Here is a 143600-nt window from a genome sequence, read left to right as displayed (position 1 = left end):
CAGAGCACGTCAATGCACGCCTGAGCACGCCAGTGCACGCCAGAGCACGCCAGTGCACGCCAGAGCACGCCAGTGCACGCAAAAGCACGCCAGTGCATTCCAGAGCACGCCAGAGCACGTCAATGCACGTCAGAGCACGTCAATGCACGCCAGAGCACGCCAGTGCACGCCAGAGCACGCCAGTGCACGCCAGAGCACGCCAGTGCACGCCAGTGCACGCCAGAGTACCCCAATTCAAACTAGAGCACGCCAGAGCACGCCAGTGCACGCCAGAGCACTCCAATTCACACCAGAGCACGCCAGTGCACGCCAGAGCACGCCAGTTCACGCCAGAGCATGCCAGTGCACGCCAGAGCACGTCAATGCACGTCAGAGCACGCCAGTGCACTCCATTGCACGCCAGTACATGCCAGAGCACGCCAATTTACACCAGAGCACGCCAATTCACACCAGAGCACGCCAGTGCACGCCAGTGCACGCCAGAGCACGCCAGTGCACGCCAGAGCACGCCAGTGCACGCCAGAGCACGCCAGTGCACGCCAGAGCACGCCAGTGCACGCCAGAGCACGTCAATGCACGCCAGAGCACACCAGTGCACGCGAGAGCACGCCAGTGCACGCCAGAGCACGCCAGTGCACGCCATAGCACGCCAGTGCACGCCAGAGCACTTCAATGCACGCCAGAGCAAGCCAGTGCACGCCAGAGCACGTCAATGCACGCCAGAGCACGTCAATGCATGCCAGAGCACGTCAATGCACGCCAGAGCACGCCAGTGCACGCCAGAGCACGCCAGTGCATGCCAGAGTACGCCAATTCAAACCAGAGCACGCCAGAGCACGCCAGTGCACGCCAGTGCACGCCAGAGCACTCCAATTCACACCAGAGCACGCCAGTTCACGCCAGAGCACGTCAATGCACAAAAGAGCACGACAGTGAACGCAAAAGAACGCCAGTGCACGCCAGAGCACGTCAATGCACGCCAGAGCACGTCAATGCACGCCAGAGCACGCCAATTCAAAACAGAGCACGCCAGAGCACGCCAGTGCACGCCAGTGCACGCCAGAGCACTCCAATTCACACCAGAGCACGCCAGTTCACGCCAGAGCACGCCAGCTCACGCCAGAGCACGCCAGTGCACGCCAGAGCACGTCAATGCACGCCAGAGCACGCCAGTGCACTCCAGAGCACGCCAATTCACACCAGAGCACGCCAATTCACACCAGAGCACGCCAGTGCACGCCAGAGCACGTCAGTGCACGCCAGAGCACGCCAGTGCACGCCAGAGCACGCCAGTGCACGCCAGAGCACGTCAATGCACGCCAGAGCACGCCAGAGCACGCCAGTGTACGCCAGAGCACGGTAGAGCACAGCAGAGAACAGCTCAGCACTTGAAGTTGCTATAATATTTTTTCACTTGTTAAAACCATTTTTTAATTACAGGATGTGTAAATCAATGTCCAATACACCATTTCAAGTCTATTGAATCAATAAATTTATAGAGCAAATCATGAACAAAAAGTTTTAGAAAAACGCACATCACAGCACTTGAATTTTTAAAAATTATTCAAGTTATTTGAGTTCTATTGTCGGGTAGTGGATTTCTATTGTCAAGCACTTGAGTTCTGCATAGAAGAGCACGCCAGAGCACGCCAGTGCACGCCAGAGCACGCCAGTGCACGCCAGAGCACGCCAGTGCACGCCAGAGCACGCCAGTGCACGCCAGAGCACGCCAGTGCACGCCAGAGCACGCCAGTGCACGCCAGAGCACGCCAGTGCACGCCATAGCACGCCAGTGCACGCCAGTGCACGCCAGAGCACGCCAGTGCACGCCAGAGCACGCCAGTGCACGCCAGAGCACGACAGTGCACGCCAGAGCACGACAGTGCAAGCAAAAGAACGCCAGTGCACGCCAGAGCACGTCAATGCACGCCAGAGCACGTCAATGCACGCCAGAGCACGCCAGTGCACGCCAGAGCACGCCAGTGCATGCCAGAGTACGCCAATTCAAACCAGAGCACGCCAGAGCACGCCAGTGCACGCCAGTGCACGCCAGAGCACTCCAATTCACACCAGAAAACCCCAGTTCACGCCAGAGCACGCCAGTTCACGCCAGAGCACGCCAGTGAAAGCCAGAGCACGTCAATGCACGCCAGAGCACGCCAGTGCACTCCAGAGCACGCCAATTCACACCAGAGCACACCAATTAACACCAGAGCACGCCAGTGCACGCCAGAGCACTTCAATGCACGCCAGACCACGCCAGTGCACGCCAGAGCACGCCAGTGCACGCCAGAGCACGCCAGTGCACGCCAGAGCACGCCAGTGCACGCCAGAGCACGCCAGTGCACGCCAGAGCACGCCAGTGCACGCCAGAGCACGCCAGTGCACGCCAGAGCACGTCAATGCACGCCAGAGCACGCCAGAGCACACAAGTGCACGCCAGAGCACGGTAGAGCACAGCAGAGAACAGATCAGCACTTGAAGTTGCTATAATATTTTTTTCACTTGTTAAAATCATTTTTTAATTACAGGATGTTTAAATCAATGTCCAATACACCATTTCAAGTCTATTTAATCAATAAATTTATAGAGCAAATCATGAACAAAAAGTTTGAGAAAAACGCACATCACAGCACTTAAAAATTATTCAAGTTATTTGAGTTCTATTGTCGGGTAGTGGATTTCTATTGTCAAGCACTTGAGTTCTGCATAGCAGAGCACGCCAGAGCATGACAGAGCACGCCAGAGCAAACCAGTGCACGCCAGAGCACTCCAGTGCACGCCAGAGAACGCCAGTGCACGCACGAGCACGTAAATGCACGCCAGAGCACGCAAGTGCACGCCAGAGCACGCAAGTGCACGCCAGAGCACGCCAGTGCACGCCAGTGCACGCCAGAGCACGCCAATTCACACCAGAGCACGCCAGTGCACTCCAGAGCACGCCAATTCACACCAGAGCACGCCAGTGCACGCCAGAGCACGCCAGTGCACGCAAGAGCACGCCAATTCACACCAGAGCACGCCAGTGCATGCCAGAGCATGCCAGTGCACGCCAGAGCATGCCATTGCACGCCAGAGCACGCCAATTCACACCAGAGCACGTCAATGCAGGCCAGAGCACGCAAGTGCACGCCAGTGCACGCTTATTCACACCAGAGCACGCCAGTGCACGCCAGAGCACGTCAATGCACGCCAGAGCAAGCCAGAGCACGCCAGAGCACGCCAGAGCACGCCAGTGCACGCCAGAGCACGGTAGAGCACAGCAGAGAACACCTCAGCACTTGAAGTTGCTATATTATTTTTTTCACTTGTTAAAACCATTTTTTAATTACAGGATGTGTAAATCAATGTCCAATACACCATTTCAAGTCTATTTAATCAATTAATTTATAGAGCAAATCATGAACAAAAAGTTTGAGAAAAACACACATCACAGCACTTGAATTTTTAAAAATTATTCAAGTTATTTGAGTTCTATTGTCGGGTAGTGGATTTCTTTTGTTAAGCACTTGAGTTCTGCATAGCAGAGCACGCCAGAGCACGCCAGAGCACGCCAGAGCACGCCAGAGCACGCCAGTGCACGCCAGAGAACTCAAGTGCACGCCAGAGAACGCCAGTGCACGCCAGAGCACGCCAGAGCACGCCAGTGCACGCACGAGCACGTCAATGCACGCCAGGGCATGCCAGTGCACGCCAGAGCACGCCAGTGCACGCCAGAGCACGCCAATTCACACCAGAGCACGTCAATGCACGCCAGAGCACGCCAGTGCACGCCAGAGCACGCCAGTCTACGCACGAGCACGTCAATGCACGCCAGAGCATGCCAGTGCACGCCAGAGCACGCCAGTGCACGCCAGAGCACGCCAATTCACACCAGAGCACGTCAATGCACGCCAGAGCACGCTAGTGCACGCCAGAGCACGCCAGAGCACGCCAATTCACACCAGAGCACGCCAGAGCACGCCAGTGCACGCCAGAGCACGTCAATCCACGCCAGAGCACGCCAGTGCACGCCAGAGAACGCCAGTTTACGCCAGTACACGCCAGAGCACGCCAGTGCACGCCAGAGCACGCCAATTCACACCAGAGCACGCCAGTGCACGCCAGAGCACGCCAATTCACACAAGAGCACGCCAGTGAAAGCCAGAGCACGCCAGTGCACGCAAGAGCACGTCAATGCACGCCAGAGCACGCCAGTGCACGCAAGAGCACGTCAATGCACGCCAGAGCACGCCAGTGCAAGCCAGAGCACGCAAGTGCACGCCAAAGCACGCCAGTGCACGCCAATTCACACCAGAGCACGCCAGTGCACGCCAGATCAAGTCAATGCACGCCAGAGCACGCCAATTCACGACAGAGCACGCCAGAGCACGCCAGTGCACGCCAGTGCACGCCAGAGCACGTCAATGCATGCCAGAGCAAGCCAGAGCACGCCAGAGCACGCCAGAGCACGCCAGTGCACGGCAGAGCACGCCAGTGCACGGCAGAGCACGCCATTGCACGCCAGAGCACGCCGGTGCACGCAAGAGCACGCCAGTGCACGCCAGAGCACGCCAGTGCACGAACGATCACGTCAATGCACGCCAGAGCATGCCAGTGCAAGCCAGAGCACTCCAGTGCACGCCAGAGCACGCCAATTCAAACCAGAGCACGTCAATGCACGCCAGAGCACGCCAGTGCACGCCAGAGCACGCCAATTCTCACCAGAGCACGCCAGAGCACGCCAGTGCACGCCAAAGCACGCCAGTGCACGCCAGAGCACGCAAGTGCACGCCAAAGCACGCCAGTGCACGCCAGAGAACGCCAATTCTCACCAGAGCACGCCAATTCACACCAGAGCGCGCCAGTGCACGCCAGAGCACGCCAGTGCACGCCAGTGCACGCCAGTGCACGCAAGAGCACGTCAATGCACGCCAGAGCACGCCAGTGCACGCCAGAGCACGCAAGTTCACGCCAAAGCACGCCAGAGCAAGTCAATGCACGCCCGAGCACGCCAATTCACACCAGAGCACGCCAGTTTACGCCAGAGCACGCCAGTGCACGCAAGAGCACGTCAATGCACGCCAGAGCACGCCAATTCACACCAGAGCACGCCAGTGCACGCCAGAGCACGCCAGTGCACGCCAGAGCACGTCAATGCACGCCAGAGCACGCCAGAGCACGCCAGATTACGCCAGTGCTCGCCAGAGCACGCCAGTGCTTGCCAGAGCACGCCAGTGCACGCCAGAGCACGCCAGTGCACGCAAGAGCACGCCAGAGCAATTCAATACACGCCAGAGCACGCCAGTACACGCCAGTGCACGCCAGTGCACGCCAATTCACACCAGAGCACGCCAGTGCACGCCAGAGCACGCCAGAGCACGCCAGAGCACTTCAGTGCACGACAGAGCACGGTAGAGCACAGCAGAGAACAGCTCAGCACTTGAAGTTGCTATAATATTTTTTTTACTTGTTAAAATCATTTTTTAATTACACGATGTGTAAATCAATGTCCAATACACCATTTCAAGTCTATTTAATCAATAAATTTATAGAGCAAATCATGAACAAAAAGTTTGAGAAAAACGCACATCACAGCACTTGAATTTTTCGGGTAGTGGATTTCTATTGTCAAGCACTTGAGTTCTGCATAGCAGAGCACGCCAGAGCACGCCAGAGCACGCCAGAGCACGCCAGTGCACGCCAGAGCACGTCAATGCACGCCAGAGCAAGCCAGAGCACGCCAGAGCACGCAAGTGCACGCCAAAGCACGCCAGTGCACTCCAGAGCACGCCAGTACACGCCAGTGCACGCCAATTCACACCAGAGCACGCCAGTGCATGCCAGAGCACGCCAGTGCACGCCAGAGCAAGTCACTGCACGCCAGAGCACGCCAATTCACACCAGAGCACGCCAGTTAACGCCAGAGCACGCCAATTTACACCAGAGCACGCCAGTGCACCCCAGAGCACGCCAGTGCACGCCAGAGCACGCCAATTCACACCAGAGCACGAAAGTGGACGCCAGAGCACGCCAATTCACACCAGAGCACGCCAGTGCACGCCAATTCACGCTAGAGCACACCAGTGCACGCCAGTGCACGCCAGTGCATGCCAGAGCACGCCAATTCACACCAGAGCACGCCAGGTGAATTGCGCCAGTGAAGTGCGCCAGAGCACGTCAATGCACGCCAGAGCAAGCCAGTGCACGCCAATTCACACCAGAGCACGACAGGTGAATTGCGCCAGTGAAGTGCGCCAGAGCACGTCAAAGCACGCCAGAGCACGCCAGTGCACGCCAAAGCACGCCAGTGCACGCACGAGCACGTCAATGCACGCAAGAGCATGCCAGTGAACGCCAGAGCACGCCAGTGCACGCCAAAGCACGCCAATTCACACCAGAGCACGTCAATGCACGCCAGAGCACGCCAGTGCACGCCAGAGCACGCCAATTCTCACCAGAGCACGCCAGAGCACGCCAGTGCACGCCAGTGCACGCCAGAGCACGCAAGTGCACGCCAAAGCACGCCAGTGCACGTCAGAGCACGCCAATTCTCACCAGAGCACGCCAATTCACACCAGAGCGCGCCAGTGCACGCCAGAGCACGCCAGTGCACGCCAGTACACGCAAGAGCACGTCAATGCACGCCAGAGCACGCCAGTGCACGCCAGAGCACGCAAGTGCACGCCAAAGCACGCCAGTGCACGCCAGTGCACGCCAGTGCACGCCAGAGCACGCCAGTGCACGCCAGAGCACGCCAGTGCACGCCAGAGCACGCCAGTGCACGCCAGAGCACGCCAGTGCACGCCAGAGCACGCAAGTGCACGCCAAAGCACGCCAGTGCACGCCAATTCACACCAGAGCACGCCAGAGCACGCTAGAGCACGCCAGAGCACGTCAATGCACGCCAGAGCAAGCCAGTGCACGCCAGAGCACGCCAGTGCATGCCAGAGAACGCCAATTCACACCAGAGCACGTCAGAGCACGCCAGTGCCCGCCAGAGCACGCCAGTGCAAGCCAGTGCACGCCAGTGCACGCCAGAGCACGTCAATGCACGCCAGAGCAAGCCAGAGCACGCCAGAGCAAGCCAGAGCACGCGAGTGCACGCCAGAGCACACCAATTCACACCAGAGCACGCCAGTGCACGCCAGTGCACGCCAGAGCACGCCAGTGCATGCCAGAGCACGTCAATGCACGCCAGAGCACGCCAGTGCACGCCAGAGCACGCCAGAGCACGCCAGAGCACGCCAGTGCACGCCAGAGCAAGTCAATGCACCCCAGAGCACGCCAATTCACACCAGAGCACGCCAGTGTACGCCAGAGCACGCCAATTCACACCAGAGCACGCCAGTGCACGCAAGAGCACGCCAGTGCACGCCAGAGCACGCCAGTGCACGTCAGAGCACGCCAATTCACACCAGAGCACGCCAGTGCACGCCAGAGCACGCTAGAGCACGCCAGTACACGCCAGAGCACGTCAATGCACGCCAGAGCAAGCCAGAGCAGGCCAGAGCACGCCATAGCACGCCAGTGCACGCTAGTGCACGCCAATTCACACCAGAGCACGCCAGAGCACGCCAGAGCACGCCAGAGCACGTCAATGCACGCCAGAGCACGCCAGAGCAATTCAATGCACGCCAGAGCACGCCAGTGCACGCCAGAGCACGCCAGTGCACGCCAGAGCACGCCAGTGCACGCCAGAGCACGCCAGTGCACGCCAGAGCACGCCAGTGCACGCCAGAGCACGCAAGTGCACGCCAAAGCACGCCAGTGCACGCCAATTCACACCAGAGCACGCCAGAGCACGCCAGAGCACGCCAGAGCACGCCAGAGCACGCCAGAGCACGTCAATGCACGACAGAGCAAGCCAGTGCACGCCAGAGCACGCCAGTGCATGCCAGAGAACGCCAATTCACACCAGAGCACGTCAGAACACGCCAGTGCCCGCCAGAGCACGACAGTGCAAGCCAGTGCACGCCAGTGCACGCCAGAGCACGGCAATGCACGCCAGAGCAAGCCAGAGCACGCCAGAGCACGCCAGAGCACGCCAGTGCACGCCAGAGCACGCAAATTCACACCAAAGCACGCGAGTGCACGCCAGAGCACACCAATTCACACCAGAGCACGCCAGTGCACGCCAATGCACGCCAGAGCACGCCAGTGCATGCCAGAGCACGTCAATGCACGCCAGAGCACGCCAGTGCACGCCAGAGCACGCAAGTGCACGCCAGATTACGCCAGATTACGCCAGTGCACGCCAATTCACACCAGAGCACGCCAGTGCACGCCAGAGCACGCCAGTGCACGCCAGAGCACGCCAGTGCACGCCAGAGCACGCCAGTGCACGCCAGAGCACGCCAGTGCACGCCAGAGCACGCCAGTGCACGCCAGAGCAAGTCAATGCACCCCAGAGCACGCCAATTCACACCAGAGCACGCCAGTGCACGCCAGAGCACGCCAATTCACACCAGAGCACGCCAGTCCACGCAAGAGCACGCCAGTGCACGCAAGAGCACGTCAATGCACTCCAGAGCACGCCAGTGCACGCCAGAGAAATTCAATGCACGCCAGAGCACGCCAGTGCACGCCAGAGCACGCAAGTGCACGCCAGTGCACGCCAATTTACACCAGAGCACGCCAGTGCACGCCAATTCACGCCAGAGCACACCAGTGCACGCCAGTGCACGCCAGTGCATGCCAGAGACGCCAATTCACACCAGAGCACGCCAGGTGAATTGCGCCAGTGAAGTGCGCCAGAGCACGTCAATGCACGCCAGAGCACGCCAGTGCACACCAAAGCACGCCAGTGCACGCACGAGCACGTCAATGCACGCAAGAGCATGCCAGTGAACGCCAGAGCACGCCAGTGCACGCCAGAGCACGCCAATTCACACCAGAGCACGTCAATGCACGCCAGAGCACGCCAGTGCACGCCAGAGCACGCCAATTCTCACCAGAGCACGCCAGAGCATGCCAGTGCACGCCAGTGCACGCCAGTGCACGCCAGAGCACGCAAGTGCACGCTAAAGCACGCCAGTGCACGCCAGAGCACGCCAATTCTCACCAGAGCACGCCAATTCACACCAGAGCGTGCCAGTGCACGCCAGAGCACGCCAGTGCACGCCAGTGCACGCAAGAGCACGTCAATGCACGCCAGAGCACGCCAGTGCACGCCAGAGCACGAAAGTGCACGCCAAAGCACGCCAGTGCACGCCAATACACGCTAGTGCACGCCAATTCACACCAGAGCACGCCAGTGCATGCCAGAGCACGCCAGTGCATGCCAGAGCACGCCAGTGCACGCCAGAGCAAGTCAATGCACGCCAGAGCACGCCAATTGACACCAGAGCACGCCAGTGCACGCCAGAGCACGCCAGTGCACGCAAGAGCACGTCAATGCACGCCAGAGCACGCCAGTGCACGCCAGAGCACGCCAGAGCAATTCAATGCACGCCAGAGCACGCCAGTGCACGCCAGTGCACGCCAAAGCACGCCAGTGCACGCCAATTTACACCAGAGCACGCCAGAGCACGCCAGAGCACGCCAGAGCACGCCAGAGCACGTCAATGCACGCCAGAGCAAGCCAGTGCACGCCAGAGCACGCCAGTGCATGCCAGAGAACGCCAATTCACACCAGAGCACGTCAGAGCACGCCAGTGCCCGCCAGAGCACGCCAGTGCAAGCCAGTGCACGCCAGTGCACGCCAGAGCACGTCAATGCACGCCAGAGCAAGCCAGAGCACGCCAGAGCACGCCAGAGCACGCCAGTGCACGCCAGAGCACGCAAATTCACACCAGAGCACGCGAGTGCACGCCAGAGCACACCAATTCACACCAGAGCATGCCAGTGCACGCCAGTGCACGCCAGAGCACGCCAGTGCAGGCCAGAGCACGTCAATGCACGCCAGAGCACGCCAGTGAACGCCAGAGCACGCAAGTGCACGCCAGATTACGCCAGTGCACGCCAGTGCACGCCAATTCACACCAGAGCACGCCAGTGCACGCCAGAGCATGCCAGTGCACGCCAGAGCACGCCAGTGCACGCCAGAGCACGCCAGTGCACGCCAGTGCACGCCAGTGCACGCCAGAGCAAGTCAATGCACCCCAGAGCACGCCAATTCACACCAGAGCACGCCAGGTGAATTGCGCCAGTGAAGTGCGCCAGAGCACGTCAATGCACGCCAGAGCACGCCAGTGCACGCCAAAGCACGCCAGTGCACGCACGAGCACGTCAATGCACGCAAGAGCATGCCAGTGAACGCCAGAGCACGCCAGTGCACGCCAGAGCACGCCAATTCACACCAGAGCACGTCAATGCGCTCCAGAGCACGCCAATTCTCACCAGAGCACGCCAGAGCACGCCAGTGCACGCCAGTGCACGCCAGAGCACGCAAGTGCACGCCAAAGCACGCCAGTGCACGCCAGAGCACGCCAATTCTCACCAGAGCACGCCAATTCACACCAGAGCTTGCCAGTGCACGCCAGAGCACGCCAGTGCACGCCAGTGCACGCCAGAGCAAGTCAATGCACGCCAGAGCACGCCAATTCACACCAGAGCACGCCAGTGCACGCCAGAGCACGCCAGTGCACGCAAGAGCACGTCAATGCACGCCAGAGCACGCCAGTGCACGCCAGAGCACGCCAGTGCACGCCAGAGCACGCCAGTTCACGCCAGAGCACGCCAGAGCAATTCAATGCACGCCAGAGCACGCCAGTGCACGCCAGAGCACGCAAGTGCACGCCAAAGCACGCCAGTGCACGCCAATTCACACCAGAGCACGCCAGTGCACGCCAGAGCACTTCAGAGCACGCCAGAGCACGCCAGAGCACTTCAGTGCACGACAGAGCACGTTAGAGCACAGCAGAGAACAGCTCAGCACTTGAAGTTGCTATAATATTTTTTTCACTTGTTAAAATCATTTTTTAATTACACGATGTGTAAATCAATGTCCAATACACCATTTCAAGTCTATTTAATCAATAAATTTATAGAGCAAATCATGAACAAAAAGTTTGAGAAAAACGCACATCACAGCACTTGAATTTTTCGGGTAGTGGATTTCTATTGTCAAGCACTTGAGTTCTGCATAGCAGAGCATGCCAGAGCACGGCAGAGCACGCCAGTGCACGCAAGAGCACGTCAATGCACGCCAGAGCACGCCAGTGCACGCCACAGCACGCAAGTGCACGCCAAAGCACGCCAGTGCACGCCAGAGCACGCAAGTGCACGCCAGAGAACGCCAGTGCACGCCAGTGCACGCCAGAGTAATTCAATGCACGCCAGAGCACGCCAATTCACACCAGAGCACGCCAGTGCACGCCAGAGCACGCCGATTCACACCAGAGCACGCCAGTGCACGCCAGAGCACGCCAGTGCACGCCAGAGCACGCCAATTCACACCAGAGCACGCCAGTGCACGCCAGAGCACGCCAGAGCACGCCAGTACACGCCAGAGCACGTCAATGCACGCCAGAGCAAGCCAGAGCAGGCCAGAGCACGCCATAGCACGCCAGTGCACGCTAGTGCACGCCAATTCACACCAGAGCACGCCAGTGCATGCCAGAGCACGCCAGTGCACGCCAGAGCAAGTCAATGCACGCCAGAGCACGCCAATTAACACCAGAGCACGCCAATTCACACCAGAGCACGCCTGTGCACGCCAGACCACGCCAGTGCACGCAAGAGCACGTCAATGCACGCCAGAGCACGCCAGTGCACGCCAGAGCACGCCAGTGCTCGCCAGAGCACGCCAGTGCACGCCAAAGCACGCCAGTGCACGCCAATTCACACCAGAGCACGCCAGAGCACGCCAGAGCACGCCAGAGCACGCCAGAGCACGTCAATGCACGCCAGAGCACGCCAGAGCAATTCAATGCACGCCAGAGCACGCCAGTGCACGCCAGAGCACGCCAGTGCACGCCAGAGCACGCCAGTGCACGCCAGAGCACGCCAGTGCACGCCAGAACACGCAAGTGCACGCCAAAGCATGCCAGTGCACGCCAATTCACACCAGAGCACGCCAGAGCACGCCAGAGCACGCCAGAGCACGCCAGAGCACGTCAATGCACGCCAGAGCAAGCCAGTGCACGCCAGAACACGCCAGTGCACGCCAGAGAACGCCAATTCACACCAGAGCACGTCAGAGCACGCCAGTGCCCGCCAGAGCACGCCAGTGCAAGCCAGTGCACGCCAGTGCACGCCAGAGCACGTTAATGCACGCCAGAGCAAGCCAGAGCACGCATATTCACACCACAGCACGCGAGTGCACGCCAGAGCACACCAATTCACACCAGAGCACGCCAGTGCACGCCAGTGCACGCCAGTGCACGCCAGTGCACGCACGATCACGTCAATGCACGCCAGAGCATGCCAGTGCACGCCAGAGCCCGCCAGTGCACGCCAGAGCACGCCAGTGCACGCCAGAGCACGCCAATTCACACCAGAGCACGTCAATGCACACCAGAGCACACCAGAGCACGCCAGTGCACGCCAGAGCACGCCAGTGCACGCCAGAGCACGCCAGTGCACCCCAGAGTACGCCAGAGCACGTCAATGCACGCCAGAGCAAGCCAGAGCACGCCAGAGCACGCCAGAGCACGCCAGTGCACGCCAGAGCACGTCAGAGCACGTCAATGCACGCCAGAGCAAGCCAGAGCACGCCAGAGCACGCCAGAGCACGCCAGTGCACGCCAGAGCACGGTAGAGCACAGCAGAGAACAGCTCAGCACTTGAAATTGCTATAATATTTTTTTCACTTGTAAAAACCATTTCTTAATTACAGGATGTGTAAATTAATGTCCAATACACCATTTTAAGTCTATTGAATCAATAAATTTATAGAGCAAATCATGAACAAAAAGTTTGAGAAAAACGCACATCACAGCACTTTAATTTTTAAAAATTATTCAAGTTATTTGAGTTCTATTGTCGGGTAGAGGATTTCTATTGTCAACCACTTGAGTTCTGCCTAGCAGAGCACGCCAGAGCACGCCAGATCACTCCAGATCACTCCAGTGCACGCCAGTGCACGCCAGAGCACGCCAGTGCACGCCAATTCACACCAGAGCACGCCAGTGCACGCCAGAGCACGTCAATGCTCGCCAGAGCACGCCAGTGCACGCCAGAGCACGTCAATGCTCGCCAGAGCACGCCAGTGCACGCCAGAGCACGCCAATTCACACCAGAGTACGCCAGTGCACGCCAGAGCACGCCAATTCACACCAGAGCACGCCAGTGCACGCCAGAGCACGCCAGTGCACGCCAGAGCATGTCAATGCACGCCAGAGCATGCTAGTGCACGCCAGAGCACGCCAATTCACACCAGGGCACGCCAATTCACACCAGGGCACGTCAATGCACGCCAGAGCACGCCAGTGCACGCCAGAGCACGCCAGTGCACGCCAGTGCACGCCAGAGCACGACAATTCACACCAGAGCACGCCAGTGCACGCCAGAGCATGCCAATTCACACCAGAGCACGCCAGTGCACGCCAGAGCACGCCAGAGCACGCCAGAGCACGCCAGTGCACGCCAGTGCACGCCAGAGCACGCCAATTCACACCAGAGCACGCCAGAGCACGCCAGTAAACGCCAGAGCACGTCAATGCACGCAAGAGCACGCCAGAGCACGCCAGTGCACGCCAGTGCACGCCAGTGCACGCCAGAGCACGCCAGAGCAATTCAATGCACGCCAGAGCTCGCCAAATTCACACCAGAGCACGCCAGTGCACGCCAGTGCACGCCAATTCACACCAGAGCACGCCAGTGCACGCCAGAGCACGCCAGTGCACGCAAGAGCACTCCAGTGCACGCCAATTCACAGCAGAGCACGCCAGTGCACGCACGAGCACGTCAATGCACGCCAGAGCACGCAAGTGCACGCCAGAGCACGCCAGTGCACGCCAGAGCACGCCAGTGCAGGCCAATTCACACCAGAGAACGCCAGTGCACGCCAGAGCACGCCAATTCACACCAGAGCACGTCAATGCAAGCCAGAGAACGCCAGTGCACGTCAATGCACGCCAGAGCACGCCAGTGCACGCCAGAGCAATTCAATGCACGCCAGAGCACGCCAATTCACACCAGAGCACGCCAGTGCACGCCAGTGCACGCCAGTGCACGCCAGTGCACGCCAGTGCACGCCAGTGCACGCCAGTGCACGCCAGTGCACGCCAGTGCACGCCAATTCACACCAGAGCACGCCAGTGCACGGCAGAGCACGCCAGTGCACGCAAGAGCACAACAATGCACGCCAGAGCACGCCAGTGCACGCAAGAGCACTCCAGGGCACGCAAGAGCACTCCAGTGCACGCAAGAGCACTCCAGTGCACGCCAATTCACACCAGAGCACGCCAGTGCACGCCAGAGCACGCCAGAGCACGCCAGTGCACGCCAGTGCACGCCAATTCACACCAGAGCACGCCAGTGCACGCCAGAGCACGCCAGAGTACGCCAGTGCACGCCAAAGCACGCCAATTCACACCAGTGCACGCACGAGCACGTCAATGCACGCCAGAGCACGCCAGTGCACACTAGACCACGCCAGTGCACGCCAGAGCAATTCAATGCACGCCAGAGCACGCCAGTGCACGTCAGAGCACGCCAGTGCACACAAGAGCACGCAAGCGCACACCAAAGCACGCCAGTGCACAGCAATCATCAATCACAGCACTTTAATTTTTAAAAATTATTCAAGTTATTTGAGTTCTATTGTCGGGTAGTGGATTTCTATTGTCAAGCACTTGAGTTCTGCATAGCAGAGCACGACAGAGCACGACAGAGAACGCCAGTGCACGCAAGAGCACGTCAATGCACGCCAGAGCACGCCAGTGCACGCAAGAGCACGTCAATGCACGCCAGAGCACGTCAATGCACGCCAGAGCACGCCAGTGCACGCCAGAGCACGTCAGTGCACGCCAGAGCACGCCAGTGCACGCCAGTGCACGCCAATTCACACCAGAGCACGCCAGTGCACGCCAGAGCACGCCAGAGCACGCCAGTTTACGCCAGTGCACGCCAATTCACACCAGAGCACGCCAGAGCACGCCAGTGCACGCCAGTGCAAGCCAATTCACACCAGAGCACGCCAGTGCACGCCAGAGCACGCCAGAGCACGCCAGTGCATGCCAGAGCACGTCAATGCACGCCAGAGCAAGCCAGAGAACGCCAGAGCACGCCATAGCACGCCAGTGCACGCCAGAGCACGGTAGAGCACAGCAGAGAACAGCTCAGCACTTGAAGTTGCTATAATAATTTTTTCACTTGTTAAAACCATTTTTTAATTACAGGATGTTTAAATCAATGTCCAATACACCATTTCAAGTCTATTTAATCAATAAATTTATAGAGCAAATCATGAACAAAAAGTTTGAGAAAAACGCACATCACAGCACTTGAATTTTAAAAAATTATTCAAGTTATTTGAGTTCTATTGTCGGGTAGTGGATTTCTATTGTCAAGCACTTGAGTTCTGCATAGCAGAGCACGCCAGAGCACGACAGAGAACGCCAGTGCACGCAAGAGCACGTCAATGCACGCCAGAGCACGCCAGTGCACGCCAGAGCACGTCAATGCACGCCAGAGCACGTCAATGCACGACAGAGCACGCCAGTGCACGCCAGAGCACGTCAGTGCACGCCAGAGCACGCCAGTGCACGCCAGTGCACGCCAATTCACATCAGAGCACGCCAGTGCACGCCAGAGCACGCCAGAGCACGCCAGTTTACGCCAGTGCACGCCAATTCACACCAGAGCACGCCAGAGCACGCCAGTGCACGCCAGTGCAAGCCAATTCACACCAGAGCACGCCAGTGCACGCCAGAGCACGCCAGAGCACGCCAGTGCATGCCAGAGCACGTCAATGCACGCCAGAGCAAGCCAGAGAACGCCAGAGCACGCCATAGCACGCCAGAGCACAGTAGAGCACAGCAGAGAACAGCTCAGCACTTGAAATTGCTATAATAATTTTTTCACTTGTTAAAACCATTTTTTAATTACAGGATGTGTAAATCAATGTCCAATACACCATTTCAAGTCTATTTAATCAATAAATTTATAGAGCAAATCATAAAAAAAAATTTGAGAAAAACGCACATCACAGCACTTGAATTTTTCGGGTAGTGGATTTCTATTGTCAAGCACTTGAGTTCTGCATAGCAGAGCACGCCAAAGCACGCCAGAGCACGCCAGTGCACGCCAATTCACACCAGAGCACGCCAGTGCACGCCAGAGCACGCCAATTCACACCAGAGCACGCCAGTGCACGCCAGAGCAATTCAATGCACGCCAGAGCACGCCAATTCACGCCAGAGCACGCCAGTGCACGCCAGAGCACGCCAATTCACACCAGAGCACGCCAGTGCACGCCAGAGCACGTAAATGCACGCCAGAGCACGCCAGTGCACGCCAATGCACGCCAATTCACACCAGAGCACGCCAGAGCACGCCAGTGCACGCCAGAGCACGCCAGTGCACGCCAGAGCAAGCCAGAGCACGCCAGAGCACGCAAGTGCACGCCAAAGCACGCCAGTGCACGCCAGAGAACGCCAGTACACGCCAGTGCACGCCAATTCACACCAGAGCACGCCAGTGCATGCCAGAGCACGCCAGTGCACGCCAGAGCAAGTCAATGCACGCCAGAGCACGCCAATTCACACCAGAGCACGCCAGTGCACGCCAGAGCACGCCAATTCACACTAGAGCACGCCAGTGCACGCCAGAGCACGCCAGTGCACGCAACAGCACGTCAATGCACGCCAGAGCACGCCAGTGCACGCCAGTGCACGCCAGTGCACGCCAATTCACACCAGAGCACGCCAGTGCACGCCAGAGCAAGCCAGAACACGCCAGTGCACGCCAGAGCACGTCAATGCACGCCAGAGCAAGCCAGAGCACGCCAGAGCACGCAAGTGCACGCCAAAGCACGCCAGAGCACGCCAGAGCACGCCAGTACACGCCAGTGCACGCCAGTGCACGCCAATTCACACCAGAACACGCCAGAGCACGCCAGAGCACGCCAGTGCATGCCAGAGCAAGTCAATGCACGCCAGAGCACGCCAATTCACACCAGAGCACGCAAGTGCACGCCAGAGCACGCCAATTCACACCAGAGCACGCCAGTGCACGCCAGAGCAGGCCAGTGAACGCAAGAGCACGTCAATGCACGCCAGAGCACAACAGGTCACGCCAGAGCACGCAAGTGCACGCCAGAGCACGCCAGAGCACGCCAGTGCACGCCAGAGCAATTCAATGCACGCCAGAGCACGCCAGTGCACGCCAGAGCACGCCAGTGCACGCCAGAGCACGCCAGTGCACGCCAGTGCACGCCAATTCACAGTAGAGCACGCCAGTGCACGCCAATTCACGCCAGAGCACACCAGTGCAAGCCAGTGCACGCCAGTGCATGCCAGAGCAGGCCAATTCACACCAGAGCACGCCAGTGCACGCCAGAGCATACCAATTCACACCAGAGCACGCCAGTGCCCGCCAGAGCACGCCAGAGCACGCCAGTGCACGCCAGTGCACGCCAGTGCACGCACGAGCACGTCAATGCACGCCAGAGCATGCCAGTGAACGCCAGAGCACGCCAGTGCACGCCAAAGCACGCCAATTCACACCAGAGCACGTCAATGCACGCTAGAGCACGCCAGTGCACGCCAGTGCACGCACGAGTACGTCAATGCACGCCAGAGCATGCCAGTGCACGCCAGAGCACGCCAGTGCACGCCAAAGCACGCCAATTCATACCAGAGCACGTCAGAGCACGCCAGATTACGCCAGTGCATGCCAGAGCACTCCAGTGCACGCCAGAGAACGCCAGTGCACGCCAGAGCACGGTAGTGCACGCACGAGCACGTCAATGCACGCCAGAGCACGCCAGTGCACGCCAGAGCACGCCAGTGCACCCCAGAGCACGCCAGAGCACGCCAGTGCACACACGATCGCGTTAATGCACGCCAGAGCATGCCAGTGCACACCAGAGCACTCCAGTGCACGCCAGAGCATACCAGTGCACGCCAGTGCACGCCAGTGCACGCCAGTGCACGCCATTGCACGCCAGTGCACGCCAGTGCACGCCAGTGCACGCCAGTGCACGCCAGAGCACGCCAGTGCACAACAATTCACACCAGAGCACGCCAGGGCACGCCAGAGCACGCCAATTCACACCAGAGCACGCCAGAGTACGCCAGTGCATGCCAGAGAACGTCAATGCACGCCAGAGCACTCCAGTGCACGCCAGAGCACGCCAGTTCACGCCAGAGCAATTCAATGCACGCCAGAGCACACCAATTCACACCAGAGAACGCCAGAGCACGCCAATTCACACCAGAGCACGCCAGTGCACGCCAGAGCACGCCAGTGCATGCCAGAGCACGTCAATGCACGTCAGAGCACGCCAGTGCACGCCAGAGCACGCAAGTGCACGCCAAAGCATGCCAGTGCACGCCAGAGCACGCAAGTGCACGCCAGTGCACGCCAATTCACACCAGAGCACGCCAGTGCACGCCAGAGCACGCCAGTGCACGCCAGAGCAAGTCAATGCACCCCAGAGCACGCCAATTTACACCAGAGCACGCCAGTGCACGCCAGAGCACGCCAATTCACACCAGAGCACGCCAGTGCACGCAAGAGCACGCCAGAGCACGCCAGTTCACGCCAGAGCAATTCAATGCACGCCAGAGCACACCAATTCACACCAGAGCACGCCAGAGCACGCCAATTCACACCAGAGCACGCCAGTGCACGCCAGAGCACGCCAGTGCATGCCAGAGCACTCCAGTGCACGCCAGAGCACGCCAGTTCACGCCAGAGCAATTCAATGCACGCCAGAGCACACCAATTCACACCAGAGAACGCCAGAGCACGCCAATTCACACCAGAGCACGCCAGTGCACGCCAGGGCACGCCAGTGCATGCCAGAGCACGTCAATGCACGCCAGAGCACGCCAGTGCACGCCAGAGCACGCAAGTGCACGCCAAAGCATGCCAGTGCACGCCAGAGCACCCAAGTGCACGCCAGTGCACGCCAATTCACACCAGAGCACGCCAGTGCACGCCAGAGCACGCCAGTGCACGCCAGAGCAAGTCAATGCACCCCAGAGCACGCCAATTTACACCAGAGCACGCCAGTGCACGCCAGAGCACGCCAATTCACACCAGAGCACGCCAGTGCACGCAAGAGCACGCCAGAGCACGCCAGTTCACGCCAGAGCAATTCAATGCACGCCAGAGCACACCAATTCACACCAGAGCACGCCAGAGCACGCCAATTCACACCAGAGCACGCCAGTGCACGCCAGAGCACGCCAGTGCATGCCAGAGCACGTCAATGCACGCCAGAGCACGCCAGTGCACGCCAGAGCACGCAAGTGCACGCCAAAGCATGCCAGTGCACGCCAGAGCACGCAAGTGCACGCCAGTGCACGCCAATTCACACCAGAGCACGCCAGTGCACGCCAGAGCACGCCAGTGCACGCCAGAGCACGCCAGTGCACGCCAGAGCAAGTCAATGCACCCCAGAGCACGCCAATTCACACCAGAGCACGCCAGTGCACGCCAGAGCACGCCAATTCACACCAGAGCACGCCAGTGCACGCAAGAGCACGCCAGTGCACGCAAGAGCACGTCAATGCACGCCAGAGCACGCCAGAGCACGCAAGTGCACGCCAGAGCACGCCAGTGCACGCCAGAGCACGCCAGTGCACGCCAGAGCACGCCAGTGCACGCCAGAGAAATTCAATGCACGCCAGAGCACGCAAGTGCACGCCAGAGCACGCAAGTGCACGCCAGTGCACGCAAGTGCACGCCAGTGCACGCCAATTCACACCAGAGCACGCCAGTGCACGCCAATTCACGCCAGAGCACACCAGTGCACGCCAGTGCACGCCAGTGCATGCCAGAGCAGGCCAATTCACACCAGAGCACGCCAGTGCACGTTAGAGCATACCAATTCACACCAGAGTACGCCAGTGCACGCCAGAGCACGCCAGAGCACGCCAGTGCACGCCAGAGCACGCCAGTGCACGCCAGTGCACGCCAATTCACACCAGAGCACGCCAGTGCATGCCAGAGCACGCCAGAGCACGCCAGTGCACGCCAGAGCACGTCAATGCACGCCAGAGCAAGCCAGAGCACGTTAGAGCACGCCAGAGCACGCCAGTGCACGCCAGAGCACGGTAGAGCACAGCAGAGAATAGCTCAGCACTTGAAGTTACTTTAATATTTTTTTCACTTGTTAAAACAATTTTTTAATTACAGGATGTGTAAATCAATGTCCAATACACCATTTCAAGTCTATTTAATCAATAAACTTATAGAGCAAATCATGAACAAAAAGTTTGAGAAAAACGCACATCACAGCACTTGAATTTTAAAAAATTATTCAAGTTATTTGAGTTCTATTGTCGGGTAGTGGATTTCTATTGTCAAGCACTTGAGTTCTGCATAGCAGAGCACGCCAGAGCACCACAGAGCACGCCAGAGCACGCCAGTGCATGCCAGAGCACTCCAGTGCACGCCAGAGAACGCCAGTGCACGCAAGAGCACGCCAGTGCACGCACGAGCACGTCAATGCACGCCAGAGCACGCCAGTGCACGCCAGAGCACGCCAGAGCACGCCAGTGCACGCCAGTGCACGCCAGTGAATGCCAGAGCACGCCAATTCACACCAGAGCACGCCAGTGCACGCCAGAGCACACCAATTCACACCAGAGCACGCCAGTGCACGCCAGAGCACGCCAGTGCACGCCAGAGCACGCCAGTGCACGCCAGAGCACGCCAGTGCACGCCAGAGCACGCCAGAGCACGCCAGTGCACGCCAGAGCACGCCAGTGCACGCACGAGCACGTCAATGCACGAAAGAGCATGCCAGTGAACGCCAGAGCACGCCAGTGCACGCCAGAGCACGCCAATTCACACCAGAGCACGTCAATGCACACTAGAGCACGCCAGTGCACGCACGAGCACGTCAATGCACGCCAGAGCATGCCAGTGCACGCCAGAGCACGCCAGTGCACGCCAGTGCACGCCAATTCACACCAGAGCACGCCAGTGCACTCCAGAGCAAGTCAATGCACGCCAGAGCAAGTCAATACACGCCAGAGCACGCCAGTGCACGCCAGTGCACGCCAGAGCAATTCAATGCACGCCAGAGCACGCCAGTGCACGCCAGAGCACGTAAGTGCACGCCAAAGCACGCCAATGCACGCCAGAGCACGCCAGTGCACGCCAGTGCACGCCAATTCACACAAGAGCACACCAGTGCACGCCAGAGCACGCCAGAGCACGCCAGTTCACGCCAGAGCACGCCAGTGCACGCCAGTGCACGCCAGTGCACGCCAGTGCACGCACGAGCACGTCAATGCACGCCAGAGCATGCCAGAGCACGTCAGAGCACGCCAGTGCCCGCCAGAGCACGCCAGTGCACGCCAGTGCACGCCAGAGCACGTCAATGCACGCCAGAGCAAGCAACAGCACGCCAGAGCACGCCAGAGCACGCCAGTGCACGCCAGAGCACGCCAATTCACACCAGAGCACGCCAGTGCACGCCAGAGCACACAAATTCACACCAGAGCACGCCAGTGCACGCCAGAGCACGCCAGTGCACGCCAGAGCACGCCAGTGCACGCCAGAGCACGCCAGTGCACGCCAGAGCACGCCAGTGCACGCCAGAGCACGCCAGTGCACGCCAGAGCACGCCAGTGCACGCCAGAGCACGCCAGTGCACGCCAGAGCACGCCAGTGAACGCACGATCACGTCAATGCACGCCAGAGCATGCCAGTGCACCCCAGAGCACGCCAATTCACACCAGAGCACGTCAATGTACGCCAGAGCACGCCAGTGCACGCCAGAGCACGCCAGTGCACGCCAGAGCACGCCAGTGCACACCAGAGCACTCCAGTGCACGCCAGAGCACGCCAATTCACACCAGAGCACGTCAATGCACGACAGAGCACGCCAATTCACACCAGAGCACGCCAGAGCACGCCAGTGCACGCAAGAGCACGTCAATGCACGCCAGAGCACGCCAGTGCACGCCAGAGCAATTCAGTGCACGCCAGAGCACACCAATTCACACCAGAGCACGCCAGTGCACGCCAGAGCACGCCAATTCACACCAGAGCACGCCAGTGCACGCCAGAGCACGCCAGTGCATGCCAAAACACGCCAGTGCACGCCAGTGCACGCCAATTCACACCAGAGCACGCAAGTGCACGCCAGAGCACGCCAGTGCACGCCAGAGCACGCCAGTGCACGCCAGAACACGCCAGTGCACGCCAGAGAACGCCAGTGCACGCCAGAGCAAGTCAATGCACCCCAGAGCACGCCAATTCACACCAGAGCAAGTCAATGCACGCCAGAGCACGCCAGTGCACGCCAGATCACGCAAGTGCACGCCAGATCACGCCAGTGCACGCCAGAGCACGCCAGTGCATGCCAGAGAAATTCAATGCACGCCAGAGCACGCCAGTGCACGGCAGAGCACGCAAGTGCACGCCAGTGCAAGCCAATTCACACCAGAGCACGCCAGTGCACGCCAATTCACGCCAGAGCACACCAGTGCACGCCAGTGCACGCCAGTGCATGCCAGAGCAGGCCAATTCACACCAGAGCACGGCAGTGCACGCCAGAGCACACCAATACACACCAGTGCACGCCAGTGCACGCCAGAGCACGCCAGAGCACGCCAGTGCACGCCAGAGCACGCCAGTGCACGCACGAGCACGTCAATGCACGCCAGTGCACGCCAGAGCACGCCAGTGCACGCCAGTGCACGCCAGAGCACGCACGAGCACGTCAATGCACGCCAGAGCATGCCAGTGCACGCCAGAGCACGCCAGTGCACGCCAGAGCACGCCAATTCACACCAGAGCACGTCAGAGCACGCCAGTGCCCGCCAGAGCACGCCGGTGCACGCCAGTGCACGCCAGAGCACGCCAATTCACACCAGAGCACGCCAGTGCACGCCAGAGCAAGTCAATGCACGCCAGAGCACGCCAGTGCACGCCAGTGCACGCCAATTCACACCAGAGCACACCAGTGAACGCCAGAGCACGCAAATTCACACCAGAGCACGCCAGTGCACGTCAGAGCACGTCAATGCACGCCAGAGCAAGCCAGAGCACGCTAGAGCACGCCAGAGCACGCCAGTGCACGCTAGAGCACGGTAGAGCACAGCAGAGAATAGCTCAGCACTTGAAGTTGCTATAATATTTTTTTTTCACTTGTTAAAACAATTTTTTAATTACAGGATGTGTAAATCAATGTCCAATACACCATTTCAAGTCTATTTAATCAATAAATTTATAGAGCAAATCATGAACAAAAAGTTTGAGAAAAACGCACATCACAGCACTTGAATTTTAAAAAATTATTCAAGTTATTTGAGTTCTATTGTCGGGTAGGGGATTTCTATTGTCAAGCACTTGAGTTCTGCATAGCAGAGCATGCCAGAGCAAGACAGAGCACGCCAGAGCACGCCAGTGCATGCCAGAGAACTCCAGTGCACGCCAGAGAACGCCAGTGCACGCAAGAGCACGCCAGTGCACGCACGAGCACGTCAATGCACGCCAGAGCACGCCAGTGCACGCCAGAGCACGCCAGAGCACGCCAGTGCACGCCAGTGCACGCCAGTGAATGCCAGAGCACGCCAATTCACACCAGAGCACGCCAGTGCACGCCAGAGCACACCAGAGCACACAAATTCACACCAGAGCACGCCAGTGCACGCCAGAGCACGCCAGTGCACGCCAGAACACGCCAGAGCACGCCAGTGCACGCCAGAGCACGCCAGTGCACGCACGAGCACGTCAATGCACGAAAGAGCATGCCAGTGAACGCCAGAGCACGCCAGTGCACGCCAGAGCACGCCAATTCACACCAGAGCACGTCAATGCACGCTAGAGCACGCCAATGCACGCTAGAGCACGCCAGTGCACGCCAGTGCACGCACGAGCACGTCAATGCACGCCAGAGCAAGCCAGTGCACGCCAGAGCACGCCAGTGCACGCCAGAGAACGCCAATTCACACCAGAGCACGTCAGAGCACGCCAGTGCCCGCCAGAGCACGCCAGTGCACGCCAGTGCACGCCAGAGCACGTCAATGCACGCCAGAGCACGCAAGTGCACGCCAAAGCACGCAAGTGCACGCCAAAGCACGCCAGTGCACGCCAGAGCACTCCAGTGCACGCCAGAGCACGCCAGTGCACGCCAGAGCACGCCAGTGCACGCCAGAGCACGCCAGTGCACGCCAGAGCACGCCAATGCACGCCAGAGCAAGCCAGTGCACGCCAGAGTACGCCAGTACACGCCAGAGCACGCCAATTCACAGCAGAGCAAGCCAGTGCACGCCAGAGCACGCCAATTCACACAAGAGCACGCCAGTGCACGCCAGTGTACGCCAGTGCACGCCAGTGCACGCCAGTGCACGCCAAAGCACGCCAGTGCACGCCAGTGCACGCCAGAGCACGCCAGTGCACGCCAGAGCACGCCAGTGCACGCCAGAGCACGCCAGTGCACGCCAGAGCACGCCAGTGCACGCCAGAGCACGCCAGTGCACGCCAGAGGACGCCAGTGCACGCCAGAGCACGCCAGTGCACGTCAGAGCACTTCAATGCACGCCAGAGCAAGCAAGAGCACGCCAGAGCACGCGCACGCCAGAGCACGCCAGTGCACGCCAGAGCACGGTAGAGCACAGCAGAGAACAGCTCAGCACTTGAAGTTGCTATAATATTTTTTTCACTTGTTAAAACCATTTCTTAATTACAGGATGTGTAAATAAATGTCCAATACACCGTTTTAAGTCTATTGAATCAATAAATTTATAGAGCAAATCATGAACAAAAAGTTTTAGAAAAACGCACATCAAATCACTTGAATTTAAAAAATTATTCAAGTTTTTTTAGTTCTATTGTCGGGTAGTGGATTTCTATTGTCAAGCACTTGAGTTCTACATAGCAGAGCACGCCAGAGCACGCCAGAGCACGCCAATTCACACCAGAGCACACCAGTTCATGCCAGAGCACGCCAGTGCACGCCAGAGCACGCCAGTGCACGCCAGAGCACGCCAGTGCACGCCAGAGCACGCCAGAGCACGCCAATTCACACCAGAGCACGCCAGTGCACGCTAGAGCTCGCCAGTGCACGCCAGTGCACGCCAGAGCACGTCAATGCACGCCAGAGCAAGCAAGAGCACGCCAGTGCACGCCAGAGCACGCCAGAGCACGCCAATTCACACCAGAGCACGCCAATTCACACCAGAGCACACCAGTGCACGCCAGAGCACGCCAGTGCACGCCAGAGTACCCCAATTCAAACCAGAGCACGCCAGTGCACGCCAGAGCACTACAATTCACACCAGAGCATGCCAGTGCATGCCAGAGCACGCCAGTTAACGCCAGAGCACGCAAGTGCACGCCAGAGCACGTCAATGCACGTCAGAGCACGCCAGTGCACTCCAGAGCACGCCAGAGCACGCCAATTCACACCAGAGCATGCCAATTCACACCAGAGCACGCCAGTGCACGCCAGAGCACGTCAATGCACGCCAGAGCATGCCAGTGCACGCCAGAGCACGTCAATGCACGCCAGAGCACGCCAGAGCACGCCAGTGCACGCCAGAGCACGGTAGAGCACGGTAGAGCACAGCAGAGAACAGCTCAGCACTTGAAGTTGCTATAATATTTTTTTCACTTGTTAAAACCATTTTTTAATTACAGGATGTGTAAATCAATGTCCAATACACCATTTCAAGTCTATTGAATCAATAAATTTAAAGAGCAAATCATGAACAAAAAGTTTTAGAAAAACGCACATTACAGCACTTGAATTTTTAAAAATTATTCAAGTTATTTGAGTTCTTTTGTCGGGTAGTGCATTTATATTGTCAAGCACTTGAGTTCTGCATAGCAGAGCACGCCAGAGCACGCCAGTGCACGCCAGAGCACGTTAATGCACGCCAGAGCACGCCAGTGCACGCCAGAGCACGCCAGTGCACGCCAGAGCACGCCAGTGCACGCCAGAGCACGCCAGTGCACGCCAGAGCACGCCAGTGCACGCCAGAGCACGTCAATGCACGCCAGAGCAAGCCAGTGCACGCCAGAGCACGCCAGAGCACGCCAGAGCACGTCAATGCACGCCAGAGCACGTCAATGCACACCAGAGAACGCCAGTGCACGCAAAAGCACGAAAGTGCACGCCAGAGCACGTCAATGCACGCCAGAGCACGCCAGTGCACGACAGAGCACGCCAGTGCACGCCAGAGTACCCCAATTCAAACCAGAGCACGTCAGTGCACGTCAGAGCACTCCAATTTACTCCAGATCACGCCAGTGCACGCCAGACCACGCCAGTTAACGCCAGAGCACGCCAGTGCACGCCAGAGCACGTCCATGCACGTCAGAGCACGCCAGTGCACTCCAGAGCACGCCAGAGCACGCCAATTCACACCAGAGCACGCCAATTCACACCAGAGCACGTCAATGCACGCCAGAGCACGCCAGTGCACGCCAGAGCACGCCAGTGCACGCCAGAGCACGCCAGTGCACGCCAGAGCACGCCGAAGCACGCCAGAGCACCCCAGTGCACGCCAGAGCACGCCAGTGCACGCCAGAGCACGCCAGTGCACGCCAAAGCACGCCAGTGCACGCCAGAGCACGCCAATTCACACAAGCAATCCAGTGCACGTCAGAGCACGTCAATCCACGCCAGTTCAAGCCAGAGCACGCGAGAGCACGCCAGAGCACGCCAGAGCACGCCAGTGCACGCCAGAGCACGGTAGAGCACAGCAGAGAACAGCTCAGCACTTGAAGTTGCTATAATATTTTTTTTACTTGTTAAAACCATTTGTTAATTACAGGATGTGTAAATAAATGTCCAATACACCATTTTAAGTCTATTGAATCAATTAATTTATAGAGCAAATCATGAACAAAAAATTTTAGAAAAACGCACATCAAAGCACTTGATTTTAAAAAATTATTCAAGTTATTTGAGTTTTATTGTCGGGTAGTGGATTTTTATTGTCAAGCACTTGAGTTCTGCATAGCAGAGCACGCCAGAGCACGCCAGAGCACGCCAGTGCACGCCAGAGCACGCCAATTCACACCAGAGCACACCAGTGCACGCCAGAGCACGCCAGAGCACGCCAGTGCACTCCAGAGCACGTCATTAAACGCCAGAGCAAGCCAGAGCACGCCAGAGCAAGCCAGTGCACGCAAGAGCACGCCAGTGCAAGCCAGAGCACGCCAGTTCACACCAAGCACGCCAGTGGACCCCAGAGCACGCTTATTCACACCAGAGCACGCCAGTGCACGCCAGAGCACCTCAATGCACGCCAAAGCACGCTTGTGCACGCCAGTGCACGCCAGAGCACGCCAGTGCACGCCAATTCACACCAGAGCACGCCAGTGCACGCCAGAGCACGCCAATTCAAACCAGAGCAAGTCAGAGCACGCCAGAGCATACCAGTGCACGCCAGAGCACGTCAATGCACGCCAGAGCATGCCAATGCACGCCAGAGCACGTCAATGCACGCCAGATTACGCCAGTGCACGCCAGAGCACTCCAATTCACACCAGAGCATGCCAGTGCACGCCAGAGCACGCCAGTTAACGCCAGAGCACGCCAGTGCATGCCAGAGCACGTCAATGCACGTCAGAGCACGCCAGTGCACTCCAGAGCACGCCAGAGCACGCCAATTCACACCAGAGCACGCCAATTCACACCAGAGCACGCCAGTGCACGCCAGAGCACGTCAATGCACGCCAGAGCATGCCAGTGCACGCCAGAGCACGTCAATGCACGCCAGAGCACGCCAGAGCACTCCAGTGCACACCAGAGCACGGTAGAGCACTGCAGAGAACAGCTCAGCACTTGAAGTTGCTATAATATTTTTTTCACTTGTTAAAACCATTTTTTAATTACAGGATGTGTAAATCAATGTCCAATACACCATTTCAAGTCTATTGAATCAATAAATTTAAAGAGCAAATCATGAACAAAAAGTTTTAGAAAAATCCACATCACAGCACTTGAATTTTTAAAAATTATTCAAGTTATTTGAGTTCTATTGTCGGGTAGTGGATTTATATTGTCAAGCACTTGAGTTCTGCATAGCAGAGCACGCCAGAGCACGACAGAGCACACCACAGCACGCCAGTGCACGCCAGAGCACGCCAATTCAAACCAGAGCAAGTCAGAGCACGCCAGAGCACGCCAGTGCACGCCAGAGCACGCCAGTGCACGCCAGAGCACGCCAGTGCACGCCAGAGCACGCCAGTGCACGCCAGAGCACGTCAATGCACGCCCAAGCAAGCCAGTGCACGCCAGAGCACGCCAGTGCACGCCAGAGCACGCCAGTGCACGCCAGAGCACGCCAGTGCACGCCAGAGCACGCCAGTGCACGCCAGAGCACGTCAATGCACGCCAGAGCAAGCCAGTGCACGCCAGAGCACGTCAATGCACACCAGAGAACGCCAGTGCACGCAAAAGCACGCCAGTGCACGCCAGAGCACGTCAATGCACGCCAGAGCACGCCAGTGCACGACAGAGCACGCCAGTGCACGCCAGAGTACCCCAATTCAAACCAGAGAACGCCAGTGCACGCCAGAGCACTCCAATTCACACCAGAGCACGCCAGTGCACGCCAGAGCACGCCAGTGCACGCCAGAGCACGCCAGTGCACGCCAGAGCACGCCAGTGCACGCCAGAGCACGCCAGTGCACGCCAGAGCACGTCAATGCACGTCAGAGTACGCCAGTGCACTCCAGAGCACGCCAGTACACGCCAGAGCACGCCAATTCACACCAGAGCATGCCAAATCACATCAGAGCACGCCAGTGCACGCCAGAGCACGTCAATGCACGCCAGAGCATGCCAGTGCACGCCAGAGCACGTCAATGCACGCCAGAGCACGCCAGAGCACGCCAGTGCACGCCAGAGCACGGTAGAGCACAGCAGAGAACAGCTCAGCACTTGAAGTTGCTATAATATTTTTTTCACTTGTTAAAACCATTTTTTAATTACAGGATGTGTAAATCAATGTCCAATACACCATTTCAAGTCTATTGAATCAATAAATTTATAGAGCAAATCATGAACAAAAAGTTTTAGAAAAACGCACATCACAGCACTTGAATTTTTTAAAATTATTCAAGTTATTTGAGTTCTATTGTCGGGTAGTGGATTTCTATTGTCAAGCAATTGAGTTCTGCATAGCAGAGTACGCCAGAGCACGCCAGTGCACGCCAGAGCACGCCAGTGCACGCCAGAGCACGCCAGTGCACGCCAGTGCACGCCAGAGCACGCCAGTGCACGCCAGAGCACGCCAATTCACGCCAGAACACGCCAGTGCACGCCAGAGCACGCCAGTTCACGCCAGTGCACGCCAGAGCACGCCAGTGCACGCCAGAGCACGCCAGTGCACGCCAGAGCACGCCAGTGCACGCCAGAGCACGTCAATGCACGCCAGAGCAAGCTAGTGCACGCCAGAGCACGTCAATGCACACCAGAGCACGCCAGTGCACGCAAAAGCACGCCAGTGCATGCCAGAGCACGCCAGTGCACGACAGAGCACGCCAGTGCACGCCAGAGTACCCCAATTCAAACCAGAGCACGCCAGTGCACGCCAGAGCACTCCAATTCACACCAGAGCACGCCAGAGCACGCCAGTTAACGCCAGAGCACGCCAGTGCACGCCAGAGCACGTCAATGCACGTCAGAGCACGCCAGTGCACTCCAGAGCACGCCAGAGCACGCCAATTCACACCAGAGCACGCCAATTCACACCAGAGCACGCCAGTGCACGCCAGAGCACGTCAATGCACGCCAGAGCATGCCAGAGCACGCCAGAGCACGTCAATGCACGCCAGAGCACGCCAGAGGACGCCAGTGCACGCCAGAGCACGGTAGAGCACAGCAGAGAACAGCTCAGCACTTGAAGTTGCTATAATATTTTTTTCACTTGTTAAAACCATTTGTTAATTACAGGATGTGTAAATAAATGTCCAATACACCATTTTAAGTCTATTGAATCAATAAATTTATAGAGCAAATCATGAACAAAAAGTTTTAGAAAAACGCACATCAAAGCACTTGAATTTTAAAAATTATTCAAGTTATTTGAGTTCTATTGTCGGGTAGTGGATTTTTATTGTCAAGCAATTGAGTTCTGCATAGCAGAGCACGCCAGAGCACGCCAGAGCACGCCAGAGCACGCCAGTGCACGCCAGAGCACGCCAATTCACACCAGAGCACACCAGTGCACGCCAGAGCACGCCAGTGCACGCAAGAGCACGTCAATGCACGCCAGAGCAAGCTAGTGCACGCCAGAGCACGTCAATGCACACCAGAGCACGCCAGTGCACGCAAAAGCACGCCAGTGCATGCCAGAGCACGCCAGTGCACGCCAGGGCACGTCAATGCACGCCAGAGCACGTCAATGCACGCCAGAGCACGCCAGTGCACGACAGAGCACGCCAGTGCACGCCAGAGTAACGCAATTCAAACTAGAGCACGCCAGAGCACGCCAGTGCACGCCAGAGCACTCCAATTCACACCAGAGCACGCCAGTGCACGCCAGAGCACGCCAGTTCACGCTAGAGCATGCCAGTGCACGCCAGAGCTCATCAATGCACGTCAGAGCACGCTAGTGCACTCCATTGCACGCCAGTACACGCCAGAGCACGCCAATTCACACCACAGCACGCCAATTCACACCAGAGCACGCCAGTGCACGCCAGAGCACTCCAGTGCACGTAAGAGCACGCCAGTGCACGCCAGAGCACGTTAATGCACGCCAGAGCAACCCAGTGCACGCCAGAGCACGTCAATGCACGCCAGAGCACGAAAGTCCACGCAAAAGAACGCCAGTGCACGCCAGAGCACGTCAATGCACGCCAGAGCACGTCAATGCACGCCAGAGCACGCCAGTGCACTTCAGAGCACGCCAGTGCACGCCAGAGCACGCCAGTGCACGCCAGAGCACGCCAGTGCACGCCAGAGTACGCCAATTCAAACCAGAGCACGCCAGAGCACGCCAGTGCACGCCAGAGCACGCCAGTGCACGTCAATGCACGCCAGAGCACGAAAGTGCACGCCAGAGCACGCCAGTGCACGCCAGAGCACGCCAGTGCACGCCAGAGCACGTCAATGCACGCCAGAGCACGCCAGAGCACGCCAGTGCACGTCAATGCACGCCAGAGCACGACAGTGCACGCCAGTGCACGCCAGTGCACGCCAGAGCACGTCAATGCACGCCAGAGCACGCCAGAGCACGCCAGAGCACTCCAATTCACACCAGAGCACGCCAGTTCACGCCAGAGCACGCCAGTTCACGCCAGAGCACGCCAGTGCACGCCAGAGCACGTCAATGCACGCCAGAGCAAGCCAGTGCACGCCAGAGCACGTCAATGCACGCCAGAGCACGACAGTGCACGCAAAAGAACGCCAGTGCACGCCATAGCACGCCAGTGCACGCCAGAGCACGCCAGTGCACGCCAGAGCACGCCAGTGCACGCCAGAGCACTCCAGTGCACGCCAGAGCACTCCAATGCACGCCAGAGCACGCCAGTGCACGCCAGAGCACGTCAATGCACGCCAGAGCAAGCCAGTGCACGCAAGAGCACGTCAATGCACGCCAGAGCACGAAAGTGCACGCAAAAGAACGCCAGTGCACGCCAGAGCACGCCAGAGCACGCCAGTGAACGCCAGAGCACGCCAGTGCACGCAAGAGCACGCCAGTGCACGCCAGAGCACGCCAGTGCACGCCAGAGTACGCCAATTCAAACCAGAGCACGCCAGAGCACGCCAGTGAACGCCAGAGCACGCCAGTGCACGCCAGAGCACGCCAGTGCACGCCAGAGCACGCCAGTGCACGCCAGAGCACGCCAGTGCACGCCAGAGAACTCCAATTCACACCAGACCACGCCAGTTCACGCCAGAGCACGTCAGTTCACACCAGAGCACGCCAGTGCACGCCAGAGCACGTCAATGCACGCCAGAGCACGCCAGTGAACTCCAGAGCACGCCAATTCTCACCAGAGCACGCCAGTGCACGCCAGAGCACTTCAATGCACGCCAGAGCACGCCAGTGCACGCCAGAGCACGCCAGTGCACGCCAGAGCACGCCAGTGCACGCCAGTGCACGCCAGTGCACGCCAGAACACGCCAGTGCACGCCAGAGCACGCCAGTGCACGCCAGAGCACGGTAGAGCAAAGCAGAGAACAGCTCAGCACTTGAAGTTGCTATGATATTTTTTCACTTGTTAAAACCATCTTTTAATTACAGGATGTGTAAATCAATGTCCAATACACCATTTCAAGTCTATTGAATCAATAAATTTATAGAGCAAATCATGAACATAAAGTTTTAGAAAAACGCACATCACAGCACTTGAATTTTTAAAAATTATTCAAGTTATTTGAGTTATATTGTCGGGTAGTGGATTTCTATTGTCAAGCACTTGAGTTCTGCATAGAAGAGCACGCCAGAGCACAACAGTGCAAGCCAGTGCACGCCAGTGCACGCCATAGCACGCCAGTGCACGCCAGTGCACGCCAGTGCACGCCAGTGCACGACAGAGCACGCCAGTGCACGCCAGAGCACTCCAGTGCACGTAAGAGCACGCCCGTGCACGCCAGAGCACGTTAGTGCACGCCAGAGCAACCCAGTGCACGCCAGAGCACGTCAATGCACGCCAGAGCACGACAGTGAACGCAAAAGAACGCCAGTGCACGCCAGAGCACGTCAATGCACGCCAGAGCACGTCAATGCACGCCAGAGCACGCCAGTGCACGCCAGAGCACGCCAGTGCACGCCAGAGCACGCCAGTGCACGCCAGAGCACGCCAGTGCACGCCAGAGCACGCCAGTGCACGCCAGAGCACGCCAGTGCACGCCAGAGCACGCCAGTGCACGCCAGAGTACAACAATTCAAACCAGAGCACGCCAGAGCACGCCAGTGCACGCCAGAGCACGCCAGTGCACGTCAATGCACGCCAGAGCACGACAGTGCACGCCAGAGCACGCCAGTGCACTCCAGAGCACGCCAATTCACACCAGAGCACGCCAATTCACACCAGAGCACGCCAGTGCACGCCAGAGAACTTCAATGCACGCCAGAGCACGCCAGTGCTCGCCAGAGCACGCCAGTGCACGCCAGAGCACGCCAGTGCACGCCAGAGCACGCCAGAGCACGCCAGTGCACGCCAGAGCACGTCAATGCACGCCAGAGCACGCCAGAGCACGCCAGTGCACGCCAGAGTACGCCAGTGCACGCCAGTGCCCGCCAGAGCACGCCAGTGCACGCAAGAGCACTCCAGTGCACGCCAGAGCACGCCAGTGCTTGCCAGAGCACGTCAATGCACGCCAGAGCAAGCCAGTGCACGCCAGAGCACGTCAATGCACGCCAGAGCACGACAGTGCACGCAAAAGAACTTCAGTGCACGCCATAGCACGCCAGTGCACGCCAAAGCACGCCAGTGCACGCCAGAGCACGCCAGTGCACGCCAGAGCACTCCAGTGCACGCCAGAGCACTCCAATGCACGCCAGAGCACGCCAGTGCACGCCAGAGCACGTCAATGCACGCCAGAGCACGCCAGTGCACGCCAGAGCACGCCAGTGCACGCCAGAGCACGCCAGTGCACGCCAGAGCACGCCAGTGCACGCCAGAGCACGTCAATGCACGCCAGAGCACGCCAGAGCACGCCAGTGCACTCCATAGCACGGTAGAGCACAGCAGAGAACAGCTCAGCACTTGAAGTTGCTATAATATTTTTTCGCTTGTTAAAACCATTTTTTAATTACAGGATGTGTAAATCAATGTCCAATACACCATTTCAAGTCTATTGAATCAATAAATTTATAGAGCAAATCATGAACAAAAAGTTTTAGAAAAACGCACATCACAGCACTTGAATTTTTAAAAATTATTCAAGTTATTTGAGTTCTATTGTCGGGTAGTGGATTTCTATTGTCAAGCACTTGAGTTCTGCATAGAAGAGCGCGCCAGAGCACGCCAGTGCACGCCAGAGCACGTCAATGCACGCCAGAGCAAGCCAGTGCACGCCAGAGCACGTCAATGCACGCCAGAGCACGCCAGAGCACTCCAATTCACACCAGAGCACGCCAGTTCACGCCAGAGCACGCCAGTTCACGCCAGAGCACGCCAGTGCACGCCAGAGCACGCCAATGCACGCCAGAGCACGCCAGTGCACGCCAAAGTAGGCCAGTGCACGCCAGAGCACTCCAGTGCACGCCAGAGCACTCCAGTGCACGCCAGAGCACTCCAGTGCACGCCAGAGCACGCCAGTGCACGCCAGAGCACGCCAGTGCACGCCAGAGCACGTCAATGCACGCCAGAGCAAGCCAGTTCACGCCAGAGCACGTCAATGCACGCCAGAGTACGACAGTGCACGCAAAAGAACGCCAGTGCACGCCAGAGCACGTCAATGCACGCCAGAGCACGTCAATGCACGCCAGAGCACGCCAGTGCACGCCAGAGCACGCCAGTGCACGCCAGAGCACGCCAGTGCACGCCACAGTACGCCAATTCAAACGAGAGCACGCCAGAGCACGCCAGTGCAAGCCAGAGCACGCCAGTGCACGCCAGTGCACGCCAGAGCACTCCAATTCACACCAGAGCACGCCAGTTCACGCCAGAGCACGCCAGTTCACGCCAGAGCACGCCAGTGCACGCCAGAAAACGTCAATGCACGCCAGAGCACGCCAGTGCACGCCAGAGCACGTCAATGCACGCCAGAGCAAGCCAGTGCACGCCAGAGCACGTCAATGCACGCCAGAGCACGACAGTGCACGCAAAAGAACGCCAGTGCACGCCAGAGAACGTCAATGCACGCCAGAGCACGTCAATGCACGCCAGAGCACGCCAGTGCACGCCAGTGCACGCCAGTGCACGCCAGTGCACGCCAGAATACGCCAATTCAAACCAGAGCACGCCAGAGCACGCCAGTGCACGCCAGAGCACGCCAGAGTACGCCAGAGCACGCCAGAGCACTCCAATTCACACCAGAGCACGCCAGTTCACGCCAGAGCACGCCAGAGCACGCCAGAGCACGCCAGTGCACGCCAGAGCACGCCAGTGCACGCCAGAGCACGCCAGTGCACGCCAGAGCACTCCAATGCACGCCAGAGCACTCCAGTGCACGCCAGAGCACGCCAGTGTATGCCAGAGCACGTCAATGCACGCCAGAGCAAGCCAGTTCACGCCAGAGCACGTCAATGCACGCCAGAGTACGACAGTGCACGCAAAAGAACGCCAGTGCACGCCAGAGCACGTCAATGCACGCCAGAGCACGTCAATGCACGCCAGAGCACGCCAGTGCACGCCAGAGCACGCCAGTGCACGCCAGAGCACGCCAGTGCACGCCACAGTACGCCAATTCAAACCAGAGCACGCCAGAGCACGCCAGTGCACGCCAGAGCACTCCAATTCACACCAGAGCACGCCAGTTCACGCCAGATCACGCCAGTTCACGCCAGAGCACGCCAGTGCACGCCAGAGCACGCCAGTGCACGCCAGAGCACGCCAGAGCACGCCAGAGCACGCCAGTGCACGCAAGAGCACGCCAGTGCACGCCAGAGTACGTCAATGCACGCCAGAGCACGCCAAAGCACGCCAGTGCACTCCAGAGCACGGTAGAGCACAGCAGAGAACAGCTCAGCACTTGAAGTTGCTATAATATTTTTTCACTTGTTAAAACCATTTTTTAATTACAGGATGTGTAAATCAATGTCCAATACACCATTTCAAGTCTATTGAATCAATAAATTTATAGAGCAAATCATGAACAAAAAGTTTTAGAAAAACGCACATCACAGCACTTGAATTTTTAAAAATTATTCAAGTTATTTGAGTTCTATTGTCGGGTAGTGGATTTCTATTGTCAAGCACTTGAGTTCTGCATAGAAGAGCGCGCCAGAGCACGCCAGTGCACGCCAGAGCACGTCAATGCACGCCAGAGCAAGCCAGTGCACGCCAGAGCACGTCAATGCACGCCAGAGCACGCCAGAGCACTCCAATTCACACCAGAGCACGCCAGTTCACGCCAGAGCACGCCAGTTCACGCCAGAGCACGCCAGTGCACGCCAGAGCACGCCAATGCACGCCAGAGCACGCCAGTGCACGCCAAAGTAGGCCAGTGCACGCCAGAGCACTCCAGTGCACGCCAGAGCACTCCAGTGCACGCCAGAGCACGCCAGTGCACGCCAGAGCACGTCAATGCACGCCAGAGCAAGCCAGTTCACGCCAGAGCACGTCAATGCACGCCAGAGTACGACAGTGCACGCAAAAGAACGCCAGTGCACGCCAGAGCACGCCAGAGCACGTCAATGCACGCCAGAGCACGCCAGTGCACGCCAGAGCACGCCAGTGCACGCCAGAGCACGCCAGTGCACGCCACAGTACGCCAATTCAAACGAGAGCACGCCAGAGCACGCCAGTGCAAGCCAGAGCACGCCAGTGCACGCCAGTGCACGCCAGAGCACTCCAATTCACACCAGAGCACGCCAGTTTACGCCAGAGCACGCCAGTTCACGCCAGAGCACGCCAGTGCACGCCAGAAAACGTCAATGCACGCCAGAGCACGCCAGTGCACGCCAGAGCACGTCAATGCACGCCAGAGCAAGCCAGTGCACGCCAGAGCACGTCAATGCACGCCAGAGCACGACAGTGCACGCAAAAGAACGCCAGTGCACGCCAGAGAACGTCAATGCACGCCAGAGCACGTCAATGCACGCCAGAGCACGCCAGTGCACGCCAGTGCACGCCAGTGCACGCCAGTGCACGCCAGTGCACGCCAGTGCACGCCAGAATACGCCAATTCAAACCAGAGCACGCCAGAGCACGTCAATGCACGCCAGAGCACGCCAGTGCACGCAAGAGCACGCCAGTGCACGCCAGAGTACGTCAATGCACGCCAGAGCACGCCAAAGCACGCCAGTGCACTCCAGAGCACGGTAGAGCACAGCAGAGAACAGCTCAGCACTTGAAGTTGCTATAATATTTTTTCACTTGTTAAAACCATTTTTTAATTACAGGATGTGTAAATCAATGTCCAATACACCATTTCAAGTCTATTGAATCAATAAATTTATAGAGCAAATCATGAACAAAAAGTTTTAGAAAAACGCACATCACAGCACTTGAATTTTTAAAAATTATTCAAGTTATTTGAGTTCTATTGTCGGGTAGTGGATTTCTATTGTCAAGCACTTGAGTTCTGCATAGAAGAGCGCGCCAGAGCACGCCAGTGCACGCCAGAGCACGTCAATGCACGCCAGAGCAAGCCAGTGCACGCCAGAGCACGTCAATGCACGCCAGAGCACGCCAGAGCACTCCAATTCACACCAGAGCACGCCAGTTCACGCCAGAGCACGCCAGTTCACGCCAGAGCACGCCAGTGCACGCCAGAGCACGCCAATGCACGCCAGAGCACGCCAGTGCACGCCAAAGTAGGCCAGTGCACGCCAGAGCACTCCAGTGCACGCCAGAGCACTCCAGTGCACGCCAGAGCACGCCAGTGCACGCCAGAGCACGTCAATGCACGCCAGAGCAAGCCAGTTCACGCCAGAGCACGTCAATGCACGCCAGAGTACGACAGTGCACGCAAAAGAACGCCAGTGCACGCCAGAGCACGCCAGAGCACGTCAATGCACGCCAGAGCACGCCAGTGCACGCCAGAGCACGCCAGTGCACGCCAGAGCACGCCAGTGCACGCCACAGTACGCCAATTCAAACGAGAGCACGCCAGAGCACGCCAGTGCAAGCCAGAGCACGCCAGTGCACGCCAGTGCACGCCAGAGCACTCCAATTCACACCAGAGCACGCCAGTTTACGCCAGAGCACGCCAGTTCACGCCAGAGCACGCCAGTGCACGCCAGAAAACGTCAATGCACGCCAGAGCACGCCAGTGCACGCCAGAGCACGTCAATGCACGCCAGAGCAAGCCAGTGCACGCCAGAGCACGTCAATGCACGCCAGAGCACGACAGTGCACGCAAAAGAACGCCAGTGCACGCCAGAGAACGTCAATGCACGCCAGAGCACGTCAATGCACGCCAGAGCACGCCAGTGCACGCCAGTGCACGCCAGTGCACGCCAGTGCACGCCAGAATACGCCAATTCAAACCAGAGCACGCCAGAGCACGTCAATGCACGCCAGAGCACGCCAGTGCACGCAAGAGCACGCCAGTGCACGCCAGAGTACGTCAATGCACGCCAGAGCACGCCAAAGCACGCCAGTGCACTCCAGAGCACGGTAGAGCACAGCAGAGAACAGCTCAGCACTTGAAGTTGCTATAATATTTTTTCACTTGTTAAAACCATTTTTTAATTACAGGATGTGTAAATCAATGTCCAATACACCATTTCAAGTCTATTGAATCAATAAATTTATAGAGCAAATCATGAACAAAAAGTTTTAGAAAAACGCACATCACAGCACTTGAATTTTTAAAAATTATTCAAGTTATTTGAGTTCTATTGTCGGGTAGTGGATTTCTATTGTCAAGCACTTGAGTTCTGCATAGAAGAGCGCGCCAGAGCACGCCAGTGCACGCCAGAGCACGTCAATGCACGCCAGAGCAAGCCAGTGCACGCCAGAGCACGTCAATGCACGCCAGAGCACGCCAGAGCACTCCAATTCACACCAGAGCACGCCAGTTCACGCCAGAGCACGCCAGTTCACGCCAGAGCACGCCAGTGCACGCCAGAGCACGCCAATGCACGCCAGAGCACGCCAGTGCACGCCAAAGTAGGCCAGTGCACGCCAGAGCACTCCAGTGCACGCCAGAGCACTCCAGTGCACGCCAGAGAACGCCAGTGCACGCCAGAGCACGTCAATGCACGCCAGAGCAAGCCAGTTCACGCCAGAGCACGTCAATGCACGCCAGAGTACGACAGTGCACGCAAAAGAACGCCAGTGCACGCCAGAGCACGTCAATGCACGCCAGAGCACGTCAATGCACGCCAGAGCACGCCAGTGCACGCCAGAGCACGCCAGTGCACGCCAGAGCACGCCAGTGCACGCCAGAGCACGCCAGTGCACGCCACAGTACGCCAATTCAAACGAGAGCACGCCAGAGCACGCCAGTGCAAGCCAGAGCACGCCAGTGCACGCCAGTGCACGCCAGAGCACTCCAATTCACACCAGAGCACGCCAGTTTACGCCAGAGCACGCCAGTTCACGCCAGAGCACGCCAGTGCACGCCAGAAAACGTCAATGCACGCCAGAGCACGCCAGTGCACGCCAGAGCACGTCAATGCACGCCAGAGCAAGCCAGTGCACGCCAGAGCACGTCAATGCACGCCAGAGCACGACAGTGCACGCAAAAGAACGCCAGTGCACGCCAGAGAACGTCAATGCACGCCAGAGCACGTCAATGCACGCCAGAGCACGCCAGTGCACGCCAGTGCACGCCAGTGCACGCCAGTGCACGCCAGTGCACGCCAGAATACGCCAATTCAAACCAGAGCACGCCAGAGCACGCCAGTGCACGCCAGAGCACGCCAGAGTACGCCAGAGCACGCCAGAGCACTCCAATTCACACCAGAGCACGCCAGTTCACGCCAGAGCACGCCAGTTCACGCCAGAGCACGCCAGTGCACGCCAGAGCACGCCAGTGCACGCCAGAGCACGCCAGTGCACGCCAGAGCACTCCAATGCACGCCAGAGCACTCCAGTGCACGCCAGAGCACGCCAGTGTATGCCAGAGCACGTCAATGCACGCCAGAGCAAGCCAGTTCACGCCAGAGCACGTCAATGCACGCCAGAGTACGACAGTGCACGCAAAAGAACGCCAGTGCACGCCAGAGCACGTCAATGCACGCCAGAGCACGTCAATGCACGCCAGAGCACGCCAGTGCACGCCAGAGCACGCCAGTGCACGCCAGAGCACGCCAGTGCACGCCACAGTACGCCAATTCAAACCAGAGCACGCCAGAGCACGCCAGTGCACGCCAGAGCACTCCAATTCACACCAGAGCACGCCAGTTCACGCCAGATCACGCCAGTTCACGCCAGAGCACGCCAGTGCACGCCAGAGCACGCCAGTGCACGCCAGAGCACGCCAGAGCACGCCAGAGCACGCCAGTGCACGCAAGAGCACGCCAGTGCACGCCAGAGTACGTCAATGCACGCCAGAGCACGCCAGAGCACGCCAGTGCACTCCAGAGCACGGTAGAGCACAGCAGAGAACAGCTCAGCACTTGAAGTTGCTATAATATTTTTTCACTTGTTAAAACCATTTTTTAATTACAGGATGTGTAAATCAATGTCCAATACACCATTTCAAGTCTATTGAATCAATAAATTTATAGAGCAAATCATGAACAAAAAGTTTTAGAAAAACGCACATCACAGCACTTGAATTTTTAAAATTATTCAAGTTATTTGAGTTCTATTGTCGGGTAGTGGATTTCTATTGTCAAGCACTTGAGTTCTGCATAGAAGAGCACGCCAGAGCACGCCAGTGCACGCCAGAGCACGTCAATGCACGCCAGAGCAAGCCAGTGCACGCCAGAGCATGTCAATGCACGCCAGAGCACGACAGTGCACGCAAAAGAACGCCAGTGCACGCCAGAGCACGTCAATGCACGCCAGAGCACGTCAATGCACGCCAGAGCACGCCAGTGCACGCCAGAATACGCCAATTCAAACCAGAGCACGCCAGAGCACGCCAATGCACGCCAGAGCACGCCAGAGTACGCCAGAGCACGCCAGAGCACTCCAATTCACACCAGAGCACGACAGTTCACGCCAGAGCACGCCAGTTCACGCCAGAGCACGCCAGTGCACGCCAGAGCACGCCAGTGCACGCCAGAGCACGCCAGTGCACGCCAGAGCACTCCAATGCACGCCAGAGCACTCTAGTGCACGCCAGAGCACGCCAGTGCATGCCAGAGCACGTCAATGCACGCCAGAGCAAGCCAGTTCACGCCAGAGCACGTCAATGCACGCCAGAGTACGACAGTGCACGCAAAAGAACGCCAGTGCACGCCAGAGCACGTCAATGCACGCCAGAGCACGTCAATGCACGCCAGAGCACGCCAGTGCACGCCAGAGCACGCCAGTGCACGCCACAGTACGCCAATTCAAACCAGAGCACGCCAGAGCACGCCAGTGCACGCCAGAGCACTCCAATTCACACCAGAGCACGCCAGTTCACGCCAGATCACGCCAGTGCACGCCAGAGCACGCCAGTGCACGCCAGAGTACGCCAGTGCACGCCAGAGCACTCCAATGCACGCCAGAGCACTCCAGTGCACGCCAGAGCACGCCAGTGCATGCCAGAGCACGTCAATGCACGCCAGAGCAAGCCAGTTCACGCCAGAGCACGTCAATGCACGCCAGAGTGCGACAGTGCACGCAAAAGAACGCCAGAGCACGTCAATGCACGCCAGAGCACGTCAATGCACGCCAGAGCACGCCAGTGCACGCCAGAGCACGCCAGTGCACGCCAGAGCACGCAAGTGCACGCCAGAGCACGCCAGTGCACGCCAGAGCACTTCAGTGCACGCCAGAGAACGCCAATTCAAACCAGAGCACGCCAGAGCACGCCAGTGCACTCCAGAGCACGCCAGTGCACGCCAGTGCACGCCAGAGCACGCCAGTGCACGCCAGAGCACTCCAATGCACGCCAGAGCACTCTAGTGCACGCCAGAGCACGCCAGTGCATGCCAGAGCACGTCAATGCACGCCAGAGCAAGCCAGTTCACGCCAGAGCACGTCAATGCACGCCAGAGTACGACAGTGCACGCAAAAGAACGCCAGTGCACGCCAGAGCACGTCAATGCACGCCAGAGCACGTCAATGCACGCCAGAGCACGCCAGTGCACGCCAGAGCACGCCAGTGCACGCCACAGTACGCCAATTCAAACCAGAGCACGCCAGAGCACGCCAGTGCACGCCAGAGCACTCCAATTCACACCAGAGCACGCCAGTTCACGCCAGATCACGCCAGTGCACGCCAGAGCACGCCAGTGCACGCCAGAGTACGCCAGTGCACGCCAGAGCACTCCAATGCACGCCAGAGCACTCCAGTGCACGCCAGAGCACGCCAGTGCATGCCAGAGCACGTCAATGCACGCCAGAGCAAGCCAGTTCACGCCAGAGCACGTCAATGCACGCCAGAGCACGCCAGTGCACGCCAGAGCACGCCAGTGCACGCCACAGTACGCCAATTCAAACCAGAGCACGCCAGAGCACGCCAGTGCACGCCAGAGCACTCCAATTCACACCAGAGTACGCCAGTTCACGCCAGAGCACGCCAGTTCACGCCAGAGCACGCCAGTGCACGCCAGAGCACGTCAATGCACGCCAGAGCACGCCAGTGCAAGCCAGAGCACGCCAATTCACACCAGAGCACGCCAGTGCACGCCAGAGCACTTCAATGCACGCCAGAGCACGCCAGTGCACGCCAGAGCACGCCAGTGCACGCCAGAGCACGCCAGTGCACGCCAGAGCACGCCAGTGCACGCAAGAGCACGCCAGTGCACGCAAGAGCACGCCAGTGCACGCAAGAGCACGCCAGTGCACGCCAGAGCACGTCAATGCACGCCAGAGCACGCCAGAGCACGCCAGTGCACTCCAGAGCACGGTAGAGCACAGCAGAGAACAGCTCTGCACTTGAAGTTGCTATAATATTTTTTCACTTGTTAAAACCATTTTTTAATTACAGGATGTGTAAATCAATGTCCAATACACCATTTCAAGTCTATTGAATCAATAAATTTATAGAGCAAATCATGAACAAAAAGTTTTAGAAAAACGCACATCACAGCACTTGAATTTTTAAAATTATTCAAGTTATTTGAGTTCTATTGTCGGGTAGTGGATTTCTATTGTCAAGCACTTGAGTTCTGCATAGAAGAGCACGCCAGAGCACGCCAGTGCACGCCAGAGCACGTCAATGCACGCCAGAGCAAGCCAGTGCACGCCAGAGCACGTCAATGCACGCCAGAGCACGACAGTGCACGCAAAAGAACGCCAGTGCACGCCAGAGCACGTCAATGCACGCCAGAGCACGTCAATGCACGCCAGAGCACGCCAGTGCACGCCAGTGCACGCCAGAATACGCCAATTCAAACCAGAGCACGCCAGAGCACGCCAGTGCACGCCAGAGCACGCCAGAGTACGCCAGAGCACGCCAGAGCACTCCAATTCACACCAGAGCACGCCAGTTCACGCCAGAGCACGCCAGTTCACGCCAGAGCACGCCAGTGCACGCCAGAGCACGCCAGTGCACGCCAGAGCACTCCAATGCACGCCAGAGCACTCCAGTGCACGCCAGAGCACGCCAGTGCATGCCAGAGCACGTCAATGCACGCCAGAGCAAGCCAGTTCACGCCAGAGCACGTCAATGCACGCCAGAGTACGACAGTGCACGCAAAAGAACGCCAGTGCACGCCAGAGCACGTCAATGCACGCCAGAGCACGTCAATGCACGCCAGAGCACGCCAGTGCACGCCAGAGCACGCCAGTGCACGCCACAGTACGCCAATTCAAACCAGAGCACGCCAGAGCACGCCAGTGCACGCCAGAGCACTCCAATTCACACCAGAGCACGCCAGTTCACGCCAGATCACGCCAGTTCACGCCAGAGCACGCCAGTGCACGCCAGAGCACGTCAATGAACGCCAGAGCACGCCAGTGCAAGCCAGAGCACGCCAATTCACATCAAAGCACGCCAGTGCACGCCAGAGCACTTCAATGCACGCCAGAGCACGCCAGTGCACGCCAGAGCACGCCAGTGCACGCCAGTGCACGCCAGTGCACGCCAGAGCACGCCAGTGCACGCCAGAGCACGCCAGTGCACGCCAGAGCACGCCAGTGCACGCCAGAGCACGCCAGAGCACGCCAGTGCACTCCAGAGCACGGTAGAGCACAGCAGAGAACAGCTCAGCACTTGAAGTTGCTATAATATTTTTTCACTTGTTAAAACCATTTTTTAATTACAGGATGTGTAAATCAATGTCCAATACACCATTTCAAGTCTATTGAATCAATAAATTTATAGAGCAAATCATGAACAAAAAGTTTTCGAAAAACGCACATCACAGCACTTGAATTTTTAAAAATTATTCAAGTTATTTGAGTTCTATTGTCGGGTAGTGGATTTCTATTGTCAAGCACTTGAGTTCTGCATAGAAGAGCACGCCAGAGCACGCCAGTGCACGCCAGAGCACGTCAATGCACGCCAGAGCAAGCCAGTGCACGCCAGAGCACGTCAATGCACGCCAGAGCACGACAGTGCACGCAAAAGAACGCCAGTGCAAGCCAGAGCACGTCAATGCACGCCAGAGCACGTCAAGTACGCCAGAGCACGCCAGTGCACGCCAGTGCACGCCAGAATACGCCAATTCAAACCAGAGCACGCCAGAGCACGCCAGTGCACGCCAGAGCACGCCAGAGTACGCCAGAGCACGCCAGAGCACTCCAATTCACACCAGAGCACGCCAGTTCACGCCAGAGCACGCCAGTTCACGCCAGAGCACGCCAGTGCACGCCAGAGCACGCCAGTGCACGCCAGAGCACGCCAGTGCACACCAGAGCACTCCAATGCACGCCAGAGCACTCCAGTGCACGCCAGAGCACGCCAGTGCATGCCAGAGCACGTCAATGCACGCCAGAGCAAGCCAGTTCACGCCAGAGCACGTCAATGCACGCCAGAGTACGACAGTGCACGCAAAAGAACGCCAGTGCACGCCAGAGCACGTCAATGCACGCCAGAGCACGTCAATGCACGCCAGAGCACGCCAGTGCACGCCAGAGCACGCCAGTGCACGCCACAGTACGCCAATTCAAACCAGAGCACGCCAGAGCACGCCAGTGCACGCCAGAGCACTCCAATTCACACCAGAGCACGCCAGTTCACGCCAGTTCACGCCAGTTCACGCCAGAGCACGCCAGTGCACGCCAGAGCACGTCAATGAACGCCAGAGCACGCCAGTGCAAGCCAGAGCACGCCAATTCACATCAGAGCACGCCAGTGCACGCCAGAGCACTTCAATGCACGCCAGAGCATGCCAGTGCACGCCAGAGCACGCCAGTGCACGCCAGTGCACGCCAGTGCACGCCAGTGCACGCCAGAGCACGCCAGTGCACGCCAGAGAACGCCAGTGCACGCCAGAGCACGCCAGTGCACGCCAGAGCACTCCAGTGCACGCCAGTGCACGCCAGAGCACTCCAGTGCACGCCAGTGCACGCCAGAGCACGTCAATGCACGCCAGAGCACGTCAATGCACGCCAGAGCATGCCAGTGCACGCCAGTGCACGCCAGAGTACGCCAATTCAAACCAGAGCATTCCAGAGCACGCCAGTGCACGCCAGAGCACGCCAGAGTACGCCAGAGCACGCCAAAGCACTCCAATTCACACCAGAGCACGCCAGTTCACACCAGAGCACGCCAGAGCACGCCAGAGCACGCCAGTGCACGCCAGAGCACGCCAGTGCACGCCAGAGCACGCCAGTGCACGCCAGAGTACGCCAGTGCACGCCAGAGCACTCCAGTGCACGCCAGAGCACGTCAATGCACGCCAGAGCAAGCCAGTTCACGCCAGAGCACGTCAATGCACGCCAGAGTACGACAGTGCACGCAAAAGAACGCCAGTGCACGCCAGAGCACGTCAATGCACGCCAGAGCACGTCAATGCACGCCAGAGCACGCCAGTGCACGCCAGAGCACGCCAGTGCACGCCACAGTACGCACATTCAAACCAGAGCACGCCAGAGCACGCCAGTGCACGCCAGAGCACGCCAGTGCACGCTAGTGCACGCCAGAGCACTCCAATTCACACCAGAGCACGCCAGTTCACGCCAGAGCACGCCAGTTCACGCCAGAGCACGCCAGTGCACGCCAGAGCACGTCAATGCACTCCAGAGCACGCCAGTGCAAGCCAGAGCACGCCAATTCACACCAGAGCACGCCAGTGCACGCCAGAGCACGCCAGTGCACGCCAGAGCACGCCAGTGCACGCCAGAGCACGCCAGTGCACGCCAGAGCACGCCAGTGCACGCCAGAGCACGCCAGTGCACGCCAGAGCACGCCAGTGCACGCCAGAGCACACCAGTGCACGCCAGAGCACGCCAGTGCACGCCAGAGCACGCCAGAGCACGCCAGTGCACTCCAGAGCACGGTAGAGCGCAGCAGAGAACAGCTCAGCACTTGAAGTTGCTATAATATTTTTTCACTTGTTAAAACCATTTTTTAATTACAGGATGTGTAAATCAATGTCCAATACACCATTTCAAGTCTATTGAATCAATAAATTTATAAAGCAAATCATGAACAAAAAGTTTTAGAAAAACGCACATCACAGCACTTGAATTTTTAAAAATTATTCAAATTATTTGAGTTCTATTGTCGGGTAGTGGATTTCTATTGTCAAGCACTTGAGTTCTGCATAGAAGAGCACGCCAAAGCACGCCAGTGCACGCCTGAGCACGCCAGTGCACGCCAGAGCACTCCAGTGCACGCCAGTTCACGCCAGAGCACGCCAGTGCACGCCAGAGCACTCCAGTGCACGCCAGAGCACGCCAGTGCACGCCAGAGCAAGTCAATGCACGCCAGAGCAAGTCAATGCACGCCAGAGCACGTCAATGCACGCCAGAGCACGACAGTGCACGCAAAAGAACGCCAGTGCACGCCAGAGCACGCCAGTGCACGCCAGAGCACACCAGTGCACGCCAGAGCACGCCAGTGCACGCCAGAGCACACCAGAGCACGCCAGTGCACTCCAGAGCACGGTAGAGCACAGCAGAGAACAGCTCAGCACTTGAAGTTGCTATAATACTTTTTCACTTGTTAAAACCATTTTTTAATTACAGGATGTGTAAATCAATGTCCAATACACCATTTCAAGTCTATTGAATCAATAAATTTATAAAGCAAATCACGAACAAAAAGTTTTAGAAAAACGCACATCACAGCACTTGAATTTTTAAAAATTATTCAAATTATTTGAGTTCTATTGTCGGGTAGTGGATTTCTATTGTCAAGCACTTGAGTTCTGCATAGAAGAGCACGCAAAAGCACGCCAGTGCACGCCTGAGCACGCCAGTGCACGCCAGAGCACTCCAGTGCACGCCAGTTCACGCCAGAGCACGCCAGTGCACGCCAGAGCACTCCAGTGCACGCCAGAGCACGCCAGTGCACGCCAGAGCAAGTCAATGCACGCCAGAGCAAGTCAATGCACGCCAGAGCACGTCAATGCACGCCAGAGCACGACAGTGCACGCAAAAGAACGCCAGTGCACGCCAGAGCACGTCAATGCACGCCAGAGCACTCCAGTGCACGCCAGAGCACGCCAGTGCACGCCAGAGCACGCCAGTGCACGCCAGAGCACGCCAGTGCACGCCAGAGCACGCCATTGCACGCCAGAGCACGCCAGTGCACGCCAGAGCACAGTGCACGCCAGAGTACGCCAATTCAAACCAGAGCACGCCAGAGCACGCCAGTGCACGCCAGAGCACGCCAGTGCACGCCAGAGCACTCCAATTCACACCAGAGCACGCCAGTTCACGCCAGAGCACGCCAGTTCACGCCAGAGCACGCCAGTGCACGCCAGAGCACGTCAATGCACGCCAGAGCACGCCAGTACACGCCAGAGCACTTCAATGCACGCCAGAGCACGCCAGTGCACGCCAGTGCACGCCAGAGCACGCCAGTGCACGCCAGAGCACGCCAGTGCACGCCAGAGCACGCCAGTGCTCGCCAGAGCACGACAGTGCTCGCCAGAGCACGACAGTGCACGCAAAAGAACGCCAGTGCACGCCAGAGCACGTCAATGCACGCCAGAGCACGTCAATGCACGCCAGAGCACGCCAGTGCACGCCAGAGGACGCCAGTGCACGCCAGAGTACGCCAATTCAAACCAGAGCAGGCCAGAGCACGCCAGTGCACGCCAGTGCACGCCAGTGCACGCCAGTGCACGCCAGAGCACGCCAGTGCACGCCAGAGCACGTCAGTGCACGCCAGAGCACGCCAGTGCACGCCAGAGCACTCCAATTCACACCAGAGCACGCCAGTTCACGCCAGAGCACGCCAGTGCACGCCAGAGCACGTCAATGCACGCCAGAGCAAGCCAGTGCACGCCAGAGCACGTCAATGCACGCCAGAGCACGACACTGCACGCAAAAGAACGCCTGTGCACGCCAGTGCACGTCAATGCACGCCAGAGAACGTCAATGCACGCCAGAGCACGCCAGTGCACGCCAGAGCACGCCAGTGCACGCCAGAGCACGCCAGTGCACGCCAGAGCACGCCAGTGCACGCCAGAGCACGCCAGTGCACGCCAGAGCACTTCAGTGCACGCCAGAGAACGCCAATTCAAACCAGAGCACGCCAGAGCACGCCAGTGCACTCCAGAGCACGCCAGTGCACGCCAGTGCACGCCAGAGCACTCCAATTCACACCAGAGCACGCCAGTTCACGCCAGAGCACGCCAGTTCACGCCAGTGCACGCCAGAGCACGTCAATGCACGCCAGAGCACGCCAGTGCACTCCAGAGCACGCCAAGTCACACCAGATCACGCCAATTCACACCAGAGCACGCCAGTACACGCCAGAGCACTTCAATGCACGCCAGAGCACGCCAGTGCACGCCAGAGCACGCCAGTGCACGCCAGTGCACGCCAGAGCACGCCAGAGCACGCCAGTGCACTCCAGAGCACGGTAGAGCACAGCAGAGAACAGCTCAGCACTTGAAGTTGCTATAATATTTTTTCACTTGTTAAAACCATTTTTTAATTACAGGATGTGTAAATCAATGTCCAATACACCATTTCAAGTCTATTGAATCAATAAATTTATAGAGCAAATCATGAACAAAAAGTTTTAGAAAAACGCACATCACAGCACTTGAATTTTTAAAAATTATTCAAGTTATTTGAGTTCTATTGTCGGGTAGTGGATTTCTATTGTCAAGCACTTGAGTTCTGCATAGAAGAGCACGCCAGAGCACGCCAGTGCACGCCAGAGCACGCCAGTGCACGCCAGAGCACTCCAGTGCACGCCAGTGCACGCCAGAGCACGCCAGTGCACGCCAGAGCACTCCAGTGCACGCCAGAGCACGCCAGTGCACGCCAGAGCACGTCAATGCACGCCAGAGCAAGCCAGTGCACGCCAGAGCACGTCAATGCACGCCAGAGCACGACACTGCACGCAAAAGAACGCCAGTGCACGCCAGAGCACATCAATGCACGCCAGAGCACGCCAGTGCACGCCAGAGCACGCCAGTGCACGCCAGAGCACGCCAGTGCACGCCAGAGCACGCCAGTGCACGCCAGAGCACGCCAGTGCACGCCAGAGTACGCCAATTCAAACCAGAGCACGCCAGAGCACGCCAGTGCACGCCAGAGCACGCCAGTGCACGCCAGAGCACGCCAGTGCACGCCAGAGCACTCCAATTCACACCAGAGCACGCCAGTTCACGCCAGAGCACGCCAGTTCACGCCAGAGCACGCCAGTGCACGCCAGAGCACGTCAATGCACGCCAGAGCACGCCAGTACACGCCAGAGCATTTCAATGCACGCCAGAGTACGACAGTGCACGCAAAAGAACGCCAGTGCACGCCAGAGCACGTCAATGCACGCCAGAGCACGTCAATGCACGCCAGAGCACGCCAGTGCACGCCAGAGCACGCCAGTGCACGCCACAGTACGCCAATTCAAACAAGAGCACGCCAGAGCACGCCAGTGCACGCCAGAGCACTCCAATTCACACCAGAGCACGCCAGTTCACGCCAGATCACGCCAGTTCACGCCAGAGCACGCCAGTGCACGCCAGAGCACGTCAATGAACGCCAGAGCACGCCAGTGCAAGCCAGAGCACGCCAATTCACATCAGAGCACGCCAGTGCACGCCAGAGCACTTCAATGCACGCCAGAGCACGCCAGTGCACGCCAGAGCACGCCAGTGCACGCCAGTGCACGCCAGAGCACGCCAGTGCACGCCAGTGCACGCCAGTGCACGCCAGAGCACGCCAGTGCACGCCAGAGCACGCCAGTGCACGCCAGAGCACGCCAGTGCACGCCAGGGCACGCCAGAGCACGCCAGTGCACTCCAGAGCACGGTAGAGCACAGCAGAGAACAGCTCAGCACTTGAAGTTGCTATAATATTTTTTCACTTGTTAAAACCATTTTTTAATTACAGGATGTGTAAATCAATGTCCAATACACCATTTCAAGTCTATTGAATCAATAAATTTATAGAGCAAATCATGAACAAAAAGTTTTAGAAAAACGCACATCACAGCACTTGAATTTTTAAAAATTATTCAAGTTATTTGAGTTCTATTGTCGGGTAGTGGATTTCTATTGTCAAGCACTTGAGTTCTGCATAGAAGAGCACGCCAGAGCACGCCAGTGCACGCCAGAGCACGTCAATGCACGCCAGAGCAAGCCAGTGCACGCCAGAGCACGTCAATGCACGCCAGAGCACGACAGTGCACGCAAAAGAACGCCAGTGCACGCCAGAGCACGTCAATGCACGCCAGAGCACGTCAATGCACGCCAGAGCACGCCAGTGCACGCCAGTGCACGCCAGAATACGCCAATTCAAACCAGAGCACGCCAGAGCACGCCAGTGCACGCCAGAGCACGCCAGAGTACGCCAGAGCACGCCAGAGCACTCCAATTCACACCAGAGCACGCCAGTTCACGCCAGAGCACGCCAGTTCACGCCAGAGCACGCCAGTGCACGCCAGAGCACGCCAGTGCACGCCAGAGCACGCCAGTGCATGCCAGAGCACGCCAGTGCACGCCAGAGCACGCCAGTGCACGCCAGAGCACTCCAATGCACGCCAGAGCACTCCAGTGCATGCCAGAGCACGTCAATGCACGCCAGAGCAAGCCAGTTCACGCCAGAGCACGTCAATGCACGCCAGAGTACGACAGTGCACGCAAAAGAACGCCAGTGCACGCCAGAGCACGTCAATGCACGCCAGAGCACGTCAATGCACGCCAGAGCACGCCAGTGCACGCCAGAGCACGCCAGTGCACGCCACAGTACGCCAATTCAAACCAGAGCACGCCAGAGCACGCCAGTGCACGCCAGAGCACTCCAATTCACACCAGAGCACGCCAGTTCACGCCAGTTCACGCCAGTTCACGCCAGAGCACGCCAGTGCACGCCAGAGCACGTCAATGAACGCCAGAGCACGCCAGTGCAAGCCAGAGCACGCCAATTCACATCAGAGCACGCCAGTGCACGCCAGAGCACTTCAATGCACGCCAGAGCACGCCAGTGCACGCCAGAGCACGCCAGTGCACGCCAGTGCACGCCAGAGCACGCCAGTGCACGCCAGAGCACGCCAGTGCACGCCAGTGCACGCCAGAGCACGCCAGTGCACGCCAGAGCACTCCAGTGCACGCCAGTGCACGCCAGAGCACTCCAGTGCACGCCAGTGCACGCCAGAGCACGCCAGTGCACGCCAGAGCACTCCATTGCACGCCAGAGCACGCCAGTGCACGCCAGAGCACGTCAATGCACGCCAGAGCAAGCCAGTGCACGCCAGAGCACGTCAATGCACGCCAGAGCACGACAGTGCACGCAAAAGAACGCCAGTGCACGCCAGAGCACGTCAATGCACGCCAGAGCACGTCAATGCACGCCAGAGCATGCCAGTGCACGCCAGTGCACGCCAGAGTACGCCAATTCAAACCAGAGCATTCCAGAGCACGCCAGTGCACGCCAGAGCACGCCAGAGTACGCCAGAGCACGCCAAAGCACTCCAATTCACACCAGAGCACGCCAGTTCACACCAGAGCACGCCAGAGCACGCCAGAGCACGCCAGTGCACGCCAGAGCACGCCAGTGCACGCCAGAGCACGCCAGTGCACGCCAGAGTACGCCAGTGCACGCCAGAGCACTCCAGTGCACGCCAGAGCACGTCAATGCACGCCAGAGCAAGCCAGTTCACGCCAGAGCACGTCAATGCACGCCAGAGTACGACAGTGCACGCAAAAGAACGCCAGTGCACGCCAGAGCACGTCAATGCACGCCAGAGCACGTCAATGCACGCCAGAGCACGCCAGTGCACGCCAGAGCACGCCAGTGCACGCCACAGTACGCCAATTCAAACCAGAGCACGCCAGAGCACGCCAGTGCACGCCAGAGCACGCCAGTGCACGCTAGTGCACGCCAGAGCACTCCAATTCACACCAGAGCACGCCAGTTCACGCCAGAGCACGCCAGTTCACGCCAGAGCACGCCAGTGCACGCCAGAGCACGTCAATGCACGCCAGAGCACGCCAGTGCAAGCCAGAGCACGCCAATTCACACCAGAGCACGCCAGTGCACGCCAGAGCACTACAATGCACGCCAGAGCACGCCAGTGCACGCCAGAGCACGCCAGTGCACGCCAGAGCACGCCAGTGCACGCCAGAGCACGCCAGTGCACGCCAGAGCACGCCAGTGCACGCCAGAGCACGCCAGTGCACGCCAGAGCACACCAGTGCACGCCAGAGCACGCCAGAGCACGCCAGTGCACTCCAGAGCACGGTAGAGCACAGCAGAGAACAGCTCAGCACTTGAAGTTGCTATAATATTTTTTCACTTGTTAAAACCATTTTTTAATTACAGGATGTGTAAATCAATGTCCAATACACCATTTCAAGTCTATTGAATCAATAAATTTATAAAGCAAATCATGAACAAAAAGTTTTAGAAAAACGCACATCACAGCACTTGAATTTTTAAAAATTATTCAAATTATTTGAGTTCTATTGTCGGGTAGTGGATTTCTATTGTCAAGCACTTGAGTTCTGCATAGAAGAGCACGCCAAAGCACGCCAGTGCACGCCAGAGCACGCCAGTGCACGCCAGAGCACTCCAGTGCACGCCAGTGCACGCCAGAGCACGCCAGTGCACGCCAGAGCACTCCAGTGCACGCCAGAGCACGCCAGTGCACGCCAGAGCACGCCAGTGCACGCCAGAGCACAGTGCACGCCAGAGTACGCCAATTCAAACCAGAGCACGCCAGAGCACGCCAGTGCAAGCCAGAGCACGCCAATTCACATCAGAGCACGCCAGTGCACGCCAGAGCACTTCAATGCACGCCAGAGCACGCCAGTGCACGCCAGAGCACGCCAGTGCACGCCAGTGCACGCCAGAGCACGCCAGTGCACGCCAGAGCACGCCAGTGCACGCCAGTGCACGCCAGAGCACGCCAGTGCACGCCAGAGCACTCCAGTGCACGCCAGTGCACGCCAGAGCACTCCAGTGCACGCCAGTGCACGCCAGAGCACGCCAGTGCACGCCAGAGCACTCCATTGCACGCCAGAGCACGCCAGTGCACGCCAGAGCACGTCAATGCACGCCAGAGCAAGCCAGTGCACGCCAGAGCACGTCAATGCACGCCAGAGCACGACAGTGCACGCAAAAGAACGCCAGTGCACGCCAGAGCACGTCAATGCACGCCAGAGCACGTCAATGCACGCCAGAGCATGCCAGTGCACGCCAGTGCACGCCAGAGTACGCCAATTCAAACCAGAGCATTCCAGAGCACGCCAGTGCACGCCAGAGCACGCCAGAGTACGCCAGAGCACGCCAAAGCACTCCAATTCACACCAGAGCACGCCAGTTCACACCAGAGCACGCCAGAGCACGCCAGAGCACGCCAGTGCACGCCAGAGCACGCCAGTGCACGCCAGAGCACGCCAGTGCACGCCAGAGTACGCCAGTGCACGCCAGAGCACTCCAGTGCACGCCAGAGCACGTCAATGCACGCCAGAGCAAGCCAGTTCACGCCAGAGCACGTCAATGCACGCCAGAGTACGACAGTGCACGCAAAAGAACGCCAGTGCACGCCAGAGCACGTCAATGCACGCCAGAGCACGTCAATGCACGCCAGAGCACGCCAGTGCACGCCAGAGCACGCCAGTGCACGCCACAGTACGCCAATTCAAACCAGAGCACGCCAGAGCACGCCAGTGCACGCCAGAGCACGCCAGTGCACGCTAGTGCACGCCAGAGCACTCCAATTCACACCAGAGCACGCCAGTTCACGCCAGAGCACGCCAGTTCACGCCAGAGCACGCCAGTGCACGCCAGAGCACGTCAATGCACGCCAGAGCACGCCAGTGCAAGCCAGAGCACGCCAATTCACACCAGAGCACGCCAGTGCACGCCAGAGCACTACAATGCACGCCAGAGCACGCCAGTGCACGCCAGAGCACGCCAGTGCACGCCAGAGCACGCCAGTGCACGCCAGAGCACGCCAGTGCACGCCAGAGCACGCCAGTGCACGCCAGAGCACGCCAGTGCACGCCAGAGCACACCAGTGCACGCCAGAGCACGCCAGAGCACGCCAGTGCACTCCAGAGCACGGTAGAGCACAGCAGAGAACAGCTCAGCACTTGAAGTTGCTATAATATTTTTTCACTTGTTAAAACCATTTTTTAATTACAGGATGTGTAAATCAATGTCCAATACACCATTTCAAGTCTATTGAATCAATAAATTTATAAAGCAAATCATGAACAAAAAGTTTTAGAAAAACGCACATCACAGCACTTGAATTTTTAAAAATTATTCAAATTATTTGAGTTCTATTGTCGGGTAGTGGATTTCTATTGTCAAGCACTTGAGTTCTGCATAGAAGAGCACGCCAAAGCACGCCAGTGCACGCCAGAGCACGCCAGTGCACGCCAGAGCACTCCAGTGCACGCCAGTGCACGACAGAGCACGCCAGTGCACGCCAGAGCACTCCAGTGCACGCCAGAGCACGCCAGTGCACGCCAGAGCACGTCAATGCACGCCAGAGCAAGCCAGTGCACGCCAGAGCACGTCAATGCACGCCAGAGCACGACACTGCACGCAAAAGAACGCCAGTGCACGCCAGAGCACGTCAATGCACGCCAGAGCACGCCAGTGCAGACCAGAGCACGCCAGTGCACGCCAGTGCACGCCAGAGCACGCCAGAGCACGCCATTGCACGCAGAGCACGCCAGTGCACGCCAGAGCACGCCAGTGCACGCCAGAGTACGCCAATTCAAACCAGAGCACGCCAGAGCACGCCAGTGCACGCCAGTGCACGCCAGAGCACGCCAGTGCACGCCAGAGCACTCCAATTCACACCAGAGCACGCCAGTTCACGCCAGAGCACGCCAGTTCACGCCAGAGCACGCCAGTGCACGCCAGAGCACGTCAATGCACGCCAGAGCACGCCAGTACACGCCAGAGCATTTCAATGCACGCCAGAGCACGCCAGTAAACGCCAGAGCACGCCAGTGCACGCCAGTGCACGCCAGAGCACGCCAGTGCACGCCAGAGCACGCCAGTGCACGCCAGAGCACGCCAGTGCACGCCAGAGCACGCCAGTGCACGCCAGAGCACGCCAGTGCACGCCAGAGCACGCCAGTGCACGCCAGAGCACGCCAGAGCACGGTAGAGCACAGCAGAGAACAGCTCAGCACTTGAAGTTGCTATAATATTTTTTCACTTGTTAAAACCAATTTTTAATTACAGGATGTGTAAATCAATGTCAAATACACCATTTCAAGTCTATTGAATCAATAAATTTATAGAGCAAATCATGAGCAAAAAGTTTAAGAAAACGCACATCACAGCACTAGAATTTTTAAAAATTATTCAAGTTATTTGAGTTCTATTGTCGGGTAGTGGATTTCTATTGTCAAGCACTTGAGTTCTGCATAGAAGAGCACGCCAGAGCACAACAGTGCACGCCAGAGCACGCCAGTCACGCCAGTGTACGCCAGAGCACGCCAGTGCACGCCATAGCACGCCAGTGCACGCCAGTGAACTCCAGTGCACGCCAGAGCACGCCAGTGCACGCCAGAGCACGTCAATGCACGCCAGAGCAAGCCAGTGCACGCCAGAGCACGTTAATGCACGCCTGAGCACGACAGTGCACGCAAAAGAACGCCAGTGCACGCCAGAGCACGTCAATTCACGCCAGAGCACGTCAATGCACGCCAGAGCACGCCAGTGCACGCCAGAGGACGCCAGTGCACGCCAGAGTACGCCAATTCAAACCAGAGCAGGCCAGAGCACGCCAGTGCACGCCAGAGCACGCCAGTGCACGCCAGTGCACGCCAGAGCACGCCAGTGCACGCCAGAGCACGTCAGTGCCCGCCAGAGCACGCCAGTGCACGCCAGAGCACTCCAATTCACACCAGAGCACGCCAGTTCACGCCAGAGCACGCCAGTGCACGCCAGAGCACGTCAATGCACGCCAGAGCAAGCCAGTGCACGCCAGAGCACGTCAATGCACGCCAGAGCACGACACTGCACGCAAAAGAACGCCTGTGCACGCCAGTGCACGTCAATGCACGCCAGAGAACGTCAATGCACGCCAGAGCACGCCAGTGCACGCCAGAGCACGCCAGTGCACGCCAGAGCACGCCAGTGCACGCCAGAGCACGCCAGTGCACGCCAGAGCACGCCAGTGCACGCCAGAGCTGGGGATGTGGGGTGTAGTGGACTAGAGCGTCAACACTTTGGAAAAAGGCAATGAGGCTCTGGTTTCGAACCCCAGCTGAACCCGTCATAAAACTGTAAGTAGCGCCCTTGAGGCAGCATGCATAACATAGGATCCTTGATTGCTTTCAAGGATATGACGTTAAATATACTGCGGTGTGTTCAATCACATCTAAATTGGAAACTGAAGGCGCTTTGAGCATATAATGGAAAGGCGCCATATAAATACGTACATTACATTACATTACAGAGCACTTCAGTGCACGCCAGAGAACGCCAATTCAAACCAGAGCACGCCAGAGCACGCCAGTGCACGCCAGTGCACGCCAGAGCACTCCAATTCACACCAGAGCACGCCAGTTCACGCCAGAGCACGCCAGTTCACGCCAGTGCACGCCAGAGCACGTCAATGCACGCCAGAGCACGCCAGTGCATTCCAGAGCACGCCAAGTCACACCAGATCACGCCAATTCACACCAGAGCACGCCAGTACACGCCAGAGCACTTCAATGCACGCCAGAGCACGCCAGTGCACGCCAGAGCACGCCAGTGCACGCCAGAGCACGCCAGTGCACGCCAGAGCACGTCAATGCACGCCAGAGCACGGCAGTGCACGCCAGAGCACGGTAGAGCACAGCAGAGAACAGCTCAGCTCTTGAAGTTGCTATAATATTTTTTCACTTGTTAAAACCATTTTTTAATTACAGGATGTGTAAATCAATGTCCAACACACCATTTCAAGTCTATTGAATCAAAAAATTTATAGAGCAAATCATGAGCAAAAAGTTTTAGAAAAACGCACATCACAGCACTTGAATTTTTAAAAATTATTCAAGTTATTTGAGTTCTATTTTCGGGTAGTGGATTTCTATTGTAAAGCACTTGAGTTCTGCATAGAAGAGCACGCCATAGCACGCCAGTGCACGCCAGTGCACGCCAGAGCACTCCAGTGCACGCCAGAGCACGCCAGTGCACGCCAGAGCACGTCAATGCACGCCAGAGCAAGCCAGTTCACGCCAGAGCACGTCAATGCAAGCCAGAGTACGACAGTGCACGCAAAAGAACGCCAGTGCACGCCAGAGCACGTCAATGCACGCCAGAGCACGTCAATGCACGCCAGAGCACGCCAGTGCACGCCAGAGCACGCCAGTGCACGCCAGAGTACGCCAATTCAAACCAGAGCACGCCAGAGCACGCCAGTGCACGCCAGTGCACGCCAGAGCACTCCAATTCACACCAGAGCACGCCAGTTCACGCCAGAGCACGCCAGTTCACGCCAGAGCACGCCAGTGCACGCCAGAGTACTTCAATGCACGCCAGAGCACGCCAGTGCACGCCAGAGCACGCCAGTGCACGCCAGAGCACGCCAGTGCACGCCAGAGCACGCCAGTGCACGCCAGAGCACGCCAGTGCACGCCAGAGCACGCCAGTGCACGCCAGAGCACGCCAGTGCACGCCATAGCACGCCAGTGCGCGCCAGTGCACGCCAAAGCACGCCAGTGCACGCCAGAGCACTCCAGTGCACGCCAGAGCACGCCAGTGCACGCCAGAGCACGTCAATGCACGCCAGAGCAAGCCAGTGCACGCCAGAGCACGTCAATGCACGCCAGAGCACGACAGTGCACGCAAAAGAACGCCAGTGCACGCCAGAGCACGTCAATGCACGCCAGAGCACGTCAATGCACGCCAGAGCACGCCAGTGCACGCCAGAGCACGCCAGTGCACGCCAGAGTACGCCAATTCAAACCAGAGCACGCCAGAGCACGCCAGTGCACGCCAGAGCACGTCAATGCACGCCAGAGCACGCCAGTACACGCCAGAGCACTTCAATACACGCCAGAGCACGCCAGTGCACGCCAGAACACGCCAGTGCACGCCAGAGCACGCCAGAGCACGCCAGTGCACGCCAGAGCACGCCAGTGCACGCCAGAGCACGCCAGTGCACGCCAGAGCACGCCAGTGCACGCCAGAGCACGCCAGAGCACGGTAGAGCACAGCAGAGAACAGCTCAGCACTTGAAGTTGCTATAATATTTTTTCACTTGTTAAAACCAATTTTTAATTACAGGATGTGTAAATCAATGTCAAATACACCATTTCAAGTCTATTGAATCAATAAATTTATAGAGCAAATCATGAGCAAAAAGTTTAAGAAAAACGCACATCACAGCACTAGAATTTTTAAAAATTATTCAAGTTATTTGAGTTCTATTGTCGGGTAGTGGATTACTATTGTCAAGCACTTGAGTTCTGCATAGAAGAGCACGCCAGAGCACAACAGTGCACGCCAGAGCACGCCAGTCACGCCAGTGTACGCCAGAGCACGCCAGTGCACGCCATAGCACGCCAGTGCACGCCAGTGAACTCCAGTGCACGCCAGAGCACGCCAGTGCACGCCAGAGCACTCCAGTGCACGCCAGAGCACGCCAGTGCACGCCAGAGCACGTCAATGCACGCCAGAGCAAGCCAGTGCACGCCAGAGCACGTCAATGCACGCCAGAGCACGACAGTGCACGCAAAAGAACGCCAGTGCACGCCATAGCACGTCAATCCACGCCAGAGCAAGCCAGTGCACGCCAGAGCACACCAGTGCACGCCAGAGCACGCCAGTGCACGCCAGAGCACTCCAGTACACGCCAGAGCACGCCAGTGCACGCCAGAGCACGTCAATGCACGCCAGAGCAAGCCAGTGCACGCCAGAGCACGTCAATGCACGCCTGAGCACGACAGTGCACGCAAAAGAACGCCAGTGCACGCCAGAGCACGTCAATGCACGCCAGAGCACGTCAATGCACGCCAGAGCACGCCAGTGCACGCCAGAGGACGCCAGTGCACGCCAGAGTACGCCAATTCAAACCAGAGCAGGCCAGAGCACGCCAGTGCACGCCAGAGCACGCCAGTGCACGCCAGTGCACGCCAGAGCACGCCAGTGCACGCCAGAGCACGTCAGTGCCCGCCAGAGCACGCCAGTGCACGCCAGAGCACTCCAATTCACACCAGAGCACGCCAATTCACGCCAGAGCACGCCAGTGCACGCCAGAGCACGTCAATGCACGCCAGAGCAAGCCAGTGCACGCCAGAGCACGTCAATGCACGCCAGAGCACGACACTGCACGCAAAAGAACGCCTGTGCACGCCAGTGCACGTCAATGCACGCCAGAGAACGTCAATGCACGCCAGAGCACGCCAGAGCACGCCAGAGCACGCCAGTGCACGCCAGAGCACGCCAGTGCACGCCAGAGCACGCCAGTGCACGCCAGAGCACGCCAGTGCACGCCAGAGCACTTCAGTGCACGCCAGAGAACGCCAATTCAAACCAGAGCACGCCAGAGCACGCCAGTGCACGCCAGAGCACGCCAGTGCACGCCAGAGCACGCCAGTGCACGCCAGTGCACGCCAGTGCACGCCAGAGCACTCCAATTCACACCAGAGCACGCCAGTTCACGCCAGAGCACGCCAGTTCACGCCAGTGCACGCCAGAGCACGTCAATGCACGCCAGAGCACGCCAGTGCACTCCAGAGCACGCCAAGTCACACCAGATCACGCCAATTCACACCAGAGCACGCCAGTACACGCCAGAGCACTTCAATGCACGCCAGAGCACGCCAGTGCACGCCAGAGCACGCCAGTGCACGCCAGAGCACGCCAGTGCACGCCAGAGCACGTCAATGCACGCCAGAGCACGCCAGAGCACGGCAGTGCACGCCAGAGCACGGTAGAGCACAGCAGAGAACAGCTCAGCTCTTGAAGTTGCTATAATATTTTTTCACTTGTTAAAACCATTTTTTAATTACAGGATGTGTAAATCAATGTCCAACACACCATTTCAAGTCTATTGAATCAAAAAATTTATAGAGCAAATCATGAGCAAAAAGTTTTAGAAAAACGCACATCACAGCACTTGAATTTTTAAAAATTATTCAAGTTATTTGAGTTCTATTTTCGGGTAGTGGATTTCTATTGTAAAGCACTTGAGTTCTGCATAGAAGAGCACGCCATAGCACGCCAGTGCACGCCAGTGCACGCCAGAGCACTCCAGTGCACGCCAGAGCACGCCAGTGCACGCCAGAGCACGTCAATGCACGCCAGAGCACGCCAGTGCACGCCAGAGTACTTCAATGCACGCCAGAGCACGCCAGTGCACGCCAGAGCACGCCAGTGCACGCCAGAGCACGCCAGTGCACGCCAGAGCACGCCAGTGCACGCCAGAGCACGCCAGTGCACGCCAGAGCACGCCAGTGCACGCCAGAGCACGCCAGTGCACGCCAGAGCACGCCAGTGCGCGCCAGTGCACGCCAGAGCACTCCAGTGCACGCCAGAGCACGCCAGTGCACGCCAGAGCACGTCAATGCACGCCAGAGCAAGCCAGTGCACGCCAGAGCTCGTCAATGCACGCCAGAGCACGACAGTGCACGCAAAAGAACGGCAGTGCACGCCAGAGCACGTCAATGCACGCCAGAGCACGTCAATGCACGCCAGAGCACGCCAGTGCACGCCAGAGCACGCCAGTGCACGCCAGAGTACGCCAATTCAAACCAGAGCACACCAGAGCACGCCAGTGCACGCCAGAGCACGCCAGTGCACGCCAGAGCACTCCAATTTACACCAGAGCACGCCAGTTCACGCCAGAGCACGCCAGTTCACGCCAGAGCACGCCAGTGCACGCCAAAGCACGTCAATGCACGCCAGAGCACGCCAGTGCACTCCAGAGCACGCCAATTCACACCAGATCACGCCAATTCACACCAGAGCACGCCAGTTTACGCCAGAGCACTTCAATGCACGCCAGAGCACGCCAGTGCACGCCAGAGCACGCCAGTGCACGCCAGTGCACGCCAGTGCACGCCAGAGCACGCCAGTGCACGCCAGAGCACGCCAGTGCACGCCAGTGCACGCCAGTGCACGCCAGTGCACGTCAGAGCACGTCAATGCACGCCAGAGCACGCCAGAGCACGCCAGTGCACGCCAGAGCACGGTAGAGCACAGCAGAGAACAGCTCAGCAATTGAAGTTGCTATAATATTTGTTCACTTGTTAAAACCAATTTTTAATTACAGGATGTGTAAATCAATGTCCAATACACCATTTCAAGTCTATTGAATCAATAAATTTATAGAGCAAATCATGAACAAAAAGTTTTAGAAAAACGCACATCACAGCACTAGAATTTTTTAAAATTATTCAAGTTATTTGAGTTCTATTGTCGGGTAGTGGATTTCTATTGTCAAGCACTTGAGTTCTGCATAGAAGAGCACGCCAGAGCACAACAGTGCACGCCATAGCACGCCAGTGCACGCCAGTGAACGCCAGTGCACGCCAGAGCACGCCAGTGCACGCCAGAGCACTCCAGTGCACGCCAGAGCACGCCAGTGCACGCCAGTGCACGCCAGAGCACTCCAGTGCACGCCAGAGCACGCCAGTGCACGCCAGAGCACGTCAATGCACGCCAGAGCAAGCCAGTGCACGCCAGAGCACGTCAATGCACGCCAGAGCACGAAAGTGCACGCAAAAGAACGCCAGTGCACGCCAGAGCACGAAAGTGCACGCAAAAGAACGCCAGTGCACGCCAGAGCACGTCAATGCACGCCAGAGCACGTCAATGCACGCCAGAGCACGCCAGTGCACGCCAGAGCACGCCAGTGCACGCCAGTGCACGCAAGAGTACGCCAATTCAAACCAGAGCCGGCCAGAGCACGCCAGTGCACGCCAGAGCACGCCAGAGCACGCCAGAGCACGCCAGAGCACTCCAATTCACACCAGAGCACTCCAATTCACACCAGAGCACGCCAGTGCACGCCAGAGCACGCCAGTGCACGCCAGAGCACTCCAGTGCACGCCAGAGCACGTCAATGCACGCCAGAGCACTCCAGTGCACGCCAGAGCACGTCAATGCACGCCAGAGCAAGCCAGTGCACACCAGAGCACGTCAATGCACGCCAGAGCCCGACAGTGCACGCAAAAGAACGCCAGTGCACGCCAGAGCACGTCAATGCACGCCAGAGCACGTCAATGCACGCCAGAGCACGCCAGTGCACGCCAGAGCACGCCAGTGCACGCCAGAGAACGCCAGTGCACGCCAGAGCACGCCAGTGCACGCCAGAGTACGCCAATTCAAACCAGAGCACGCCAGAGCACGCCAGTGCACGCCAGAGCACTCCAATTCACACCAGAGCACGCCAGGTCACGCCAGAGTTCGCCTGTTCACGCCTTAGCACGCCAGTGCACGCCAGAGCACGTCAATGCACGCCAGAGCACGCCAGTGCACTCCAGAGCACGCCAATTCACACCAGATCACGCCATTTCACACCAGAGCACGCCAGTACACGCCAGAGCACTTCAATGCACGCCAGAGCACGCCAGAGCACGCCAGTGCACGCCAGTGCACGCCAGAGCACGCCAGTGCACGCCAGAGCACGCCAGTGCACGCCAGAGCACGTCAATGCACGCCAGAGCACGCCAGTGCACGCCAGAGCACGGTAGATCACAGCAGAGAACAGCTCAGCACTTGAAGTTGCTATAATATTTTTTCACTTGTTAAAACCAATTTTTAAATACAGGATGTGTAAATCAATGTCAAATACACCATTTCAAGTCTATTGAATCAATAAATTTATAGAGCAAATCATGAGCAAAAAGTTTAAGAAAAACGCACATCACAGCACTAGAATTTTTAAAAATCATTCAAGTTATTTGAGTTCTATTGTCGGGTAGTGGATTTCTATTGTCAAGCACTTGAGTTCTGCATAGAAGAGCACGCCAGAGCACAACAGTGCACGCCAGAGCACGCCAGTGCACGCCAGTGTACGCCAGAGCACGACAGTGCACGCCATAGCACGCCAGTGCACGCCAGTGAACGCCAGAGCACGCCAGAGCACGCCAGTGCACGCCAGAGCACTCCAGTGCACGCCAGAGAACGCCAGTGCACGCCAGAGCACGTCAATGCACGCCAGAGCAAGCCAGTGCACGCCAGAGCACGTCAATGCACGCCAGAGCACGACAGTGCACGCAAAAGAACGCCAGTGCACGCCAGAGCACGTCAATGCACGCCAGAGCACGTCAATGCACGCCAGAGCACGCCAGTGCACGCCAGAGCACGCCAATGCACGCCAGAGTACGCCAATTCCAACCAGAGCACGCCAGAGCACGCCAGTACACGCCAGAGCACGCCAGAGCACGCCAGAGCACGTCAATGCACGCCAGAGCACGCTAGTGCACGCCAGAGCACGCCAGTGCACGCCAGAGCACGCCAGTGCACGCCAGAGCACGCCAGTGCACGCCAGAGTACGCCAATTCAAACCAGAGCACGCCAGATTACGCCAGTGCACGCCAGAGCACGCCAGTGCACGCCAGTGCACGCCAGAGCACTCCAATTCACACCTGAGCACGCCAGTTCACGCCAGAGCACGCCAATTCACGCCAGAGCACGCCAGTGCACGCCAGAGCACGCCAGTGCACGCCAGAGCACGCCAGTGCACGCCAGAGCACGCCAATTCACACCACAGCACTTCAATGCACGCCAGAGCACGCCAGTGCACGCCAGTGCACGCCAGTGCACGCCAGTGCACGCCAGTGCACGCCAGTGCACGCCAGAGCACGCCAGTGCACGCCAGTGCACGCCAGAGCACTCCAGTGCACGCCAGAGCACGTCAATGCACGCCAGAGCACGCCAGTGCACGCCAGAGCACGCCAGTGCACGCCAGTGCACGCCAGTGCACACCAGTGCACACCAGTGCACGCCAGTGCACGCCAGAGTACGCCAATTCAAACCAGAGAACGCCAGAGCACGCCAGTGCACGCCAGAGCACGCCAGTTCACGCCAGAGCACGCCAGTGCACGCCAGAGCACGTCAATGCACGCCAGAGCACGCCAGTGAACTCCAGAGCACGCCAATTCACACCAGATCACGCCAATTCACACCAGAGCACGCCAGTACACGCCAGAGCACTTCAATGCACGCCAGAGCACGCCAGTGCACGCCAGAGCACGCCAGTGCACGCCAGTGCACGCCAGTGCACGCCAGTGTACGCCAGAGCACGCCAGTGCACGCCAGAGTACGCCAATTCAAACCAGAGCACGCCAGAGCACGCCAGTGCACGCCAGAGCACGCCAGTGCACGCCAGAGCACGTCAATGCACGCTAGAGCACGCCAGAGCACGCCAGTGCACGCCAGAGCACGGTAGATCACAGCAGAGAACAGCTCAGCACTTGAAGTTGCTATAATATTTTTTCACTTGTTAAAACCAATTTTTAATTACAGGATGTGTAAATCAATGTCCAATACACCATTTCAAGTCTATTGAATCAATAAATTTATAGAGCAAATCATGAGCAAAAAGTTTAAGAAAAACGCACATCACAGCACTAGAATTTTTAAAAATTATTCAAGTTATTTGAGTTCTATTGTCGGGTAGTGGATTTCTATTGTCAAGCACTTGAGTTCTGCATAGAAGAGCACGCCAGAGCACAACAGTGCACGCCAGAGCACGCCAGTGCACGCCAGTGTACGCCAGAGCACGCCAGTGCACGCAATAGCACGCCAGTGCACGCCAGAGCAAGCCAGTGCACGCCAGAGCACTCCAGTGCACGCCAGAGCACGCCAGTGCACGCCAGAGCACGCCAGTGCACGCCAGAGCACGTCCTTGCACGCCAGAGCAAGCCAATTCACACCAGAGCACGCCAGAGCACGTCAATGCACGCCAGAGCACGCCAGTGCACGCCAGAGTACGCCAATTCAAACCAGAGCACGCCAGAGCACGCCAGTACACGCCAGAGCACGCCAGAGCACGCCAGAGCACGCCAGAGCACTCCAATTCACACCAGTTCACGCCAGAGCACGCCAGTTCACGCCAGACCACGCCAGTGCACGCCAGAGCACGCCAGTGCACGCCAGAGCACGCCAGTGCACGCCAGAGCACGCCAGTGCACGCCAGAGCACGCCAGTGCACGCCAGAGCACTCCAGTGCACGCCAGAGCACTCCAGTGCACTCCAGAGCACGCCAATTCAAACCAGAGCACGCCAATTCACACCAGAGCACGCCAGTGCACGCCAGAGCACGCCAGTGCACGCCAGAGCACGCCAATTCAAACCAGAGCACGCCAGAGCACGCCAGTGCACGCCAGAGCACGCCAGTGCACGCCAGTGCACGCCAGTGCACGCCAGAGCACGCCAGTGCACGCCAGAGCACGCCAGTGCACGCCAGAGCACGTCAATGCACGCCAGAGCACGCCAATTCACACCAGAGCACGCCAATTCACACCAGAGCACGCCAGTGCACGCCAGAGCACTTCAATGCACGCCAGTGCACGCCAGTGCACGCCAGAGCACGCCAGAGCACGTCAATGCACGCCAGAGCACGCCAGTGCACGCAAAAGACCGCCAGTGCACGCCAGAGCACGACAATGCACGCCAGAGTACGCCAGTGCACGCCAGAGCACGCCAGTGCACGCCAGAGCACGCCAGTGCACGCCAGAGCACGCCAGTGCACGCCAGAGCACGCCAGTGCACGCCAGAGCACGCCAGAGCACGCCAGAGCACGCCAGTGCACTCCAGAGCACGCCAGTGCACTCCAGAGCACGCCAATTCACACCAGGGCACGCCAATTCACACCAGAGCACGCCAGTGCACGCCAGAGCACGCCAGTGCACGCCAGAGCAAGCCAGTGCACGCCAGAGCACGCCAGTTCACGCCAGAGCACGCCAGTGCACGCCAGAGCACGTCAATGCACGCCAGAGCACGCCAATTCACCCCACAGCACACCAATTCACACCAGAGCACGCCAGTGCACGCCAGAGCACTTCAATGCACGCCAGTGCACGCCAGTGCACGCCAGAGCACGCCAGAGCACGTCAATGCACGCCAGAGCACGCCAGAGCACGCCAGAGCACGCCATAGCACGCCAGTGCACGCCAGAGCACGCCAGTGCACGCCAGAGCACGCCAGTGCACGCCAGAGCACGCCAGTGCACGCCAGAGCACGCCAGTTCACGCCAGAGCACGCCAGTGCACGCCAGAGCACGTCAATGCACGCCAGAGCACGCCACTGCACTCCAGAGCACGCCAATTCACACCAGGGCACGCCAATTCGGGCCCGCACCAGGGCCCGCACCAATTCACACCAGGGCACACCAGAGCACGCCAGTGCACGCCAGAGCACTTCAATGCACGCCAGAGCACGCCAGTGCACGCCAGAGCACGCCAGTGCACGCCAGAGCACGCCAGTGCACGCCAGAGCACGCCAGTGCACGCCAGAGCACGCAAGTGCACGCCAGAGCACGCCAGTGCACGCCAGAGCACGCCAGAGCACGCCAGAGCACGCCAGTGCACGCCAGAGCACGCCAGAGCACGTCAATGCACGCCAAAGCACGCCAGAGCACGCCAGTGCACGCCAGAGCACGCAAGTGCACGCCAGAGCACGCCAGTGCACGCCAGAGCACGTCAATACACACCAGAGCAAGCCAGTGCACGCCAGAGCACATCAATGCACGCCAGAGCACGTCAATGCACGCCAGAGCACGCCAGTGCACAGCAGAGCACGCCAGTGCACACCAGAGCACGCCAGTGCACGCAAAAGCACGCCAGTGCATGCCAGAGCACGCCAGTGCACGCCAGAGTACGCCAATTCAAACCAGAGCACACCAGAGCACGCCAGTGCACGCCAGAGCACGCCAGTTCACGCCAGAGCACGCCAGTGCACGCCAGAGCACGTCAATGCACGCCAGAGCACGCCAATTCACACCAGAGCACGCCAATTCACACCAGAGCACGCCAGTGCACGCCAGAGCACTTCAATGCACGCCAGTGCACGCCAGAGCACGCCAGAGCACGTCAATGCACGCCAGAGCACGCCAGTGCACGCAAAAGACCGCCAGTGCACGCCAGAGTACGCCAGTGCACGCCAGAGCACGCCAGTGCACGCCAGAGCACGCCAGTGCACGCCAGAGTACGCCAATTCAAACCAGAGCACGCCAGAGCACGCCAGTGCACGCCAGAGCACGCCAGAGCACGCCAGAGCACGCCAGTGCACGCCAGAGCACGCCAGTGCACGCCAAAGCACGCCAGTTCACGCCAGAGCACGCCAGTGCACGCCAGAGCACGTCAATGCACGCCAGAGCACGCCAGTGCACTCCAGAGCACGCCAATTCACACCAGGGCACGCCAATTCACACCAGAGCACGCCAGTGCACGCCAGAGCACGCCAGTGCACGCCAGAGCAAGCCAGTGCACGCCAGAGCACGCCAGTTCACGCCAGAGCACGCCAGTGCACGCCAGAGCACGTCAATGCACGCCAGAGCACGCCAATTCACACCAGAGCACGCCAATTCACACCAGAGCACGCCAGTGCACGCCAGAGCACTTCAATGCACGACAGTGCACGCCAAAGCACGTCAATGCACGCCAGAGCACGCCAGTGCACGCCAGTGCACGCCAGTGCACGCCAGTGCACGCCAGTGCACGCCAGTGCACGCCAGTGCACGCCAGTGCACGCCAGTGCACGCCAGTGCACGCCAGTGCACGCCAGTGCACGCCAGTGCACGCCAGTGCACGCCAGTGCACGCCAGTGCACGCCAGTGCACGCCAGTGCACGCCAGTGCACGCCAGTGCACGCCAGTGCACGCCAGAGCACGAGAGTGCACGAGAGTGCACGCAAAAGACCTCCAGTGCACGCCATAGCACGCCAGTGCACGCCAGAGCACGCCAGAGCACGCCAGAGCACGCCAGTGCACGCACGAGTACGTCAATGCACGCCAGAGCATGCCAGTGCACGCCAGAGCACGCCAATGCACGCCAGAGCACGCCAATTCACACCAGAGCACGTCAATGCACGCCAGAGCACGCCAGTGCACGCCAGAGCACGCCAGTGCACGCCAGAGAACGCCAGTGCACGCCAGAGCACGCCAGTGCACGCCAGAGCACGTCAATGCACGCCAGAGCACGCCAGAGCACGCCAGAGCACGCCAGAGCACGGTAGATCACAGCAGAGAACAGCTCAGCACTTGAAGTTGCTATAATATTTTTTCACTTGTTAAAACCAATTTTTAATTACAGGATGTGTAAATCAATGTCCAATACACCATTTCAAGTCTATTGAATCAATAAATTTATAGAGCAAATCATGAGCAAAAAGTTTAAGAAAAACGCACATCACAGCACTAGAATTTTTAAAAATTATTCAAGTTATTTGAGTTCTATTGTCGGGTAGTGTATTTCTATTGTCAAGCACTTGAGTTCTGCATAGAAGAGCACGCCAGAGCACAACAGTGCACGCCAGTGCACGCCAGAGCACGTCAATGCACGCCAGAGCAAGCCAGTGCACGCCAGAGCACGTCAATGCACGCCAGAGCACAAAAGTGCACGCAAAAGAACGCCAGTGCACGCCAGAGCACGTCAATGCACGCCAGAGCACGCCAGAGCACGCCAGAGCACGCCATAGCACGCCAGTGCACGCCAGTGCACGCCAGTGCACGCCAGTGCACGCCAGTGCACGCCAGTGCACGCCAGTGCACGCCAGTGCACGCCAGTGCACGCCAATTCACACCAGGGCACGCCAATTCACACCAGAGCACGCCAGTGCACGCCAGAGCACTTCAATGCACGCCAGAGCACGCCAGTGCACGTCAGAGCACGCCAGTGCACGCCAGAGCACGCCAGTGCACGCCAGAGCACGCCAGTGCACGCCAGAGCACGCAAGTGCACGCCAGAGCACGCCAGTGCACGCCAGAGCACGCCAGAGCACGCCAGAGCACGCCAGTGCACGCCAGAGCACGCCAGTGCACGCCAGTGCACGCCAGAGCAAGCCAGTGCACGCCAGAGCACGTCAATGCACGCCAGAGCACGACAGTGCACGCAAAAGAACGCCAGTGCACGCCAGAGCACGTCAATGCACGCCAGAGCACGCCAGAGCACGCCAGAGCACGCCATAGCACGCCAGTGCACGCCAGAGCACGCCAGTGCACGCCAGAGCACGCCAGTGCACGCCAGAGCACGCCAGTTCACGCCAGAGCACGCCAATGCACGCCAGAGCACGCCAGTGCACGCCAGAGCACGTCAATGCACGCCAGAGCACGCCACTGCACTCCAGAGCACGCCAATTCACACCAGGGCACGCCAATTCGGGCCCGCACCAGGGCCCGCACCAATTCACACCAGGGCACACCAGAGCACGCCAGTGCACGCCAGAGCACTTCAATGCACGCCAGAGCACGCCAGTGCACGCCAGAGCACGCCAGTGCACGCCAGAGCACGCCAGTGCACGCCAGAGCACGCAAGTGCACGCAAGTGCACGCCAGAGCACGCAAGTGCACGCCAGAGCACGCCAGTGCACGCCAGAGCACGCCAGTGCACGCCAGAGCACGCCAGTGCACGCCAGAGCACGCCAGAGCACGTCAATGCACGCCAAAGCACGCCAGAGCACGCCAGTGCACGCCAGAGCACGCCAGTGCACGCCAGAGCACGCCAGTGCACGCCAGAGCACGTCAATACACACCAGAGCAAGCCAGTGCACGCCAGAGCACATCAATGCACGCCAGAGCACGTCAATGCACGCCAGAGCACGCCAGTGCACAGCAGAGCACGCCAGTGCACACCAGAGCACGCCAGTGCACGCAAAAGCACGCCAGTGCATGCCAGAGCACGCCAGTGCACGCCAGAGTACGCCAATTCAAACCAGAGCACACCAGAGCACGCCAGTTCACGCCAGAGCACGCCAGTGCACGCCAGAGCACGTCAATGCACGCCAGAGCACGCCAATTCACACCAGAGCACGCCAATTCACACCAGAGCACGCCAGTGCACGCCAGAGCACTTCAATGCACGCCAGTGCACGCCAGAGCACGCCAGAGCACGTCAATGCACGCCAGAGCACGCCAGTGCACGCAAAAGACCGCCAGTGCACGCCAGAGTACGCCAGTGCACGCCAGAGCACGCCAGTGCACGCCAGAGCACGCCAGTGCACGCCAGAGTACGCCAATTCAAACCAGAGCACGCCAGAGCACGCCAGTGCACGCCAGAGCACGCCAGTGCACGCCAGAGCACGCCAGTGCACGCCAAAGCACGCCAGTGCACGCCAGAGCACGCCAGTTCACGCCAGAGCACGCCAGTGCACGCCAGAGCACGTCAATGCACGCCAGAGCACGCCAGTGCACTCCAGAGCACGCCAATTCACACCAGGGCACGCCAATTCACACCAGAGCACGCCAGTGCACGCCAGAGCACGCCAGTGCACGCCAGAGCAAGCCAGTGCACGCCAGAGCACGCCAGTTCACGCCAGAGCACGCCAGTGCACGCCAGAGCACGTCAATGCACGCCAGAGCACGCCAATTCACACCAGAGCACGCCAATTCACACCAGAGCACGCCAGTGCACGCCAGAGCACTTCAATGCACGACAGTGCACGCCAAAGCACGTCAATGCACGCCAGAGCACGCCAGTGCACGCCAGTGCACGCCAGTGCACGCCAGTGCACGCCAGTGCACGCCAGTGCACGCCAGTGCACGCCAGTGCACGCCAGTGCACGCCAGAGCACGAGAGTGCACGAGAGTGCACGCAAAAGACCTCCAGTGCACGCCATAGCACGCCAGTGCACGCCAGAGCACGCCAGAGCACGCCAGAGCACGCCAGTGCACGCACGAGTACGTCAATGCACGCCAGAGCATGCCAGTGCACGCCAGAGCACGCCAATGCACGCCAGAGCACGCCAATTCACACCAGAGCACGTCAATGCACGCCAGAGCACGCCAGTGCACGCCAGAGCACGCCAGTGCACGCCAGAGAACGCCAGTGCACGCCAGAGCACGCCAGTGCACGCCAGAGCACGTCAATGCACGCCAGAGCACGCCAGAGCACGCCAGAGCACGCCAGAGCACGGTAGATCACAGCAGAGAACAGCTCAGCACTTGAAGTTGCTATAATATTTTTTCACTTGTTAAAACCAATTTTTAATTACAGGATGTGTAAATCAATGTCCAATACACCATTTCAAGTCTATTGAATCAATAAATTTATAGAGCAAATCATGAGCAAAAAGTTTAAGAAAAACGCACATCACAGCACTAGAATTTTTAAAAATTATTCAAGTTATTTGAGTTCTATTGTCGGGTAGTGGATTTCTATTGTCAAGCACTTGAGTTCTGCATAGAAGAGCACGCCAGAGCACAACAGTGCACGCCAGTGCACGCCAGAGCACGTCAATGCACGCCAGAGCAAGCCAGTGCACGCCAGAGCACGTCAATGCACGCCAGAGCACAAAAGTGCACGCAAAAGAACGCCAGTGCACGCCAGAGCACGTCAATGCACGCCAGAGCACGCCAGAGCACGCCAGAGCACGCCATAGCACGCCAGTGCACGCCAGTGCACGCCAGTGCACGCCAGTGCACGCCAGTGCACGCCAGTGCACGCCAGTGCACGCCAGTGCACGCCAGTGCACGCCAGTGCACGCCAGTGCACGCCAGTGCACGCCAGTGCACGCCAGTGCACGCCAGTGCACGCCAGTGCACGCCAGTGCACGCCAGAGAACGCCAATTCACACCAGGGCACGCCAATTCACACCAGAGCACGCCAGTGCACGCCAGAGCACTTCAATGCACGCCAGAGCACGCCAGTGCACGTCAGAGCACGCCAGTGCACGCCAGAGCACGCCAGTGCACGCCAGAGCACGCCAGTGCACGCCAGAGCACGCCAGTGCACGCCAGAGCACGCCAGAGCACGCCAGAGCACGCCAGTGCACGCCAGAGCACGCCAGTGCACGCCAGTGCACGCCAGAGCAAGCAAGTGCACGCCAGAGCACGTCAATGCACGCCAGAGCACGACAGTGCACGCAAAAGAACGCCAGTGCACGCCAGAGCACGTCAATGCACGCCAGAGCACGCCAGAGCACGCCAGTGCACGCCAGAGCACGCCAGTGCACGCCAGATGACGCCAGTGCACGCCAGAGCACGCCAGTGCACGCCAGAGCACGCCAGTGCACGCCAGAGCACGCCATTGCACGCCAGAGTACGCCAGTGCACGCTAGAGCTCGCCAGAGCACGCCAGTGCACGCCAGAGCACGTCAATGCACGCCAGTGCACGCCAGTGCACGCCAGTGCACGCCAGAGCACGCCAGTGCACGCCAGATTACGCCAGTGCACGCCAGAGCACGCCAGAGCACGCCAGTGCACGCCAGAGCACGCCAGTGCACGCCAGAGCACGCCAGTGCACGCCAGAGCACGCCAGTGCACGCCAGAGCACGCCAGTGCACGCCAGAGCACGCCAGTGCACGCCAGAGCACGCCAGTGCACGCCAGAGTACGCCAGTGCACGCCAGAGCACGCCAATTAACACCAGAGCACGCCAGTGCACGTCAGAGCACGTCAATGCACGCCAGAGCAAGCCAGAGCACGCCAGAGCACGCCAGTGCACGCCAGTGCACGCCAGTGCACGCCAGTGCACGCCAGTGCACGCCAGTGCACGCCAGTGCACGCCAGTGCACGCCAGTGCACGCCAGAGCACGGTAGAGCACAGGAGAGAACAGCTCAGCACTTGAAGTTGCTATAATATTTTTTTCACTTGTTAAAACCATTTGTTAATTACAGGATGTGTAAATAAATGTCCAATACACCATTTTAAGTCTATTGAATCAATAAATTTATAGAGCAAATCATGAACAAAAAGTTAAAAAAAAAACGCACATCACAGCACTTGAATTTAAAAAATTATTCAAGTTATTTGAGTTCTATTGTCGGGTAGTGGATTTTTATTGTCAAGCACTTGAGTTCTGCATAGCAGAGCACGCCAGAGCACGCCAGAGCACGCCAGAGCTCGCCAGTGCACGCCAGTGCACGCCAGAGCACGCCAGTGCACGCCAGAGCACGCCAGTGCACGCCAGAGCACGCCAGTGCACGCCAGAGCACGCCAGTGCACGCCAGAGCACGCCAATTCACACCAGAGCAAGCCAGTGCACGCCAGAGCACGAAAATTCACACCACAGCACGCCAGTGCACGCCAGTGCACGCCAGAGCACGCCAATTTACACCAGAGCACGCCAGTGCACGCCAAAGCACGCCAGTGCACGCCAAAGCACGCCAGTGCACGCCAGAGCACGCCAGTGCACGCCAGAGCAAGCCAGTACACGCCAGAGCACGCCAATTCACACCAGAGCAAGCCAGTGCACGCCAGAGCACGAAAATTCACACCACAGCACGCCAGTGCACGCCAGTGCACGCCAGAGCACGCCAATTCACAACAGAGCACGCCAGTGCACGCCAGTGCACGCCAGAGAACGCCAGTGCACGCCAGAGTACGCCAGTGCACGCCAGAGCACGCCAATTCACGCCAGAGCACGCCAGTGCACGCCAGAGCACGCCAATTCACACCAGAGCAAGCCAGTGCACACCAGAGCACGCCAATTCACACCAGAGCATGCCAGTGCACGCCAGTAAACGCCAGAGCACGCCAGTGCACGCCAAAGCACGCCAGTGCACGCCACAGCACGCCAGTGCACGCCAGAGCACGCCAGTGCACGCCAGAGCACGCCAGTGCACGCCAGAGCACGCCAGTGCACGCCAGAGCACGCCAGTGCACGCCAGAGCACGCCAGTGCACGCCAGAGCACGCCAGAGCACGCCAATTCACACAAGAGCACGCCAGTGCACGCTAGAGCTCGCCAGTGCACGCCAGTGCACGCCAGAGCACGTCATTGCACGCCAGTGCACGCCAGTGCACGCCAGAGCACGCCAGTGCACGCCAGATTACGCCAGTGCACGCCAGAGCACGCCAGAGCACGCCAGTGCACGCCAGAGCACGCCAGTGCACGCCAGAGCACGCCAGTGCACGCCAGAGCACGCCAGTGCACGCCAGAGTACGCCAGTGCACGCCAGAGCACGCCAATGCACACCAGAGCACGCCAGTGCACGTCAGAGCACGTCAATGCACGCCAGAGCAAGCCAGAGCACGCCAGAGCACGCCAGAGCACGCCAGTGCACGCCAGTGCACGCCAGTGCACGCCAGTGCACGCCAGTGCACGCCAGTGCACGCCAGTGCACGCCAGTGCACGCCAGTGCACGCCAGTGCACGCCAGTGCACGCCAGTGCACGCCAGTGCACGCCAGTGCACGCCAGTGCACGCCAGTGCACGCCAGTGCACGCCAGTGCACGCCAGTGCACGCCAGTGCACGCCAGTGCACGCCAGTGCACGCCAGAGCACGGTAGAGCACAGGAGAGAACAGCTCAGCACTTGAAGTTGCTATAATATTTTTTTCACTCGTTAAAACCATTTGTTAATTACAGGATGTGTAAATAAATGTCCAATACACCATTTTAAGTCTATTGAATCAATAAATTTATAGAGCAAATCATGAACACAAAGTTTTAGAAAAACGCACATCAAAGCACTTGAATTTAAAAAATTATTCAAGTTATTTGAGTTCTATTGTCGGGTAGTGGATTTTTATTGTCAAGCACTTGAGTTCTGCATAGCAGAGCACGCCAGAGCACGCCAGAGCACGCCAGTGCACGCCAGAGCACGCCAGTGCACGCCAGAGCACGCCAGTGCACGCCAGAGCACGCCAGTGCACGCCAGAGCACGCCAGTGCACGCCAGAGCACGCCAGTGCACGCCAGAGCACGCCAATTCACACCAGAGCAAGCCAGTGCACGCCAGAGCACGCCAATTTACACCAGAGCACGCCAGTGCACGCCAAAGCACGCCAGTGCACGCCAGAGCACGCCAGTGCACGCCAGAGCAAGCCAGTAGAGCCAGAGCACGCCAATTCACACCAGAGCAAGCCAGTGCACGCCAGAGCACGAAAATTCACACCACAGCACGCCAGTGCACGCCAGTGCACGCCAGAGCACGCCAATTCACAACAGAGCACGCCAGTGCACGCCAGAGCACGTCAATGGACGCCAGAGCACGCCAGTGCATGCAAAAGCACGCCAGTGCACGCCAGAGCACGTCAATGCACTTAAGAGCACGTCAGTGCACGCCAGAGCACGTCAATGCACGCCAGAGCACGCCAGAGCACGCCAGTGCACGCCAGAGCACGTTAGAGCACAGCAGAGAACAGCTCATCACTTGAAGTTGCTATAATATTTTTTCACTTGTTAAAACCATTTTTTAATTACAGGATGTGTAAATCAATGTCCAATACACCATTTCAAGTCTATTGAATCAATAAATTTATAGAGCAAATCATGAACGAAAAGTTTAAAAAAAACGCACATCACAGCACTTGAATTTTTAAAAAATATTCAAGTTATTTGAGTTCTATTGTCGGGTAGTGGATTTCTATTGTCAAGCACTTGAGTTCTGCATAGCAGAGCACGCCAGAGCACGCCAGAGCACGCCAGAGCTCGCAAGTGCACGCCAATTCACACCAGAGCAAGCCAGTACACGCCAGAGCACGCCAATTCACACCAGAGCACGCCAATGCACGCCAGTGCACGCCAGAGCACGCCAATTTACACCAGAGCACGCCAGTGCACGCCAAAGTACGCCAGTGCACGCCAGAGCACGCCAGTGCACGCCAGAGCACGCAAGTGCACGCCAGAGCACGCCAGTGCACGCCAGAGCACGCCAGTGCACGCCAGTGCACGCCAGAGCACGCCAGTGCACGCCAGAGGACGCCAGTGCACGCCAGAGCACGCCAATTCACACCAGAGCACGCCAGTGCACGTAAGAGCACGTCAATGCACGCCAGAGCAAGCAAGAGCACGCCAGAGCACGCCAGAGCACGCCATTGCACGCCAAAGCACGCCAGTGCACGCCAGAGAACGCCAGTGCACGCCAGAGTACGCCAGTGCACGCCAGAGCACGCCAATTCACGCCAGAGCACGCCAGTGCACGCCAGAGCACGCCAATTCACACCAGAGCAAGCCAGTGCACACCAGAGCACGCCAATTCACACCAGAGCATGCCAGTGCACGCCAGTAAACGCCAGAGCACGCCAGTGCACGCCAAAGCACGCCAGTGCACGCCAGAGCACGCCAGTGCACGCCAGTGCACGCCAGTGCACGCCAGAGCACGCCAGTGCACGCCAGAGCACGCCAGTGCACGCCAGAGCAAGCCAGTGCACGCCAGTGCACGCCAGAGCACGCCAGTGCACGCCAGAGCACGCCAGAGCACGCCAATTCACACAAGAGCACGCCAGTGAACGCCAGAGCACGCCAGTGCACGCTAAAGCTCGCCAGTGCACGCCAGAGCACGTCAATGCACGCCAGAGCACGCCAGTGCACGCCAGAGCACGCCAGTGCACGCCAGATGACGCCAGTGCACGCCAGAGCACGCCAGTGCACGCCAGAGCACGCCAGTGCACGCCAGAGCACGCCATTGCACGCCAGAGTACGCCAGTGCACGCTAGAGCTCGCCAGAGCACGCCAGTGCACGCCAGAGCACGTCAATGCACGCCAGTGCACGCCAGTGCACGCCAGTGCACGCCAGAGCACGCCAGTGCACGCCAGATTACGCCAGTGCATGCCAGAGCACGCCAGAGCACGCCAGTGCACGCCAGAGCACGCCAGTGCACGCCAGAGCACGCCAGTGCACGCCAGAGCACGCCAGTGCACGCCAGAGCACGCCAGTGCACGCCAGAGCACGCCAGTGCACGCCAGAGCACGCCAGTGCACGCCAGAGCACGCCAGTGCACGCCAGAGTACGCCAGTGCACGCCAGAGCACGCCAATTAACACCAGAGCACGTCAATGCACGCCAGAGCACGCCAGTGCACGCCAGTGCACGCCAGTGCACGCCAGTGCACGCCAGTGCACGCCAGTGCACGCCAGTGCACGCCAGTGCACGCCAGTGCACGCCAGTGCACGCCAGTGCACGCCAGTGCACGCCAGTGCACGCCAGTGCACGCCAGTGCACGCCAGTGCACGCCAGTGCACGCCAGTGCACGCCAGTGCACGCCAGTGCACGCCAGTGCACGCCAGTGCACGCCAGTGCACGCCAGTGCACGCCAGTGCACGCCAGTGCACGCCAGTGCACGCCAGTGCACGCCAGTGCACGCCAGTGCACGCCAGTGCACGCCAGTGCACGCCAGTGCACGCCAGTGCACGCCAGTGCACGCCAGAGCACGGTAGAGCACAGGAGAGAACAGCTCAGCACTTGAAGTTGCTATAATATTTTTTTCACTTGTTAAAACCATTTGTTAATTACAGGATGTGTAAATAAATGTCCAATACACCATTTTAAGTCTATTGAATCAATAAATTTATAGAGCAAATCATGAACAAAAAGTTAAAAAAAAAACGCACATCACAGCACTTGAATTTAAAAAATTATTCAAGTTATTTGAGTTCTATTGTCGGGTAGTGGATTTTTATTGTCAAGCACTTGAGTTCTGCATAGCAGAGCACGCCAGAGCACGCCAGAGCACGCCAGAGCTCGCCAGTGCACGCCAGTGCACGCCAGAGCACGCCAGTGCACGCCAGAGCACGCCAGTGCACGCCAGAGCACGCCAGTGCACGCCAGAGCACGCCAGTGCACGCCAGAGCACGCCAATTCACACCAGAGCAAGCCAGTGCACGCCAGAGCACGAAAATTCACACCACAGCACGCCAGTGCACGCCAGTGCACGCCAGAGCACGCCAATTTACACCAGAGCACGCCAGTGCACGCCAAAGCACGCCAGTGCACGCCAAAGCACGCCAGTGCACGCCAAAGCACGCCAGTGCACGCCAGAGCACGCCAGTGCACGCCAGAGCAAGCCAGTACACGCCAGAGCACGCCAATTCACACCAGAGCAAGCCAGTGCACGCCAGAGCACGAAAATTCACACCACAGCACGCCAGTGCACGCCAGTGCACGCCAGAGCACGCCAATTCACAACAGAGCACGCCAGTGCACGCCAGAGCACGTCAATGGACGCCAGAGCACGCCAGTGCACGCCAGAGCACGCAAGTGCACGCCAGAGCACGCCAGTGCACGCCAGTGCACGCCTTGCACGCCAGTGCACGCCTGTGCACGCCAGTGCACGCCTGTGCACGCCAGAGCACGCCAGTGCACGCCAGAGCACGCCAGTGCTTGCCAGAGCACGCCAGTGCACGCCAGAGGACGCCAGTGCACGCCAGAGCACGCCAATTCACACCATAGCACGCCAGTGCACGTAAGAGCACGTCAATGCACGCCAGAGCAAGCCAGAGCACGCCAGAGCACGCCAGAGCACGCCATTGCACGCCAAAGCACGCCTCTGCAGGCCAGAGAACGCCAGTGCACGCCAGAGTACGCCAGTGCACGCCAGAGCACGCCAATTCACGCCAGAGCACGCCAGTGCACGCCAGAGCACGCCAATTCACACCAGAGCAAGCCAGTGCACACCAGAGCACGCCAATTCACACCAGGGCACGCCAATTCACACCAGAGCACGCCAGTGCACGCCAGAGCACTTCAATGCACGCCAGAGCACGCCAGTGCACGCCAGAGCACGCCAGTGCACGCCAGAGCACGCCAGAGCACGCCAGTGCACGCCAGAGCACGCCAGTGCACGCCAGTGCACGCCAGAGCACGCCAGAGCACGCCAGTGCACGCCAGAGCACGCCAGTGCACGCCAGAGCACGTTAGTGCACGCCAGAGCACGCCAGTGCACGCCAGAGCACGCCAGTGCACGCCAGAGCACGCCAGTACACGCCAGAGCACGCCAGAGCACGTCAATGCACGCCAAAGCACGCCAGAGCACGCCAGTGCACGCCAGAGCACGCCAGTGCACGCCAGAGCACGCCAGTGCACGCCAAAGCACGTCAATACACGCCAGAGCAAGCCAGTGCACGCCAGAGCACGTCAATGCACGCCAGAGCACGACAGTGCACGCAAAAGAACGCCAGTGCACGCCAGAGCACGTCAATGCACGTCAGAGCACGTCAGTGCACGCCAGAGCACGTCAATGCACGCCAGAGCACGCCAGAGCACGCCAGAGCACGCAAGTGCACGCAAGTGCACACCAGAGCACGCCAGTGCACGCCAGAGCACGCCAATTTACACCAGAGCACGCCAGTGCACGCCAAAGCACGCCAGTGCACGCCAGAGCACGCCAGTGCACGCCAGAGTACGCCAATTCAAACCAGAGCACGCCATAGCACGCCAGTGCACGCCAGAGCACGCCAGTGCACGCCAATTCACCCCAGAGCACGCCAGTGCACGCCAGAGCACGCCAATTCACACCAGAGCACGCCAATTCACACCAGAGCACGCCAGTGCACGCCATAGCACGCCAATTCACACCAAAGCACGCCAGTGCACGCCAGAGCACTTCAATGCACGCCAGAGCACGCCAGAGCACGTCAATGCACGCCAGAGCACGCCAGTGCACGCTTGAGCACGCCAATTCACACCAGAGCACGCCAGTGCACGTCAGAGCACGCCAGTGCACGCCAGAGTACGCCAATTCAAACCAGAGCACGCCAGAGCACGCCAGTGCACGCCAGAGCACGCCAGTGCACGCCAGAGCACGCCAGTGCACGCCAGAGCACGCCAGTGCACGCCAGAGCACGCCAGTGCACGCCAGAGCACGCCAGTGCACGCCAGAGCACGCCAGTGCACGCCAGAGCACGCCAGTGCACGCCAGAGCACGCCAGTGCACGCCAGAGCACGCCAGTGCACGCCAGAGCACGCCAGTGCACGCCAGAGCACGCCAGTGCACGCCAGAGCACGTCAATGCACGCCAGAGCACGCCAATGCACGCCAGTGCACGCCAGTGCACGCCAGTGCACGCCAGTGTACGCCAATTCAAACAAGAGCACGCCAGTGCACGCCAGAGCACGCCAGTGCACGCCAGAGCTCTCCAATTCACACCAGAGCACGCCAGTTCACGCCAGAGCACGCCAGTTCACGCCAGAGCACGCCAGTGCACGCCAGAGCACGTCAATGCACGCCAGAGCACGCCAGTGCACTCCAGAGCACGCCAATTCACACCAGAGCACGCCAATTCACACCAGAGCACGCCAGTGCACGCCAGAGCACTTCAATGCACGCCAGAGCACGCCAGTGCACACCAGAGCACGACAGTGCACGCCAGAGCACGCCAGTGCACGCCAGAGCACGTCAATGCACGCCAGAGCACGCCAGAGCACGCCAGTGCACGCCAGAGCACGGTAGAGCACAGCAGAGAACAGCTCAGCACTTGAAGTTGCTATAATATTTTTTCACTTGTTAAAACCATTTTTTAATTACAGGATGTGTAAATTAATGTCCAATACACCATTTCAAGTCTATTGAATCAATAAATTTATAGAGCAAATCATGAACAAAAAGTTTTTGGAAAAACGCACATCACAGCACTTGAATTTTTAAAAATTATTCAAGTTATTTGAGTTCTATTGTCAGGTAGTGGATTTCTATTGTCAAGCACTTGAGTTCTGCATAGAAGAGCACGCCAGAGCACGCCAGTGCACGCCAGTGCACGCCAGTGCACGCCAGTGCACGCCAGTGCACGCCAGTGCACGCCAGTGCACGCCAGTGCACGCCAGTGCACGCCAGTGCACGCCAGTGCACGCCAGTGCACGCCAGAGCACACGCCAGTGCACGCAAGAGCACGCCAGTGAACGCCAGAGCACTCCAGTGCACGCAAGAGCACGCCAGTGCACGCCAGAGCACGTCAATGCACGCCAGAGCAAGCCAGAGCACGCCAGTGCACGCCAGAGCACGGTAGAGCACAGCAGAGAACAGCTCAGCACTTGAAGTTGCTATAATATTTCTTCACTTGTTAAAACCATTTTTTAATTACAGGATGTGTAAATCAATGTCCAATACACCATTTCAAGTCTATTGAATCAATAAATTTATAGAGCAAATCATGAACAAAAAGTTTTAGAAAAACGCACATCACAGCACTTGAATTTTTAAAAATTATTCAAGTTATTTGAGTTCTATTGTCGGGGAGTGGATTTCTATTGTCAAGCACTTTAGTTCTGCATAGCAGAGCACGCCAGAGCACGCCAGAGCACGCCAGTGCACGCCAGAGCACGCCAGTGCACGCCAGAGCACGTCAATGCACGCCAGAGCACGCCAGAGCACGCCAGTGCACGCCAGAGCACGGTAGAGCACAGCAGAGAACAGCTCAGCACTTGAAGTTGCTATAATATTTTTTCACTTGTTAAAACCATTTTTTAATTACAGGATGTGTAAATTAATGTCCAATACACCATTTCAAGTCTATTGAATCAATAAATTTATAGAGCAAATCATGAACAAAAAGTTTTTGGAAAAACGCACATCACAGCACTTGAATTTTTAAAAATTATTCAAGTTATTTGAGTTCTATTGTCGGGTAGTGGATTTCTATTGTCAAGCACTTGAGTTCTGCATAGAAGAGCACGCCAGAGCACGCCAGTGCACGCCAGTGCACGCCAGTGCACGCCAGTGCACGCCAGTGCACGCCAGTGCACGCCAGTGCACGCCAGTGCACGCCAGTGCACGCCAGTGCACGCCAGAGCACGCCAGAGCACACGCCAGTGCACGCCAGAGCACGCCAGTGAACGCCAGAGCACTCCAGTGCACGCAAGAGCACGCCAGTGCACGCCAGAGCACGTCAATAAACGCCAGAGCAAGCCAGTGCACGCCAGAGCACGTCAATGCACGCCAGAGCACGACAGTGCACGCAAAAGAACGCCAGTGCACGCAAGAGCACGTCAATGCACGCCAGAGCACGTCAATGCACGCCAGAGCACGCCACTGCACGCCAGAGCACGCCAGTGCACGCCAGAGTACGCCAATTCAAGCCAGAGAACTTCAGAGCAAGCCAGAGCAAGCCAGTGCACGCCAGAGCACTCCAGTGCACGCCAGTACACGCCAGAGCACGCCAATTCACACCAGAGCACGCCAATTCACACCAGAGCACGCCAGTGCACGCCAGAGCACGTCAATGCACGCCAGAGCACGCCAGTTTACGCCAGAGCACGTCAATGCACGCAAGAGTACGCCAGAGCACGCCAGTGCACGCCAGAGCACGGTAGTGCACAGCAGAGAACAGCTCAGCACTTGAAGTTGCTATAATATTTTTTTCACTTGTTAAAACCATTTTTTAATTACAGGATGTGTAAATCAATGTCCAATACACCATTTCAAGTCTATTGAATCAATAAATTTATAGAGCAAATTATGAACAAAAAGTTTTAGAAAAACGCACATCACAGCACTTGAATTTTTAAAAATTATTCAAGTTATTTGAGTTCTATTGTCGGGTAGTGGATTTCTATTGTCAAGCACTTGAGTTCTGCATAGCAGAGCACGCCAGAGCACGCCAGTGCACGCCTGAGCACGCAGTGCACTCCAGAGCATGCCAGTGCACGCCAGAGCACGCCAGTGCACGCCAGTGCACGCCAGAGCACGCCAATTCACCCCAGAGTACGCCAGTGCACGCCAGAGCACGCCAGTGCACGCCAGAGCACGCCAGAGTGTTTCAATGCACGCATGAGCACGCCAGTGCACGCCAGAGCACGCCAATTTACCCAAGAGCACGCCAGTGCACGCCAGAGCAAGCCAGTTTACGCCAGAGCACGCCAGTGCACGCCAGAGCACGCCAATTCACACCAGAGCACGCCAGTGCACGCCAAAGCACGTCAATGCACGCCAGAGGACGCCAGTGCACGCGAGAGCACGCCAGTGCACGCCAGAGCACGCCAGTGCACGCCAGAGCACGTCAATGCACGCCAGAGCACGCCAGAGCACGCCAGTGCACGCCAGAGCACGGAAGAGCACAGCTGAGAACAGCTCAGCACTTGAAGTTGCTATAATATTTTTTTCACTTGTTAAAACCATTTTTTAATTACAGGATGTGTAAATCAATGTCCAATACACCATTTCAAGTCTATTGAATCAATAAATTTATGGAGCAAATCATGAACAAAAAGTTTTAGAAAAACGCACATCACAGCACTTGAATTTTTAAAAATTATTCAAGTTATTTGAGTTCTATTGTCGGGTAGTGGATTTCTATTGTCAAGCAGTTGAGTTCTGCATAGCAGAGCACGCCAGAGCACGCCAGTGAACGCCAGAGCACGCCAGTGCACGCCAGAGCACGCCAGTGCACACCAGAGCACGCCAGAGCACGCCAGAGCACGCCAGTGCACGCCAGTGCACTTCAGAGCACGCCAGTGCACTTCAGAGCACGCCATTGCATGCCAGAGCACGCCAGTGCACGCCAGAGCACGTCAATGCACGCCAGAGCAAGCCAGTGCACGCCAGAGCACGTCAATTCACACCAGAGCACGCCAGTGCACGCAAAAGCACGCCAGTGCATGGCAGAGCACGCCAGTGCACGCCAGAGTACGCCAATTCAAACCAGAGCACGCCAGAGCACGCCAGTGCACGCCAGAGCACTCCAATTCACACCAGAGCACGCCAGTGCACGCCAGAGCACGCCAGAGCACGCAGTGCACTCCAGAGCATGCCAGTGCATGCCAGAGCACGCCAGTGCACGCAAGTGCACGCAAGTGCACGCAAGTGCACGCCAGAGCACGCCAATTCACCCAAGAGCACGCCAGTGCACGCAAGAGCAAGCCAGTGCACGCCAGAGACCGCCAGTGCACGCCAGAGACCGCCAATTCACACCAGAGCACGCCAGTGCACGCCAGAGCAAGTCAATGCACGCCAGTGCACGCCAGAGCACGCCAGTGCACGCCAGAGCACGCCAGTGCACGCCAGAGCACGCCAGTGCACGCCAGAGCACGTCAATGCACGCCAGAGCACGCCAGTGCACTTCAGAGCACGCAAGTGCATGCCAGAGCACGCCAGTGCACGCCAGAGCACGTCAATGCACGCCAGAGCAAGCCAGTGCACGCCAGAGCACGTCAATTCACACCAGAGCACGCCAGTGCACGCAAAAGCACGCCAGTGCATGGCAGAGCACGCCAGTGCACGCCAGAGTACGCCAATTCAAACCAGAGCACGCCAGAGCACGCCAGTGCACGCCAGAGCACTCCAATTCACACCAGAGCACGCCAGTGCACGCCAGAGCACGCCAGAGCACGCAGTGCACTCCAGAGCATGCCAGTGCACGCCAGAGCACGCCAGTGCACGCAAGTGCACGCAAGTGCACGCAAGTGCACGCCAGAGCACGCCAATTCACCCAAGAGCACGCCAGTGCACGCAAGAGCAAGCCAGTGCACGCCAGAGACCGCCAGTGCACGCCAGAGACCGCCAATTCACACCAGAGCACGCCAGTGCACGCCAGAGCAAGTCAATGCACGCCAGTGCACGCCAGAGCACGCCAGTGCACGCCAGAGCACGCCAGTGCACGCCAGAGCACGCCAGTGCACGCCAGAGCACGCCAGAGCACGCCAGTGCACGCCAGAGCACGGTAGAGCACAGCAGAGAACAGCTCAGCACTTGAAGTTGCTATAATATTTATTTCACTTGTTAAAACCATTTTTTTTATTACAGGATCTGTTAATCAATGTCCAATACTCATTTTGAAGTCTATTGAATCAATAAATTCAAAGATCAATTCGTGATAAAAAAGTTTGGGAAAAATTCACAGGATATCACAGGAGAGCACAGCACAGCACAGCACAAGACAGCACAGCCTGAGCCTGAGCCTGAGCCTGAGCCTGAGCCTGAGCCTGAGCCTGAGCCTGAGCCTGAGCCTGAGCCTGAGCCTGAGCCTGAGCCTGAGCCTGAGCCTGAGCCTGAGCCTGAGCCTGAGCCTGAGCCTGAGCCTGAGCCTGAGCCTGAGCCTGAGCCTGAGCCTGAGCCTGAGCCTGAGCCTGAGCCTGAGCCTGAGCCTGAGCCTGAGCCTGAGCCTGAGCCTGAGCCTGAGCCTGAGCCTGAGCCTGAGCCTGAGCCTGAGCCTGAGCCTGAGCCTGAGCCTGAGCCTGAGCCTGAGCCTGAGCCTGAGCCTGAGCCTGAGCCTGAGCCTGAGCCTGAGCCTGAGCCTGAGCCTGAGCCTGAGCCTGAGCCTGAGCCTGAGCCTGAGCCTGAGCCTGAGCCTGAGCCTGAGCCTGAGCCTGAGCCTGAGCCTGAGCCTGAGCCTGAGCCTGAGCCTGAGCCTGAGCCTGAGCCTGAGCCTGAGCCTGAGCCTGAGCCTGAGCCTGAGCCTGAGCCTGAGCCTGAGCCTGAGCCTGAGCCTGAGCCTGAGCCTGAGCCTGAGCCTGAGCCTGAGCCTGAGCCTGAGCCTGAGCCTGAGCCTGAGCCTGAGCCTGAGCCTGAGCCTGAGCCTGAGCCTGAGCCTGAGCCTGAGCCTGAGCCTGAGCCTGAGCCTGAGCCTGAGCCTGAGCCTGAGCCTGAGCCTGAGCCTGAGCCTGAGCCTGAGCCTGAGCCTGAGCCTGAGCCTGAGCCTGAGCCTGAGCCTGAGCCTGAGCCTGAGCCTGAGCCTGAGCCTGAGCCTGAGCCTGAGCCTGAGCCTGAGCCTGAGCCTGAGCCTGAGCCTGAGCCTGAGCCTGAGCCTGAGCCTGAGCCTGAGCCTGAGCCTGAGCCTGAGCCTGAGCCTGAGCCTGAGCCTGAGCCTGAGCCTGAGCCTGAGCCTGAGCCTGAGCCTGAGCCTGAGCCTGAGCCTGAGCCTGAGCCTGAGCCTGAGCCTGAGCCTGAGCCTGAGCCTGAGCCTGAGCCTGAGCCTGAGCCTGAGCCTGAGCCTGAGCCTGAGCCTGAGCCTGAGCCTGAGCCTGAGCCTGAGCCTGAGCCTGAGCCTGAGCCTGAGCCTGAGCCTGAGCCTGAGCCTGAGCCTGAGCCTGAGCCTGAGCCTGAGCCTGAGCCTGAGCCTGAGCCTGAGCCTGAGCCTGAGCCTGAGCCTGAGCCTGAGCCTGAGCCTGAGCCTGAGCCTGAGCCTGAGCCTGAGCCTGAGCCTGAGCCTGAGCCTGAGCCTGAGCCTGAGCCTGAGCCTGAGCCTGAGCCTGAGCCTGAGCCTGAGCCTGAGCCTGAGCCTGAGCCTGAGCCTGAGCCTGAGCCTGAGCCTGAGCCTGAGCCTGAGCCTGAGCCTGAGCCTGAGCCCTGAGCCTGAGCCTGAGCCTGAGCCTGAGCCTGAGCCTGAGCCTGAGCCTGAGCCTGAGCCTGAGCCTGAGCCTGAGCCTGAGCCTGAGCCTGAGCCTGAGCCTGAGCCTGAGCCTGAGCCTGAGCCTGAGCCTGAGCCTGAGCCTGAGCCTGAGCCTGAGCCTGAGCCTGAGCCTGAGCCTGAGCCTGAGCCTGAGCCTGAGCCTGAGCCTGAGCCTGAGCCTGAGCCTGAGCCTGAGCCTGAGCCTGAGCCTGAGCCTGAGCTGAGCCTGAGCCTGAGCCTGAGCCTGAGCCTGAGCCTGAGCCTGAGCCTGAGCCTGAGCCTGAGCCTGAGCCTGAGCCTGAGCCTGAGCCTGAGCCTGAGCCTGAGCCTGAGCCTGAGCCTGAGCCTGAGCCTGAGCCTGAGCCTGAGCCTGAGCCTGAGCCTGAGCCTGAGCCTGAGCCTGAGCCTGAGCCTGAGCCTGAGCCTGAGCCTGAGCCTGAGCCTGAGCCTGAGCCTGAGCCTGAGCCTGAGCCTGAGCCTGAGCTGAGCCTGAGCCTGAGCCTGAGCCTGAGCCTGAGCCCTGAGCCTGAGCCTGAGCCTGAGCCTGAGCCTGAGCCTGAGCCTGAGCCTGAGCCTGAGCTGAGCCTGAGCCCTGAGCCTGAGCCTGAGCCTGAGCCCTGAGCCTCTGAGCCTGAGCCTGAGCCTGAGCCTGAGCCTGAGCCTGAGCTGAGCCTGAGCCTGAGCCTGAGCCTGAGCCTGAGCCTGAGCCTGAGCCTGAGCCTGAGCCTGAGCCTGAGCCTGAGCCTGAGCCTGAGCCTGAGCCTGAGCCTGAGCCTGAGCCTGAGCCTGAGCCTGAGCCTGAGCCTGGAGCCTGAGCCTGAGCCTGAGCCTGAGCCTGAGCCTGAGCCTGAGCCTGAGCCTGAGCCTGAGCCTGAGCCTGAGCCTGAGCCTGAGCCTGAGCCTGAGCCTGAGCCTGAGCCTGAGCCCTGAGCCCTGAGCCCTGAGCCTGAGCCCTGAGCCTGAGCCTGAGCCTGAGCCTGAGGCCTGAGCCTGAGCCTGAGCCTGAGCTCAGAGCCTGAGCTGAGCCTGAGCCTGAGCCTGAGCCTGAGCCTCGAGCCTGAGCCTGAGCCTGAGCCTGAGCCTGAGCCTGAGCCTGAGCCTGAGCCTGAGCCTGAGCTGAGCCTGAGCCCTGAGCCTGAGCCTGAGCCTGAGCCTGAGCCTGAGCCTGAGCCTGAGCCTGAGCCTGAGCCTGAGCTGAGCCTGAGCCTGAGCCTGAGCCTGAGCCTGAGCCTGAGCCTGAGCCTGAGCCTGAGCCTGAGCCTGAGCCTGAGCCTGAGCCCTGAGCCTGAGCCTGAGCCTGAGCCTGAGCCTGAGCCTGAGCCTGAGCCTGAGCCTGAGCGCCTGAGCCTGAGCCTGAGCCTGAGCCTGAGCCTGAGCCTGAGCCTGAGCCTGAGCCTGAGCCTGAGCCTGAGCTGAGCCTGAGCCTGAGCCTGAGCCTGAGCCTGAGCCTGAGCCTGAGCCTGAGCCTGAGCCTGAGCCTGAGCCTGAGCCTGAGCCTGAGCCTGAGCCTGAGCCTGAGCCTGAGCCTGAGCCTGAGCCTGAGCCTGAGCCTGAGCCTGAGCCTGAGCCTGAGCCTGAGCCTGAGCTGAGCCTGAGCCTGAGCCTGAGCCTGAGCCTGAGCCTGAGCCTGAGCCTGAGCCTGAGCCTGAGCCTGAGCCTGAGCCTGAGCCTGAGCCTGAGCCTGAGCCTGAGCCTGAGCCTGAGCCTGAGCCTGAGCCTGAGCCTGAGCCTGAGCCTGAGCCTGAGCCTGAGCCTGAGCCTGAGCCTGAGCCTGAGCCTGAGCCTGAGCCTGAGCCCTGAGCCTGAGCCTGAGCCTGAGCCTGAGCCTGAGCCTGAGCCTGAGCCTGAGCCTGAGCCTGAGCCTGAGCCTGAGCCTGAGCCTGAGCCTGAGCCTGAGCCTGAGCCTGAGCCTGAGCCTGAGCCTGAGCCTGAGCCTGAGCCTGAGCCTGAGCCTGAGCCTGAGCCTGAGCCTGAGCCTGAGCCTGAGCCTGAGCCTGAGCCTGAGCCTGAGCCTGAGCCTGAGCCTGAGCCTGAGCCTGAGCCTGAGCCTGAGCCTGAGCCTGAGCCTGAGCCTGAGCCTGAGCCTGAGCCTGAGCCTGAGCCTGAGCCTGAGCCTGAGCCTGAGCCTGAGCCTGAGCCTGAGCCTGAGCCTGAGCCTGAGCCTGAGCCTGAGCCTGAGCCTGAGCCTGAGCCTGAGCCTGAGCCTGAGCCTGAGCCTGAGCCTGAGCCTGAGCCTGAGCCTGAGCCTGAGCCTGAGCCTGAGCCTGAGCCTGAGCCTGAGCCTGAGCCTGAGCCTGAGCCTGAGCCTGAGCCTGAGCCTGAGCCTGAGCCTGAGCCTGAGCCTGAGCCTGAGCCTGAGCCTGAGCCTGAGCCTGAGCCTGAGCCTGAGCCTGAGCCTGAGCCTGAGCCTGAGCCTGAGCCTGAGCCTGAGCCTGAGCCTGAGCCTGAGCCTGAGCCTGAGCCTGAGCCTGAGCCTGAGCCTGAGCCTGAGCCTGAGCCTGAGCCTGAGCCTGAGCCTGAGCCTGAGCCTGAGCCTGAGCCTGAGCCTGAGCCTGAGCCTGAGCCTGAGCCTGAGCCTGAGCCTGAGCCTGAGCCTGAGCCTGAGCCTGAGCCTGAGCCTGAGCCTGAGCCTGAGCCTGAGCCTGAGCCTGAGCCTGAGCCTGAGCCTGAGCCTGAGCCTGAGCCTGAGCCTGAGCCTGAGCCTGAGCCTGAGCCTGAGCCTGAGCCTGAGCCTGAGCCTGAGCCTGAGCCTGAGCCTGAGCCTGAGCCTGAGCCTGAGCCTGAGCCTGAGCCTGAGCCTGAGCCTGAGCCTGAGCCTGAGCCTGAGCCTGAGCCTGAGCCTGAGCCTGAGCCTGAGCCTGAGCCTGAGCCTGAGCCTGAGCCTGAGCCTGAGCCTGAGCCTGAGCCTGAGCCTGAGCCTGAGCCTGAGCCTGAGCCTGAGCCTGAGCCTGAGCCTGAGCCTGAGCCTGAGCCTGAGCCTGAGCCTGAGCCTGAGCCTGAGCCTGAGCCTGAGCCTGAGCCTGAGCCTGAGCCTGAGCCTGAGCCTGAGCCTGAGCCTGAGCCTGAGCCTGAGCCTGAGCCTGAGCCTGAGCCTGAGCCTGAGCCTGAGCCTGAGCCTGAGCCTGAGCCTGAGCCTGAGCCTGAGCCTGAGCCTGAGCCTGAGCCTGAGCCTGAGCCTGAGCCTGAGCCTGAGCCTGAGCCTGAGCCTGAGCCTGAGCCTGAGCCTGAGCCTGAGCCTGAGCCTGAGCCTGAGCCTGAGCCTGAGCCTGAGCCTGAGCCTGAGCCTGAGCCTGAGCCTGAGCCTGAGCCTGAGCCTGAGCCTGAGCCTGAGCCTGAGCCTGAGCCTGAGCCTGAGCCTGAGCCTGAGCCTGAGCCTGAGCCTGAGCCTGAGCCTGAGCCTGAGCCTGAGCCTGAGCCTGAGCCTGAGCCTGAGCCTGAGCCTGAGCCTGAGCCTGAGCCTGAGCCTGAGCCTGAGCCTGAGCCTGAGCCTGAGCCTGAGCCTGAGCCTGAGCCTGAGCCTGAGCCTGAGCCTGAGCCTGAGCCTGAGCCTGAGCCTGAGCCTGAGCCTGAGCCTGAGCCTGAGCCTGAGCCTGAGCCTGAGCCTGAGCCTGAGCCTGAGCCTGAGCCTGAGCCTGAGCCTGAGCCTGAGCCTGAGCCTGAGCCTGAGCCTGAGCCTGAGCCTGAGCCTGAGCCTGAGCCTGAGCCTGAGCCTGAGCCTGAGCCTGAGCCTGAGCCTGAGCCTGAGCCTGAGCCTGAGCCTGAGCCTGAGCCTGAGCCTGAGCCTGAGCCTGAGCCTGAGCCTGAGCCTGAGCCTGAGCCTGAGCCTGAGCCTGAGCCTGAGCCTGAGCCTGAGCCTGAGCCTGAGCCTGAGCCTGAGCCTGAGCCTGAGCCTGAGCCTGAGCCTGAGCCTGAGCCTGAGCCTGAGCCTGAGCCTGAGCCTGAGCCTGAGCCTGAGCCTGAGCCTGAGCCTGAGCCTGAGCCTGAGCCTGAGCCTGAGCCTGAGCCTGAGCCTGAGCCTGAGCCTGAGCCTGAGCCTGAGCCTGAGCCTGAGCCTGAGCCTGAGCCTGAGCCTGAGCCTGAGCCTGAGCCTGAGCCTGAGCCTGAGCCTGAGCCTGAGCCTGAGCCTGAGCCTGAGCCTGAGCCTGAGCCTGAGCCTGAGCCTGAGCCTGAGCCTGAGCCTGAGCCTGAGCCTGAGCCTGAGCCTGAGCCTGAGCCTGAGCCTGAGCCTGAGCCTGAGCCTGAGCCTGAGCCTGAGCCTGAGCCTGAGCCTGAGCCTGAGCCTGAGCCTGAGCCTGAGCCTGAGCCTGAGCCTGAGCCTGAGCCTGAGCCTGAGCCTGAGCCTGAGCCTGAGCCTCTGCCTGAGCCTGATGTTGCTAAAATATTTGTTTCACTTGTTAGAACCATTTATTTATTACAGGATATGTTAATCAATGTCCAATACACCTTTATAAGTCTATTGAATCAATAAATTCATAAATTAATTCATGATAAAAAAGTTTAGGAAAAATGCACAGGAGAGCACAGGAGAGCACAGCACAGCACAGCACAGCACTTGAAGTTGCTATAATATTTATTTCACTTGTTAAAACCATTTTTTTTATTACAGGATGTGTTAATCAATGTCCAATACTCATTTTTAAGTCTATTGAATCAATAAATTCAAAGATCAATTCGTGATAAAAAAGTTTAGGAAAAATTCACAGGAGATCACAGGAGAGCACAGCACAGCACAGCACAAGACAGCACAGCACAGCACAGCCTGAGCCTGAGCCTGAGCCTGATGTTGCTAAAATATTTGTTTCACTTGTTAGAACCATTTCTTTATTACAGGATATGTTAATCAATGTCCAATACACCTTTTTAAGTCTATTGAATCAATAAATTCATAGATCAAATTATGATAAAAAAAGTTTAGGAAAAATGCACTGGAGAGCACAGGAGAGCGTAAACTAACAAAATTAAGCGAGGGACAGAATATCAGGCGACGAATCGACGGGCAGGCAACGAATATTGGGTAATAAATAAACTACGGACAAGAAATGAACAGGCTAATCAAGATATCACGCAATTCAAATAAATTGCAAATTAAAAAATCTTTACAACTTAAAAAGAAAAAAGTGATCAAAACCAAAAATTGTCTAGAAAGAAGAAAATTAACTGGCAACAAGGCGACAATGAATTTGACAGGCAAGATGTCAACAGGGGGGAAATTTAAATCACTCTGAATCAAAATAAAACATCAATCAAATCACTTGCAAATAAAAAAATCTTCACAAATTAAAATGAATAAAGAAAAAGTGATCAAAAAACGAAAAAGGTCTAGCAAGAAGAAAATTAACAAGGCATCAATTAGATTGACGGGCCAGATGTCAACAGGGGAGAAAAATTTGCTTAGCAAGTACGGAAATTTGTTAATTTTTAAAATTTACGACCGCTCTGAAGTGAAAACGATTCATTTGTAAAAAATGAACTTTGTGGTTAAGACCAAGAGGAATATGTTCATGAAATAATAAAACGGGAATCGCCAACTAACTTATAAATATCAAGCAGACAATGTGTGAATTTCACTCATCTTTGTTTGAGCTAGGCAAAGTATATGAAGGGTGACGGTGTTTGTTAAAATTAACCCGCTCTTTTCTGTTTCAGTGACCAGGAAATAGAGCCGCAATGAATTTTTCTATGTAATTTGCTTTCGTTCAGTCCCCCCCAAGGAGTAAAGGAGTCGGCACTCTTGTACAGCCTTATGGGACTACGAGGGTGCCATGCTCGGTCCGCTTGGTCGAAAAACGCCCAAAAAATTGAATGAAAAACACCTCCGTTGTCAAGGCTTTAGAGCTGAACGCCAGATCCCTCGCCATCTTGTGGGATAGCTAATGGCAATATGACGTTAGAGAACAATCGATTTCATAAATCCCGGTTAATGTGGTAACACAGATGCCAAACCTAAATATGTGTAATCTTCATTAATATTGCCATTGGGTATCCCACCAGATGGCGAGGGATCTGGCGTTCAGCTCTAAAGCCTTGAGAACGGAGGTGTTTTTCATACAATTTTTTGGGCGTTTTTCGGCCAAGCGGACCGAGCATGGTTCCCCTGTCTAGGTATGGAGTGCCGACTCCTTTACTCCTTGGTCCTCCCTTTAGCAAAAAGAAAATTAACTGGCCAAAGGAGGACGACAAGGAGACAATGAAATTGACTGGCAATTCGTCAACTCAAGGGGGGGGGGGATTCAATCATTCTGAATCAAAACGAATAAATTAAGCAACTCCTGAATTGCGACATCGTCCAATCTGTAAAAAATAACTGCCACTAACTTTGCCGATGCAATTGGCAGCTGAGCGGATGTAGAGAGGATACCGGAGGATACCTCCAGCGGGACTCGAGCCCGCGGAGGGGGGGGGGGGCACCCCCGCGGCCGCGAGATGAGTGAAATTCAAATTCAGGATCAGCACGGCGAAGCCGTGAAAATCGGTAAAAGATTAGGCTAGGATAAGTCTTAGGTTTATTTTGGAAGTAATTTGGAACGACGGGAAAAGTAAAAGTCCAAATTGCTTACGAAAAACACGAATCCACGTTGGCTTGGGGAATGATTCATGCACCAAATTTTTATGTTTCCGTTACGTTAGCTTACAACTGGCACAAGATTACTAGTTATATATATTAAAAAGACATATCTACCATGAGAAGCAACCGCTATAACCAATAGACAGATGGATAATTAAACAGATTTTAAATTTAGGTGAGGGGCTTTGCCTCCGACGGTTTATTCTGTGTTGTTTGGTGTAAAGTTTGACCCATTTTTTCCTTAGCATAATTGGGCAGTGTTGAGTTAGGTTGGGTGGTCTACTTGGAGAGCAAGTAAATTTATCCTTGGCTGATTATCCTTTTATCTGCTTGGTCGTAGAAGGGTTAAGCTATTGTGTAATCCCCTTTTCTCACTTGACTTATTGTTGTTGATTTTGAAATGGCTGCTGCTCGTCGTCGAGCACAGGAGGCTGTAATACCCCTCCTGCCCCTGTTGTAAAAATTCAAAGGCGTGTGAAAGACCCCCAACTTTCGAAGGGAAACCCCAAGACGACGTTGTAGCTTGGTTGGAAGAATACCAGGGTACTGCAGATTTTAATTTGTGATCCCCAGAAGAGAATTTGCGTCAAGTAAGGTGGGCTTTGACGGGGTTCGCAAAAAACTGGTACCGGAATCTCCAACCCCAACCGGCAACTTTTCCCCAACTTTCTCAAGTAATTCGGGCTGCATTCAAACATCCGGCTTATGATTCGGGGGTGGCGTCTCAATTGCGTAACCGGAAACAAGGAATTGATGAATCCCCGGTTATGTATTGCTTTGACAAATTAAATCTTTGTAATCGGGTGGATCCTAGAACGACAGAGTAAAATTGGACCATTTGATTTAGGGAATTAAGCCAACTCTTGTTGAAAAAGTTTACCCCTCTTTTGATTTCGCAAACCCTAATACGGCTGCATTTGTGCAGTTAGTACAGTTGCATCATCAGGCAACTTGGGTTGCCAATTCCAACGATTGGGTTCCCCCTGAAACTGAGAAACCTGTTAACCAATTCCTAGTTACATCTCCTGAGACTTCCTCTCATTCCTTCTGTACCGGATGGGCAGAGTAAATTTATTACCCAAACCCAACTTACGAATCAATTAGAGAATTTCGAGAAACAATTGACCTCAAAACTAGAAAAAGACTTAAGGGGAAGTTGACCAAAGACAAGAGAGAATTGCGAGATGATTTCAAGGAAATTCAGGAGAAGGGATTTGGGGAATTGTTGGAAAGCGTGGGAAAGACAGTCCGGACCGAATTAAAGAGAAATGGAGCGAGTAATCAGCAGAAAAGGTTATTTGGAGGTGGAAATAGTTCGGGTAATCGATTTAATGGTGGAAATTTTGGGAAGCGCAGACGAACGGAAGATGGGCGTCCCATTTGTTATCAATGTAACACCCCGGGCCATATAGCAAAAAATTGTGGGAACCAAGGGCGTTTACATCAACAACCACTTAAGCCCACTACCGACTCTGTTCAAAAAAACTAGGTTTGGCCCAGGGGAAGGAAAAAGACCGCACCATGTTTGCCCTCACCGTCCCGTTAACGTTTCGACGTGATTTGATTCTTAAAAAAGTAGTATGTCATGAAGTGAAGGTGGAGTCTATAGTAGACACTGGCGCGGGAGTTTCCGTTATTTCCCCTGAATTACGCGACCGACTACAATTGGAATCACATAAATGGGAGGGTCGTTTCTTATTGTTGGTTGATGGCCAAAAAGTTTATCCCGAGTCTTGTGTAAACCTTCCAATAATGGTAGAAGATAGGAAAATTGTCATTCAACCAGTTGTTATGAACATTAATGGATTTGATTTACTGCTGGGGAATGATGCCTTACGACAATTACGAAAAATCCAAATCGACTATCAGGCAAACGAAGCGAAAATGGAATTGGGAAAGGATGATTTGAATGTAGTAGAAGCCCCTTTGGAAGTGGGAAAGGTTCGTAATCGAAAGTCACGTTGTATTCCGGCTTATTCCATGATTTCGGTAGCTGTGGACATGCCCGCTATGCCGATTCCACATACTAGACTACTTGAGCCTTCAGCTAAAGTCATGGGGGATAAGGGGATATCATTTGGTCGATTAATAATCCCAGTCGAGACTGACCCTCTCGAAAAAATTTACGTTCCCTTGGTTAATTTCTCGAATAAAAAACAGTGGGTCCCAAAGTGCATTATATTAGGGACTGTCGTTCCTATAACTACCCCTGTTATCAATGTTGCAAATCCAGTCCATCTGTGAAAAGAATTTGACTTTGATGCTGTAATTAATAAGAATTTATCCCAAAAAGATCGCGCTGCTGTTCGGGCTTTGCTCGAGCGTTATAACAAATGTTTTGCCCTGTCAACTCACGATTTGGGATGTTCTAATTTAGTCCAGCATAAAATTCATACGGGTACCCATCCACCAGTCCATCAAGCTCCCTACCCGATTGTGTATAAACAAAGACACCTAATACAAGGTCAGGGGGGGGGAATGTTGAATGATGACGTCATCGAGCCGTCTACTAGTCCATGGGCAGCTCCCGTTGTTTTAGTAAAAAAGCCTGATGGTACTTGGCGTTTTTACGTCAATTACCGCAAATTGAATAGGGTCACCACAAAGGATGTTTATCCCTTGCCACGTATTAAAGATGCGTTGAGCCGTTGACGGTTCTCACAATTTTTCAATTCTCGATATACAAATTGGCTGTTGGCAAGTTGAGATGAATCTTGAAGATAGACCTAAGACTGCTTTTGTAACTGCAGATGGTTTATATCAGTTTAAAGTTATGCCTTTTGGTCTGACCAATGCTCCAAGTACCTTTCAGCGTATGATGGACATGCTATTGGCTGGGCTCAAATGGAATTCATGCCTTGTTTATCTTGACGATATTGTCACTTTCTCTAAAACCATTGATGAACATCTGGTTCGGCTGGAGGCCGTATTGAAATGTCTTTTGTCCGCTAATTGAAAATTGAAATTGACGAAATGCAAGTTCCTTGCTACCGAATTGCGAGTCCTGGGATACATCGTCAGTGCGGGGGGAATCGCTCCAGATCCCGCGAAAGTGGCGGCCGTTCAACGTTTCCCAGTTCCCATTTTAGTAAAACAACTTCAAAGTTTCATTGGGTTCTGTAGCTACTACCGACGTTTCATAAAAAGATTTGCGATCCTGGCCCGTCCGTTGATAACACTTACAAAACATGATCAACCTTTTCAGTGGGGGGGATCAACAACGAAGCTTTGACGCCCTGAAAGAAAAACTCTTAACTCCTCCTATTCTGTCCCATCCGAATTACCAACTCCCATTTGAAATCCACACTGACGCCAGTGGCTATGGCATCGGAGCCATCTTAGTAGAGCAACATGAAGAGGGGGAGAGGGCGATCTCTTATGTGAGTCGTTTATTGAGTTCCGCCAAACTAAACTACTCGGTTTCTGAAAAAGAGAGAAGCACACTCATGTCTATGCGTACCCCCTTCGTTGGTTAAAGAAGTCTTGGTAAATTATCACGAACCTACAACTGCCGGTCATTTGGGGATAAAACGTACTGTAGATAAGATCCGCCGTCGATACTATTGGCCAAAAATGACCAATCATGTAATCCAACACGTACGATCGTGTGTTAATTGTCAGATGAAAAAGCGATCCCTTGAGAGACCCGCAGGCTTTTTGACTTCTATCAATTCTAGAAAACCTTTTGAACGAATTGGAGTAGACTTGATTGGACCTTTTCCTAAATCTATGACAAACAATAAGTATGTCATTATTGTAGTTGACTACTTTACAAAATGGGTCATCGTGAAAGCCATACCCTGAGCCACCACTGATGAAGTTGTTGACTTCTTCGTCAAAAGGGTTGTACTGCAACATGGGGCTCCTTCTTTCTTGATTTCAGATAGAGGCAAATGTTTCAAAGCTAATTTTAAGGAAAAACTTGTCCAAGCGTTTGAAACCAATCACTTGTCAACTACAGCCTACCACCCAAAATGTAATGGGCAGGTTGAGCGGTTTAATCATACCTTCGCTCAAATGTTGGCCATGTATGTGAACACCTATCATACAGATTGTGATGAGTACGTGGACTATGTGGCTTTCGCTTACAATACTAGTCGACATGACACGTCTGGTATGACTCCCTTCTTTGCTCTTTATGGTCGAGAAGCGATGCTTCCGCTTGATGTTTCCCTTGGAAGTTATCCAAATTCAAAATCTCACATTGTTATGATTCCCAATGTTGAGAAAATCTGGTCCCGCTTTAGCAATCTTCATGAAATTTTCAAGCGACGGATGTTGGTGGCCCATGCACAACAGGAAAAACATTATAATCGGGAACGTACGGAAAAAGTATGCAACGTTGGTGATCCGGTGTTGGTCTATCGACCTTTACGGAAAAAGGGCCGAGCAGAGAAGTTGCTCTTTCGATATCATGCACCTTTTAAAGTTGTGAGACGGTTAAATTCTTTGAACTACGTAATTGAACCGCTGTATGGTTCAAAAAAGAAGCGAGATTTTGTACATGTTTCTAAATTAAAACGATTTGTGGAAAAGAAGATTTCGCTTGGTGATGCAAAAAAGTCTGTGCTACGCACGTGCGGAGAGCCAGCTCCAAAAGGCGTGATGGTCCCCTGCTGGCACAGGGACTACCCGACAGACGGGACGACGAGAACAGAGTGGAGTAACTGTAGATTCTGGATCTGAGCTGTTAACTCGCACTCGGCTTCGGTCCCAGGAAGCTCACAAGCCGCGGTCAAAAGGTATTGGTAGTAAAATGTTAGTTACTGATGAAGGGCCTTCTTCAACAGTAGTTGGAGGCCATCGACTTCGTGATCGCAGTCAACTTCGGTCGACCACAAAATAATGTTTTCTTTCTAGTTTTTCCCTTATCGGATGATGTTAAATGCTTACTAACATTTGAATTTCTTTATTTCAGTTTCGAATGTTGGAAATTGTTTTTCTTTTCATTCTGATTGGTTTCTTCTTTGGTTTTCTTTTTTGGTGGCGCTTCTGATTCTTCTCGCCTTATTTTCTTCTATTTTGATCGGGACGATCTTTCTTCAAGGGGAGGGTAAATGTAACGACTGTTTTGGCTTGTTTTTTAGCCCTCTGGTGGTAGTAACATTCATTACTTAAACTAACCTAACCTTGATCGGCCTTCTTTTATATTGACCTTGTCTCCCCCTGTTTCAACCTTGTTTTGGCCTTTGGAGTTCAGTTCAGTTGTGTTCATCTGTAGCTTCGGTCCTTTTTTATTAGTGCTTGCCTTTTTCCTGTGCTCTTGGTGTAGTTAGTACTGTTGGCGAAACAATAAACACTTAGATAGTCACCAACAGTAACAGTCTATCTCTTTGTGCTGGCTCTTGTAAAAAGGGAGTCAGCAGAGAGATTGATGTTTCTTATGTGACTCCACCACAAGTGTAAGCTTAACCACTCTGTGCGTAACAATATCTTAGGTTCGAGTCTGGGTCTAGACAATTAATTTTTTTTATTTTCCGTTTTTTAATATTTTGTTTATACAAAATTGATAGAAGACCTAATTTTGTTTAAAAATGCGAGTTTTATCACATGAAATGAAGAAAATTCGAATGTTTTTCATTTGGCCAGGACTTAGAAAAAAACTGTTCTTTTGATTAGTCCAGTAACGCTACGCGTGGTGGCAGTAGCTGCTCTGATGTCGTTTTCTGGACCGTCCACACTTTCCTTCTCCCCCTCTCCTCCTCTTCCACCCACCCGGGGGATTTCACTTTGAAGAACCCCTCAAAAAGCTTTGACGAGGCCTTACGGCCAAATCCTACAAAGTGACGGTACCATCTCCTCATAGGCCATGGTTTGGTTCCGAGATAGCACTGGTGTTTTCCAATTCCAAATTTTCCGTAAACCAAATTGAAAATATCTCTATAAAATTAAATTTAGGTAAGTTGCGCGCTAGACTTTATCCAGAACGGACGTCAAAATCAGTGCGCCACAACCAATTGTTCTCAAACTTCCCATCCCCCAACACGTTAAACTCCCCAACTCATACTTCAGGAAAGAAATGGCCGAAAATCTGGCTAATTCAGACTCTTTATCCACACTCATCGACCACACTATGGAAGGTATTGAAGAAGGAAACACAAAAAGAAGATTAAACCACAACCACAATCCTCGTCCACACCATTCCCGTCTAGTAAACACCCTAAACTCCCCTCTCGAAAGTGGTGCCCCAGTGATAGTGAACCTCGTCAGTGAGCCTCAATATTTCGATCGCCTCAGCCTTCTAGAAAAGAAACAGTTCATAAATGGATTAATCAACACCATCGGCCAGGTGAAAGACGGAACCAAATGGACCCGCCATGGACAACTCTACATATACCCTACTTCCAATCGCCAAAAGAAACAGCTACTAGAACTCAAAGCGGCAAAAGAATTCCAGATCTCGTGCAATCTAGCTAAGTCAGAAATAAATGTTAAAGGAGTAATATATAATGTGCCGATCAACAACTCCGATGCGGATCTCCTAGAGCTAGTTTTATCACAAGGTGTCACACATGTACACAGATTCCAGTCGGGTCCAGAAGAATCAAAAACTCCCCTGACAACAGTGGCCTTAACCTTCAACACCCAAACACTCCCTCGTGAGATTGTAATCGCCCATTAAATATTCCGCGTCATGAAATACATCCCACGCCCCTCTCAATGTCGGAAATGCTAGTCGCTCCAACACCAAGAAGACACATGCAAAGTTAGCCCAATCTGCAGGTACTGCTCCCAGCAACACCCTCCTACCCCTGTTTGTACAAACGCACCTAAATGCCCAACATGCCATAAATCTGACCATGCCGCGGGAACCTTTGCCTGCCCCCTATTCGCAAACAAACAAAATGTGATTATATTTGCATATGAAAGTAATATCCCAATTAGCGAGGCCGGAAAATTACTAGACCGCAACAACGTCACCCAAACCAAACCAATCCATCTCCCAGTCTTCGATAAAGAGAACCCCGAAATCTTAGCCCTCCGTCGGGAAGTAAAAAACCTCAAACAACAAATTGAAAAAATCCTACAATCACCACCAATTACCGAACTTTCAGAAAGAGTGACGGCTCTAGAGACTGCAGTGGTCCAAATCAAAGAACAGATCGAGCCCCTCCTCACACTCCCCGCCTCAGTAGAGAAATCTAATCAAGAGATGAAAAAAAGATTATCTGAAACCCAGGACCAACTAGCACAGCTATCAGCCCTCATACAAAGATCCTTGAGCGTACAGCCCAGCCAACCAGTCCAGGCGAACCGCCCACCTCCCAAGCCAATTTCGAATACCACAACCAACACTAGCGCCTCTACATCAAAGAAATGACCCCCCCACTAAAGATAATCCAATGGAACGCAAGAAGTCTTTATAAATCTAAGTTACAAGAATTTAAGTACAATCTTTTGTGAACCAACCCCCACATTGTCCTCTTAAGTGAAACCCATTGGAAAGACCATTATACCGCACAATTTTCTGCCTACCAAACATTCGCACTAAATCGCCCCACACAAGGTGGTGGAGTAGCCATCCTTGTTAAAAAAAATATTCAAACTTCACCACTGCCACTCCCCCCCAATCTAGTGACATAGAAGCAATAGGAGTCACAATAAAAACTAGAAACAATACGCACCTAGACATTATTTCCCTTTACTGCCCAAACGGGAACTCGTGCAGAAGAGGAAACATAGAAGCCATCCTCAACGCCCCACGTAATACCACTATCATAGGCGGAGACTTGAATGCCCACTCAGGGATGTGGGAAGGAAAGAAAGGAAAGGAAAGAATGAAAAAAAGAGGGGACCAGACTTTCCTTTCCTCCCTATTCTTCCCTCGGGCGCGATTAACCCGTCAAGCCTATGCGCAAACCACATCGGGCGAGCCAAATAAAAATCTGCTGTTCACGTCACCCCTTCACACTGCAACGCGACGCAAAGGGGTCGGCTTGACCCATACCTTTTGATTGGAATAAGGTCTATAGGAACATTAGGTAATGAAATAGTTATTTTTAAATTCTGATTCCGATTTTTCGGGAAAAAAATTTACATGGCCGATATAGGAAATGCCGAAGAGTCCCGTCCTTTAGTTAGAGTACGAGTAACCTGAGCCCCGTTCGAACCCGGGGAACTTTTTTCTAGCGTAAAGTTGGACTCTTTGGCAATTCGCTTTTCTGTAGCTTAATCATCTGCCCGTAATAGATTTTATCGTGGGAAATCTGCCCAGTATACTTGAAGATTTCGTCACCAAGGCGATGCTATAGACATCTGGTGGTGATGCTGGTTGTTGCGTCATCAAAGATTGCGTCATCACGGCGACGACATCTGGTGGTGATTTGTTTGGGCATGTTCCATTTTGGGGGAGGAGCCTGTGTTGACACATTATGCGTGACATGAATAAGCCCCTCCCCCAAAAGCTTGTTCTTTTATTATATACGAGTAACCTGAGCCCCGTTCAAATCCGGGGAGCTTTTGTCTAGCGTAAAGTCGGACTGTTTTTCTATTCGCTTTCCTGTAGCACGATCTGCCCGTAATAGATTTAATCGTGGGAAATCTGCCCAGTACTTGAAGATTTCGTCATCACGGCGAGGGCGATGCTATAGACATCTGGTGATGATGCTGGTTGTTGAAGATTGCGTCATCACGGCGACGGCATCTGGTGTTGGGCATGTTTGGGCATGTTCCATTTTGGGGGAGGAGCCTGTGTTGACACATGAATAAGCCCCTCCCCCAAAAGCTTGTTCTTTTATTATATATGGATGGATAGTCCATGGCTGAAGTCTGGCTGGAACTAATCCACTTGGCTGCGCTGTGCGGTGGTAGGGCAGTTTTATTTTTGTGTTTACAAAATTAGCAGAAATTAGCTACTGTAGTAAAGTTTTATTGTATTTTCAACATAGGCTGAAGTGAATTTATGTTCTCGAAATGCCTAGGCCTATTTGAATCTTTGTTTCCCTTGTCCCTTCCCACTCCCAGTTCCCACTGCTTTGCAAAACTGCCTTACCACCGCATAGCGCCGCCAAGCGGTTTAGTTCCAGCCAGCCAGGCTTCAGCATAGAGCATATTATCAGATTTTGGGTTCGTTGTTTCTCCTGTCATTCTTCTTCATGCTTGTACTTCGTAGTCTGTGGTTCTAATAGTATTTTTCAGTTAAAACTAAAAATGTACAACTATAAACAGCAATTGGCTGCACTTGTGAATTCCGGTAAAAAAAATTTCATATGTTTTATATATATGTATGTGTGCATGTGTGTGTAAATATATAGGTGTGTAATTTTCACGAATTTTCTCCTAGGTGGATTCCATAAGGATCAGGCGGAAAAGTTTCGCTTAATCTTAGAAAGTATATTGAACCAAGATGATAGTGAAGGACTCGTTGAGGGCTTAAAGGCTTTAATTGAAACAATTGTTCATGAGAATGTTTCACTTGTTATTAGTCGCCAGATTTTGTCTGAAATAAGTTGTCATGTTCCAAAGTTGACAGATGACATGGGAAAATCTGTGTGCAGTTTTGCTCTAGGGAAAATCCAGCCACGAGTGATATCTTTTGAAGAGCAAGTAGCATCCATTCGTCAGCATTTGGCAGATATCTTTGAAAGAGAGCAATGTTGGAAGGAAGCTGCTAATGTCTTAGTTGGAATACCCTTGGAAACTGGGCAAAAGTAAATTTTTCAATTAGTATTTACTTGTGTAAATGATAATTTCACTGTCAAGTCAAACATTGTAGACAGTACTCCTTGGACTACAAACTGGAGACTTACTTGAAAATAGCACGCCTCTACTTAGAAGATGATGACCCAGTGCAAGCTGAATCATTTATCAATCGGGCTTCTCTGCTACAGGTATAAGCAATTTAAAAATCAGTTTCTTTATGTTAACTGTATTATAACTTTTCTGTGGGTTTTAGAGAACACTATTAATTCAGCTGTATTAACTGTAACAAATAATATGCTTAAAGATTGTTATTTATTTAAATAGGCCGAGTCAAAAAATGAACAGCTACAGGTTTATTATAAAGTTTGCTATGCTCGAGTATTGGATTATCGTCGTAAATTCATTGAAGCAGCCCAGCGCTACAATGAGCTCTCTTACCGAAGCATAATCCATGACGATGAACGAATGACGGCTTTAAGAAATGCATTAATATGTACAATATTAGCATCGGCGGGACAACAGAGAAGCAGAATGCTTGCAACTTTGTTTAAGGATGAGCGTTGTCAACAGTTGCAAGCGTACTGCATTCTGGAGAAAATGTATCTCGATCGTATTATAAGGCGAAAAGAACTTGTTCAGCTCGATTCACTCCTGCAACCTCATCAGAAGGCTAAGACAGCGGATGGTAATTATATCATCTGATTCATTGAAAACTGTCACTTTATTATTATTTTAAGGTTCTTCAATTCTCGAGCGTGCTGTTACAGAACATAACCTTTTGGCTGCGAGTAAACTGTACAACAACATTACTTTCATGGAACTGGGAGCTTTGTTAGAAGTGGATCCTCTTCGAGCTGAGAAAATTGCATCACAAATGATAACTGAAGGTCGAATGAACGGTTCAATTGATCAGATAGATTCGATCGTGCACTTCGAAAGTAAGTTGATATTTATTGTCTACAGTACAGTAATGTAAATATGTAATGTTGATTAATTTTAGGTCGTGATGTCTTACCGGCCTGGGATCGTTCAATTCAGTCACTGTGTTATCAAGTGAATAATATTATAGAGAAGATTGCTAGTGTAGCACCTGACTGGATGGCCAAAGCAATGGATGAACAAATGGTACATTGATATTGTGTAGTATGAAAAAGAAATACAATTTTTACATGGGAATTATTTTAATATTCAAAGCGTTTGTTCTATGAACCATTGATGTGACATCAGTGTAAAAAAGCGTCCATAATCTACGTTCTAGTACGTTCAGATGATCAGTTTTGAAAACGACCTGTTTAGTTTTGAATTTTCTGTTCAAGGGTTTCAACTGACTTTGAACGTCTCGTCTTACAACATTCAAAGTATCAATTCTTTCATCAAGAAATTGTAGATTAGAAGGTTTCTGCGTCTTAGACGTTAGCGGAAACCCGAAGAGCAATTCTTCCAACTTAAAAACCAGCTGCTCTCTACGAATACACAAATAAATGTAAATAACCAAACATAAGACAAAGATGACAAAATCCTTACAGGCATTTTTGTTGATTTATGACAATTCTACTCAGTTGCCCTAAATTTGACTTGGCTTCTTCTAAATGATTTTTCAAAATAACAGCCAAGTTAATTAGTTCTGAGTAGTCCCAAGGGTCTTGCCTGCATTCCTGTTTGTATTGGAGACCCAATATAGTTTTCATTGAGCATGATGCTTCATCATGTCTAGGAATTGTGTTTCTATTGTGAAGGCTTTTTTCTAGATCAACAAACTGTTTCAATGAAACCTAAATATGAATGAAACATTTAAAGCCTAAAATATAAGGACAAAAAAGGGATCCCAAAAAAGAACACACATGTGAAATATTACTTACAAGTCTTTCAACAAGTTGATGATCAGATTCAAGAAGATACTGAGAAATGTGTTTTAAGGTAGATAGCAATGTTTCTAATTGTCGGCCTTCAAACCTTACAGCAAGTAGTACTAACTGCTCTCTAGCCCATTGTTGAACCAGCAGTGAAAGAAACTCTTTCTGCTTGGCAATAAAAAAATCTTGCCTCAATAGTTTTAAGCTACAGTCTCCGACGATTATAGAAGAACAGCGTAACTGTGTGGCTTTAGAAATTGCATTTTTAACACAGTTCTTCAATGATGCTAATTCTTTAGAGTAAACCAGACTTTTGAAGTCCAAAGAATTCTGGTATTCTCTAAAAAGTTTAAGATTGATATAGTTGTGATAAATAAGCCCATTGTTAAAATGTTCAGTTTTTTTTACAGTTAAAAAAAATACCTATCAACATGGTTTAAAGTAAATTTTCCATCAACTAGTGTAGCAAGAATTTGGTAACTAATACCTATAGCTGTGGTTAGTGATGAAACCTCTGTTTCATTTACAGTCCTGTCTTCCTCAGCCAATGGCAACCTAAAGTTGAGAGTATATATAAGAACTGTTGTATGGAGTTTTGAAAATTGCATTATCTTACTGTAGCTGCAAGCAATTTAATTCCCAGTTTTGTGTGTATCTTGCCTTCTCATCAAGCCCTAAGAGAACTCTAAAATTGCTCTGTCCAATTTGTAAGAAAGCACACATTTCCAATCCAGAATTTTGTCCCATATGCCCCATTTTCTGTAAATAAAGTTAACCATTAATAAATCATAGTTTTTTAATGTTTTAGGTATGCAGACTTGTTCAAATTGTTTGTTAGCGTAATTAGTCAAACAGGCTGTGCATTCTTCTTCAAAGGCCAAATACTCTTTAAATGAATTTTGGCACAAGAGTTTTTCTTCATTCAAGAACTCCAAAACATGTGATGACAATCCATTAACAGATTGCAAAACTTCATTAGCCATTGCATCAGTACACTTCAATTTTGACAAAAGAACTTCATTTTTTATTTCTAAGCCTGCATTCAAGCTGTCAAGATCAGCAATTTTTCTGCTGATTATATTTCCTTTAGAACTGAAATCAAATCAAGTTATAATTGCAGATTCTGATAAGTTTACAAAGCATAAGTCTTTCATACTTGTAGATGTTCAGCTGGTTTACATAAACTTGCTTTTGAAGAATTAAAGCTTCTTTAACCGACTCAAGATCCTCAATTTCAGTCTCAAGTTCTGCAGATGTGATGGTTACAGAATGATTATCGTAAGCCTCAGCTAACCTTTTGCCTTCCAAAATAGTAATTCCTTCTTTTTTCAAATTTTCAAACCTAAGAAATGTAAGTAAATCATAAAATTTATTTTAAAAAAATACATTCATTTGTGATGAGTTTAATTTACTTTTTCAGTTCAAAATCCGTGAGGAGATTAGTAGTCTGAACTGTGGAACAAAGCCAGTGTAAAAAGGGAAAAGCCTCGTCATTATCAAAAAGCCAATCGAATGAAGAAGGATTGAATTTGTAAATAGCAGGATACTTCAATTGGGAAAGTTTATGAAACAAAGTACTTCCCAGTTCTGCCATTGCGTTGCTTTGAAGTGAAGGCTGTATGGCTCACGTTCTAACGCGTTCTAACTTCTAATCGAATTTTTTTATTTCGATTTGAATAGAAAAGTAACGGATGCCGAGTTGCCAAACTGCGCAATCCTGCCAGAGCTATAGCCTTACGGCCAATTCCGCCACGGGTGACGGTACCACCTCCTCATAGACCCTGGCCTCGTCACAGCTTTTTGAGGGGGTGTTTCAAAGTGAGATCCCCCGGGTGGGTCGAAGAGGCGAGAGGGGGAGGAGGGAAAGTGCGGACGTCTGTTATGTCCAGTAATTTTTTAAACAAGGACTTTCTTTGGCAAGGACTTAGAAAAAAAAAATTCAGATTTTGTTTAAAAATTGAGAAAAAACTCGCATGTTTTACAGAATCTAGGCATTCCATCTATTTCGTTTTAAAAATATAGATAAACAAGGAAAAATGATTAAAAATGAAACATGACTTGCACACATTTGAACCTTATACTACCCTTATGAGAATCCACCGCTATACCCACCAGGCTACTTATCGCTTACCTCCTTCCTTCTTTTTTAAGGAAATATTTTCGATTTCCACAGTTCCATGCAACTTGCAAAGATGGCTACGGGTGCAGAAAAGCCCTCCGGCTACTTAGGGTGGTTGGGAGAATCGACTTTCTTTGAACTACAGGGGAGATCTATGCCTTGTGGCCGTTAGTTCAGTAGGCCATGATCTAGAGTGTGAATCTGTGCTCCGTGGCCGTAACTGAAGTAGGCTATGACATTCACCCATTTGGCCATTTCAAGTTTATTGATTTATTATCCAATTATAATTATAAAAGATAAACAGTAACAAATATTATGCTCATGTTAGTGACCATATGAACAAAAATTTGTTTCTTTTGTATAAAATGGAGAACAATTTCCAACATAATTTTATTCTTCACAATTTACCTATACGAGATAGAACAGATCAAGACCCAGATTACAATGAAGCTGCACCTCCTGATAGGAAACGATTGAAGCATTTAGAGGAAAATGGTAGCAAATTTTTTTAAATTCGTTTTTTATATATATTCTATTTTTTATGCATGCTTAACTTAACATTTTTCTGTTTTCAGCAAGAACACATCTGGGGGAGCGTGTAAAACACATTTTGAACAATCATTTTGAGCTAGAAGTGAGTAGGCAGCACAATGAAATTTTGGAAATTGACAAATGTATTTCAAGAGTACAACAGAAGTTGCAAATACTAAGATATGTAGCCAACAAGTCATTTTTCTCTCCCAAAATTCTAGTGAGTAATATCAAGATATCCATGTTTGAGTCTCAAATATATTACACTTATTTTATTACAAAATGGTTTGTTACGTGTTTCAGCAAAGTACCATGCCTTCTGCATCTCAAACTACCATGCATCCTGCAGTAAAGAATGTGCTTGGCAAAAGACCTGTTAAGATGACAGATTTCACAAATGCTTCAGTTGAACATACTGAAGAAGTGTCAAGAAATTCAGCAAATCCTGAAAGCTTAAAAATTCCCAGATACATTCCTCCTAAACTTCCTGACAGAATTGTTGCAGCTCCTGTTCGTGGTGAACTTCACTGTTTGAAGAAAAAACTTATTATTGGAAATGTTTCTAGATGGATACCTGTTTCAGAAAGAGATGATACAGCTAGTCATAAGTGGATGGTAACACAATTTTGGCATTGAGTTTATGCTTCATGAACATGTATATTTTGCAATAATTATTTTCAAAGGTTTACGTACGGGGACCAAAAGAAGAACCGAATGTGTCATCTTTCGTCAGTCGTGTAATCTTTTTTCTTCATCCTAGCTATGCCCCTCACGATACAATTCATGTTGAGTAAGTAATAATTTTTCTTAGTTTTCATTTCTGTGATTAAATTTTTTTCCGTTTCGATATATTTATAGATCTCATCCATTTCACGTGACGCGACGTGGATGGGGAGAATTCCCTCTGCGAATTCAAGTGCATTTTCAGAACCCTCTTTGCAAGCCAGTGAACATAATTCACAATCTGAAACTTGATCGAAGTTACACTGGAATTCAAACATTAGGAGCAGAAACGATTGTTGACGTTATGGTTTACGACTCAAAATTGATTAGTTCGCTATTCGGTGAAAATATTTCACATGTAAGTATGAAAAGGGATCCGGAAGAAAGATCAGAACCAGGTGATGAGGCTGCTGTCAAAATTGGAGTCGGTGGAGAAAATGAAGCGCTTGCTATGATGACTCATAATTCAAACGTATTCCATAATCCTCAGTGTACCGAAGAAATTACATCGTCCGATGCGGCTGTCGCTCAACATGTTCAGGTGTCTGGCCGGAGCTATTCGAACGAGACTGCACATGAGGATGGAAAACCAAAGGGTGAATGCCCCTTATTGGAATTCAGTAATGATACGGAAATCGGCGAACAAACTAATAAGTCGAACTGGTGTTCTAACGAAGGAAAAAATCAAGTATGTGAATCTAAAATTGTTATTCAAGATCACGACTACTTTGGAAGGGAGAATGAAACACCGAAAGCAAATAGTTCATCTCTACAGAAAGTCAGCACCAATGTCGAGGAATTCAGAGATGCCTTTCAGAGTTTGACATCGACTTCGTGTATCACGCCAACCCCTTCATTGCCGTTTTCTTCAATAGCTGATTCAGCAACTAATCCAGCAACTAACTCAGTTTTGGTTCGTTGTTTTAACAAAAATGGGACAACTTTCAAGCTCCCACTGGCTCTTCTTCGAAATGCTGTGATCTTGCAACCATACCGTGTCGCCAAAGTTGGAGAGTCTTTATTGCGTTCTCCAGCACTCAAAGCTACTACGGAATCGCCTGCCAATGCTATTCAACCAGTTCTTGGGAAAGTTATTGCATCAATTCCAAGGCCGCATACGTCTTTTAAACCTGAACCGAATAAGCTCGAGAAAATCAGTGGTGAAGCCAGATTTGCCAACGAGCGCAAACAGTATGATGCAGTTTTCGAAAAAATTTACACAATGAGGTGGAGCAACGTGAAAGATTGTGTTCGTGTTTTGGCTCGAGATCTTTGCCTGGTGAATTCGAAAGCCGAAGATCCCGTTTATCGTTCTGTGCGTCCGTATACGTCACCTTCGTTAGAAAACTTTGATTCCTGGAGTATGTTCTTTTATTCTGTGCAATCATTTTTGGTTTTCGATGTTTTATTAATTAATTTTCTTGTAAAGATGTAGGAAAGCGAAGAAGTGCTGAATGGACGCGTGCCAAACTTATACGTCTAGCTCTTGAAAAATGTTCCTTTACGAGTGGTGAAAGCATTTGGACTACCAAGATGATAATGAGCTGGTGCAGAATGCAGGGGTATTCTCCAATGTGTTGCTGGTTTAAGACTTCAGCTGGACAACAACCTTTGGCCCACTCAGCAGTGTTAACTCAGGAGACGACCACTCTTACCAAAACTGAACTTCGAAGTTCCGTTTTGGCCTCCGATGACGAGGATGAAACTATCGAAGTAGAATCGTTAAAAGATGACGTTGATACTCCTTCGTTTTCAGCTCAGTTCCCCAAAGCTTCATTTCTATTCAATGATCTTGATCCAGATTTGACAACTTGGATTGCCGATTCCATTGAAAAGCATGGATTTAAACTGGGTGCTGAGTTGTACGAAAATTTTCTAATTTCGTTTTCACGCCTTTTGCTATCTCACGTTTGGAGAGAAATTACTGAAGATATATTACGGCGATCTTTAAGTGAATCCTGGCTTCGAACGCAAGGTGCTATACCAGATGAGATATCGTGGGTGGATACCTATCGTGCGATAAGCAACCGTCCACAATTCGATATTCTCACAAATGCCGGGATGGGAGTGGAAGAAAGTGCCCGCGATACAAACTTGAACACTTGACTTGAATTGTAATGCAGTTGTTCCCGCTTTGAAGGTGAAATAAATCGGTGATAATTGTCGATTCCCTTACAGAATATGCGTTATTTTGCATCACTTTTTTCAAGTTCATATAGTTACCAAAACATAAGCATTTTTTTCCCCTATCCTCATCAAGCTTCTATTCTTAGGTTCTTCATAGGACCTCTTGGGTTCTGAAACTTGTGCTACATAGTTAACGGTAAATTATTTCAAGGCAATAGGTTATTATATACTTGCATACAAAAATGAAGTAGCTCACTCTCAAGCGCTCGGTGCCTTGATATGTCGCTTAAATATGTAGATTTTTGTCTTGCTCGACTAATTTCCATTTTTTAAAAATATCGTAGAATGGTCAATTATTTGAATTTGTCTTCACCAAACCCAAGAAATGAACCAGTAAATCTCTCAAACGACAAAACTCTAAAAATTCAATGTATGGTACATATCCAACCACTGAAAGAGCTGATCGTGGTAATTTGCATGAACTCATGATGTGTTTTTAAATATGCATACTATTGAGGAATCGGAGAGGAAACATCGACGAAAAAGATGGAGAAGGAATCCTTTGAAACAAACTAATCCAGTGGCGAGATGAGTGGCAGGGTATGTAATTGTAAAAAAGAGAGCTCAAAAGAGAAAATTACTATGTGTTTACATAATAGTCGGAGTTACATGCAAGATGTTGGTCCGTCGTAGAATTTGGGGTTAATTCTTACATTTCCATTTACCAGAGGTAAATATCAAATAGAGAGAGAGGAGATTAAGAGTAAGAAGAAAGAGAGAAAGATAATTATAGAGGAAATGCTGGGGATGAATAAACAAAAGGGAGGTCACAAGACAAAGTGTCAACAAATTTGGCATAAGTCTTCATTAAAGCACATGAACACTTCATTAAACGACTGACCGATACAAACGCACCAGCTCTGACGACACCAACGATACAGACATATTGGCCTCAAGTTTATCAGGCGATGGGGGGTTTGGTTAGGCACAGGCTCTTGACGGGTCAGGCTATTTTTATTTATTTTTTTTTTTATTTTTTTTTTAGCTTTGACCTAGTCGGACAGTGGGGCCGTTGTGGACCAATCGAATAGGATTGAAGAAATGGATTGAGATGTGAGGGGGGAGGGGTTGAAGCGCGAAGAAAACAAACAGCATGGATGACTCAAGATTGCCAATCAACTCGATGGTTGGTATATCTGAATTTTGTATTTGTCTTGTTCAAAAATGTCAAGCTGTGGCGATGTGCTTTAACACCAATCGTCCTCGTCTGAATCACTGCGCCCCTCGTCTGCTCGATGTTGGAGAGGGCGATTGGATAATGTTCGCTGATTCAACGGAGGCCGATCAACCAGTCTGCGATCACCCGACGTCAATTGCGAATCAACACTGACACCTTGCTGGCCGGGTTTGTAGCCGTTTGGCAGTTGCCGACCAACCCCACCCACACCTCTACCCATGGCTAGAGCCTGTTCGAAACTTAGCGGTTCGATACGAAGTGCTGGCATGTAGTCTTCTTCGTCGTCATTGCCAACGGGCAATCCACAATTATTTGATCTTGGATGAGACGCTCCCGGCAATGTGGGTAAGCGATCTCGCAATCGGCCCACCTGTCCACTTGGAATGGCTGGCAAATGATGAGTTCGAGAAGGATGAGTTGGTGAAGGACTTAGTTTGGGAAAGTTGATGGTCCCACCAGGTCCCATCACTCCACCTGTTTCAATCAAATCAAATCGTCAACCCTTTTTTTTTTTTTTTTTTTATTTAGCGCATAGCGGTTATTTGTCAGACAAATAAATTTTTTTTCCGGTAACAGTTTCAAGTCTCGTCATTGTGAAACTTCGTCGTATGACGGCGGTTAGTCCACATAATTATTTTTTTTTTAAATAAAACATTTGGAATACCTAGATGAGCAGACGTCGGCGAATGCGGTGCACGTTGAGTAGCCATGACAACGGCTCCAACAACTCCAAAGTTCAACGTCGAAGGATTTCTCGGAGTCGGTGGCAACCGTCTGCCACCACTACGACGTTGGGGTAAGGTCGGATAACTATGCTGACTCAAACTTCCTTCTTTCACCTATCGAGAAAAAATCGCGTCAGAGACACAGTAAGCTGACAGTAACAAAACAATTCCCTCGTTGGCATCAAGACAAGATAACCGTATGCAGTGTTCTCTGCGAAATCCAGTTTGTCATCGAGTTCATACCAAACCATGATTGTTGCTACAAGAGGGAAGATTCTCAGGCGTTGGACTCCTTGAAAGATTCTCTTCCAGACTATTGGTGGCTGAGCGATAACCTCGTTTGACAGGTATCGACGGCAAACGAGCCGGCATTGGGCTAGGGACGGGTGAAACTCTTTCGTCCCCGAAATGGTCGGGACTATTTGACGCAGATCGATAATGACGTCTGTCATATTCCGAAACCTAAAAAGGCAAAAAGAAAATGAGGCATTCAAATAAAGTGATTAGCGTTGATTCAAAATCGATTACAAAGGAAGAATGAAATCATTACCATCGAAGGATGAATCATCCGAGAGCGAACGTGTCTCTCCTGGCGTGTGGGCGTTCGGCAGCGGGAAAGGCTGTACTCGTCGCCGCGCAGTTTGGCTACGATACAAAGCAAGCATTTGACACAACTGTGGCCATTTTGGAGATGAATTTTTCGTTGTGTCGGAGTGGAATTACCTCTCGCTCGTCCCTTGCGACTCGTTTCGTGTTTGACAATGTCGACCACGTCCGAAACAGCATCGCTGAAACCAATATCGTGCGCCCGCCGTGGAGGCAAAGGAGACATGTCTCTCCTATGTCGCCAAGATGAGACACAATTACATGTTAACCTCTTAAAGAAACTAAGATGTTGAGTCAAAGTGATTTGATTTAGTAAGATCGAGTAAGATTTAGTTAATTACAGCCACCGTCTGAATATCTATATTTTGCTATAATTCGCTATAATTTACGTACCTTATGGTGTTCTATAAGCGACGTCATGTCTAATTCATTGTGATTACCTGTAGTGAGGTTGTGGAGAGTGAGATCGTCGCAAAGCGCAAGGTGAAGGTGACCAGGCCCTGCTGTTTGGTCGGTGCATGCCAGCCTCACCCTCAGGCTTGAGTCGGTGCATGACTTTGCTTGCGGATTCAACCGACGGCGGCCGTGAATCGTGCTGGTGATCGAGTTGATCCGTCAGTATCTCCAGGGCCTGTACATTTCAATAAGGGGGAAAGGGCATTCCATTAAAAGTCGTCTGCCAGGAGGATCTCACCACATTGGATCGACAACTCATAAAGCTGCCAAAAGTGCGAAAACAAATGAACTCAGCTCAAAAACTCGGAAATGATTTTTTTCGAAGTTTTCTACCACTATAATATGTACAAAATGAGTATGCGAATAATACACCGAGATGCGCCCAAACCAACTACGAGGGACGTAGGATTGATGTAAAAAAGCGTAATAATGTAGTAAGAAAATAGAGAAGAAAAATAAGGTAAATAGAAGAGCCCCGTATACTGTACAAGCTACACACCTACCTGGTGAACATCATTTGAAGTGTAAAGACTCATTTTCTTATTGGATATATAAATAATGGTAAGGAAAATAAATGTTGAAAAAAAAAGTTAATAAGATCAAATGGCAAACATCAAATCGTGACTTACCGTAACCTTTTACGCAACAAACAAACAGGTAACCTAAAATATATAGACTGGAGGGTCTCTGAAAAATGTTTCTCGCTTAGTTCTTTTTTCCATTGCAAAAGAGTCTCATAGTTGGCTGAATTTTTTAAGAAAGAACAAAAATCCAGTCATTTTTTTGATTTATAGAACTCGGCAAGAGCTCATAAAGCAGATGACCAATATTTGGCGTATTTTTTTTTTTTTTTTTTTTTTTTTGTACGTAGTCGAATGTGTTGCAAAATAGAATGAAGTATATCAGTCTGGATAAACAGCACAAAATTAAGCTACAGAATGGGATAACAAGTCCACGATTCTACAATAATGGTCACAATGGTTCACAGTTGGGTAACCAGTGGACTCCAATCGTACGAGTTGCTTCACTAACAATGCCAATGACAAGCCTTGGCCGTTTTTTGAGAATAACTTGTGTCAAGTCGAAAAAGAAGTAGGGTGGATTCAATGGAAATGCAGACCTTCAATTTAGTACCGAAGGTTGAGGAAACGTTGTTGTTTTAAGATTAAATTTGTAGTGTGTTGTCTGTGTGTTCTACTCGAGAGATACGTGTTGCTGTAGTAAGTAGCTAACGTTATAGTCATTGCACATCCATCCAGTCGACAGCTTACTAGGTCTAATACTACGTCTGACTAACACCACACTATCACCACCGTCACAAGTCATTCTATGCGCCTTAGTCCATTCGGCATCACTGCCATAGGTCACCTTGTTAGAGCTGCAATAAATCAATAGAAAAGAAAAACAGTTGAGTTTGAAGTTGGTAAAGGCACAGGTGAAGTGATATTTGTTTTACCTTGAGGAATTAGGCTGGTTGGAGAAAACTGCGGCGAAGCGATCGGGGGCGGGGGCTCCCGGAATGAGATCGATTACCGTGCTAGCCTCTTTCTCCTCTTGGTGAATTCCGCCGCTGCCGTGGTTTGCCAAGGTGGTGGAACCGGAGTTGGAATTAGGGTGAGAATGGGAATGAGGGTGACTTAGCGAGCCTTTGTTGCTGCCCGTGCGGGCCATACTTCCCATTAAGCGTTCGAAGAGCGACTGTTTCTGTTGTTACGTATCGAATTGCGGCCCAAATCGAGCCAGTCGCAAGGGTTGATGGCGATAATTTAAAAAACAAACAAGAGAAAATCAAATTTTAAGGTAGAAGAAAAAAAGGAATATACCGGTATACCAAGACCAAGACTCAAGCAAATCAGAATAGATAATGCTTATGAGAAAAAAAGTGAGACAGCATGTCGCAAAATTTGCATCATTCTTAATGGTATTGTCATGACATTTTTTTCCTTTTGAATTTTCGATTGGCTTTGTGTTTGACGTCCACCGTCAAACGCAAAATCAATGTCTCTTGAAATGTCTAAAGCGTTTAAAAAAAATTGCCTATTCATCTAGTTTTTGGCAAGATAGTGATGATGAGAGCGCTCATAAAAGAGATCCTTCTCCATTTAAAATGTTTAATAAGCATTTATTTTTATTTTTTTTTTTTGTAAAATTCAAATTGTGGTTCATTCACGATTTTGAATCGTTAGTTATTACAATTGATGAAAAATATTTCTTTAGCGAGCGATATCTCTCGGCACTTTTTTTGTGTACGGTATACATAAATATACCGGCAATTGCATGTTTTTTTTTTTAAGAATAAGCATAACTTAAACTGTCGTATAACAAGCACTAGTTAGTTGCTTCATATTATTAAGCTTTTAAAAAGATTTGACATATTATTATGTACATTGGAATCAGATCGATCCAGAAGAAGAAGAAAAAAGTATATCCTATGTGTAGGCTATATATCGCGCCAAATGCAAAAATAGTTGTGGTACTGTTCAGGAAGAAAACCTCTGAATTAACTGATTTCTGCAGATTATTTTCTGTTGATTTTGCTGTCGGTGTTTGGATGGGAGGGAGATGGAAGTTAAACTAAGGATAAAATCATGCAATCCATTGAATCATGCTATGAAACATGTGCCTTCGAAGGAGAGTCAATATATAATGGTTGAAAACGAACGAAATATTTCAAGGATGATAGAACAACATAGAACCCATCCCTTGACGGACCATTTACCTGTTTTTCGATTTGCTTTTCATGTTGAAATTGTCCTAAAAGCGTCAGTCGTTGACTGAAACTCAATAACTAGTTCTAGAACTCTTATGCACAGCAACATTTAGATCACATTCAACGAGCGCATGCCAATAAAGATCCTATCTACTGCCAACCGACTAGCTGAAAACACATAAATAACTAGTACAAATCAAAGCTGAAGGATAGTCAAAAAATAAACATTCTTATTTTAGCCTGAAGCGGATCTGAGAAAAAGAAAGCTCTTTAAAAAAAATCGTTCTTAGAGATATTCAAGCGTGGGTGAAATGGCAGAGATCGAGAAGAAGAGATTTTGTTGGTTTTTGGTTTTTTTGTTTGAAACGATTGAGATTTGAGATTACTACCGCTTCAGGAGCAGAACACTGAGCGGTGGTCGGCTTCTCCTGGAAAAATGCACAACCAACCAAGAGATATCCATTTGAGCGACGAAACCACCGTAATGCAGAGAGAAAAAGAGAGGAAGAAAAAGGCGGTGTGTTTTGTGAATGAAATAAATAAAGAAAAAAATAAAAGACAAATTAGAGACGCGGAGTTAAATAAAGGCTAAATAAAAATCATTGGATCACACACTGAAATGAAAAAAAGAAAAAAAAAAAAAAAACAAAAACAATGAATGAACAATCACTGGTCCACAATCAACACAAAAGACATAGTTAACGTATACACATCACGCAGTCACTGATTTCAAATCTAGCCTACTTGGAAATACAACATTTCCCATGAATCCGTATTATTCCACATAAGGGATCTCATTAGAAGCATACAGGTACACTTGGTCTAGCAAAGGCTTCCAAGTTTTGAGCAACAACGATAAAACCAATTCACACTAGAATATGTCTAAATGTATATAACAACGACGTCTTTGAGTTTTGTTTAACTGTTTTTTTGTCAAATGTAGCTATATAAGCGGCGGCTTCTAAAAACCGTTGTTTATCAACTAGATAGAAAGCAGCATCTCACTTGAGAAGTTGGCACTGTGCTGCTGAGGCAAGAAACTCAACTACCGAGACTGAGATAGCTATGTAAGGACGGCAATCCTATTATAGAGGCAAACAAAAATATACTAGGCTATAATGTATAGTCTCCTAAATTGACGATTAATTGCTCTTGCTAAACTGTACGGAATGTGTACTTTACAACAGCGACGTACAAAAGGTGTACCATTGACGATGGAGAGAGGTATAACGGATCCATATGAAAGCAAATGTTTCCAAAAGCAAACGTACTGCAGGGGGAGTGTAGATAGGTTATGAAATGATGACTAAAGCTTTGAAGTTGTCTACTGGTTTCTCTAACGTGATGGGTTTTATGGATAAAACTGGGGAAAGGACAAAAGGACGGTAAGTATCAAAGAATCCTCTCAGATGAAACCTATCGTTCTGCAGGTTTTCCAACTATGTCATAAAAATTTGTACTTGAAATGTAGCTGTATAATGTTAAGCCCTAATTTTCCCAAAGGATATATATATACGCAAGTTTCTCACACTTGATCTACATATAAGGAATTTAAAAAAATCGGTCCCATGTTCGTCGAAATATTAAAGAAGAAGAAGAAAAATAAAGGTAGTCATACAAATAAGCCCACACCAACATACCGTCGACGCAGAAGCTTCAATTTGTCCAAATCGAGTCGTCTTCCAGTTTTCCAGAATGAGCAAGCCGCCATAGATCTTACCAACTGTCAACTTCCCCGTATTAAGTTCTTTAAATTGGACAATATATAGAAACAAAAAATTTCGATGGGTCAGTCAAAGTCAAGAATTCATAATTTCGTTCGGTATTTTTTTTTTTTTTTTTTTTTTTTTTAGCTTTTTAACTTTTTGCTTTCTAAACAAGCTGTACATACCATTATCCGGTGGAATGATCAAGTCAAGAACTTTTTTAGCTTGCAGTGGCCAGATTTTCTTGATAGTAACCCGGAGCTCTTGGTTCGCTTCGTCCATTTCATCAGCTGCAACATGGATAGAATTATTATTTTTTCAAAAATGCTACATTAAGTTTCATCACAGATAGACTAATAGAGAAAATGAGTCTCTAAAACACATAAAAGGATGAGGGGAAAAAATGGGCCCACCAGGTCTCATTTTGATGCTGAGATTCTCGCGGATGAGTGCAAAAAGCGTTGAGGTGAATTGAACCTTCCCGTCGACATCCACTGGCATGTTCATACGAATAAGTTTTTTGTAAGCAAGGCGATAGGGGCACTTATTGCCAAAGCCGAGTGGTGGATCCATATTTTTTAACATGTCAAACATTTCCGTGTAAAGGATTTTCCCGCTGTCAAAGAACAATTCGAGTGAAATTATTTTCACCAAATAGAGGAAAAAGTTAAAACTTGTTTTGAGTATTTACGTTGCGTTCGGGTCGTATTCGGCCCAGATGCGGATAAACTCATCCAAATGGTGAGCGCCAAGAATGGAAGAGTCGCGCGTAAGGTAATCAAAGTTGTCCATAATAACGGCCACGAATAAATTCAACATCTACAAACGATGAAATCATTGGTTAATCATTCCGGAAGGAAACGTTTGCGTCGCTGTGATCGCGGCAGGGAAATTTTTAAAAAAAGTAATAAAAATAATAAATCAATTGTAACTAAACAAAAAGGTCCTACCAGAAATGAACAAAAGAAGATAAAAGAGACGAAGTAAGCATAGGCCAGATTAGAGCCGCACTCCTTGTCCTCGATGACCTGGCCATTCTCGAATTTCAGGGCTCTGGGATCGCACTGGCGACCACGGATGCACGACAACATGATATTGGGCCACGCTTCACCTGTCGCACACCTTCATAGTCGACGATCGAGAATCAATTCAAAAACGATATTATTTTAATGGTTTGCCTCATTCATTCGCGTAATACTGACAGAAATGTTTTGGTAATATGGGGGGGGGGGAGAGAAAGAGAACTATAGGCGGATGCGGTGTATAAAGGCAAATCTAAATAAAAAAAAATGTACTACTTGCAGTTGTATCGAAAATAAGTTCCAAAAATTCGAGCGTTCTACTTGTTTCCAAATCGAAAATAATTCACATGCGCTTTCACTATAAGGGCAATAAATTAGGCTAAAATGCAACCAGAGACATTTCCTTATTGCTTTTGTTATCTTTGGTTTTATATTAGCGTTTCCAACGTCAGTTCGAAAAGGACTAATGTTTCATCAATACGCCAATATGAGTTTAAATTTTTCTTTTGATAGCTATATTGACAACGAAATGGATAATTCTCGTCACCGGCCATTGTCATTCCAGTGGAGCGTTATTAGGCCTAGTATTTTTTATGAACTTATAGAAGACATGAAAGTCAAAGGAAAACCTGGCAGACGACTACTTGCCTGAAAAGCAACATCAAGCCTTGAATAAAGCTGCGAAAATTGTTATGGCGATGAATGTGCGTCGTTCCGGGTTCCAGCAATATGTTACCAAACACCTATACAAGCAAAATAGTGTCTCGCCGTTCATTACTAGGTCAGATCTAAAAAAGAAACATCCAACAGTCCACGACGGTGCAAATAGAATCACACTATATACAGAGTAGATAGATCACTAGCCTTGTGACGTATGATCAATAAATTGTTCCGAGCCATCACAGATATAGAAAATACGAATAAGTCAACTAATCAACTGAGGCCGCCTTCTACCGTACAGTATGTAAAAAAAAAATAAAAATAAAAATAAAAAATCAATCAATCAATAAATTAGATGATATGTAAGGTGATTCGATGCATACCAAAATTGTCAACCGAGCATATCCAAAGGTCAACAGGCAATAATAGTCGAGCTAAATTAACACAATATTCATACAGAATTTCCGGCCATCGCATAGCTAATCATTTCATCAACTGTGTCTACTGGGCTGATTTTGATATTAAAGGGGATTTTCGCGCTGGGTTATATTGTCTCGTCAGTTTACCGAAAGAGAAGTAAGAGACCGCCTATGAAAGACTGAAAGTTGTTGTGGCGGTTGACAGAAGAGTCCGGATCCAGATGAAGATTTCCGAAAACCTTATTATACATATACGCACAGACATGTTTTGATACTGGTTATTTATCCAAGACCCATGGACGATCGCAGATCGAATTGAAATTGATCACCGCTTATTAATGACAACCCATTGAAATTTTGCTAACCCAGTATAAGTGATTAGACATTTTATAAAATACGATACCACCTTTATGGCACTAATCGCGATGAATCACATACCTGCATGCCGATGATGGCGTAGATGAAAAACAACATGGCTATTAACAAGCATACGTAAGGCAAAGCCTAGAGTAAGAATAAAAAATAATTAGAATAATTAGAATAACCGGTACGTACGCATCAGTTAATACACGAATGAAAAGGATATAACTGACCTTGAACGACTGTACAAACGTCCATAAAAGAATGCGGATTGTATAGCCTTGGCGGAGAAGTTTGATCAAACGGGCTGCTCGGAATAACCGTAGAAAACCGACGTTGATGAAATTTTCCTAATTGGCGTCGACAAATTCAAATTCAAATTCAATCCTTCCGTCGAAGTGGACGAGGTCAATCGAGCGGCGCAAAGTATTTACCCCGAATTCGACGACGAGTGCGTCAATAATGCTGCCGACGACAGTCACGAAATCGAACGTGTTCCAAGGGTCTTTGAAAAAATTCTTTAGGCGAAAAGCAAGTCCGAGTGAGGAAGAAAAAAGATGTTTTTTAGAAATCGAAATTAAAAAATGAGGCGGTAACATCTGGTCGAGAAACAAGACACATGGAAAGGAGTAAAATAGAGAGGCAGGTATAGTGAGTGAATGAGTGAGAGAGAGAGAGAGAGAGAGATGAGAGAGAGAGAGAGAGGAAGGAGATATGAGGGATGTATCCAAAATCGCTTCGAAGAGATATAAAATGACGACTCAACAGCTTTTATGTATTCCTTCTATCGTGCTTCATATTATTGAATCGAATCTGGTGTAGAAAAGTTAAGAGTGCCTTGTCAAAGTCCAAGCGAACGTCTGTCAGTTGATATATTCCAAGTGGTTGATCGCAGAGGAGGAATCAAACATATTAAGGGTGAAAAGAAGAGGGAACGTGAATACCAACTCCTGGGGAGACTCGGATTCCCAATTCAAAATAAAACGTAATTTAAAGACAAAAAAATTAATAAAAATTGGCGGAAGCGAATGAATCGAAATATTTCCGTCTGGAAAATCTGACGAAAGTGAATAGTATATATGTAAGGATATATAGAAGGTAATAATGGAATAACCATCGACAGGGTGTATGAAGGTGAATCGAGGAGGTAGAGGCTTTTGAACGGCGCAAATAATACGAATGTACCTTGATTCCGAAAGCAGCAAGTTTGAGTATACATTCGAGCGAGAAGAGCATGGTAAAGATAAGATTCATGTAGGCCAGGATGTCGACAAGTGCAGGGGGGGCCTCGTAGTACTGCGGTAGCAATGGCGTAGTTGTGGTATATACGGAAAGGGGTTTGTTTGTTTTTTTCAGGTTCAGGAAAAGGAAATGCGCGTGAGGTCGAGAGACAACCGGGGTCACGGGAAACCGCCACAGGGTCGTGATTGAAACGAAAACAATCAGGAAACCCAAATAAAATCCAAACCCAATTAAATGACCGACAATTTAAAACAAAAAAAAAAAAAAGAAAAAAAAAAAAATGGAGAGAATATAGCAATACGAACGGGAGCGGGTGCAACCCCCCAACCGAATAAAATCATACAAAATTCAATAGAAATAAACAACGAAAAAGAAGTGGGGAAAGGAATTGGAGAGGAAAAGAGAGGGGCGAAAGATTGAGAACAAACCAATCCATTAATTATCAAATCATTTCCCGGTTAAATGAAAATATTTAAGAAATTTTTGTTGACAGAAAAAATCCAATACTGAGGTAGTAAGTACATCCTGTTTCTTTTGTTGTTGTTGTAATTGTTGTTTCGACTATTGGTGCTATGTGCCTACATCGTGTAACGCGTGACATGCATTCACAAATGGGATTCTAACTGGTAACTATCCAATTTTTCGATCTCTATTTATCTAGATGCCAAGATTAACAAAAGCTAAAAGCAACTTGTGCAGACCATGTGTACTTTTCGATTTGGTTTCACTGTGTGTAATGGCTTCGTCATTTCAGGTTACTTTACAGCTCACAGCGAGACCGGCACGCACCAGTCACCGATTTAACTTGATGAATATGAAGTAAAATTTTTATGTAAAAAACGTAAATAATTGAAATTTCGAAATAAAACGTGAAGCTCTTTTGTTTTGTTTTTTCTTGATTTCTTTTTTATTACTTGGTCAAAAAAATTTTTTTTTTTTACTTGAATTGAGATAATTTCGTTCTTTACTCTAGCTACATCTTTTTGCCTGAAAAGTGCGCCGTAAAACTAACTGCAAAACAAAAAGGAAATGAGCAAATGGTCTTCGGAAATGAAAAACTTGGACGATGGACAAAACACGAGACACAGAAATGAACGGTACATGCATGTGTGGTGACCATGTAATGCTTTTGATGCCATTATTTCTCAATGAGGATGCTACAGAACGATAATAATTAAAAAATAAATATAGATAAACTAGTTTTTGGGGCTTGGTGGTTATTATGTACAGGTGCCGGTTTTTTGCACGGCACTATGAGGCGAAACGGGGCGAAACGATAGCGACGCATGACGCAAAGGTCCTCCGTAAGTCGTCGTGTACATCAGGTACGGGAAATGTTTAAAAAAAAAAAGGGAATAAAAAAGGAATGAAAAAAACAAGAATTTAAGAAAGAACTGAAAATCGGGTGGGAGAGAAAAATGATAGGTGGTGTATAGAAATTGAATCGACGTTGAGATAGAAAATGAGAAGTATATGCAAAAAGAGACGAGAGAAAAAGCGCGAGTGAGACGGAAAGGTCAAGTGAGAGAAAGAATAGAAGAAAACTCGGACTTTGACAAAACTGAGACGTAACAGTGCGACTAAATTGACACGTACGTGTAGAGTTATTATAGAATTATAGATCACAAAATAGTCAGATCCCGTCGAGACCGTCTAAAGCGAATATCGAGACATAAGCCCACAATAATGACTGCTGGATACACCACAGAAGAGTCATCCAGCTGCTAAGCATGACCCCGTATATTAGTTATCTCATTTTATTTTTAAAAAATCTACTTTTTTGACACTCGGCAGGCCGATTTTGATCCGCAGTCTCCACCCCATATTATATCCCAATTGTTACGTTATTTGAATCCGCAATGGCGCTAAAAAAGATGAGTGCTTTTCCAGTTATTGACTTTTTTTCAAAACGATAGTGGAACTTTGATGGAGGAATTTAGGGCTGGGGGTGTCTTGGTTCGTGGGGTCAAGGGTGAGATCTCCTGTTTGTTTTGTTTTGTTTTGTTTTGTTTTGTTTTTTAGAAAGGATGGCACTCGATCGGCTTACCCTCACTCCAAACGAGATGATTTTTAGCATACACTCAATGCTAAACAGTGCGGTGAAGGCTGTATTCATGTAATGTAGCGTCTCCTTGTACAGGACGCTCTGCTTGTAGTACTGTAATGTAAATCGCGCGGCGCCGACGTTACACCAGCAGGACATTTTTGGTTGGCAAGGACAAGGTTGAAGAAGAACGAGGGTCAGAGAGGTGGATGGATGATGGAAAGGCATCGCGTGTCGGACAAAGCAAAAGAGTTGACATCATTCATCAAAGAATTCAGCAAATGTACACCTCAAGCTCCACAGCATAGCACAAAAGGACGTTGCGTGATGGCTACACTGTTTTTCTTTTTTGGTTTCAATTCGCATTAGATGATGGGCCAATAGATAAGAAAAATTATTACAACGCAGCGTTTCAACATTTTCTTCTACATTTGATTGACTAACTGAGTTATTGGAAACCATATAGGATCTGAAAGTTGCAATTTTCGTAGAAAATACCTGCTATTGAAAACACTGGAACGAATCGTGTTTTAAGGCTTTGCGAGATATTAATAGATTCAAACGAATTCAGAGTGGGATTCGAAGCTAACGTATAACCGAAACCCTCCAATGGGAAACCAAACCTATTTTTCGTTTTTTTGTTTTGTTGTTGTTGTTGTTGTTTTGTTTTGCCCTGAGAACTTGACACTAAATTAACTGCGTTTCCCATTCTACTGAATGAGGCTATCGAAAAAGGACGACTGACGCTTATTCAATTGTTGGTACGTATTAATGAAATTACACGGAGACAGGCAAATTAAAAAATCAAATAAGAGAAAATATATAAAGAATGAACAAGTGCACACGAACACAAGTGCAGGATACATGCCCTGCGACGCACACAAGCTATACAAAATTATGGAAGATTGATGTTGAATTAAATCGAGGTTTTCACAAAATGAAACTCAAGAAATCAAAAAATAACTCAACCGGCCAAAATTGAAAGAAGTCTAAATTATACGATTTTCCAAACGCCGATTTTCTTTTTAATCTCAAACGCCATACCACACAAATTGAATCAAAAATAAATAAATAGGAAATTTTTGGGCTTGAAAACGATCGGGTAAAGACGACCGTTTTTTTTTTGTTTGTTTTTTTTTTTTTGTGGGGAACAAAACAAGTTGTTCCACAAATCTGCATTTGCATGCTATTTGCCTACCATTTGCATAATAATTGCAGACAGTAACGAATTATTTGTCAATAGTGAGACGGCATGTTCCTTCAAAATTCACATTCATCGAAACAAAAAACAAAAAAATGATATTGGTAATTAACGGATGTGCGGGCACTTATTCATTCTCTATTCGATGCACTGCGCATGCACACGCAACATTCCTCATACACGAAAAAAATTTAAACTAAGTGCATTGTTCTATTCTATGACGTATGCTCATAGCAGGCGGAACACAACGACGTGTTTCTTGACATCAGCGACATCGCTAAAGAGGATTAGGGGAGGGCGATGGAGAGTCGGAATTCATTCAATTGCATCCCATTTCACTTGCACAAGTGTTTAGTCCTTTTACACACGACATGCTGAATCAATGGTGAGGCGAATTTTGTATATACTACTCCCCGAATCAAAGGAGTACCGCATTCATTCGTTATTATTGGCAAGTGTCCGAGAACGCATTTAACACTCATTTTGGTTGACTCATGCCATGGCTATTTTGTTGTTTGCAAAACATGCGACGTGAAAAGAACAAGCATGACAGAGAGAAACAACGCCAGAATCGTGCGGCTATATATTGCGCCGGACCTACTTGATTATAACACTAATTAGCGTATAAGCCCTAAGTATTTAAATATTACTTTTCTCCTGATGTTAAGGGTCGACGTTGGTTATCATGTTACACGATATTCGATGTCCATTACTGTCCACTGATGACATTTATGTTCACATGACAGACTCGTCCGAAAATTGTTCCGACAAGTTTCATCAGATCGGCTCGAGAGAGAGAGAGAGAGAGAGAGAGAAAGAGTCTTAGCAGCACGTACCTTCATCATGAGGAGCAGCGTGTTGAGGACGATGAGCGTCATGATGAAATACTCGAACGGAGTCGACACGACCACCCGCCAGATCTTGTACTTGAAGCTCTCGCGATCTTTGGGCATGTAACGCTCCAGCGGCTTGGCTTGGATGGCGAAATCGATGCACGATTTCTAGTACGATCGAATTGTCAGTTCAAGGGTCAACATTTCATGTATAGCGATGATGAAACGGGTAGAAAAGACGAGAGAATGTGTGGCAAATTTTTTCCCCTCCCAAAAATGTATACCTGATTTTTGTCTATTTCTCCATCTTGAAGTTCAGCCTCACCCTGTTCCTGGAAGGTGATAATAATGAGAGCTACGAAGATGTTGACGAAAAAGAAAGGGAAAACGATGAAGTAGACGATGTAGAAAATGGACATTTCGATCCGATAGTGAAGGATGGGGCCGTGGTCTTCCTGGGTAGCGGCCATCGAATTCTGCAGCACTCTATTTCACACAAGACCCAAAGAGTTAGTCATCTATTGAAGACAATTTTAAAATAATATATAATAATTAAAAAAAAAAAAAAATCTTACTGGGGCCATCCTTCGCCCGTTTGGACAGCAAACAAGGTCAACATGGCTGCCATCACGTTGTCGTAATGAAATAGCTGCGATTTCCACTCACGCCGCTTGACTTCCGGTGGCCGCTTATCGTAGGAAAACGTGAAGTAATCCCCCCTGTTTGACAGCGAAATTGCCAATGTAATTAATCGCTCAGACGATAGGCCAAGTCTAAAACCAAAAATAAGCGTACTGGCAATCGTCCTGAGTGTGCTTGCTGTCATCGGTGCAGTAAAAGAATTTGCCGTTGAAAAGTTGGACGGCGACAACAGCGAAAATGAAATGGAAGAGCATGTAAACGATGAGGATATTGAAGACGTTCTTTAGCGAGTTGACTACACAGTCGAAGACGGCTTTTAGCTTCGGCACACGTTTGATAGTTTTGAGGGGTCGCAGCACGCGCAGCACTCGCAGCGACTTGATGGTGCTCAAATTCTGACCAGTCGAGCTTCCCCTAAATTGTCGATAATGATCGGATGTCATTGGCTAATATTTGAAAGAGTCGGAGAGTCAGGGCAGGATGAGAGAGAGAGATTGAGAGGGGGAATTTGAGGTATATAATTTCGGTTGGTTGAAATTCAATATATCAACGAGAAACTACCGTACGACAAAAAATGACATGATTATAGCCAACCACAGACACAATCTTGGGGTATGAGAATAATACTCGGTGCAATTCAAAAATCTACTCGAACACCAAATACTGTGACCGTCAGTATCAAATTGATATCGTCGACGATATATAAGCCCATCCAAACCGAATTCGGTTCCGGCGATGACGGAAGCTCGTAAGAAAATAACAATTTATAACACGAGTAAAAGAATCAACAAGAGATGGGTATAATGGGGAAAGAAAACGGAAAAAAAAACCAATGGTCGGGTTCCGATGTGTTACTCACGAGAAAGCAAAGGCGACCAGGGCACAGATAACAACCGTAGCGTCTAAAATGTTCCACAAATCTCTACAGTAGGAGCCCGGGTGAAATACTACACCTAAATCTATAACCTATAAAGAAGTTAGAGAGATATGTGTCAAAAGTCAATTGTAAAAGGTGAAATAACATTTGCCAAAGAGACTCGACCGAGTCTGTGTAAACGAGGACGCCAAAATGAAATTTCCATTTGCAATACAGCTAGGCCGTGAACTGGGAAATCGCCCAGCCACCTTTGGCGAAATACAGCGGAAAATTCAAAATACTGGAGGGGGGTGGTTAATGTAATCAGTAAATAAATCAAGATATTACGCATAATGAATATAAGTTAACTAAATAACAACTCTACGAGACCTACTACGTACTAGATATTGAAACAAACTTCATACCAGGATATCCCATAAAATACGGTACAAATATTGAACGACCTGTAATTCAAACTTGACAGCTTGAATTGAGCGGATCAAATATGTTTATAGCCTACAGAATGAAGGTGTTGTAGATAAAAGTGAAGAAGAGCGACAGTCACTGGATTATTCCGTGTTGGATTGTCGTCAGAATATCCGTCCCCTACGCCCTCACAACGATAGATAGGCTACTAAATACGGTACAGGTTGGTCGACATTGACAATAACTGCATTGAAACGCAGTCGATTTCAAAGTGAAATTCAACAAGAGAAAACTACAAAACGAAACACACCCGAAAAACAAAAAACAAAACAAAAAAAAAAAAAAAAAAAAACAATTATACATAATGGTAATATATAAAATATCGATAGATTATCGATTGGAACGATATGGCCTGCGTACAGGTATATGGAACAATAAATGAATTCCAACAACCAGCCAACAACTTCTACCGCTGCAAAGATAACAGATGGTGTAAATATAGGGAGTGTGGTTCGGTTTTTATCGAGTGTAGCTATATAACTAGCTACCGCAACTTTTTTTTTTTTTCAAATCGGTACTTGGCTGGCCAGTACTCACATCATATCGAACGTGAAGGATACTGCAGCGCATATGACCACAACTGCATCCATGACGTTCCAAATTTCTCGCAAATAGCTGCCTGGATGAAGTATTATGCCAGAATCTATCACCTAAAAAGTCACGGGCCCAGAGGGGGAGCATATAACCACCCCAGTTATTTATTTCCGCTTTTTAGTTATAATCAATGAGTCTTAGTTAGGTGTAGCAATTATTGAGATACTATAGACGGCTTTGGAAGGCATTTTGTTAATTAATGTGTTGCTAGATTTGATCGATGTTGGTACCTTCAGTAGCTTCTTTTTTTTAAAGACAGGTATAAGTTAATGCTAAATGGTGGAGATTGGAACCTACCTTAAGAACCATTTCGACAGTAAATACGCCGGTAAATGCGTAATCGAAGTAATTGAGAATGTCGTTTCGGAAGCTTCCCTCTTCCACCGGATCTTCAGCGGCGAGAGCGATGCTACTCAAACTGATGACTACCATGATAAAAAAATCGAAGTAAGGCAGGTTCACCACCCAGTGAGCAGCGCGCCGGACCCTGTTTGATTTTTTTTTTTTGTTTTGTTTTGTTTTATTTTTCATAGTAAAGTTAAGAAAATCATTTATGAATCCTTGATTTTCGAGAAAGAAAAAAAGTGCGAGTTAACTTACGGATTCGTTGGAGACAATATAAACATGGAGGAGTAAGGCAGCATTGGTTTGGGCCCCATAATGTCGTCGTCATCGACATTGTCTCCAGTCTTAGCGTCACCATTTCCCTCGGACTTGTGTCCCCGTTTGCTTTAAAAAAGGAAAATCCAACCATTGAATTATGTTTAAAAAATGATGATTAGTCAGTAGAATGAGCGAGAATGAGGGAATTTTGTAAGCAACTAGCTTGTGAAAGGGAGCGAGTTGATTTGAGACATGAGACCATTAGACGACGTCCGGATCTTACCCTTTTCCTTTTTTAGATGGGGATGTCGAGTCCAGTTTTGGCGAGCCTTCGCTGCCCAAGTGAAGTGCTTCCATCTCCTTCTCTAACTCCTGCTGCTGTTTCTATTCTCAATCAAGTTAAAGATATTAGGATTAACCCGGTCTTTTGTCCGTTTGTCCATTCATTAGATAAGTGGAGATCGTCAAAAGCAACGGGCGATGCCCAGCAGCACAGAGTCGGGCAGACGTCGAGTGTCAAACGCCGAAAGACAAATTGGTGGCAATTGGCAAAGAATTCTTCTCGGACATGTTTACCTCTTTATCCTCCTCTTCTTGCTCTTCCTCGGCGGCCGTCAGTTCTTGAGCGTTCGCCAAATTGTCGACGGCGATGGCCAAAAAGACGTTGAGTAGAGTGTAATTGCCGAAGAGGACAAGGATGATGAAATAAAGGGAGTAGATCATTCCCCGTCGCGATCCTCCCTGCGACTCGATACCTTGGTACATGACTTCATTCCAATCCTCACCCGTCAATATCTAAATGCAGACAACCACCACCCCCCCAAAAAAATGTCATTTCGAATATTTGTGATCGACACAGCAAGTACTGGCGAACTGAACTGGCGAGACACAAACCTGGAAAACGGTGAGCAAGGCAATGGGAAAGCTGTTGAAATTCGCTGGCGGTGTACCTTCTGGAAAATTAAAAGCTCCTCCAAAGAGTTGCATTCCCAATAAAGCGAAGATGAGAATGAACAAGAAGAGTAGAAACAGAAGGGAAAGAATAGAGCGCATCGAACTCAGCAAGGAAATCACCAAGTTCCTCAGCGACGACCAGTACCTGTAAAAGAGCGAATTAAAAAACAAATTGGGCAATGAATAGTTTGAACCCGCAGATTCTATATCAACTCCTGAGAGGAAGAATTTTTGAACATACTTGGTGACTTTGAAGACCCGGAGCAATCGAAGCGCTCTGAGTACAGAGAGACCAAATGAACCCGACTTGAATGCGGACCAAATCACTTCGAAAATCGAACCGCTGATGACGACGCAATCGAAGCGGTTGAACGCGGATTCAAAGTAAATCCTCGGACCCAGTGCATACATTTTGATGCACATTTCAGTCATGAACAAACCCAAAAAGGCAAATTCAGCGTAGTCTGGGCGGAAAAAATTTGAACAATTTGATTTTTGAAATGGATAAAATAAAAGATTTGAAAATTTATAAAGTTATAAATCGTTGAAGAAATAACTTACACAAGAACTCGGTCAGCCACGGAGGCTGATTGTAGTGTTCCACAGCCACGCAAACCGTGTTGAAAAACACTAACACAATCACGAACCAGTAAAACCATTGTTGTTTTACCGTATGCCGGATTTTGAACCTGCAATGTGTCCCAAAAGAGGTCAGGTTAACATTTGAGCGAAACCGAATGAATATCGTTGCATACCGTAATCTTTTTTCGGCTCTCCAAAATCGCTTGCAGGCTCCTTTGTTTTTCACTTTAGATTTGAGATAGGAGGCACGAGAGAAACCTGGTAAAGGAACGAAAACACCGCGCAGATAGCGGGAGGAAAACATTTAATCGATTGCATCTTGAAACAAATCTAAAAGCGGTGCGCCAGCTCAGAACTATTCCGAGGGCGCATCGCCGTTCAGTGCACCAACTAAACTAAAAAAAAAAAAAAAAAAAATTATCAAGAAATATGGACTATCCAACATTCTTCGACTATGAAAGCTACATTCACTGGCTTTTTTTTAATCACAAGAAACATGCACGGAAGAAATCAAAATCAAATCAACGAATCATGACGAAATCAACAGTTTTGTACACAAGTTGGGCTTGACTAGTGAAGAAGACAGCTACTATTCATTGTCCAACGCTTTCACGAGATGACAGCAGCTAGCTCTACTCTTATATAACTCTAGACAGATGACAGAGATGCGAGTATACGTTGGCTATGATGACAACGGCCATGAGCAACAGGATGACAGCGCATGGAGCCAGAAAAAGAAATACAGACAACAACGGCTACCGTACAACTGGCGAGTCACTAATAGCATTATATAGACTAATAATAACCATGACACAAGACGCGTGTATATACACTGAATGTATATATACAAGAAATACTGTTAAATATGACAAGTCGTCCAAGTTCAGCAGCAACGACACAGCTACGTTACAAGATTACGGCAGGACATTATATACGAAATGCGTATATAATTTGAAAAAAGTTTGGTTGATCGACTAAATTCGAAATAGATAATAGATATAGACGGGCGCATATATGGTAGCAAGATATTGAATTGGAAAAGTTCCCTGGCGTTGCGTTGCTGATCTTTACCTTTAAACCCTTTTTTCTTAGGCACTGCATAACGCCGAGCAGCACACAACCGCACACGCGCATCATCCCCACACGTTTTCATAAAGATATTTGCACTGCATTAGCTTTTTTGTCTCTTATCAATCTGTGAATCATCAGACTCGTTTTTTTTTCACAAGTGAAAGAGAGAGAGAGAGAGAGAGAGAGAGAGAGGGACACACGTACACACAACAACACAAGTGATCGGATCTAGGCTATTAAGTGAAGTTTCTGGTGGTTAGTTATATAGAAAAAAAAATGAATAATTCTTGAAAAAGAACAATCAGTATCGAGACGAGGAGCACAAATTCAATCAAAATGAATATTGAGAGTCTTGTTTTGTTTTGTTTTTAAAAGAAAGGTACAGTATATGTATAGATAGAGAAAAAAAGGGTGGAAAAAAAAATTCGGGAATTCACTTCACACCGATTTCTCTCTTTCATATATATTCCTCACTAATTTAGTTGGTAAAAATGTATAAATGAGATGAATATTTTTTGAGAGAGATATATACCTTCGTCGGGTTCATCTTCGTTTTCCTCGTCTTCAGTATCGGTGCTTCGGCTCTTACCCAAGTGCTTCAACTTTTTCCGCTTCGCCGCCGCTCTTCTCCTTGCTGCAACGCGGTGTTCAAATATTTTTTTAAATTTTATTTTTTAAATTTTATTTTTTAAATTTTATTTTTTAAATTTTATTTTTTAAATAATGCTAGACTAGAAAATAACTAGGCATAAAACAAAAAATTCAATCTCACCTTCCATGATGTGGAGTTTCTCCTCTTCCGTCGTTCTCTCTTCGGCTAAAATGACCTCCTCTGTTGTGATCGGCAACGTATACCGTTAGTCGAGGAAATCAAATCCCGCCGAAAAAGAAAGAGATGAAAAAAAAAATGGATAAAGACGTTACATGGGTGGAGCTTGTTTGGATCGAACTGGGAGAAGAAGGAGACGAGTTAAGAAGGAAGGCGAGAGTTGAGAGTCTGACACACTGACAAGAAGGGGTGAGGCAAGCAAGAAATTGAATGAGAGAAAATGCAGAGATGTGCACAAAGTCCACCTGCTTTGCAGATCCATTCAACGTAGCCGTTGAGTTCGCGCTCTAGTTGTTGCTGACGGCGCAATTTCAAGAAAGCTTGCCTATTTTCTACGCGCTCTCTTTCCTTGGCAAATTCCCTATTCAGACCGTCATTTAATTACTGCATTAGTCGACGGCAGGGTACCGCACAAAATGAGCACAATAGTATACAGCATGTATGAAGCGGTCAATATAGCCTACAGTTTAATCTACGCAATCAAAACATGAGAATTCGCATATCTTTTATTATTAATTATTTTCAAATCAATCGACTTGGGCTATGTTGGCACTATAGCTACTACTCCATATAATATAGTATACGCAGTGGTTAAAGCAGGACAGGTTCAATTATCGATAATGTTGTAGTCGGTATATATATAGCACCAATGCAATTATAACCTGCTTTGCTAACCCAGTCGAAATAGGCCGTAAATCCTTGGGTAAATTCGCGGTGCATTTTCTCTTTGCGGTATTTTTCACGTCGCTCGCACCGCACACGTTCGTTGGAAAATTCTCTTCGTTGGCGTGCATATATTATGACATATGAAGATCATTTCAAACTGGTTTTCTACACTATAACCTCTTCTGTTCTTCTTTGATTTATCAAAATTTTAACTGACTGCATTGACTGGTAGTGATTTTTATGTGATAATTCTCGTAACAACTTTTTCATCCAGTTTTTAACTTAAGCCTTTTTGAAACTTAATTGGAACATATGCAATCAAACATTTTAATTTCGTTCATGATTGTCTCAGATTTTTACCTTTATCTTTGGTCAAAAACACAGGCTAAATCAAATAATTTTGTTCTTAATGTTTGGACTTTTTGACCACAGACTTCATCGATGAAACTAAAGACAACTCCCCCAGAAATTAGCTGTGAGCTTGCTTACATAATGATAAACACTATTATTTTATTATATAGTATAGTAAAATGATTTTCTAAATATAGGTTTTTAATACAATTTTTTTAAATATAGATAATTTTTTAGCAATCTTTCGATACAAACATATTTTTTTAAAATTAATTTTCTAATGCCGCTTAGAGATTTTTTGTAATTTGGCACATGCTGTTCTTTAAAAAATAAACAATTGTTTGAAACGTTGATTTTGAACCTACCCGCTAAGTACACCGAGTACTAGATTGAGCATGAAAAATGATCCGATGACGATGAGAGGAACAAAATACACCCAGTTGTACGAACTGCCCAGGGCATCGTTGGTCTGCAAAATAAAAAGTCAATCATGTCATTGTCCTGATGTCAATATCAATTCTGGCGTGTATCACGTATCAATATGCTGTAGTTGAAAAATCATGTGAAAAATAGTTACCCAATAAAGTATAGAAGTCCAACCCTCCATAGTGATACACTGAAACACAGTTAACATGGCGAATCCAATATTGTCAAAGGACGTAATGCCAAAATTAGGGCCCTCCCACTTCTCCAGGCACAGCGATGAATTGTAATCGCATATATAACTGCCCGCGACTGCCTGCGTTGCGTTATCGGTGTTACACGGCGTCGCCAACTCGCCTTCCGCCAGAATCTCATCTATCAAGTCGAAATTATGATTAGACTCATACTGTTGCCAACTTTCCTTTTTTCATGACGCAAAAATACGATATCTGAGCTAAAATAGAAATGCCATAATTAATTTTACAGGTTTGATTCTTGACACTGTGGGGATTCCACTGGAGAAATTTAATTAGCAGTTATAAGCGTGACATTGTAATTGCACTCACTCAAATCTTCAATGCTGTAGCACGTTTTGTGAAGTGCTCCAGAATAAAATTCGAGACCGATAATGGCAAAGATGACGATAGCAAAGAGCACCAGCAGTCCAATTTGAAGTAAAGGGGCCATGGCTTTGATGATAGACTTGAGCACCACTTGCAAACCTTTTCAGGAGACACAACGCACAGGAAGTTTGTTAGAATCAACGAAACTGCCGATCGAATTACAACGGAATTTCTAATAGCTGGACACTCGACTCGAATGACAGAGCAAAAAGACTAAATCTCTGTTCGATTCTCTATCTAAGTATGATACAGAGACCGACGTTCTAGAATATGTTGATCGATGACTGAGAAATGCGTATGAAATCAAACTAACGAAACTGATGACTACAAAAATTCTCATGCAAATTACTACAAGCACTTGGGTGGACATCAAGTTGGTTCGCTAAGCTGATTCGTTATAGAGCTAAAATAAAACCAAAAATAAAAAGAGCTTAATGAGAATGATCGTTTTTCCCACACTGTAATTCAACAAATTCATTAAAAAATAGATTGCAGAATTATTATTATTTGTGGGGAAACCTAAATCATTTTCCCCCCAAGACACAAATAAGTGAAATGTTTAATTCTGATCTCCGAATTCTCCAATCTCTAAATCTAATGTTTTTTTCTTTTTTTCTTTTTTTTTAACTCAGTTCTGAAAGGACTGAAAGGGGAAAATTGTAACGAATAGATGAAGTCCTGATTTCTTATACGCAAAACTGAAAAATCAGATCGTTGTTGAGTTTAGCCATTAAAAAATTAAATTAAATCATTTTTTTTTCTTGTTTGCTAAGCTGTTTGTTATTTTTTAGTAAAAATTATGTTTCTTCGTAAATATTCTTTGGAAAAAGAGGATGATTTTAAGTAAAACTCTTTTAAGTCTCCATTATTGAGTGAAGTAGCTGGATTGAATTGCCATTAAGCAAGGAAAACTTACTGGGAATGCCGGACACAAGTTTGAGTGGTCGGAGGACGCGTATGGCACGGAGGGTGCGCAAATCGACGTCCAGTTCATCTTGTGCGAACAGCGTCACAAATCTGCACGGAATGTTAATAAGCCTCCACATACACAATCCACAAATACACTAGCGTCGACTGCATCAACTAACGCCTACGGTATAGGGCAATAAAAAGACGCGCTAAACTCTAAACTTTTATAATATGGTTGTCTAAAATCATATACTGTACCGTACAGAGAGAGAGAGAGAGAGAGAGAGAGACAAAATGGATGAGAGCTAGTAGCTAGTAGCATATGTACAATAACAAATGATAAAATCAAGCAGTCTAAGGAGACTAAGCCTATTTTGTCTATGCATACTATATATTAATTTACACTGTTAGTTATATACAATATGAATGTACATTAAGTTTCTCTGAATGAAGGCTGCGGATGACCCTTCTACTTGGACTACGGACACTGACGTTATTTAGGCAAGAGATAGGGAATCGTCAGGGACTCCACTCATACAAGTTTGGCGTCTTCATGGGCTGGTGAATTGGAAGAATAAAAGCGAGCTGACTTGATTTGGTTTGACTGAGTATCGTTAATACCTAAAATGGCTTTTACGTGGTCATTCCCTGATGCTAAGGAATTGTTGACACTATAAAGGGTACTAGGATATTTTTAAAAGATAAAACAAGAGAGTTTAACTAATAGTTGCTATATGTTATGTGTTCTAGTGAGGAGGACGAATTTAAAAAAATGCTGGAAACGGAAAAATTAGCCAAACTGTGAAATTGGTGTTGGATAAAAGAGGAGGGCTAGTCAGTTTTACCAGAAGGTTCATCAGCAGCACTTTTCTATGACTCATTGTATGCTATATAGCGTAATATACAGCTAGTTCAACATTTTGCCTACTCTTTGGCTAAAAGAAGCCATCAAGCAGTTTATACTACGCATATATTGCTTGCGTTTCGTGTCCACCAGATACTCGGAGACTATAACTGACTATAACCAATTGACATGGGAAATTAATATATGTACAAGTATGTAGGCTAAATGATAAACGACGAAGGACGATTTCTAGATGAATCTTCTGAATGGTGTTCTAGGGCTAGAGCTAAAAGGATGGCTCTATGTCAATTCAAAACTCCCAGTGGAGCTATAGAGACGAAAAGTCTTTACAGTTTTTAGTCTACGTTGTGTTGGCCAAACTTACTAGGAATGCGAGAGACCAATTTGAGAGGTCTCAGCACACGAAAGGACCGTAACATACGCAAATCGACTTCCACATTTGCCTCGGCGAAAATGGTCATGGACCTACATAAAGTCAGGCGACCCCAGTTTGGAACGTTTTTATATACGTAATAGAGTTAAACATTTATACGATATAGCCAAGAAAGAAGAGTTAGGTTTCAGGAATGTTTGTGGGGTTTGTCAGTTTTTTAAGGATCTGTTGAATTCAGAGGAATTCAGGAAGGTGTATAAAGGAAGATCAGCGGCAATCACTGAAGTCGTCATCAGGAAGAAATTATGAATAACCCAGCACTTAAACCAGCATTATAATAAGCCGACACATCAGTCAATGTAGCCTAATGGATGGAAATTGTTACCCTGTGACGACGACGACGAAATCCATCATGTTCCAAATGTTTCTCAAGTACGATCCGCGGTGCAGGGCGAAACCAAGAGCTAAAATTTTCAAAGTGGATTCTACACAAAAAATGCCCAAAAAATACGGCTCTGTTTTCTCCTGCACAAAAAGAAAAAAAATGAAATCATTACAATCCATGACGATCTTTTCATCCCTAAATTCTTGGCAGGCCCTAATTAACTAATCGTATCGCAGATACAGTTAATTTGACCGAAATCGTGTGGAATCCGGATGTAGTAGAACTTACCAATTTCCGAGCTAAGGGTGTTTTATCGCCTCCAGGTAGATGCTCCTCCAGAGCCAGAACAACACAGTTGGCTATGATGGTCAACAGCACTGCATACTCAAACGGAGTACACGTTAAGCGGTCAAGGAAAAATGATGCAATTACATCAAATGCGAGCTTTAAATTAGGCCTATATCTTGCTTTTGTTCATCAAAACTAAGATTTCAGTATTTTGTCTTGGTATAGCCTAACGTTTTCGACAAGTCCTTATTATTCTACCAGCTAATCAAGATGACTTTCACGATTAAATAGGCTAAAATAAAATAAAATAATTTGAAGAGCCTTTTTTTAAGATCCTATCTTTAGACAAATATGTATAGATATTGTTTAAAAAAACTAAAATATTTCCTCAATTTAAAGGTAAAAAAGTTTAGTTTGAAAAGGATATGGCCACTCGATGATGAATCTGGTGTAACGGCGTATGATGTTCTTTTCTGTGAGAATGAAGAGCGAGGTGGGTCCCGATCCTGATGAAGCGGTCGCCATGTTAGAAATGGGTCTTTTTGAGCCCATTCCAATTCTACTGGAAGGTGACCCGTCTCCGTCTCCGGTGGATCTGTTGTTCCTTTCGCTTCCTCGGTCGAGGAGAGAAGAACGGGACGGCGAAGCCCACAGTTATAGCGGGCAAGTGACTAGGTCCTAGGACCCTTTCGCTCCAATGGCCTCGCTCTTCCTCCTCGGCATGCTGCGCCGCTGCCTCTTGTGTTGCTGCCAACCTATTGTCAACCAAAAGGGGGAAAGAAAAAAATGTTTGAGATTATTCAGGTCAACTTTAATGCTCTCTTTTCATTTTCATATCAAGCTGGTTTTTCTGAATCCATTACAATTCCCTTTTCGTCCGATGAGGAAGAAAAAAAACGTGCGTGCAGCTCGGTGCACAATTCATCGTGTTGCGCAAATTAACAATCGCAGGGCTATTATCGTTTTAATTATGGCAAAGCAACATTGGGACAGAAATCTATTGTTCCCCAATGAAAATTATGCTTTTCTTTTTTTACTTTTAAATGTGCTAAAAAAATGGGTGCTGGACAAACATCAAATCGTGTTTAACCTAGTGCATAAATAAATCGTGTACTGTACTTTGAAACTAATTTCGTTAATATAATGCACGAGTTAGCGCCAAGAACCATTATTGATTTATTGGACTTTTAGATGATATTAAAAATTTATTTTCTACGACAACTTAGCTTATTATATACTGTCTACTGGTCTATGTGGCATATAGCTATACTTTTTTTCTTTCGTTTTAATTGGACGTCATTGTATAAAGAATTATTATTCTTTCAGGATTTTAGGCAACCGCTTAATTATAGTTGCCTTCAAAAATATTAATAAATACGCTATGGATTAAAAATTCTAATCCCACTACTTGCGCCTTTTTTAATGCAGTCATTTTTAACTGTGTCAGTATGCTGGGTATGCGGTTCGATTCGATCCGAGAGAAATTGGTATTATTTTCTTTACCGATATCACCATTCCGCCATTGTGTTTGCACCACTCCGAATCCGCTTGACTTCGGATCTTTCTAATCCGCTTAGAAAGTACTACACAGGCGGTAATTGGGGAGAGGGTTAACGAAATTTCCCCCAGTACATCATATCGTATTAGAGTCATCTTTTTTTCGTTGTACCAGGTTGTTTCGTCTGGAATTTGATACGAAGCATATTCGATACTTAATTTCATTTTATTTCTTTACCCGTCAGCCCCAATAAATTACAAAACAGATAAAGGCATAGCGGCGTTTTCCTGTTTTCATCCCAAAGATCAATGTGATTATCAATGATGTGACTGGATCAAACTACAAGATAAATAATATTTCCCAAATCTAAAAAAAAACTGCTATTCGATCAGAATTCAATGCAAAGATGATTTATTTAAAAAATTAATTCGGATTAATAATATTTCAGGTATGCCGATTACTTCAATTGTGTCAGGAATAGAATCCTTAGAGCACTGTACTACACCAGCTCGCTAATTAAATTATTTTTGCTATTTACTTAAGATTGTTAATTCCAGTATTCAATGACAATTTTATTTAAAAAAAAAAAAATTTCTTAATTTAAACGGCTAATTTAGAAACAATTCAGATGTTTCACGTCAGAGTACAATAAAGATAACAGCGACAGAATCTGTTTCAAAATACTCTGTTAGGCTTACAGATATACGTACTTGATTCAATATTGGAAATTGAATTTTATTCGATTGCTTTCGATAAAGAGGAAAAACGTTTTGGTCCGGAGTACATTGAATTTATTTTCCATCAGACCATTTTATATGAACCTCCGAAAAACGAAAAGGTTTACACCGATTTTTCGATACAAACACCAAATTTGGGACGATAGATTGGACTGGAAAAAAGCAGTCTATTGGCAACCTTTGTAATTTCATAGGGTTGTAATTTAGTTTTGTTCTACCACTTATTCCAGAAAGCTTTCTCTGTTTAACAGTATTTTTTTCCTCACTGAGTATAGATCTAAGAAATCAACCAAGCGAATAACACACTACTGCCACAGCCCAGACTTGCGTTAAAACACGGCAAAGATCACATATCCACCAGTTATCGATACTTTATATGGCAAGTCTCAATATATAGGAGGAAAAGGGTCCGAAGGGATACGGAGGGGGGGGGGGGATATGATCGAAGCGGCACTCCGAAGTATGGGTCGAACGCTAAAGTCCTACAGAAGAGTGCGAGCTCAGATTATGTTGGAAAGCTGCAGGAAAATCAATAGAGGTACGAGGCAGCAGTTACGCACGCTTAAGCTTGGCTTCATCACGCTGTTGTCGCTCCCTCCGTCCCTCTTCCTTCGTGGCTTCCCATTTCTTGAATATATAGACAACATCGGGTCGACTCTACATTTCAAGACCAAAATTTTCAGGTCGACGGCATTCATCATTTAAGCCGTGAATAAAATAAAGACTTTAATTCGTCAGCAAATATTGACACAAGATTTTAATTATTGCGTAATGCTATACATCTGGAGGCTGAGAGAAAATCCAACACTCTGTCGTTGAGAGATAGCGAATGACTATGGCATACGCTAGCAACATAGTATCCGCTGTAGGACTTCCACACTGATATAAAATAATTAAATATGTCTTTGTTTCAGGCATGTAATCTTTAATTGCGTAGTCTTATTCATTAGTGGTGCTTCGAATAACCCTTATTTAATATCTTTGTATTAAGATTTTACTTAACTGATCGTTAGTATTGATTTACATCTCTAGTATAGGTTTAAAACAAAGGAGTCTGAGGGTTCGTAACCGATTTTGGCTTTTTACAATTACAATCACGATCCTGATATCACTTAGCGCCATCTACTGCACGCTTGTATTATCCGGCGAATAACAACATATGACTTGTAACCACTAAATAGAAAATAGACTACGGATCGGTAAAGATACAAAAAACAAAAAAAAAAAACAAAAAAAAAAACAAAACAAGTACCGGTACTGAACACCCGTGTCAAGAAAGACATTTTTTTTACAGCTGCAAATTTGTCATTCTTTTTGAGAAATATAAATTTGAATAATACATAAAGCGTGCTCGACGAAATTGAACGTGAAAAATGTCCAATCGATACCGAAATCGATCGTGAATTTTTTCAATGAGTGCTATCAGGTCAGCTAAAAATAAAGAATAGCCGGATACAAGTAATTAAACGTATTAAAACTTAAAGAGCGGCTTCTGATAAAGAATAAATTGCGACGATGAAAACAATTTGAAAACAATTTCTAACAGTATTTGATTTTTGAATCTTTGAACTTGAAAAATTTCATATAAAAAGGTTTCACAGTGTGACATTGCAATAACTACATGCAGGTGGCCTGGTGGCACTTTAGATTACATATCGCTTCCTATTTCCGCATTTGACCAAGCACAAAAGCAAACGTTTTGACTGCGACATTCTTAAATCTATATTTACCTACACCGCCAGACTGGCGTCAATTGCTTTCGCATGTTCGGTTATCTCATATCGCTTGTTTAATCGACATATACTCACGTTAAACAGATTAATGCATATCTGCATGGCAATCGGGTATTCTGTTCTTTTTTCCAAGTGGCTAAGAATATCTTGGAAATTCATATTACTCGGTCTCTGTTTTCGTTGAAATCAAAAGGTTTTGAATTGATACCAAGGTTCACGTGTTTGGCTCCAACGATCTAACATTTTAACGATATCTATACGATAGCATCAAGTAGCTTCTTGGACATTAAAAGTTAAAATGTTGGGGGGGGGGGGGGATCCGTCAATGTGGTGAGCGACATCACTCTGAAACCCCGCATGGAGCTGTACCTTGTGACGCACGGTGCGATGCTTATTGATCGAGACGAGTAGAGCATCGCGCAGTGTGTACGCGCTCGCGTGCGTACTCATCCACGTCTATTGTGTCATGGCGCTGGCTATATATATATGTAACATGGACTCGGTCTATACTCGACAGAAACGGTAGCATTATATATAGTTGAAAAAGTGTTTTTGTCTTCTTTACTATTATATATTGAGCTGTATATTTTCTCGAAAGCAAAGGATAAAGAACGCTAAACATTATGACGGGGCTGTATATGCGTATCATGGCAAGCGTTCAACTCTTTTCCACTGGACTCGGTAATCTCTTTTCCACTGCAATTCACCGATCAAAATGCCAATAGGACGTAGGGTCTGTTTTAACACCGATGGCAGAAGAAGGCTGTTGGCTCATTTTGAATTGATATGAATACTTAGATATTGCAGAGTAGAGTCTAGAGAGAGAGAGGCTTTTTCTTGATTCGACGATACAGAATGACCTCCTACCTAGAACAAGAGGAGCGCTAAAGCCTTACAGGCACCACTGCATTGCCGTATTTTCAAGAATATGGTCGCGCCCAGCAAACCGTCAAGCGGAGCCATACAAAGTGAGTATAGGCTACGATATTTTGAATATATGTTATAACGAATGCAGTCATACACGAAAATTGATGTTATTCCAAATGGGAAATAATATCAAGTTAAAGTTGTGTCCAAAAGTAGCCGACGATACGAATTGCCGATCGGATAACACAACATGGTCCATTCCTAACAAATACAGAATTTTTTCAAATGCTTACATTTTGATTTGAATAAAAGACAATCAAATGAGAATTGGGAATTCATCATATGGTATAACTGGGTATAACGTTGAGCAGAATGTCTCATGGCTAGACAAATCTAGCACGATGTAACGCATCGCTTCTGCTCTACAATGAGCTAGTCTGAAAATCAATACATTTTGTCTTGCGAGAATGCAGACACGATTACGTATATTTTCTGGTATTTTGTAGGAACCATGGAACCCTTTTGGTATAACAGATAGGCCTAGTCTTTAAAAAATCTCTACTAGTAACATTTCTAATCGATCGAGCAAAGTTCTTATCAATACAAATAAACGTCTCATTAACGACACACACACCTACATTTCTTGTGCATAAATGTATCATCGATTCTTTGAGCTAGTCAAGAAACAATGTGAATATCAAACATTTTCAATATAACATTAATCAGATTTTTTGCCGAAAATGATCAAATTAAGTTCTTGGGCAGGAGATCTTACACCGTGATCGCTTCTAACGTAAACCGTAAGACATTTTCATCCAACATCGTTGACTTTTAAACTTTTAAGAATGACTGTTTGGTCTAAAAATTTTGGATTTCTTAATTTATAACGGAAATGAAATGTCTAGAATTCGCCCCACTTAGTTAAACAAAAAATCTCCATTGAAAGTGGCATGCGCAATGCGCGATGCGCGCCGAGTGAAAAATCGATTGCCAAAATGCATTGTCCGTTGCCGTTACTTTCTTCGGAAATGACTTTTGGTTGATATTTACAATTTGTTATCTGTTAAGCGTAAATGAGTGATGATCATTGCTAAATTTTACTACGGTATAATTTCTATCCAAAGTGGGTATAGCCGTCAACTAGTATGTCTCTGCAAGAAAATGTTTAACGATTTTCTCTCGTGGGTTGCTCGGGAAGAACTCAGATTGCTTGGCGCATGCGGCCCCGTTGCAGTATCTGCACAATTTTGTCTAAATAAATTCTTGTGCCACCGAAGAGAGAAAACTTCGATTTTCACTCATTTGGCCTAGAAGGGAATTGGACATTATTTAAGCAGATCAATACCAGGCAAAAGTGTCATCAAAGAATGCTGCGTTCGACTGCGAACCGTATGTTACCATGGATACAGAACCCAACATCACAGATATATTATCGGTTATTATAGCCGGCATTGATAATGAAAAGTATTACCAAGTTTGTCTTATGTGTATCTATATAGGAAGTAGAAAGTAATGGTTTATTTAATCGATTTCGTTGTGCTTGGGTGATTCTAATTGCACATAGAAATCAAGGAAAACGTTCAAGAAAGAGAACCGACAGCAAGGGAATGATGATTCAGCCAATTCGAACAATGAACTTACCTCTAATATGTGAAGATTATAGGTATTCCTTGGATATGAGAAAGAACTGATGTGCAGAAAACAGAAATCGGCAGAAGCAAAACTCAAACAAAACGATCCAATGTAAGTTTAACTGTTTTCCTGTTCAAGCACACGACACCAACACCAAGAAATGGCTGCCAGTGGAACGGTGCAGTGCTGCAAAGCGACTGAGAAGGCGAACAACATCCTCTGTCCCGCTACTCCCGCACCTATCACGCCCCCCCCCCCCTTCCCTACAAAAACACACCCTCTTCCTACTGGTGACGAAGGCTACAATATCCGATGTGGAAGGAAAGCCACCGTGATCGAAATAGGAAACAAAATAATAACAAATTCATAAACTTTAAAGAAATGGGATAAACATTTCGATTGAATGTTGCGCAATTGTCAATATTAGGCCGTGAGGCTGTTTCCACTCGAGCGCTAGCGGTTGGCCAATGAGGTAGATAAAATCCTGTACAC

General features: G+C 51.8%; 7 protein-coding genes across 13 annotated transcripts; 5 read left to right on the top strand and 2 right to left on the bottom strand.

The window, feature by feature from the left end:
- Positions 1–85070: 85070 nt before the first annotated feature.
- LOC124320180 (vegetative cell wall protein gp1-like) lies at positions 85071–86156 on the top strand (the record flags this gene model as incomplete). Its single annotated transcript, XM_046782858.1, has 1 exon — positions 85071–86156. A coding segment is annotated over one exon (1086 nt), but the record flags the coding sequence as incomplete, so codon positions are not given.
- A 2170-nt stretch (positions 86157–88326) lies between these two features.
- On the top strand, positions 88327–89430 carry LOC124320202 (vegetative cell wall protein gp1-like; the record flags this gene model as incomplete). The annotated part of the gene is made up of 1 exon (XM_046782894.1): positions 88327–89430. A coding segment is annotated over one exon (1104 nt), but the record flags the coding sequence as incomplete, so codon positions are not given.
- Positions 89431–89574: 144 nt separating this feature from the next.
- On the top strand, positions 89575–90690 carry LOC124320201 (vegetative cell wall protein gp1-like; the record flags this gene model as incomplete). The annotated part of the gene is made up of 1 exon (XM_046782893.1): positions 89575–90690. A coding segment is annotated over one exon (1116 nt), but the record flags the coding sequence as incomplete, so codon positions are not given.
- Positions 90691–101697: 11007 nt separating this feature from the next.
- On the top strand, positions 101698–103743 carry LOC124320205 (COP9 signalosome complex subunit 4-like). Its single transcript, XM_046782897.1, has 6 exons — positions 101698–102118; positions 102209–102575; positions 102641–102755; positions 102892–103252; positions 103305–103505; positions 103568–103743. Exons 1-6 carry the CDS (start codon positions 102076–102078, stop codon positions 103699–103701), a joined length of 1221 nt encoding a protein of 406 aa, XP_046638853.1. The 5' UTR covers positions 101698–102075; the 3' UTR covers positions 103702–103743.
- Positions 103694–106335, bottom strand: LOC124320204 (HAUS augmin-like complex subunit 3). Its single transcript, XM_046782896.1, has 8 exons — positions 105833–106335; positions 105577–105762; positions 105239–105512; positions 105037–105179; positions 104844–104975; positions 104427–104760; positions 104092–104339; positions 103694–104030 (listed from the first exon to the last, which is right to left on the bottom strand). Exons 1-8 carry the CDS (start codon positions 106012–106014, stop codon positions 103733–103735), a joined length of 1797 nt encoding a protein of 598 aa, XP_046638852.1. The 5' UTR covers positions 106015–106335; the 3' UTR covers positions 103694–103732.
- A 231-nt stretch (positions 106336–106566) lies between these two features.
- Positions 106567–109973, top strand: LOC124320203 (YEATS domain-containing protein 2-like). The gene is made up of 6 exons (XM_046782895.1): positions 106567–107034; positions 107115–107290; positions 107374–107685; positions 107754–107860; positions 107929–109154; positions 109223–109973. The coding sequence occupies exons 1-6, from the start codon at positions 106875–106877 to the stop codon at positions 109897–109899; spliced, it is 2658 nt and encodes an 885-aa protein (XP_046638851.1). The 5' UTR covers positions 106567–106874; the 3' UTR covers positions 109900–109973.
- Positions 109974–110336: 363 nt separating this feature from the next.
- On the bottom strand, positions 110337–143289 carry LOC124320729 (voltage-dependent calcium channel type A subunit alpha-1-like). 7 transcript variants are annotated; one of them, XM_046783599.1, is made up of 43 exons: positions 143118–143289; positions 137069–137396; positions 136642–136747; positions 136354–136493; positions 134738–134838; positions 133765–133920; positions 133353–133573; positions 133141–133244; positions 132004–132119; positions 131702–131761; positions 131462–131563; positions 130930–130953; positions 130032–130116; positions 129838–129965; positions 129518–129740; positions 129217–129421; positions 128899–129117; positions 128606–128706; positions 128320–128448; positions 128017–128206; positions 127663–127775; positions 125937–126197; positions 125717–125860; positions 125426–125627; positions 125145–125309; positions 123111–123221; positions 120256–120339; positions 120055–120171; positions 119900–119965; positions 119031–119125; positions 118311–118482; positions 118052–118179; positions 117774–117976; positions 117546–117650; positions 117295–117401; positions 114401–114648; positions 114313–114322; positions 112929–113119; positions 112606–112721; positions 112433–112527; positions 112126–112344; positions 111822–111996; positions 110337–111631 (listed from the first exon to the last, which is right to left on the bottom strand). In XM_046783599.1, the coding sequence occupies exons 2-43, from the start codon at positions 137191–137193 to the stop codon at positions 111168–111170; spliced, it is 6126 nt and encodes a 2041-aa protein (XP_046639555.1). In that variant the 5' UTR covers positions 137194–137396; positions 143118–143289; the 3' UTR covers positions 110337–111167. The 7 variants fall into 7 exon arrangements, with proteins under 7 accessions (XP_046639555.1, XP_046639557.1, XP_046639556.1 ...); XM_046783601.1 differs by lacking the exons at positions 119031–119125; positions 127663–127775 and adding exons at positions 119609–119700; positions 126643–126749; XM_046783600.1 differs by lacking the exon at positions 127663–127775 and adding an exon at positions 126643–126749.
- Between the last annotated feature and the right edge of the window lie 311 nt (positions 143290–143600).

Source organism: Daphnia pulicaria, chromosome 1, assembly GCF_021234035.1.
Source record: "Daphnia pulicaria isolate SC F1-1A chromosome 1, SC_F0-13Bv2, whole genome shotgun sequence".
Taxonomy (NCBI): Eukaryota; Metazoa; Arthropoda; class Branchiopoda; order Diplostraca; family Daphniidae; genus Daphnia; species Daphnia pulicaria.
The sequence above is the reverse complement of the archived record's forward strand: the minus strand, read 5'-3'. Positions and strand labels throughout refer to the sequence as shown.

Coding starts and splice junctions, on each gene's coding strand:
- LOC124320205 (XM_046782897.1), top strand. CDS start 102,076: ATGTACAACTATAAACAGCAATTGGCTGCACTTGTGAATTCCG. Junction 102,576..102,640: donor CCCTTGGAAACTGGGCAAAA/GTAAATTTTTCA, acceptor CAAACATTGTAG/ACAGTACTCCTTGGACTACA. Junction 103,253..103,304: donor GAAGGCTAAGACAGCGGATG/GTAATTATATCA, acceptor TATTATTTTAAG/GTTCTTCAATTCTCGAGCGT.
- LOC124320204 (XM_046782896.1), bottom strand. CDS start 106,014: ATGGCAGAACTGGGAAGTACTTTGTTTCATAAACTTTCCCAATTGAAG. Junction 105,513..105,576: donor AACCAGCTGAACATCTACAA/GTATGAAAGACT, acceptor ATTTGATTTCAG/TTCTAAAGGAAATATAATCA. Junction 104,340..104,426: donor ATCAACTTGTTGAAAGACTT/GTAAGTAATATT, acceptor ATTCATATTTAG/GTTTCATTGAAACAGTTTGT.
- LOC124320203 (XM_046782895.1), top strand. CDS start 106,875: ATGAACAAAAATTTGTTTCTTTTGTATAAAATGGAGAACAATTTCCAA. Junction 107,686..107,753: donor CAGCTAGTCATAAGTGGATG/GTAACACAATTT, acceptor TTATTTTCAAAG/GTTTACGTACGGGGACCAAA. Junction 107,861..107,928: donor CACGATACAATTCATGTTGA/GTAAGTAATAAT, acceptor ATATATTTATAG/ATCTCATCCATTTCACGTGA.
- LOC124320729 (XM_046783599.1), bottom strand. CDS start 137,193: ATGGGCTCAAAAAGACCCATTTCTAACATGGCGACCGCTTCATCAGGA. Junction 134,839..136,353: donor TTCGTCGTCGTCGTCACAGG/GTAACAATTTCC, acceptor CATTCCGTGCAG/ATTTGTGACGCTGTTCGCAC. Junction 125,861..125,936: donor CACACTCAGGACGATTGCCA/GTACGCTTATTT, acceptor GCTGTCAAACAG/GGGGGATTACTTCACGTTTT.